This window comes from Tachypleus tridentatus, chromosome 9, assembly GCF_004210375.1.
Source record: "Tachypleus tridentatus isolate NWPU-2018 chromosome 9, ASM421037v1, whole genome shotgun sequence".
Classification (NCBI taxonomy): domain Eukaryota; kingdom Metazoa; phylum Arthropoda; class Merostomata; order Xiphosura; family Limulidae; genus Tachypleus; species Tachypleus tridentatus.
This window is the reverse complement of record NC_134833.1, coordinates 7,091,353-7,235,531: the sequence shown is the minus strand read 5'-3', so window position 1 is coordinate 7,235,531 and position 144,179 is coordinate 7,091,353. Positions and strand designations below refer to the sequence as shown.

Below are 144,179 nucleotides of genomic sequence, written 5' to 3'. Positions count from 1 at the left end.
GATAAACATTACATTAGATACTGTGTGTATTTGAATGTTTCATTATAGCTAGCTAGATAGACTGTAGATAAACATTACATTAGATACTGTGTGTATTTGAATGTTTCATTATAGCTAGCTAGATAGACTGTAGATAAACATTACATTAGATACTGTGTGTATTTGAATGTTTCATTATAGCTAGCTAGATAGACTGTAGATAAACATTACATTAGATACTGTGTAATGTTTCATTATAGCTAGCTAGATAGACTGTAGATAAACATTACATTAGATACTGTGTGTATTTGAATGTTTCATTATAGCTAGCTAGATAGACTGTAGATAAACATTACATTAGATACTGTGTATTTGAATGTTTCATTATAGCTAGCTAGATAGACTGTAGATAAACATTACATTAGATACTGTGTGTATTTGAATGTTTCATTATAGCTAGCTAGATAGACTGTAGATAAACATTACATTAGATACTGTGTGTTTTGAATGTTTCATTATAGCTAGCTAGATAGACTGTAGATAAACATTACATTAGATACTGTGTGTATTTGAATGTTTCATTATAGCTAGCTAGATAGACTGTAGATAAACATTACATTAGATACTGTGTGTATTTGAATGTTTCATTATAGCTAGCTAGATAGACTGTAGATAAACATTACATTAGATACTGTGTATTTTGAATGTTTCATTATAGCTAGCTAGATAGACTGTAGATAAACATTACATTAGATACTGTGTGTATTTGAATGTTTCATTATAGCTAGCTAGATAGACTGTAGATAAACATTACATTAGATACTGTGTGTATTTGAATGTTTCATTATAGCTAGCTAGATAGACTGTAGATAAACATTACATTAGATACTGTGTGTATTTGAATGTTTCATTATAGCTAGCTAGATAGACTGTAGATAAACATTACATTAGATACTGTGTGTATTTGAATGTTTCATTATAGCTAGCTAGATAGACTGTAGATAAACATTACATTAGATACTGTGTATATTTGAATGTTTCATTATAGCTAGCTAGATAGACTGTAGATAAACATTACATTAGATACTGTGTGTATTTGAATGTTTCATTATAGCTAGCTAGATAGACTGTAGATAAACATTACATTAGATACTGTGTATATTTGAATGTTTCATTATAGCTAGCTAGATAGACTGTAGATAAACATTACATTAGATACTGTGTATATTTGAATGTTTCATTATAGCTAGCTAGATAGACTGTAGATAAACATTACATTAGATACTGTGTGTATTTGAATGTTTCATTATAGCTAGCTAGATAGACTGTAGATAAACATTACATTAGATACTGTGTGTATTTGAATGTTTCATTATAGCTAGCTAGATAGACTGTAGATAAACATTACATTAGATACTGTGTGTGTATTTGAATGTTTCATTATAGCTAGCTAGATAGACTGTAGATAAACATTACATTAGATACTGTGTGTATTTGAATGTTTCATTATAGCTAGCTAGATAGACTGTAGATAAACATTACATTAGATACTGTGTGTATTTGAATGTTTCATTATAGCTAGCTAGATAGACTGTAGATAAACATTACATTAGATACTGTGTGTATTTGAATGTTTCATTATAGCTAGCTAGATAGACTGTAGATAAACATTACATTAGATACTGTGTATATTTGAATGTTTCATTATAGCTAGCTAGATAGACTGTAGATAAACATTACATTAGATACTGTGTGTATTTGAATGTTTCATTATAGCTAGCTAGATAGACTGTAGATAAACATTACATTAGATACTGTGTGTATTTGAATGTTTCATTATAGCTAGCTAGATAGACTGTAGATAAACATTACATTAGATACTGTGTGTATTTGAATGTTTCATTATAGCTAGCTAGATAGACTGTAGATAAACATTACATTAGATACTGTGTGTATTTGAATGTTTCATTATAGCTAGCTAGATAGACTGTAGATAAACATTACATTAGATACTGTGTGTATTTGAATGTTTCATTATAGCTAGCTAGATAGACTGTAGATAAACATTACATTAGATACTGTGTGTATTTGAATGTTTCATTATAGCTAGCTAGATAGACTGTAGATAAACATTACATTAGATACTGTGTTATTTTGAATGTTTCATTATAGCTAGCTAGATAGACTGTAGATAAACATTACATTAGATACTGTGTGTATTTGAATGTTTCATTATAGCTAGCTAGATAGACTGTAGATAAACATTACATTAGATACTGTGTATTTGAATGTTTCATTATAGCTAGCTAGATAGACTGTAGATAAACATTACATTAGATACTGTGTGTATTTGAATGTTTCATTATAGCTAGCTAGATAGACTGTAGATAAACATTACATTAGATACTGTGTGTATTTGAATGTTTCATTATAGCTAGCTAGATAGACTGTAGATAAACATTACATTAGATACTGTGTATTTGAATGTTTCATTATAGCTAGCTAGATAGACTGTAGATAAACATTACATTAGATACTGTGTGTATTTGAATGTTTCATTATAGCTAGCTAGATAGACTGTAGATAAACATTACATTAGATACTGTGTGTATTTGAATGTTTCATTATAGCTAGCTAGATAGACTGTAGATAAACATTACATTAGATACTGTGTGTATTTGAATGTTTCATTATAGCTAGCTAGATAGACTGTAGATAAACATTACATTAGATACTGTGTGTATTTGAATGTTTCATTATAGCTAGCTAGATAGACTGTAGATAAACATTACATTAGATACTGTGTGTATTTGAATGTTTCATTATAGCTAGCTAGATAGACTGTAGATAAACATTACATTAGATACTGTGTGTATTTGAATGTTTCATTATAGCTAGCTAGATAGACTGTAGATAAACATTACATTAGATACTGTGTGTATTTGAATGTTTCATTATAGCTAGCTAGATAGACTGTAGATAAACATTACATTAGATACTGTGTGTATTTGAATGTTTCATTATAGCTAGCTAGATAGACTGTAGATAAACATTACATTAGATACTGTGTGTATTTGAATGTTTCATTATAGCTAGCTAGATAGACTGTAGATAAACATTACATTAGATACTGTGTGTATTTGAATGTTTCATTATAGCTAGCTAGATAGACTGTAGATAAACATTACATTAGATACTGTGTGTATTTGAATGTTTCATTATAGCTAGCTAGATAGACTGTAGATAAACATTACATTAGATACTGTGTATATTTGAATGTTTCATTATAGCTAGCTAGATAGACTGTAGATAAACATTACATTAGATACTGTGTGTATTTGAATGTTTCATTATAGCTAGCTAGATAGACTGTAGATAAACATTACATTAGATACTGTGTATTTTGAATGTTTCATTATAGCTAGCTAGATAGACTGTAGATAAACATTACATTAGATACTGTGTGTATTTGAATGTTTCATTATAGCTAGCTAGATAGACTGTAGATAAACATTACATTAGATACTGTGTGTATTTGAATGTTTCATTATAGCTAGCTAGATAGACTGTAGATAAACATTACATTAGATACTGTGTATTTGAATGTTTCATTATAGCTAGCTAGATAGACTGTAGATAAACATTACATTAGATACTGTGTGTATTTGAATGTTTCATTATAGCTAGCTAGATAGACTGTAGATAAACATTACATTAGATACTGTGTGTATTTGAATGTTTCATTATAGCTAGCTAGATAGACTGTAGATAAACATTACATTAGATACTGTGTGTATTTGAATGTTTCATTATAGCTAGCTAGATAGACTGTAGATAAACATTACATTAGATACTGTGTGTATTTGAATGTTTCATTATAGCTAGCTAGATAGACTGTAGATAAACATTACATTAGATACTGTGTGTATTTGAATGTTTCATTATAGCTAGCTAGATAGACTGTAGATAAACATTACATTAGATACTGTGTGTATTTGAATGTTTCATTATAGCTAGCTAGATAGACTGTAGATAAACATTACATTAGATACTGTGTGTATTTGAATGTTTCATTATAGCTAGCTAGATAGACTGTAGATAAACATTACATTAGATACTGTGTGTATTTGAATGTTTCATTATAGCTAGCTAGATAGACTGTAGATAAACATTACTTTAGATACTCTGTATATTTGAATGTTTCATTATAGCTAGCTAGATAGACTGTAGATAAACATTACATTAGATACTGTGTGTATTTGAATGTTTCATTATAGCTAGCTAGATAGACTGTAGATAAACATTACATTAGATACTGTGTGTATTTGAATGTTTCATTATAGCTAGCTAGATAGACTGTAGATAAACATTACATTAGATACTGTGTATATTTGAATGTTTCATTATAGCTAGCTAGATAGACTGTAGATAAACATTACATTAGATACTGTGTGTATTTGAATGTTTCATTATAGCTAGCTAGATAGACTGTAGATAAACATTACATTAGATACTGTGTGTATTTGAATGTTTCATTATAGCTAGCTAGATAGACTGTAGATAAACATTACATTAGATACTGTGTGTATTTGAATGTTTCATTATAGCTAGCTAGATAGACTGTAGATAAACATTACATTAGATACTGTGTGTATTTGAATGTTTCATTATAGCTAGCTAGATAGACTGTAGATAAACATTACATTAGATACTGTGTGTATTTGAATGTTTCATTATAGCTAGCTAGATAGACTGTAGATAAACATTACATTAGATACTGTGTGTATTTGAATGTTTCATTATAGCTAGCTAGATAGACTGTAGATAAACATTACATTAGATACTGTGTGTATTTGAATGTTTCATTATAGCTAGCTAGATAGACTGTAGATAAACATTACATTAGATACTGTGTGTATTTGAATGTTTCATTATAGCTAGCTAGATAGACTGTAGATAAACATTACATTAGATACTGTGTGTATTTGAATGTTTCATTATAGCTAGCTAGATAGACTGTAGATAAACATTACATTAGATACTGTGTGTATTTGAATGTTTCATTATAGCTAGCTAGATAGACTGTAGATAAACATTACATTAGATACTGTGTGTATTTGAATGTTTCATTATAGCTAGCTAGATAGACTGTAGATAAACATTACATTAGATACTGTGTATATTTGAATGTTTCATTATAGCTAGCTAGATAGACTGTAGATAAACATTACATTAGATACTGTGTGTATTTGAATGTTTCATTATAGCTAGCTAGATAGACTGTAGATAAACATTACATTAGATACTGTGTGTATTTGAATGTTTCATTATAGCTAGCTAGATAGACTGTAGATAAACATTACATTAGATACTGTGTGTATTTGAATGTTTCATTATAGCTAGCTAGATAGACTGTAGATAAACATTACATTAGATACTGTGTGTATTTGAATGTTTCATTATAGCTAGCTAGATAGACTGTAGATAAACATTACATTAGATACTGTGTATTTGAATGTTTCATTATAGCTAGCTAGATAGACTGTAGATAAACATTACATTAGATACTGTGTATATTTGAATGTTTCATTATAGCTAGCTAGATAGACTGTAGATAAACATTACATTAGATACTGTGTGTATTTGAATGTTTCATTATAGCTAGCTAGATAGACTGTAGATAAACATTACATTAGATACTGTGTGTATTTGAATGTTTCATTATAGCTAGCTAGATAGACTGTAGATAAACATTACATTAGATACTGTGTGTATTTGAATGTTTCATTATAGCTAGCTAGATAGACTGTAGATAAACATTACATTAGATACTGTGTGTATTTGAATGTTTCATTATAGCTAGCTAGATAGACTGTAGATAAACATTACATTAGATACTTTGAATGTTTCATTATAGCTAGCTTTGAATGTTTCATTATAGCTAGCTAGATAGACTGTAGATAAACATTACATTAGATACTGTGTGTATTTGAATGTTTCATTATAGCTAGCTAGATAGACTGTAGATAAACATTACATTAGATACTGTGTGTATTTGAATGTTTCATTATAGCTAGCTAGATAGACTGTAGATAAACATTACATTAGATACTGTGTGTATTTGAATGTTTCATTATAGCTAGCTAGATAGACTGTAGATAAACATTACATTAGATACTGTGTGTATTTGAATGTTTCATTATAGCTAGCTAGATAGACTGTAGATAAACATTACATTAGATACTGTGTGTATTTGAATGTTTCATTATAGCTAGCTAGATAGACTGTAGATAAACATTACATTAGATACTGTGTGTATTTGAATGTTTCATTATAGCTAGCTAGATAGACTGTAGATAAACATTACATTAGATACTGTGTGTATTTGAATGTTTCATTATAGCTAGCTAGATAGACTGTAGATAAACATTACATTAGATACTGTGTGTATTTGAATGTTTCATTATAGCTAGCTAGATAGACTGTAGATAAACATTACATTAGATACTGTGTGTATTTGAATGTTTCATTATAGCTAGCTAGATAGACTGTAGATAAACATTACATTAGATACTGTGTGTATTTGAATGTTTCATTATAGCTAGCTAGATAGACTGTAGATAAACATTACATTAGATACTGTGTATATTTGAATGTTTCATTATAGCTAGCTAGATAGACTGTAGATAAACATTACATTAGATACTGTGTGTATTTGAATGTTTCATTATAGCTAGCTAGATAGACTGTAGATAAACATTACATTAGATACTGTGTGTATTTGAATGTTTCATTATAGCTAGCTAGATAGACTGTAGATAAACATTACATTAGATACTGTGTGTATTTGAATGTTTCATTATAGCTAGCTAGATAGACTGTAGATAAACATTACATTAGATACTGTGTATATTTGAATGTTTCATTATAGCTAGCTAGATAGACTGTAGATAAACATTACATTAGATACTGTGTGTATTTGAATGTTTCATTATAGCTAGCTAGATAGACTGTAGATAAACATTACATTAGATACTGTGTGTATTTGAATGTTTCATTATAGCTAGCTAGATAGACTGTAGATAAACATTACATTAGATACTGTGTGTATTTGAATGTTTCATTATAGCTAGCTAGATAGACTGTAGATAAACATTACATTAGATACTGTGTGTATTTGAATGTTTCATTATAGCTAGCTAGATAGACTGTAGATAAACATTACATTAGATACTGTGTATATTTGAATGTTTCATTATAGCTAGCTAGATAGACTGTAGATAAACATTACATTAGATACTGTGTGTATTTGAATGTTTCATTATAGCTAGCTAGATAGACTGTAGATAAACATTACATTAGATACTGTGTGTATTTGAATGTTTCATTATAGCTAGCTAGATAGACTGTAGATAAACATTACATTAGATACTGTGTGTATTTGAATGTTTCATTATAGCTAGCTAGATAGACTGTAGATAAACATTACATTAGATACTGTGTGTATTTGAATGTTTCATTATAGCTAGCTAGATAGACTGTAGATAAACATTACATTAGATACTGTGTGTATTTGAATGTTTCATTATAGCTAGCTAGATAGACTGTAGATAAACATTACATTAGATACTGTGTGTATTTGAATGTTTCATTATAGCTAGCTAGATAGACTGTAGATAAACATTACATTAGATACTGTGTGTATTTGAATGTTTCATTATAGCTAGCTAGATAGACTGTAGATAAACATTACATTAGATACTGTGTGTATTTGAATGTTTCATTATAGCTAGCTAGATAGACTGTAGATAAACATTACATTAGATACTGTGTGTATTTGAATGTTTCATTATAGCTAGCTAGATAGACTGTAGATAAACATTACATTAGATACTGTGTGTATTTGAATGTTTCATTATAGCTAGCTAGATAGACTGTAGATAAACATTACATTAGATACTGTGTGTATTTGAATGTTTCATTATAGCTAGCTAGATAGACTGTAGATAAACATTACATTAGATACTGTGTGTATTTGAATGTTTCATTATAGCTAGCTAGATAGACTGTAGATAAACATTACATTAGATACTGTGTGTATTTGAATGTTTCATTATAGCTAGCTAGATAGACTGTAGATAAACATTACATTAGATACTGTGTGTATTTGAATGTTTCATTATAGCTAGCTAGATAGACTGTAGATAAACATTACATTAGATACTGTGCATATTTGAATGTTTCATTATAGCTAGCTAGATAGACTGTAGATAAACATTACATTAGATACTGTGTGTATTTGAATGTTTCATTATAGCTAGCTAGATAGACTGTAGATAAACATTACATTAGATACTGTGTGTATTTGAATGTTTCATTATAGCTAGCTAGATAGACTGTAGATAAACATTACATTAGATACTGTGTGTATTTGAATGTTTCATTATAGCTAGCTAGATAGACTGTAGATAAACATTACATTAGATACTGTGTGTATTTGAATGTTTCATTATAGCTAGCTAGATAGACTGTAGATAAACATTACATTAGATACTGTGTGTATTTGAATGTTTCATTATAGCTAGCTAGATAGACTGTAGATAAACATTACATTAGATACTGTGTATATTTGAATGTTTCATTATAGCTAGCTAGATAGACTGTAGATAAACATTACATTAGATACTGTGTGTATTTGAATGTTTCATTATAGCTAGCTAGATAGACTGTAGATAAACATTACATTAGATACTGTGTATATTTGAATGTTTCATTATAGCTAGCTAGATAGACTGTAGATAAACATTACATTAGATACTGTGTGTATTTGAATGTTTCATTATAGCTAGCTAGATAGACTGTAGATAAACATTACATTAGATACTGTGTGTATTTGAATGTTTCATTATAGCTAGCTAGATAGACTGTAGATAAACATTACATTAGATACTGTGTATTTGAATGTTTCATTATAGCTAGCTAGATAGACTGTAGATAAACATTACATTAGATACTGTGTGTATTTGAATGTTTCATTATAGCTAGCTAGATAGACTGTAGATAAACATTACATTAGATACTGTGTGTATTTGAATGTTTCATTATAGCTAGCTAGATAGACTGTAGATAAACATTACATTAGATACTGTGTGTATTTGAATGTTTCATTATAGCTAGCTAGATAGACTGTAGATAAACATTACATTAGATACTGTGTGTATTTGAATGTTTCATTATAGCTAGCTAGATAGACTGTAGATAAACATTACATTAGATACTGTGTGTATTTGAATGTTTCATTATAGCTAGCTAGATAGACTGTAGATAAACATTACATTAGATACTGTGTGTATTTGAATGTTTCATTATAGCTAGCTAGATAGACTGTAGATAAACATTACATTAGATACTGTGTGTATTTGAATGTTTCATTATAGCTAGCTAGATAGACTGTAGATAAACATTACATTAGATACTGTGTGTATTTGAATGTTTCATTATAGCTAGCTAGATAGACTGTAGATAAACATTACATTAGATACTGTGTGTTTTTGAATGTTTCATTATAGCTAGCTAGATAGACTGTAGATAAACATTACATTAGATACTGTGTGTATTTGAATGTTTCATTATAGCTAGCTAGATAGACTGTAGATAAACATTACATTAGATACTGTGTGTATTTGAATGTTTCATTATAGCTAGCTAGATAGACTGTAGATAAACATTACATTAGATACTGTGTGTATTTGAATGTTTCATTATAGCTAGCTAGATAGACTGTAGATAAACATTACATTAGATACTGTGTGTATTTGAATGTTTCATTATAGCTAGCTAGATAGACTGTAGATAAACATTACATTAGATACTGTGTGTATTTGAATGTTTCATTATAGCTAGCTAGATAGACTGTAGATAAACATTACATTAGATACTGTGTGTATTTGAATGTTTCATTATAGCTAGCTAGATAGACTGTAGATAAACATTACATTAGATACTGTGTGTATTTGAATGTTTCATTATAGCTAGCTAGATAGACTGTAGATAAACATTACATTAGATACTGTGTGTATTTGAATGTTTCATTATAGCTAGCTAGATAGACTGTAGATAAACATTACATTAGATACTGTGTGTATTTGAATGTTTCATTATAGCTAGCTAGATAGACTGTAGATAAACATTACATTAGATACTGTGTATATTTGAATGTTTCATTATAGCTAGCTAGATAGACTGTAGATAAACATTACATTAGATACTGTGTGTATTTGAATGTTTCATTATAGCTAGCTAGATAGACTGTAGATAAACATTACATTAGATACTGTGTGTATTTGTGTATTTGAATGTTTCATTATAGCTAGCTAGATAGACTGTAGATAAACATTACATTAGATACTGTGTGTATTTGAATGTTTCATTATAGCTAGCTAGATAGACTGTAGATAAACATTACATTAGATACTGTGTGTATTTGAATGTTTCATTATAGCTAGCTAGATAGACTGTAGATAAACATTACATTAGATACTGTGTGTATTTGAATGTTTCATTATAGCTAGCTAGATAGACTGTAGATAAACATTACATTAGATACTGTGTATTTTTGAATGTTTCATTATAGCTAGCTAGATAGACTGTAGATAAACATTACATTAGATACTGTGTATATTTGAATGTTTCATTATAGCTAGCTAGATAGACTGTAGATAAACATTACATTAGATACTGTGTGTATTTGAATGTTTCATTATAGCTAGCTAGATAGACTGTAGATAAACATTACATTAGATACTGTGTGTATTTGAATGTTTCATTATAGCTAGCTAGATAGACTGTAGATAAACATTACATTAGATACTGTGTGTATTTGAATGTTTCATTATAGCTAGCTAGATAGACTGTAGATAAACATTACATTAGATACTGTGTGTATTTGAATGTTTCATTATAGCTAGCTAGATAGACTGTAGATAAACATTACATTAGATACTGTGTGTATTTGAATGTTTCATTATAGCTAGCTAGATAGACTGTAGATAAACATTACATTAGATACTGTGTGTATTTGAATGTTTCATTATAGCTAGCTAGATAGACTGTAGATAAACATTACATTAGATACTGTGTGTATTTGAATGTTTCATTATAGCTAGCTAGATAGACTGTAGATAAACATTACATTAGATACTGTGTGTATTTGAATGTTTCATTATAGCTAGCTAGATAGACTGTAGATAAACATTACATTAGATACTGTGTATATTTGAATGTTTCATTATAGCTAGCTAGATAGACTGTAGATAAACATTACATTAGATACTGTGTGTATTTGAATGTTTCATTATAGCTAGCTAGATAGACTGTAGATAAACATTACATTAGATACTGTGTGTATTTGAATGTTTCATTATAGCTAGCTAGATAGACTGTAGATAAACATTACATTAGATACTGTGTATATTTGAATGTTTCATTATAGCTAGCTAGATAGACTGTAGATAAACATTACATTAGATACTGTGTGTATTTGAATGTTTCATTATAGCTAGCTAGATAGACTGTAGATAAACATTACATTAGATACTGTGTGTATTTGAATGTTTCATTATAGCTAGCTAGATAGACTGTAGATAAACATTACATTAGATACTGTGTGTATTTGAATGTTTCATTATAGCTAGCTAGATAGACTGTAGATAAACATTACATTAGATACTGTGTGTATTTGAATGTTTCATTATAGCTAGCTAGATAGACTGTAGATAAACATTACATTAGATACTGTGTGTATTTGAATGTTTCATTATAGCTAGCTGAAGACTGTAGATAAACATTACATTAGATAGCTATTTGAATGTTTCATTATAGCTAGCTAGATAGACTGTAGATAAACATTACATTAGATACTGTGTGTATTTGAATGTTTCATTATAGCTAGCTAGATAGACTGTAGATAAACATTACATTAGATACTGTGTGTATTTGAATGTTTCATTATAGCTAGCTAGATAGACTGTAGATAAACATTACATTAGATACTGTGTGTATTTGAATGTTTCATTATAGCTAGCTAGATAGACTGTAGATAAACATTACATTAGATACTGTGTGTATTTGAATGTTTCATTATAGCTAGCTAGATAGACTGTAGATAAACATTACATTAGATACTGTGTGTATTTGAATGTTTCATTATAGCTAGCTAGATAGACTGTAGATAAACATTACATTAGATACTGTGTGTATTTGAATGTTTCATTATAGCTAGCTAGATAGACTGTAGATAAACATTACATTAGATACTGTGTGTATTTGAATGTTTCATTATAGCTAGCTAGATAGACTGTAGATAAACATTACATTAGATACTGTGTGTATTTGAATGTTTCATTATAGCTAGCTAGATAGACTGTAGATAAACATTACATTAGATACTGTGTGTATTTGAATGTTTCATTATAGCTAGCTAGATAGACTGTAGATAAACATTACATTAGATACTGTGTATTTTGAATGTTTCATTATAGCTAGCTAGATAGACTGTAGATAAACATTACATTAGATACTGTGTGTATTTGAATGTTTCATTATAGCTAGCTAGATAGACTGTAGATAAACATTACATTAGATACTGTGTGTATTTGAATGTTTCATTATAGCTAGCTAGATAGACTGTAGATAAACATTACATTAGATACTGTGTGTATTTGAATGTTTCATTATAGCTAGCTAGATAGACTGTAGATAAACATTACATTAGATACTGTGTGTATTTGAATGTTTCATTATAGCTAGCTAGATAGACTGTAGATAAACATTACATTAGATACTGTGTGTATTTGAATGTTTCATTATAGCTAGCTAGATAGACTGTAGATAAACATTACATTAGATACTGTGTGTATTTGAATGTTTCATTATAGCTAGCTAGATAGACTGTAGATAAACATTACATTAGATACTGTGTGTATTTGAATGTTTCATTATAGCTAGCTAGATAGACTGTAGATAAACATTACATTAGATACTGTGTGTATTTGAATGTTTCATTATAGCTAGCTAGATAGACTGTAGATAAACATTACATTAGATACTGTGTGTATTTGAATGTTTCATTATAGCTAGCTAGATAGACTGTAGATAAACATTACATTAGATACTGTGTGTATTTGAATGTTTCATTATAGCTAGCTAGATAGACTGTAGATAAACATTACATTAGATACTGTGTGTATTTGAATGTTTCATTATAGCTAGCTAGATAGACTGTAGATAAACATTACATTAGATACTGTGTGTATTTGAATGTTTCATTATAGCTAGCTAGATAGACTGTAGATAAACATTACATTAGATACTGTGTGTATTTGAATGTTTCATTATAGCTAGCTAGATAGACTGTAGATAAACATTACATTAGATACTGTGTGTATTTGAATGTTTCATTATAGCTAGCTAGATAGACTGTAGATAAACATTACATTAGATACTGTGTGTATTTGAATGTTTCATTATAGCTAGCTAGATAGACTGTAGATAAACATTACATTAGATACTGTGCATATTTGAATGTTTCATTATAGCTAGCTAGATAGACTGTAGATAAACATTACATTAGATACTGTGTGTATTTGAATGTTTCATTATAGCTAGCTAGATAGACTGTAGATAAACATTACATTAGATACTGTGTGTATTTGAATGTTTCATTATAGCTAGCTAGATAGACTGTAGATAAACATTACATTAGATACTGTGTGTATTTGAATGTTTCATTATAGCTAGCTAGATAGACTGTAGATAAACATTACATTAGATACTGTGTGTATTTGAATGTTTCATTATAGCTAGCTAGATAGACTGTAGATAAACATTACATTAGATACTGTGTGTATTTGAATGTTTCATTATAGCTAGCTAGATAGACTGTAGATAAACATTACATTAGATACTGTGTGTATTTGAATGTTTCATTATAGCTAGCTAGATAGACTGTAGATAAACATTACATTAGATACTGTGTGTATTTGAATGTTTCATTATAGCTAGCTAGATAGACTGTAGATAAACATTACATTAGATACTGTGTGTATTTGAATGTTTCATTATAGCTAGCTAGATAGACTGTAGATAAACATTACATTAGATACTGTGTGTATTTGAATGTTTCATTATAGCTAGCTAGATAGACTGTAGATAAACATTACATTAGATACTGTGTGTATTTGAATGTTTCATTATAGCTAGCTAGATAGACTGTAGATAAACATTACATTAGATACTGTGTGTATTTGAATGTTTCATTATAGCTAGCTAGATAGACTGTAGATAAACATTACATTAGATACTGTGTGTATTTGAATGTTTCATTATAGCTAGCTAGATAGACTGTAGATAAACATTACATTAGATACTGTGTGTATTTGAATGTTTCATTATAGCTAGCTAGATAGACTGTAGATAAACATTACATTAGATACTGTGTGTATTTGAATGTTTCATTATAGCTAGCTAGATAGACTGTAGATAAACATTACATTAGATACTGTGTATATTTGAATGTTTCATTATAGCTAGCTAGATAGACTGTAGATAAACATTACATTAGATACTGTGTGTATTTGAATGTTTCATTATAGCTAGCTAGATAGACTGTAGATAAACATTACATTAGATACTGTGTGTATTTGAATGTTTCATTATAGCTAGCTAGATAGACTGTAGATAAACATTACATTAGATACTGTGTGTATTTGAATGTTTCATTATAGCTAGCTAGATAGACTGTAGATAAACATTACATTAGATACTGTGTGTATTTGAATGTTTCATTATAGCTAGCTAGATAGACTGTAGATAAACATTACATTAGATACTGTGTGTATTTGAATGTTTCATTATAGCTAGCTAGATAGACTGTAGATAAACATTACATTAGATACTGTGTGTATTTGAATGTTTCATTATAGCTAGCTAGATAGACTGTAGATAAACATTACATTAGATACTGTGTGAATATTTGAATGTTTCATTATAGCTAGCTAGATAGACTGTAGATAAACATTACATTAGATACTGTGTGTATTTGAATGTTTCATTATAGCTAGCTAGATAGACTGTAGATAAACATTACATTAGATACTGTGTGTATTTGAATGTTTCATTATAGCTAGCTAGATAGACTGTAGATAAACATTACATTAGATACTGTGTGTATTTGAATGTTTCATTATAGCTAGCTAGATAGACTGTAGATAAACATTACATTAGATACTGTGTGTATTTGAATGTTTCATTATAGCTAGCTAGATAGACTGTAGATAAACATTACATTAGATACTGTGTGTATTTGAATGTTTCATTATAGCTAGCTAGATAGACTGTAGATAAACATTACATTAGATACTGTGCATATTTGAATGTTTCATTATAGCTAGCTAGATAGACTGTAGATAAACATTACATTAGATACTGTGTGTATTTGAATGTTTCATTATAGCTAGCTAGATAGACTGTAGATAAACATTACATTAGATACTGTGCATATTTGAATGTTTCATTATAGCTAGCTAGATAGACTGTAGATAAACATTACATTAGATACTGTGTGTATTTGAATGTTTCATTATAGCTAGCTAGATAGACTGTAGATAAACATTACATTAGATACTGTGTATATTTGAATGTTTCATTATAGCTAGCTAGATAGACTGTAGATAAACATTACATTAGATACTGTGTGTATTTGAATGTTTCATTATAGCTAGCTAGATAGACTGTAGATAAACATTACATTAGATACTGTGTGTATTTGAATGTTTCATTATAGCTAGCTAGATAGACTGTAGATAAACATTACATTAGATACTGTGTGTATTTGAATGTTTCATTATAGCTAGCTAGATAGACTGTAGATAAACATTACATTAGATACTGTGTGTATTTGAATGTTTCATTATAGCTAGCTAGATAGACTGTAGATAAACATTACATTAGATACTGTGTGTATTTGAATGTTTCATTATAGCTAGCTAGATAGACTGTAGATAAACATTACATTAGATACTGTGTGTATTTGAATGTTTCATTATAGCTAGCTAGATAGACTGTAGATAAACATTACATTAGATACTGTGTGTATTTGAATGTTTCATTATAGCTAGCTAGATAGACTGTAGATAAACATTACATTAGATACTGTGTGTATTTGAATGTTTCATTATAGCTAGCTAGATAGACTGTAGATAAACATTACATTAGATACTGTGTGTATTTGAATGTTTCATTATAGCTAGCTAGATAGACTGTAGATAAACATTACATTAGATACTGTGTGTATTTGAATGTTTCATTATAGCTAGCTAGATAGACTGTAGATAAACATTACATTAGATACTGTGTGTATTTGAATGTTTCATTATAGCTAGCTAGATAGACTGTAGATAAACATTACATTAGATACTGTGTGTATTTGAATGTTTCATTATAGCTAGCTAGATAGACTGTAGATAAACATTACATTAGATACTGTGTGTATTTGAATGTTTCATTATAGCTAGCTAGATAGACTGTAGATAAACATTACATTAGATACTGTGTGTATTTGAATGTTTCATTATAGCTAGCTAGATAGACTGTAGATAAACATTACATTAGATACTGTGTGTATTTGAATGTTTCATTATAGCTAGCTAGATAGACTGTAGATAAACATTACATTAGATACTGTGTGTATTTGAATGTTTCATTATAGCTAGCTAGATAGACTGTAGATAAACATTACATTAGATACTGTGTGTATTTGAATGTTTCATTATAGCTAGCTAGATAGACTGTAGATAAACATTACATTAGATACTGTGTGTATTTGAATGTTTCATTATAGCTAGCTAGATAGACTGTAGATAAACATTACATTAGATACTGTGTGTATTTGAATGTTTCATTATAGCTAGCTAGATAGACTGTAGATAAACATTACATTAGATACTGTGTGTATTTGAATGTTTCATTATAGCTAGCTAGATAGACTGTAGATAAACATTACATTAGATACTGTGTATATTTGAATGTTTCATTATAGCTAGCTAGATAGACTGTAGATAAACATTACATTAGATACTGTGTGTATTTGAATGTTTCATTATAGCTAGCTAGATAGACTGTAGATAAACATTACATTAGATACTGTGTGTATTTGAATGTTTCATTATAGCTAGCTAGATAGACTGTAGATAAACATTACATTAGATACTGTGTATATTTGAATGTTTCATTATAGCTAGCTAGATAGACTGTAGATAAACATTACATTAGATACTGTGTGTATTTGAATGTTTCATTATAGCTAGCTAGATAGACTGTAGATAAACATTACATTAGATACTGTGTGTATTTGAATGTTTCATTATAGCTAGCTAGATAGACTGTAGATAAACATTACATTAGATACTGTGTGTATTTGAATGTTTCATTATAGCTAGCTAGATAGACTGTAGATAAACATTACATTAGATACTGTGTGTATTTGAATGTTTCATTATAGCTAGCTAGATAGACTGTAGATAAACATTACATTAGATACTGTGTATATTTGAATGTTTCATTATAGCTAGCTAGATAGACTGTAGATAAACATTACATTAGATACTGTGTGTATTTGAATGTTTCATTATAGCTAGCTAGATAGACTGTAGATAAACATTACATTAGATACTGTGTGTATTTGAATGTTTCATTATAGCTAGCTAGATAGACTGTAGATAAACATTACATTAGATACTGTGTGTATTTGAATGTTTCATTATAGCTAGCTAGATAGACTGTAGATAAACATTACATTAGATACTGTGTGTATTTGAATGTTTCATTATAGCTAGCTAGATAGACTGTAGATAAACATTACATTAGATACTGTGTGTATTTGAATGTTTCATTATAGCTAGCTAGATAGACTGTAGATAAACATTACATTAGATACTGTGTGTATTTGAATGTTTCATTATAGCTAGCTAGATAGACTGTAGATAAACATTACATTAGATACTGTGTGTATTTGAATGTTTCATTATAGCTAGCTAGATAGACTGTAGATAAACATTACATTAGATACTGTGTGTATTTGAATGTTTCATTATAGCTAGCTAGATAGACTGTAGATAAACATTACATTAGATACTGTGTGTATTTGAATGTTTCATTATAGCTAGCTAGATAGACTGTAGATAAACATTACATTAGATACTGTGTATATTTGAATGTTTCATTATAGCTAGCTAGATAGACTGTAGATAAACATTACATTAGATACTGTGTGTATTTGAATGTTTCATTATAGCTAGCTAGATAGACTGTAGATAAACATTACATTAGATACTGTGCATATTTGAATGTTTCATTATAGCTAGCTAGATAGACTGTAGATAAACATTACATTAGATACTGTGTGTATTTGAATGTTTCATTATAGCTAGCTAGATAGACTGTAGATAAACATTACATTAGATACTGTGTGTATTTGAATGTTTCATTATAGCTAGCTAGATAGACTGTAGATAAACATTACATTAGATACTGTGTGTATTTGAATGTTTCATTATAGCTAGCTAGATAGACTGTAGATAAACATTACATTAGATACTGTGTGTATTTGAATGTTTCATTATAGCTAGCTAGATAGACTGTAGATAAACATTACATTAGATACTGTGTGTATTTGAATGTTTCATTATAGCTAGCTAGATAGACTGTAGATAAACATTACATTAGATACTGTGTATTTTGAATGTTTCATTATAGCTAGCTAGATAGACTGTAGATAAACATTACATTAGATACTGTGTGTATTTGAATGTTTCATTATAGCTAGCTAGATAGACTGTAGATAAACATTACATTAGATACTGTGTGTATTTGAATGTTTCATTATAGCTAGCTAGATAGACTGTAGATAAACATTACATTAGATACTGTGTGTATTTGAATGTTTCATTATAGCTAGCTAGATAGACTGTAGATAAACATTACATTAGATACTGTGCATATTTGAATGTTTCATTATAGCTAGCTAGATAGACTGTAGATAAACATTACATTAGATACTGTGTGTATTTGAATGTTTCATTATAGCTAGCTAGATAGACTGTAGATAAACATTACATTAGATACTGTGTATATTTGAATGTTTCATTATAGCTAGCTAGATAGACTGTAGATAAACATTACATTAGATACTGTGTGTATTTGAATGTTTCATTATAGCTAGCTAGATAGACTGTAGATAAACATTACATTAGATACTGTGTGTATTTGAATGTTTCATTATAGCTAGCTAGATAGACTGTAGATAAACATTACATTAGATACTGTGTGTATTTGAATGTTTCATTATAGCTAGCTAGATAGACTGTAGATAAACATTACATTAGATACTGTGTGTATTTGAATGTTTCATTATAGCTAGCTAGATAGACTGTAGATAAACATTACATTAGATACTGTGCATATTTGAATGTTTCATTATAGCTAGCTAGATAGACTGTAGATAAACATTACATTAGATACTGTGTGTATTTGAATGTTTCATTATAGCTAGCTAGATAGACTGTAGATAAACATTACATTAGATACTGTGTGTATTTGAATGTTTCATTAATGTTTCTAGCTAGCTAGATAGACTGTAGATAAACATTACATTAGATACTGTGTGTATTTGAATGTTTCATTATAGCTAGCTAGATAGACTGTAGATAAACATTACATTAGATACTGTGTATATTTGAATGTTTCATTATAGCTAGCTAGATAGACTGTAGATAAACATTACATTAGATACTGTGTGTATTTGAATGTTTCATTATAGCTAGCTAGATAGACTGTAGATAAACATTACATTAGATACTGTGTGTATTTGAATGTTTCATTATAGCTAGCTAGATAGACTGTAGATAAACATTACATTAGATACTGTGTATATTTGAATGTTTCATTATAGCTAGCTAGATAGACTGTAGATAAACATTACATTAGATACTGTGTGTATTTGAATGTTTCATTATAGCTAGCTAGATAGACTGTAGATAAACATTACATTAGATACTGTGTGTATTTGAATGTTTCATTATAGCTAGCTAGATAGACTGTAGATAAACATTACATTAGATACTGTGTGTATTTGAATGTTTCATTATAGCTAGCTAGATAGACTGTAGATAAACATTACATTAGATACTGTGTGTATTTGAATGTTTCATTATAGCTAGCTAGATAGACTGTAGATAAACATTACATTAGATACTGTGCATATTTGAATGTTTCATTATAGCTAGCTAGATAGACTGTAGATAAACATTACATTAGATACTGTGTATATTTGAATGTTTCATTATAGCTAGCTAGATAGACTGTAGATAAACATTACATTAGATACTGTGTGTTTTGAATGTTTCATTATAGCTAGCTAGATAGACTGTAGATAAACATTACATTAGATACTGTGTGTATTTGAATGTTTCATTATAGCTAGCTAGATAGACTGTAGATAAACATTACATTAGATAGTGTATAAACATTATAGCTATAGATAGACTAGATAAACATTACATTAGATACTGTGTGTATTTGAATGTTTCATTATAGCTAGCTAGATAGACTGTAGATAAACATTACATTAGATACTGTGTGTATTTGAATGTTTCATTATAGCTAGCTAGATAGACTGTAGATAAACATTACATTAGATACTGTGTGTATTTGAATGTTTCATTATAGCTAGCTAGATAGACTGTAGATAAACATTACATTAGATACTGTGTGTATTTGAATGTTTCATTATAGCTAGCTAGATAGACTGTAGATAAACATTACATTAGATACTGTGTGTATTTGAATGTTTCATTATAGCTAGCTAGATAGACTGTAGATAAACATTACATTAGATACTGTGCATATTTGAATGTTTCATTATAGCTAGCTAGATAGACTGTAGATAAACATTACATTAGATACTGTGTGTATTTGAATGTTTCATTATAGCTAGCTAGATAGACTGTAGATAAACATTACATTAGATACTGTGTGTATTTGAATGTTTCATTATAGCTAGCTAGATAGACTGTAGATAAACATTACATTAGATACTGTGTATATTTGAATGTTTCATTATAGCTAGCTAGATAGACTGTAGATAAACATTACATTAGATACTGTGTGTATTTGAATGTTTCATTATAGCTAGCTAGATAGACTGTAGATAAACATTACATTAGATACTGTGTGTATTTGAATGTTTCATTATAGCTAGCTAGATAGACTGTAGATAAACATTACATTAGATACTGTGTGTATTTGAATGTTTCATTATAGCTAGCTAGATAGACTGTAGATAAACATTACATTAGATACTGTGTGTATTTGAATGTTTCATTATAGCTAGCTAGATAGACTGTAGATAAACATTACATTAGATACTGTGTGTATTTGAATGTTTCATTATAGCTAGCTAGATAGACTGTAGATAAACATTACATTAGATACTGTGTGTATTTGAATGTTTCATTATAGCTAGCTAGATAGACTGTAGATAAACATTACATTAGATACTGTGTGTATTTGAATGTTTCATTATAGCTAGCTAGATAGACTGTAGATAAACATTACATTAGATACTGTGTATTTTTGAATGTTTCATTATAGCTAGCTAGATAGACTGTAGATAAACATTACATTAGATACTGTGTGTATTTGAATGTTTCATTATAGCTAGCTAGATAGACTGTAGATAAACATTACATTAGATACTGTGTGTATTTGAATGTTTCATTATAGCTAGCTAGATAGACTGTAGATAAACATTACATTAGATACTGTGTGTATTTGAATGTTTCATTATAGCTAGCTAGATAGACTGTAGATAAACATTACATTAGATACTGTGTGTATTTGAATGTTTCATTATAGCTAGCTAGATAGACTGTAGATAAACATTACATTAGATACTGTGTGTATTTGAATGTTTCATTATAGCTAGCTAGATAGACTGTAGATAAACATTACATTAGATACTGTGTGTATTTGAATGTTTCATTATAGCTAGCTAGATAGACTGTAGATAAACATTACATTAGATACTGTGTGTATTTGAATGTTTCATTATAGCTAGCTAGATAGACTGTAGATAAACATTACATTAGATACTGTGTATATTTGAATGTTTCATTATAGCTAGCTAGATAGACTGTAGATAAACATTACATTAGATACTGTGTGTATTTGAATGTTTCATTATAGCTAGCTAGATAGACTGTAGATAAACATTACATTAGATACTGTGTGTATTTGAATGTTTCATTATAGCTAGCTAGATAGACTGTAGATAAACATTACATTAGATACTGTGCATATTTGAATGTTTCATTATAGCTAGCTAGATAGACTGTAGATAAACATTACATTAGATACTGTGTGTATTTGAATGTTTCATTATAGCTAGCTAGATAGACTGTAGATAAACATTACATTAGATACTGTGTGTATTTGAATGTTTCATTATAGCTAGCTAGATAGACTGTAGATAAACATTACATTAGATACTGTGTGTATTTGAATGTTTCATTATAGCTAGCTAGATAGACTGTAGATAAACATTACATTAGATACTGTGTGTATTTGAATGTTTCATTATAGCTAGCTAGATAGACTGTAGATAAACATTACATTAGATACTGTGTGTATTTGAATGTTTCATTATAGCTAGCTAGATAGACTGTAGATAAACATTACATTAGATACTGTGTGTATTTGAATGTTTCATTATAGCTAGCTAGATAGACTGTAGATAAACATTACATTAGATACTGTGTGTATTTGAATGTTTCATTATAGCTAGCTAGATAGACTGTAGATAAACATTACATTAGATACTGTGTGTATTTGAATGTTTCATTATAGCTAGCTAGATAGACTGTAGATAAACATTACATTAGATACTGTGTGTATTTGAATGTTTCATTATAGCTAGCTAGATAGACTGTAGATAAACATTACATTAGATACTGTGTGTATTTGAATGTTTCATTATAGCTAGCTAGATAGACTGTAGATAAACATTACATTAGATACTGTGTGTATTTGAATGTTTCATTATAGCTAGCTAGATAGACTGTAGATAAACATTACATTAGATACTGTGTGTATTTGAATGTTTCATTATAGCTAGCTAGATAGACTGTAGATAAACATTACATTAGATACTGTGTATATTTGAATGTTTCATTATAGCTAGCTAGATAGACTGTAGATAAACATTACATTAGATACTCTGTGTATTTGAATGTTTCATTATAGCTAGCTAGATAGACTGTAGATAAACATTACATTAGATACTGTGTGTATTTGAATGTTTCATTATAGCTAGCTAGATAGACTGTAGATAAACATTACATTAGATACTGTGTATATTTGAATGTTTCATTATAACTAGCTAGATAGACTGTAGATAAACATTACATTAGATACTGTGTGTATTTGAATGTTTCATTATAGCTATATAGAGAGCCTGTAGATAAACATTACATTAGATACTGTGTGTATTTGAATGTTTCATTATAGCTATATAGAGAGCCTGTAGATAAACATTACATTAGATACTGTGTGTATATGAATGTTTCATTATAGCTAGCTAGATAGACTGTAGATAAACATTATATTAGATACTCTATGTATTAAACGTTTAGTTATAGCGAGCTAGATAGACTGTAGATAAACATTACATTAGATACTGTGTATATTTGAATGTTTCATTATAGCTAGCTAGATAGACTGTAGATAAACATTACATTAGATACTGTGTGTTTTTGAATGTTTCATTATAGCTAGCTAGATAGACTGTAGATAAACATTACATTAGATACTGTGCATATTTGAATGTTTCATTATAGCTAGCTAGATAGACTGCAGATAAACATTACATTAGATACTGTGCATATTTGAATGTTTCATTATAGCTAGCTAGATAGACTGTAGATAAACATTACATTAGATACTGTGTGTTTTTGAATGTTTCATTATAGCTAGCTAGATAGACTGTAGATAAACATTACATTAGATACTGTGTGTATTTGAATGTTTCATTATAGGTAGCTAAATAGACTGTAGATAAACATTACATTAGATAATCTGTGTATCAGAACGTTTCATTATAGCTAGCTAGATAGACTGTAGATAAACATTACATTAGATACTGTGTGTATTTGAATGTTTCATTATAGCTAGCTAGATAGACTGTAGATAAACATTACATTAGATACTGTGCATATTTGAATGTTTCATTATAGCTAGCTAGATAGACTGTAGATAAACATTACATTAGATACTGTGTGTATTTGAATGTTTCATTATAGCTAGCTAGATAGACTGTAGATAAACATTACATTAGATACTGTGTATTTTTGAATGTTTCATTATAGCTAGCTAGATAGACTGTAGATAAACATTACATTAGATACTGTGCATATTTGAATGTTTCATTATAGCTAGCTAGATAGACTGTAGATAAACATTACATTAGATACTGTGTGTATTTGAATGTTTCATTATAGCTAGCTACATTAGATACTGTGTGTATTTGAATGTTTCATTATAGCTATAGACTGTAGATAAACATTACATTAGATACTGTGTATATTTGAATGTTTCATTATAGCTAGCTAGATAGACTGTAGATAAACATTACATTAGATACTGTGCATATTTGAATGTTTCATTATAGCTAGCTAGATAGACTGTAGATAAACATTACATTAGATACTGTGTGTATTTGAATGTTTCATTATAGCTAGCTAGAAATACTGTAGATAAACATTACATTAGATACTGTGTGTATTTGAATGTTTCATTATAGCTAGCTAGATAGACTGTAGATAAACATTACATTAGATACTGTGTGTATTTGAATGTTTCATTATAGCTAGCTAGATAGACTGTAGATAAACATTACATTAGATACTGTGTATATTTGAATGTTTCATTATAGCTAGCTAGATAGACTGTAGATAAACATTACATTAGATACTGTGTGTATTTGAATGTTTCATTATAGCTAGCTAGATAGACTGTAGATAAACATTACATTAGATACTGTGTGTATTTGAATGTTTCATTATAGCTAGCTAGATAGACTGTAGATAAACATTACATTAGATACTGTGCATATTTGAATGTTTCATTATAGCTAGCTAGATAGACTGTAGATAAACATTACATTAGATACTGTGTGTTTTTGAATGTTTCATTATAGCTAGCTAGATAGACTGTAGATAAACATTACATTAGATACTGTGTGTATTTGAATGTTTCATTATAGCTAGCTAGATAGACTGTAGATAAACATTACATTAGATACTGTGCATTTTTGAATGTTTCATTATAGCTAGCTAGATAGACTGTAGATAAACATTACATTAGATACTGTGTGTATTTGAATGTTTCATTATAGCTAGCTAGATAGACTGTAGATAAACATTACATTAGATACTGTGTGTATTTGAATGTTTCATTATAGCTAGCTAGATAGACTGTAGATAAACATTACATTAGATACTGTGTGTATTTGAATGTTTCATTATAGCTAGCTAGATAGACTGTAGATAAACATTACATTAGATACTGTGTGTATTTGAATGTTTCATTATAGCTAGCTAGATAGACTGTAGATAAACATTACATTAGATACTCTATGTATTACAACGTTTAGTTATAGCTAGCTAGATAGACTGTAGATAAACATTACATTAGATACTGTGTATATTTGAATGTTTCATTATAGCTAGCTAGATAGACTGTAGATAAACATTACATTAGATAATCTGTGTATCAGAACGTTTCATTATAGCTAGCTAGATAGACTGTAGATAAATATTACATTAGATACTGTGTGTATTTGAATGTCTCATTATAGCTAACTAGATAGACTGTAGATAAACATTACATTAGATACTGTGTATATTTGAATGTTTCATTATAGCTAGCTAGATAGACTGTAGATAAACATTACATTAGATACTGTGTGTATTTGAATGTTTCATTATAGCTAGCTAGAGAGACTGTAGATAAACATTACATTAGATACTGTGTGTATATGAATGTTTCATTATAGCTAGCTAGATAGACTGTAGATAAACATTATATTAGATACTCTATGTATTACAACGTTTAGTTATAGCGAGCAAGATAGACTGTAGGTAAACATTACATTAGATACTGTGTATATTTGAATGTTTCGTTATAGCTAGCTAGATAGACTGTAGATAAACATTACATTAGATACTGTGTGTTTTTGAATGTTTCATTATAGCTAGCTAGATAGACTGTAGATAAACATTACATTAGATACTGTGCATATTTGAATGTTTCATTATAGCTAGCTAGATAGACTGCAGATAAACATTACATTAGATACTGTGCATATTTGAATGTTTCATTATAGCTAGCTAGATAGACTGTAGATAAACATTACATTAGATACTGTGTGTTTTTGAATGTTTCATTATAGCTAGCTAGATAGACTGTAGATAAATATCACATTAGATACTGTGTGTATTTGAATGTTTCATTATAGGTAGCTAAATAGACTGTAGATAAACATTACATTAGATAATCTGTGTATCAGAACGTTTCATTATAGCTAGCTAGATAAACTGTAGATAAATATTACATTAGATACTGTGTGTATTTCAATGTTTCATTATAGCGAGCTAGATAGACTATTGGTAAACATTACATTAGATACTGTGCATATTTGAATGTTTCATTATAGCTAGCTGGATAGACTGTAGATAAACATTACATTAGATACTCTGTGTATTTGAATGTCTCATTATAGCTAACTAGATAGACTGTAGATAAACATTACATTAGATACTGTGTATTTTTGAATGTTTCATTATAGCTAGCTAGATAGACTGTAGATAAACATTACATTAGATACTGTGCATATTTGAATGTTTCATTATAGCTAGCTAGATAGACTGTAGATAAACATTACATTAGATACTGTGCATTTTTGAATGTTTCATTATAGCTAGCTAGATAGACTGTAGATAAACATTACATTAGATACTGTGTGTATTTGAATGTTTCATTATAGCTAGCTAGAGAGACTGTAGATAAACATTACATTAGATACTGTGCATTTTTGAATGTTTCATTATAACTAGCTAGATAGACTGTAGATAAATATTACATTAGATACTGTGTGTATTTCAATGTTTCTTTATAGCGAGCTAGATAGACTGTAGGTAAACATTACATTAGATACTGTGTGAATTTGAATGTTTCATTTTAGCTAGCTAGAGAGACTGTAGATAAACATTACATTAGATACTGTGTGTATTTGAATGTTTCATTATAGCTAGCTAGATAGACTGTAGATAAACATTACATTAGATACTGTGTGTATTTGAATGTTTCATTATAGCTAGCTAGATAGACTGTAGATAAACATTACATTAGATACTGTGTATCTTTGAAAGTTTCATTATAGCTAGCTAGATAGACTGTAGATAAACATTACATTAGATACTGTGTGTTTTTGAATGTTTCATTATAGCTAGCTAGATAGACTGTAGATAAACATTACATAATATAAGGTGCATAATTGAATGTTTCGTTATAGCAAACTAGACAGACTGTAGATAAAAATTACATTAGATACTGTGTGTATTTGAACGTTTCATTATAATTAGCTAGATAGACTGTAGATAAACATTACATTAGATACTGTGTATATTTGAATGTTTCATTATAGCTAGCTAGATAGACTGTAGATAAACATTACATTAGATACTGTGTGTATTTGAATGTTTCATTATAGCTAGCTAGATAGACTGTAGATAAACATTACATTAGATACTGTGTATATTTGAATGTTTCATTATAGCTAGCTAGATAGACTGTAGATAAACATTACATTAGATACTGTGTGTTTTGAATGTTTCATTATAGCTAGCTAGATAGACTGTAGATAAACATTACATTAGATACTGTGTGTATTTGAATGTTTCATTATAGCTAGCTAGATAGACTGTAGATAAACATTACATTAGATAATCTGTGTATTTGAATGTTTCATTATAGCTAGCTAGATAGACTGTAGATAAACATTACATTAGATACTGTGTGTATTTGAATGTTTCATTATAGCTAGCTAGATAGACTGTAGATAAACATTACATTAGATACTGTGTGTATTTGAATGTTTCATTATAGCTAGCTAGAGAGACTGTAGATAAACATTACATTAGATACTGTGCATATTTGAATGTTTCATTACAGCTAGCTGGATAGACTGTAGATAAACATTACATTAGATACTCTTTGTATTTGAATGTCTCATTATAGCTAACTAGATAGACTGTAGATAAACATTACATTAGATACTGTGTATTTTTGAATGTTTCATTATAGCTAGCTAGATAGACTGTAGATAAACATTACATTAGATACTGTGCATATTTGAATGTTTCATTATAGCTAGCTAGATAGACTGTAGATAAACATTACATTAGATACTGTGTGTATTTGAATGTTTCATTATAGCTAGCTAGATAGACTGTAGATAAACATTACATAATATAAGGTGCATAATTGAATGTTTCGTTATAGCAAGCTAGATAGACTGTAGATAAACATTACATTAGATACTGTGTGTATTTGAATGTTTCATTATAGCTAGCTAGATAGACTGTAGATAAACATTACATTAGATACTGTGTGTATTTGAATGTTTCATTATAGCTAGCTAGATAGACTGTAGATAAACATTACATTAGATACTGTGTGTATTTGAATGTTTCATTATAGCTAGCTAGATAGACTGTAGATAAACATTACATTAGATACTGTGCATATTTGAATGTTTCATTATAGCTAGCTAGATAGACTGTAGATAAACATTACATTAGATACTGTGTGTATTTGAATGTTTCATTATAGCTAGCTAGATAGACTGTAGATAAACATTACATTAGATACTGTGTGTATTTGAATGTTTCATTATAGCTAGCTAGATAGACTGTAGATAAACATTACATTAGATACTGTGTGTATTTGAATGTTTCATTATAGCTAGCTAGATAGACTGTAGATAAACATTACATTAGATACTGTGTATTTTTGAATGTTTCATTATAGCTAGCTAGATAGACTGTAGATAAACATTACATTAGATACTGTGCATATTTGAATGTTTCATTTTAGCTAGCTAGAGAGACTGTAAATAAATATTACATTAGATACTGTGTGTATTTGAATGTTTCATTATAGCTAGCTAGATAGACTGTAGATAAACATTACATTAGATACTGTGCATATTTGAATGTTTCATTATAGGTAGCTAGATAGACCGTAGGGAAACATTACATTAGATACGGTGGATATTAGAATGTTTCATTATAAGAAGCTAGATAGACCGTAGGGAAACATTACATTAGATACTGTGTGTGTTTGAATGTTTCATTATAGCTAGCTAGACAGATTGTAGATAAATATTACATTAGATACTGTGTGTATTTGAATGTTTCATTATAGCTAGCTAGATAGACTGTAGATAAACATTACATTAGATACTGTGTGTATTTGAATGTTTCATTACAGCTAGCTAGATAGACTGTAGATAAAATTACGTTAGATACTGTGTATATTTGAATGTTTCATTATAGTTAGCTAGATAGACTGTAGATAAACATTACATTAGATACTGAGTGTATTTGAATGTTTCATTATAGCAAGCTAGACAGACTGTACATAAACATTACATTAGATACTGTGTGTATTTGAAGGTTTATTATAGCTAACTAGCTAGACTGTAGATAAACATTACATTAGATACTGTGTGTATTTGAATGTTTCATTATAGCTAGCTAGATAGACTGTAGATAAACATTACATTAGATACTGTGCATATTTGAATGTTTCATTATAGCTAGCTAGATAGACTGTAGATAAACATTACATTAGATACTGTGTGTATTTGAATGTTTCATTATAACTAGCTAGATAGACTGTAGATAAACATTACATTAGATACTGTGTGTATTTGAATGTTTCATTATAGCTAGCTAGATAGACTGTAGATAAACATTACATTAGATACTGTGTGTATTTGAATGTTTCATTATAGCTAGCTAGATAGATTGTAGATAAACATTACATTAGATACTGTGTGTATTTGAATGTTTCATTATAGGTAGCTAGATAGACTGTAGATAAACATTACGTTAGATACTGTGGATATTAGAATGTTTCGTTATAGCTAGCTAGATAGACTGTAGACAAACATTACGTTAGATACTGTGTATATTTGAATGTTTCATTATAGTTAGCTAGATAGACTGTAGATAAACATTACATTAGATACTGTGTGTATTTGAATGTTTCATTATAGCAAGATATATAGACTGTAGATAAACATTACATTAGATACTGGGTGTATTTGAATGTTTCATTATAGCTAGCTAGATAGACTGTAGATAAACATTACATTAGATACTGTGTGTATTTGAATGTTTCATTATAGCTAGCTAGATAGACTGTAGATAAACATTACATTAGATACTGTGCATATTTGAATGTTTTATTATAAGAAGCTAGATAGACCGTAGGGAAACATTACATTAGGTACTGTTTGTATTTGAATGTTTCATTTTAGCTAGCTAGAGAGACTGTGGATAAACATTACATTAGATACTGTGTATTTTTGAATGTTTCATTATAGCAAGCTAGATAGACTGTACATAAACAATACATTAGATATTGTGTGTATTTGAAGGTTTATTATAGCTAGCTAGCTAAACTGTAGATAAACATTACATTAGATACTGAGTGTATTTGAATGTTTCATTATAGCAAGATATATAGACTGTAGATAAACATTACATTAGATACTGGGTGTATTTGAATGTTTCATTTTAGCTAGCTAGAGAGACTGTAGATAAATATTACATTAGATACTGTGTGTATTTGAATGTTTCATTATAGCTAGGTAGATAGACTGTAGATAAACATTACATTAGATACTGTGCATATTTGAATGTTTCATTATAAGAAGCTAGATAGACCGTAGGGAAACATTACATTAGATCCTGTGGATATTAGAATGTTTCATTATAAGAAGCTAGATAGACCGTAGGGAAACATTACATTAGATACTGTGTGTATTTGAATGTTTCATTATAGCTAGCTATATAGATTGTAGATAAACATTACATTAGATACTATGCATAATTGAATGTTACATTATAGCTAACTAGATAGACTGTAGATAAACATTACATTAGATACTGTGCATATTTGAATGTTTCATTATAGCTAGCTAGATAGACTGTAGATAAACATTACATTAGATACTGTGTGTATTTGAATGTTTCATTATAGCTAGCTAGATAGACTGTAGATAAACATTAAATTAGATACTGTGTGTATTTGAATGTTTCATTATAGCTAGCTAGATAGACTGTAGATAAACATTACATTAGATACTGTGTGTATTTGAATGTTTCATTATAGCTAGCTAGATAGACTGTAGATAAACATTACATTAGATACTGTGTGTATTTGAATGTTTCATTATAGCTTGCTATATAGATTGTAGATAAACATTACATTAGATACTATGCATAATTGAATGTTACATTATAGCTAACTAGATAGACTGTAGATAAATATTACATTAGATACTGTGCATATTTGAATGTTTCATTATAGCTAGCTAGATAGACTGTAGATAAACATTACATTAGATACTTTGTGTATTTGAATGTTTCATTATAGCTAGCTAGATAGACTGTAGATAAACATTACATTAGATACTGTGTGTATTTGAATGTTTCATTACAGCTAGCTAGATAGACTGTAGGTAAACATTACATTAGATACTGTGTGTATATGAATGTTTCATTACAGCTAACTAGATTGACTGTAGATAAACATTACATTAGTTACTGTGCATATTAGAACGTTTCATTATAGCGAGCTAGATAGACTGTAGATAAACATTACATCAGATACTGTGTGTATTTGAATGTTTCATTATAGTTAGCTAGATAGACTGTAGATAAATATTACATTAGATACTGTGTGTATTTCAATGTTTCATTATAGCTAGCTAGATAGACTGTAGATAAACATTACATTAGATAGTGTGTGTATTTGAATGTTTAATTATAACTAGCTAGATAGACTGTAGAGAAACATTACATCAGATAGTGTGTGTATTTGAATGTTTCATTATAGCTTGGTAGATAGACTGTAGACAATGAAACATTATTTTATCTAATTCAAGTATCTTTAATATATTTAACAATATTACATATATAGTGAATTCGTGTGACATATTAGTGAATTCAATCCATTGTTCTTCAATTTGTTCAGGATACAGGTAAAAGGACCACAGCCGACCTAGAGCCTTTAACACTTAGTTACAGTGCAGTTCCCGATGGGCCAGACTCTCCAACACTTATTATTTCCACCAGGGGAGGTTCAAGTATTATTAACAGTGGCGCCAGTCCATCTGACCAGAGTTTCGTCTGAACAATACCAGCTTACTTAACTTCTTTGGTAATACTAGCATGTTCCTTCACTTGAAGATTCAGGATGGATTATTCACCTTCTGCTGTACTTAGGCCTTATTCGACACCTGGATATGTTGACTACTTTTTCACTTTCATCAGTTTTTGTAATGGTACTAGGCCTTATTCATTACTTAGATATGGGACCTGTGACGTTACTAGAGTAGTTCGTTTATAACTACATAATTCAATGTTTTTTTGTTAAAACATCTCCATTATGTTCATAATCAGGAGAAACAATAACAAGATGTTAACTTTATCCCACCTACCTGGAGTGGTGAATAAACACCAGCTGCCAGTATGCTAACTTGGTTTTTGTACTTAAGAACTTACTTAATTATCGCCTTAGAAATACCTTCTTCACTGCTGTGAATAAATTTTGAAAAATTTTCCGTAGCCATGACACACTGATTAAGAAACAGCTTTTATTCTTAAGCCTAGCCTTAACGAGATTTAATGTCTACAAGTTTCATCTTTATGTTTGCACATTTTTCAGAATTCAGGAAGAAAAACTTATCTTTCATCCTTTAAGAAAAAACAACAGAACAAACCTTACTGTTTACTGGTCTTCAACCATCTGTAATTTCAATAACTTGTGTAGAGTTTAACAAATAATATTTCACTTTGTCAGGTCTTACTTATTCTGATAAACTATATTATCATATAGGATTACATCTTACTTATGATAATCCTTGGTTTCATCCTGACTTTTTAAGCTTCCACCTTAATCGTAACATATACCTTCAACAAACTTCCATCCGCCAGCTAGAGGTTCATACAAGATATGATAATGTTAAGGTGTCGCTTTGCGTCATTTAGCGATTATTCCTGGACACACAGTACCTTTAACCATCTCACATAACACCAGTTATAGCTTCACACCTTGTCTACAATTTCTGATCAAAGCAAATAAGCTTCAACAAATAAACAATTGATATAATACTTTTTCTTTTAAGAACAGAACGGTAATTCATATAAACCAAAACCTGCTTTAGAAGAAAGGAGTTGAGAACAACCCCTGGATCCCCCTAACTTTCCTCATTCATATTGATATCAACGTGAGAAGGTTATATTTTCTCACAGCTTATTTGTGAGACCATTTATTATTTTCAAATAATAGAAAGTTATACAAATCTTTAGTTTATTTTTGTAAGTTGTAAGTATGATTATAAACTTAAAACATAAACGTTCTAATAAAGTAGGTCAATCAGTATTGTTTTCAATTAATAAGGTGTTTTATTGATTGGTTGTCACTACTATTTATTATTAATATAGGTGTCATATGTTGACGCTACTGGATTTAACATGTTTTAATAGGGAAAGAGAAACATGCATACTACAGGTAAAAAATTCAGCTTGACATACAAAGAGAACTCTGAATCCGAAGTGTGTTGACGTTTCTTTCCATATGACATTTACGTCCTAACTAATATGTATAAAACTGTACACACATCTCTCCTATTAAACGCTTTACAAAACGTATATTTGTTACGATTATTAATTATTATAAATAAAATTTGTTTCAAAGAATGTATTTCGAGATATATCATAAATGGCGTTTTAACTTGTCTCCCTGTAGTAATGTAACAGACTTAAAACGCTGAAGTTCGGGGTTCGATACTCAGAAAAGTTTTAGTACAGATAACCAATTGTTTAGCTTTGGACTAAGAAAAACAATAATCATTATTTTTATCACGGATTTAGGATGTTACAAAATGCTGTATTTATTTTTATCACGGACTTAGGATGTTACAAAATGCTGTATCTTCTCTCAACTATACGTACACAGCTTCTAAACGGAAGTGATAACCATAGTTTAAACTGAACATAATTTAATATAGGAACCACTACTCACTTTCACTGAACTATTACATTTGTGTTTTGTTGAATTCTTATCTTAATTCAAATCATTTCACATGCACGTTTTAAACAGACCTATGATCGTTTGCCAGTAGATCGAATACAAATATTTGAAGATTATGTTTGTGATGTATTATAACGTGTTTTCCAGATATTGTACTATTTAATAATAACATAACATAACGTGTAGGATATGGTTGGCATATCAACGGATTTACCACATTTTTCTCTATCGTAACCAAGTTACGACAGTAATCATTAAACGGTCAACCGATGGTTCGATTTTTTTTCTTCTATTCTTACTATTTTTAGGAACATCATTGTTGAAACTGTAAAAGGTAAGATCCTTGCAAGTATACGATATACATTATAATGTGGAATTGTTTAAGGTTCGTGTGCAAACCTCAGAGAACAGTGTTTAAAATTTATATGCAAAAACGGCTCGTTTGGGTTGAGAAAATATTTTACATAGAATCACTGATTAGTGTTTAAAAGTTATGTTAAAACTCGCAGAATGTAAAAAGTGTTTTTGACCAGATTAAACACGCAAGACGGGCTTTAAAATGTATCTTAACAACTTACAGAATGTAAAAATTCTGCTCTGTGGTTCATGTTATAACATAAAAGAATGGTTTTTAAAATGTTTGTTAAAACTTGCAGAATAAGTTGTTGTTTTTTTAATAGAGGACTACTGACTAATACAAAATCTGCCTGATTACAGCAATCAGAGACACTGCATAACTTCATCCTACTATATGAGTTTATATTGATAGCGTCAATTTTCATCTTCGAAAACTCAGGAAATTCTTTTCAGATCCAGAATGATAAAAAAATCCGAATAGTTTTTTTGTTCTATGGTGAGGACTTTCAAAATTAACGTATCTGTGAAATTTGGTACAAATTAGATCACACTTCATAATTATTTACCCTAAACAACGAAGATGCCCAATCTCCCCATTTTAAAATAAAGTGCTTGAAATTGATACAAAATCCAAAGCATAATTTTGATCTGAACCAAATTTGGGGTGGACTATCCAACATTAAATTATCATCTTGTGCAAAAGTTCCGTGTATATCGGTTTATTAGTTTTCGAGATTCGCAAGCAAAAACACAAACAGACAGACACAGGAAATGAGAGTAAAAGCGTTACACCATGCAGATTGACAATTGGCCAAGAAGATCCGCCTAGTATATTGTGTAGCTTATTACTTTGTTTCTGACAACCAGACCACTGTAACTGACAATAATTCATGGGTGGATAACAATAACTTTCTTGTCTGTTACAACTTACAAGTAAAGTGATCGCTTGTTGGAATGTTTGAAAACAAATCTACAGGATTCGTAATTAACTCGCAATGTTTTGAAAATGTAAATGACTCATATTTTTGCAACTGACTGGCATTACCGGCATTAGAAGTTACAAGATAATCTGTAGTAACTCTAAAATATTTCAATTTGTACATTTAGAATAGAATTTAATATTTATTTAATAATATATGACCCAATGATATTAAATACATTTAAAACAGTGTTAAACTTTCACATATTTGATGCTCTATGTACTATATGATTTTTTAATTTTTGACTTTCAACGGGCACTATAAAACTAGTTTATAAGACGCACTTTTAGTCACGGAAATGGCTACTTTCTAATAAAAAGGTTTATTCTAAACTTGAGTCCTTCTTTTGTAGTGAAGCGTGTGTGTGTTTTCCTTTTAGCAAAGCCACAAAGGCTATCTGCTCAGCCCACCGAGGGGAATCGAACCGCTGATTTTAGCGTTGTAAATCCGGAGACATACTGTAGTGAAGCGAGACAAGTCTAACAGGAAGGGGTGTACTGTGTTATTCAATAATCATTAGACATTTTCATAACACATTGCTAACATACTGTGTTTCCTAATCTTCTTTAAAAAAAAAAAAAAGTCACTTGACCTCAAAGTTCCCTCTAACTAACTGATATGAACGTATAAAGTAAAAACATAGAATAGGCAAGATGACATATAAAAAAAATAGTTTAGTGTTCCAGAGTAACTAACTATGGTTCACTTATTAAATTATTCTTAATATATAGTAGCATATACTTGAAATTAATTTATCTTTAGAATTAACTGACAAATATTTTTAACTGTGTTTAATGCAATCTGGAGTTTATTACGCCAGGGTATATTTTTTATGAACTCGATGTTTCGTTATTACAGCTTTATCAGTAGCTATCGATATCGTACTAATTAGTGAACATATAGGATATCAAAAACTCCTGATAAAGCTGTAATATCAAAATAATAAGCAAATAAAGATATATCCAGGGTACATAGGTCGTTATTCTATTTATATCAGAATTAACTTGTACCAAGTTACACTAATTGAGAAAGTATAAAACAGGTCAGACACAAACTAGTGTCCTAGATTAAGAGAGTTTGTTTCTCTGTTTTGAATTTTGGGCAAAGCTACTTAAGGGCTATCTGCGCTAACCGTCCCAAATTTAGCAGTGTAAGACTAGAGGGAAGGCAGATACTCATCACCGCCCACCGTCAACTCTTGGGCTACTCTTTTACCAACAAATAGTAGGATTGACCGTAACTATATAACGCTCCCACGGCTGAAAGGGCGCACATGTTTGGTGCGACGGAAATTCGAACCCGCGGTCCTTAGAACGCCTCAATCTACCTGGCCATGCCGGGCTAGATTTTAATTATACAAAGAATTATTTAATTTATTATTTTTTATTAATTAATTATTTATTAATTAAAATTAAAATTAAAAATTAATTATTTAATAAAGAATTTAATTATACAAATTATACAAAGAGGAACAACTAAAGATTATAAGATTTTGAAATTTGAGACATTTCTCTTAATCACTGACATGAAAACAAGCGCGGTTAGATACGTGACATCGGATAAAAATAAATGATTTTTTTTTTCTTGTTGGTGCACTTTCAAGTTTAACATATATCATCTATCAGGTGTTTTAGTACTTATATATCATAAAATGATTTTACTTTCTGAACCTCGTACTCCAAAATTAAACTTCAAAACATGGTTTATGATAAATATTCAGAACACAATCAAGTCAATGTTATATTTATATATAAGCCACAAAAGCTGGAATCTAACATTTCGAAAAATATGCTTTAGTGACATAGTTACATAGTGACATCTGTTGGTGTCAATACACAATACTTATGACGTCAACATTTCGAAAATTTATGGTGTAATTATTTTTATCGCATGTACTTGTGTATTTTGTTTATTTGTTAAATGAAGCTAGTTTGTTCATCTTTACAGATAAAGCCATGAAAACTTCATATGCATATTTAAGCCAAAATGAAGGCTTATAATATAAAGAAGTGACTACAGTGCTCCATGCGGTGCAAAAAAGTTAAAAATACCTAATAGCAGGTTTTCCATAGCATGCCATGAGGAAGTACAAATCTCTGTAAATAAATGTGGCTACTTGTTACAGTTCAGTCATGACTTCTTGTTTGAATAAATGCGACTAATTTTTACAGTTCAGTCATGATCTTGTTTGAATAAATGTGACTACTTGTTACATTTCAGTCATGTGTTCTTGTTTAAATAAATACGACTGTTACAGTTCATTCATGTGTTCTTATTTAAAGAAATGTGACTAATTGTTACAGTTTAAACATTTGTTCTTGTTTAAATAAATAAGGCTAGTAGTTATAGTTCAATCATGAGTTCTTGTTTAAATAAATGTGGCTAATTTTTACAGTTTAAATATTCGTTCTTGTTTAAATAAATGCAGCTAATTTTTACAGTTTAAATATTCGTTCTTGTTTAAATAAATATGGCTAATTTTTACAGTTTAAATATTCGTTCTTGTTTAAATAAATGCAGCTAATTTTTACAGTTTAAATATTCGTTCTTGTTTAAATAAATGCAGCTAATTTTTACAGTTTAAATATTTGTTCTTGTTTAAATAAATATGGCTAATTTTTACAGTTTAAATATTCGTTCTTGTTTAAATAAATGCAGCTAATTTTTACAGTTTAAATATTCGTTCTTGTTTAAATAAATGCAGCTAATTTTTACAGTTTAAATATTCGTTCTTGTTTAAATAAATGCAGCTAATTTTTACAGTTTAAATATTCGTTCTTGTTTAAATAAATGTGGCTAATTTTTACAGTTTAAATATTCGTTCTTGTTTAAATAAATGTGGCTAGATGTCATAGTTTTATCATGTGTTTTTGTTTAAATCAATATAGATAACTGCAACAGTTCTATCATTTGTAGGTTCATAAAATTGATAATGTTGTTATTTGCAGGTTGTTGTTTTTTCCTGAACTGGTGATTAAAGTTTTAAAATATGTGTTTTTTCTGTAGAGCGAATTACTAGGGGGGAGGCAGATAGGCCATTTGGCACTAGCCTTAAACTCAAAGGAAGCCTTAACCTTACATACCCATTTTTTTGCACTTGATAAGTTTTGCGACTTGTTTTATGCACAGGAAAGGGTTAGAAAAGCATTTATTAAATATTAAATAACTTTGATAAATATATATTTGAAATATAAAACAATCAAACACTGTTTCACTTTTCGTTTGGGCTAATGATTCTTATATTTTGTTTTTACGTGCCATTTTTTTATTATAGCCAGGAGCCTCTATAAACTTTTGAGAGCTGTACTAATGAGACAAGGAAGTTATAATTTTAAAAGATTTTTAAACGTACGAGATTGTTTCGGAAGTTAAAATCGTTATTATGAAGACATTTCTCTCTATTTGTCTTTGTGATATTTGGTTGACCTAGGCCTTTTTAAGTTACTTATTAGTGAACGACTGGTTTTGAATACTTAGGTCTTAAAACAATTTTACATTTTATAATTTAAAAATCAAACTACGCAGTATGACGAGAGGTAATATCAAATATTTTATTAAATAAATCCAGTTTAGAAACCATACTTCACCCTATATTCGCATTATGTATAGTTTATCTGCATCTCAAAGTTAAATGAAGGCCTAATTAACTCTGTCCTGTGCGCTGTTTTCACTAACTTTCACTTCCTGAAAGGATATTTTATTAAATAACAAATTAGAACATACTTCATGTAACACATGTGACTCGCTCAGCGACGATATTGTCTCTCAGATAATTCTAGTATTGTTAAAATTACTTTTTATAGTCGGGGTAAATTAACGAAGTTGTTATATTTTGATTGCATTTGTCAGTGAATGTTCCTGTTACTTCTAGAACATTTATTAAAGAATATTTAATAGATGCGTTACCTGTTGAATAACAGAGTAATCTAGAGCAGGGTTTCCCAAACGTTTTAGACCAGTGGAGCTTCACATCAGAAAGAAAAAACATTCTGGAGCTTTAATAAAAAATACACTAAAAATAGAAACAATCGGCCACTAGCACCAGATAAAGTTTACTTCAAGCTTTTAGAATATAAGTTTATTTAAAATATCAATATTTAAAGAAAAATATTTACTTCTACTTACTTGTTCAAAATTTCTGCTTGCAAAGTTTAGATCAGTAAAAGTACAGTGTACTTATTTATTTATTAATGGTTCGGATGGGTTTGCTTTTATTCACAAAGTAGTTCAATATTTGAAGTTATGGTTGTTACCTGTAAGCGCAAATCATCTTTAATATTTAACCCGTTTCTAAATTTGGTATCTGTATCTGTATACAGTGAAAATGTTTGCTCACAAACGTATGTTGTTGGAAGACGCATAAAAAAATTTCAAAGCTTTGTTACTTATTTCAGTGTATTCTATGGTCATTTGAATCAAAAATTTCTTCCTGCTGAAATTTTGTTTTTAGGGTGTCATCAGTTGAAATTTCTATAAGCTGTTCTTTCTCTTTCAATCACTGATGTTTTAGGCCTGGCATGGCCAAGCGTGTTAAGGCGTGCGACTTGTAATCTGACGGTCGCGGGTTCGCATCCCCGTCGCGCCAAACATGCTCGCCCTCCCAACCGTGGGGGCGTTATAATGTTACGGTCAATCCCACTATTCGTTGGTAAAAGAGTAGCCCAAGAGTTGGCGGTGGGTGGTGATGACTAACTGCCTTCCCCTAGTCTTACACTGCTAAATTAGGGACGGCTAGCACAGATAGCCCTCTAGTTGCTTTGTGCGAAATTAAAACAAACAAACAAACAAACTTTCTCTTTCAAAGGCAAATCGTTGGTCAACAAAGGGACTTTGAATCCACAGTAATTGTTCTGAGTGAGGAGTTGTACAAAAATCAGATATGTGCTGCAAGACTGAAACTTTTGCATCTTCACTTAAGGAAATTTCTTTCATAAGAAAAAACCACTGAGATTTTCGAAGCAATCAAGTTCTTCCTTAACCTGTTCAGTGCCGTAGACGAGATAACTCGTCCAACCCGATTGGTAACACAGTGCCACGGACGAGTTAATTCGTTCTCAATAATACCTAACTTCAACGCTAGATGTCAGCACCATACATGCATTTGACCTACTTACAAATTGTTTCACTTTCGATCCAAAATGGCGTCACGAAAAAAGTTACAAAATGAAGAAGCATTAGAGTTGTATTGTAGCAGCTGAAATACTTGGCAGTCAACAGTTTAAGTATACATTCACCCCAAAGTTTTAGCTTATGTTTTAGCGCTTCCATTCTAGTCTGAGCTTTGAAGTACGTTATCCTGGTACCCTGCATTTAGATAGGCAAATACGTTCGAAAGGTAAGTCATTTTCTGTATTCAGCATTTGTCCCTTAATTTGTATACAAATTCAAAATGGCATTCATATAAAACAGAAACCTATCTCCTCACCCAGTTCATAAATCCAAGTAAACACTTTTCCCCGAGAAAGCCATCGGACTTCAGTATAAAACAACAAATGTTTATAAAAAACTTCCCATATTCTCACAGAGTAAACTGAAGATCTTCATGTTGAGTGATCTTGATTTTATAAAATTAACTATTTTTATGACATCACCCAATACCTCTTTTAAATCTTCTGGCATTCGTTTCATTGCAAATGCATGACGATGAAGACAGCAGTGGATACTCTCAATGTCCGGGTTTTTCTTTTTTATGTGTGTCACTGCGCCTGAATATTTTCCAATCACAGCTGCAGCACCATCAGTGCAACTACTTGAGCAAAGCTGCCATTGGATCTCATGTTCTTCCATAAATAAATCGATCAGTTTTAATATTTCTTTACCTGTTGTTTGAGTAAGCCAAGGTTTGCAAATTAGCATGTCTTCTTCAAAACTAGTTTCGTGAATACATCGAACAAACATAAGCAACATCGCATAACCTGCGACATCTGTTGATTCATCCATTTGAAACATTGTGATGCAATTAACTGTGTTTCATTTTCAAAGTATATTTATATGAAGTATAAGTAATTATATTTATGACAATTATAATTGGTAATTATTAGGTTAGGTTAGATTCGTTGTAGTTTAATTATGCAAACGTGATGCTAATGAGCTCTATGACGTCATACGCCAGCATGACGTCATGTTTCATTTCGTTCGAGATTTAGCCGCTAAGCCAGATCTCGCTTTTAAAAGACAGTTGGCATCACTACCGAGAGTTGACCGATGTTTCATACGAAAATTACTCGGCTATCCTGCATCTCCAGTGACGCATACGATCTAAAGATGGTGCCATATCTACTATCAACTAGTGGCGCCACTGTCGAGGTTAATTGAAATTGTATTAACACTTTCACCTCCCCTAAGCTAAATAAAATCGTCTGGCGTTAGGCAGAATAGTATTAAAATGCCCAATAGATGATAAACGTGTTATATTAAAGAAATATTTTACATTTTGTACAGCGTATTCTGATTCAATTTTATAGTTTTAGGAAAAAATATTAACATTCTAAAATTTCCTAGCGGAGCCCCAGATAACTATAGTGGATCCCATGGGCTCCACGGAGCATAGTTTGAAAAAACTATGGTCTAGAGATAACCTAACGTAGATTTATAGTATTCGTGTTGTTTATCACTAGCAAAAGTTTTATTTAAGACGAATTTATAAATGTCATGAAAATACTGAAAACTTGTAAAATATTACATTTTTATAGCATAACTAATTGTAATTGTAATTTACACTAAATAGGGTAGTGTTGACATTACATTGCGTATTTATATTGAATATAATAAATGATGAAATGTAATTTTAAACATTAAAAAATAATATCAATCGAGCAGCATACTTTGACCTTAATCTTGGGACATTTGAACATAAATCACACTTCCTGACAAAGAAGTAGTGAGAATATAGCTATTTTGGTAATATTACTATGAAGAAAACAGTTTGAATATTAAACCCACGAAATAAAGCAGATATACTGGCTAGGTGTGTGCGTGTATGTTTTCTTATGACAAATACACGTCAAGCTGTCTTCTGTGTCCACCGAGGAGAATCCAAGCTCTAATTTGAGTGTTGTAAATGCGAAGGTTTATCGCTGTTCCACGACGGAGAGTGAGCTAGGTACGTCATATAACGTTCACAGCTCAAACTTGTACTTTTTAAAAATTTTCACTCACAATTAAGGTTAAAACAGTTTTAAAGAAAAGTATAATATTCATAATCTAATTTTAAATGCTTCATGATTCGCACCTTTTGTTAAGAAACATCGGGTTAAGTTTTAAAAAACTTAACGAACAAACAAACCCTACACATACTGTTAATCTCTTAGATCTGAACGAACTATATGTACCTACTCTCTCAACTCTCTCGCTGCTAATTTATAGTTCATGATTCGGGATTAATAGTAATACAACTATTTATTGGCATTTTTTTTCTACCATATTATTACGTTTCTTTCGAACTGATGATTTATAAAAATAAGCTAATATAAGGTTTTTAATGTCTATGGAAATTGTGAATAAAAAATACCTTGTTAATGATAAATCTCTGAATATGGACGATGTATTTGTTTAGCATGAGATATTATTGACAACTGGTACCAACACACTGGTTCTAGCATGAGATATTATTGACAACTGGTACCAACACACTGGTTCTAGCATGAGATATTATTGACAACTGGTACCAACACACTGGTTCTAGCATGAGATATTATTGACAACTGGTACCAACACACTGGTTCTAGCATGAGATATTATTGACAACTGGTACCAACACACTGGTTCTAGCATGAGATATTATTGACAACTGGTACCAACACACTGGTTCTAGCATGAGATATTATTGACAACTGGTACCAACACACTGGTTCTAGCATGAGATATTATTGACAACTGGTACCAACACACTGGTTCTAGCATGAGATATTATTGCTAATTGACAACACACTGGTTCTAGAGCGCACCTTTTAAACACATTTTTATACAAGTTAACATGACTCAGCTTGCTAAAAACAGAGAGGTAATAACAGTTAAGATAAGAAGTTACTATTTTGGATTGGTAGTAATTTATTGTGGAATTCGTTTCATTACTGACGTCAGGGTTATAGCAAGTTGATATAGATGTAAATATCTGTAAAATTACATTCATTTAAACGTAGTATCATTTAAAGAAATCATTAAAGTAAGATGATTTCACAAACTGTGTGATGTTTATTTTAGTGACCAGAAAGGATAGGCTAAATTATCTGAAGGTAAGAATAATATATAATTTACTTAAGCTGAAAAGCCTTCGGATGCTCACATGAGTTTAACACATTTTCAAAAGACAAAAACGTTTATGTAAAAATTACATAATTTGAACAAGCGTGTTAAATTACACTAAAGTGTTTACGACGTTGTGAGTTTTAATAATTTGAACAACTGATACAGTGAGGCGTAGAAAAATTCTAAATTTCTGCACTCGTAAAAACAACAATAACAAAATCTCTGAGGCTACAAAGTATTGAATTGTATTAAAACTACAATTAATGAATATTATACTCAGTCGTGTTAATTTTGTATAGCAGCGACCCATTTCTACCAGTTTTTGTTGTTGTTTTTTACCAATCACCGGAGTTTCATGCATTATTTTTGTTGTTACATATTTTATCTCATCTCGGAATGAAGTCCCCACTGGCCCTCTATCGATCTATTTTTGTTTGATCAATTTTAAATGTTTTAATTTAGATATTCGCTAGAGGGCACATGATGTTGTGATCTGGATATTAGTACAATGAGTAGTTTTGTTTGTTTTCTGAATTTCGCACAAAGCTACTCTAGGGCTAACTGTGCTAGCTGTCCCTAATTTATCAGTGTAAGACTAGAGGGAAGGCAGCTAGTCATCACCACCCACCGCCAACTCTTGGGCTACTCTTTTACCAACGAATAGTGGGATTTACCGCCCCCACGGCTGGGAGGGCGAGCATGTTTGGGGACACCGGGATTCTAACCCGCGACCCTCGGATTACGAGTCGAACGCCTTAACACGCTTGTCCATGCCGGGCCACAGTGAGTAGAAGGCGAGTTTGATATAAATACGAGCAGAATAAAGCAACAAAAATTTCAATCATGAATAAGCAATAAGTAATTTAGTTTAATGTTAGTGGTGAGAGTTGTCGCGACCATTCGGTGACTTGATCGATTAGCAAGGAAATGGCCTGGCATGGCCTAGCGCGTGAGGCGTGCGACTCGTAATCCGAGGATCGCGGGTTCGCGCCCGCATCGCGCCAAATATGCTCGCCCTCCCAGCCGTGGGGGCGTTATAATGTGACGGTCAATCCCACTATTCGTTGGCAAAAGAGTAGCCCAAGAGTTGGCGGTGGGTGGTGATGACTAGCTGCCTTCCTTCTAGTCTTACACTGCTAAATTAGGGACGGCTAGCACAGATAGCCCTCGAGTAGCTTTGTGCGAAATTCCAAAACAAGCAAGGACATTTTAAGAGTAAATTCTATATTCGTGAGTTATTCAGACCATTAGTCTCAGAGTTTCTGGTTAACTTTTGTTTTTGGACTTAGTCTACAACTTACGTTAATGTGATCATAACTTGTAGCAAACGTTACAGGAACAATAAACTGATTCGTTCCCGTTAGTTGGAATGTCCAACAATCACCATAACCCACCTGTTGTCAAATAATCCCAGGGTAAATCAACCAAAAATAACAACATTCTCAATTACTAAACAATCACTTTGTGTCACGTGATGGTTGGTCCTGCGTGGCCAGGTGGATAAAGCACTCGACTTATAATCTGAAGGTCGCGGGTTCTCCCTTTTATCCTGGGGATGTTATAATGTTACGGTCGTTGGTAAAAGAGTAGCCCCAGATTTAGCAGTGGGTGGTGATGACTAGCTGCCTTCCCTCTAGCCTTACACTGCTAAATGAGGGACGGCTAGCGCATATAGCACTAGTGTAGCTTTGCGCGAAATTCAAACCACACCACTTGATGGTTAGGGCGCTCAGCTCCCACTCTGTGGGTTACAGGATTGAAACTTAGCGCCAGACATGTTCGTTCTTTCAAACGCTCAAGTTTTAGGATGTGACAGTCAATACCGTTATCTGTTGGTAAATAGAAGCCTAGAAGTTTAGTTGCCTATGATAGGTTCAAAATTAGGGATGGCGGTAGAAGCCTTATTGGTTTTGCCATATAACAAAGAAAACCACCTAATGTTGAAAACTTTGACCTGTTTATATTACAAAGTAACCACGGTGACTGTTCGATATTATTAAAAAAATTACTTCGATTTACGTTTCTTTTTTTACAAGTGAATATATTGAAATATTACAAATGTTATTGATTAGGTGATTGTCTAGGTGTATATGGACCATAAAATTTTCTAGTTTTAATATAAAAGTAAACACATTAAAATCGAATGAAAGTAGAAAGTTCCCACATTTCTTTCACAGAGACTACAACAATAATTTTGTACTGAATACAAGTTTCATATTTTAAAAGAAGCAACTTGTTTAATAAATATGTACTGTGACGTCAACATTTTATTGTTCACGAGTAGAAAGAAAGTCGGTGATTGTTTCATTGGTTTGAAGTGAACGTAAACTATTCGGTTTTATTTTGCAAGTTCTAACGACAAATGTCTTTTCGACGTATCCATGTAATTAAATCTGATATAAGATTAGCATAATCTGTTGTTTTTTACAGTTAAAATAAAGGTAAGTAACTATGTATATTTCTGTGATTTTTAGGCTTAACGTAATAACGCGATGCTTGTACCATTATATGATGTTATGTTAATGAACCTAAACACCAATGATTAATAATTATTTTCAGTTCTCATTGATGTCGTACACAGTAAAGTAGGTTCGTTTGGGTTGAGAAAATATTTTATGTAGAGGAGCGAATAACGACCTTCTTCGATCATCGTCAGGTTCACAAAGAAAGAAAGAGGTAACTGGTGGCCGGAAGCTGACCACATGTTTGAAAGGGGTTGTGTAACTGAGTATCGGAATGTAGAGGGCGGTGCTAGATGTTTGAATATATAATTTTATATTATTTATTTTATTATTTTTAATATAGGTATGAAGGAGTTCCTTTGTACTGATTTATTTTGGGCTTAAGTTGTTGTATAAGTAAGGCTTCTTTAATTTTGCGTTTGTTTATGTTTGTTTATTTAGTATTTGTGTGTTTTCCATGGTTATGTTGTGTTTATTTGATTTGCAGTGTTCCAAAACGTGTGAATATTTTTCTCTACAAGTGGGTATTCTTGACGTCACTGATACGCAGTAAAGTATTTAGCCTTATAATGACGCACGGAGACCGGTCTTCTGAAAGACGTTTTTCTAAAATACTTATGTACAAAATTGCTTTTGGGTGACAAATATTACTTACATTTTATAGTAACACTTACATGGTCCTTAAAACAATAAATAATATATCATTGCTGCGTTTTATTTACATATTACTACTGGGGCCCACTAGAGTACTCTACCCAGAAAATGGGTGGTTTCATCTCCACCCTCCCAAATTGTTTGTAGTTTGATATTGTAATGGGCAAAAATAAAATTGCTTAGCGTGATGCAGTGTAAAAGAAGGTAATTTGTAGGGTAAACCGATGTGGCTGTTTATTCATTTGATATGTCATAAAGTTTTCCACAACTATTTCTAAGGTAACTGCTCGAAACCTGAATTAGATTTGTTACCCGCTTTTTGAATTAATAATGTCTTCGGTCTCTGTTGTCATACGACAGGTTGATGTAGTTTATATCGGTTGCTTGTTTAAAAGACGTACTGTGTATGTTATGTCAAATGTATTAAAAAAAACAAGAAGGTTTTCACTGTGTTTCATATCATTAACTGGTAATGGAAGGGCTTAAGGTGTTGAGTGATGGGTTACGACAGGACTAGATATAACAGATATAGTTGACGTTTGTTATATATTCTATAATTTCAGTCATAAAATCTTGTAATTGTAATTGTTCTTTCATTCCTTTGACACTGCGGTTGTTTAATTCGCTCAGAAAATAAGAGCATTAGTTTGGTTCCTCTAAACGATAACTAAAGTCAATTCCAACGAAATAAAAAAATACAATTATAACAATAAATAAGTGTTGTTCAAATAAATACATGACAAAGTTTGGCACAAAATTGAAATGAAGAATGCACTTCACAAAGCTACTCTAATCTAGTTCACGCCAAAATAGTTGTTGTTTGTGAAATTTGATATCATAAATAGCTTCTTAATAACTACAATGATTTTATTTATTTGTTAATTTATTTCTTCACCAAAACGTGAATTTCAGAAAAAAAAAATTAGTGTAGAAGGTAATCTATTCCTTGAGTCATAATTCACGGCTTATCAATACTTCGTGTAAGAGTGAAGGAGATAAATCAATTAGGCCTAATAGTAATACAGTTGTACCTCGGTTCTCGAACGAGTCCCTTCTCGAACAATTCGGTTTTGGAACTAATTGTTTGAGAAAAAAATATCTCGGTTGTTGAACATAAACTCGGTTCCCGAACCAAGTTGTCGTGGCCCGAACTCCCGAAATAATCCGACTGATGACCTGGACGACCCTTCGACCATTTTCGGCCCACGTCAAGCTTGCTCAAAACATTTTACCCTCACCTGTCGCTCAGTCTACACCCTCTCTAAAATCTGCTGTGAACGTTCTCGTTTTTATTTTTGTTTTTCTAAATATTTTGATTAAATAAGTCACCATGGGGTCAAAGAAGGATAATGAAAGCAGCAAACCAAAAGTTGTTAGAGCTACAATACAGGTGAAAAAAAATCTCATAGCGAAGTATGAGAGTGATGTTCGCGTGTTTAACCTTGCTACACAGTTTGATATGGCAAAGTCTACAGTCTGCAACATACTGAAAAATAAAGGGGTCATCAAAGGAGCTGATGTTGCAAAAGGAGTGACTGTGCTTACGAAACAAAGACCACAAACAATAGAAGAAGTAGAAAAACTTGTTGATTAAAACAGTTAGCTGGTGATAGCATTTCTGAGACCATCATTTGTGAGAAAGCAAAACAGTCGCATGCTGACCTCCTGAAAAACACCTCTGGAACGAGTGCTGATACAAGTAATACCTTTAAGACTAGTAGGGGGTGGTTTGAAAAGTTTAGGAAGAGAAGTGGCATACATAGTGTGGTGAGACGTGGGGAGGGTGCCAGTTCTAACAACATTTTAAAATGCAGGCAGAAACAAACCTCATTAGACAAGTATTTAGTGAGAAATAGGTACAGTGAGTCTTAAGCAGGTTGTAGCGGTGCAAAGAGACAGAAAAGAGAAAGAACCCCAGAAGGAGAGTTACATGACGTTTTTATGGAAGGTGACTCCCCTTCCAAACAATAATAACCCTCCTACTCTCCACGTTTCTCACCACCTTTCACTTATGCCATCAGCTCTCCTCAGCACAGGTAAAGTACAGTTAAGTTTTCATTTATTGTTTTTTATTGTGTTTATAGTTTTTGTGGTTGACTTTATGCATGTAAGTATTATTATAAAGGTATAAATAAGCATATTTTTTACTTAAAATGCTTCATAATGCGTAATTTTTGGAGATCTGTAACGGATTAATTTAATTTACAGTATTTCTGATGGGAAAAATTGATTCGGTTTTCGAACAGCCTTCTGGAACGGATTAAGTTCGAGAACTGAGGTACCACTGTATAATGTTGGAGTGTACGTACTTTGTGTTCTTCGTATATTCTGGTTAAGAAGTTAGCACACAGGATCACCTATAAAAGTTGTAATGTTTTCAAATGAGACCCAGAACTCGAGCGCTTTCTAATAGTTGACTGTCATAAAACATGCTTCTTTATTTACTACTAATAACCTAAAATACATTTGATCATATACGTACGTTATTCTTTTGGTACAAATAAGTAGAAATATATCGGGAGTTTTTCAAATATTTTTGTTATCGTTATTTAAATATTTTGTGTTCAGTCCGATATTTTTTAGAAAATATTGACACTCGATAAGACTCTTCGTGTGTCGTTAGGGTTAACGTGGGATAAGACTCTTCGTGTGTCGTTAGGGTTAACGTGGGATAAGACTCTTCGTGTGTCGTGAGGGTTAACGTGGTAGGGCTGTAATTTCGGGAATTGATGATTTGTGGCCTGTTGCTCATTAACACTTTACAAACTTTGCGGTCATGAGTTGCGTCATAACAATGACGATCGAATCCCAATATTTGATCAGACAAGAGTATTCCAAGGGTTGGCGGTGGGCGCTATTGATTAGTTGTCACCCCTTTAGTCTATTAATTAAATTTGGTATGGCTACGCGCAGTTAGCGCTTTGAGTAGATTTCTCTAAAATGCTGAAATAAACCAACCGCTAAAGCGTTTTTGTTTGGAACGACGCCAGACAGCTTCAGGTTACATTTAACAGAATCTTATCAGCTGTTGCTTTCAGCATGTGAAACTTATTCGATATCAAACAACTGCAAATTATAATGATAACACCATGATATGATTAATTTTAACAACAGGATATGAATGTGTTAATAGCTTTAACAACATGACATAAATGTGGTAATAGTTATTTTAACAGCATGATATTAATGTGTTAATTACAATATTAACATCATAATATGTGTTGTACTAACAGTTTTAACAGTATGATATAGGTATGTTAATAGTAATTTTCATAACGTGATACAAGCGTGGTAGTCGCTATTTTAATAGCATGATGTTAATGAATTATGACAATTTTAACAGCATGATATGAGATAATCACACATGGTCATTTGGTAATACAGACTTTGCAGTTGAGCCAATGATCAGAACACACTTATCAATAGGATCTATAACCATTTCTGACATGTCAATGTGGCCTAATGAGGATGTATAACCATTTCTGACATGTCAATGTGGCCTAATGAGGATGTATAACCATTTCTGACATGTCAATGCCTAATGAGGATCTATAACCATTTCTGACATGTCAATGTGGCCTAATGAGGATGTATAACCATTTCTGACATGTCAATGTGGCCTAATGAGGATGTATAACCATTTCTGACATGTCAATGTGGCCTAATGAGGATGTATAACCATTTCTGACATGTCAATGTGGCCTAATGAGGATGTATAACCATTTCTGACATGTCAATGTGGCCTAATGAGGATGTATAACCATTTCTGACATGTCAATGTGGCCTAATGAGGATGTATAACCATTTCTGACATGTCAATGTGGCCTAATGAGGATGTATAACCATTTATGACATGTCAATGTGGCCTAATGAGGAAGTATAACCATTTATGACATGTCAATGTGGCGTAATGAGGATGTATAACCATTTATGACATGTCAATGAGTGAGTCAACAAGTTCCTGGAATATTATCCCTCACCTCTCCGTCAGAATTTCTTTCCTACTTGGAAGAGAATCACATGGTGCTAAACATTGCCCTATATTACGTATTAGGTTCAAATCCTGTGTGGCTTTCATAGTGTCCTATCGTAACTTATAAAGGTCATTATGGCCCAGACCAGAATGCCATCATCACCATACGTGTGTCCCGCCAAATATTTCACACCGCATCATAAATCGTGATTTGTAAATACTTGATATCTATAAATTATCAGTTCAATCTTAAAAAAAAATGAATAACTTCAAAAATACTATTAGGGAAGTACCTGTGTAGGGATGGTTTGGGTTTATTCACTAAAATAGTATTTTGAATATTTTAAGAGGCCGTCAGAACTCTACAACACTACAGAGTTGCCTTTTCTAACAATATCTGTGTAAGAAGTTCTAGAAATGTCCGCAAATATCACAGAAAAAGTTTGAATTTCTTGTTGATACTTTTCATTACATAACTCAAAACCAGTGGTATGAACCGAGTTCACTGACTGACATAGTTTCAAAGTAGAGCATCTGCTTTTATAAATATTAACTAGTAGTAATTAAAAGTCACATTTCTAGTGTAAACCATGTTATCTGTAAGAAAGTACAGTGTAAAACAGGGATTACTAGCCAATAACAGATAAACATTACAGTTGAATCCTCATTGTATTTGTTACCAACCTTCCAGTGTCTATTGAGACACTGCAATCAAATAAAACAAGTTAATGTAGGGATGGCTAATATCAGTGTAAACAGGTATGACATTTATATCCCAATATATACTCTTCAAAAAAAGAAACGCAAAAGACAAAATTTGAGACATATTGTTAACAAGTTTATTCCGGGTAGTTCTGTATGACATGTGTGAAACATTGCACATTCACTGCTGAACATCCAAAGTCTGCAAAGGCGAAGTCCACGCTCACTAGTTGACGTTTAACGTCACTCAACGTCAATAACGAGTATGCCCCCCCCCGTGAGCATTAATAACTGCTTGGCATCTCCTGCCCATGGAAGCGATGAGATGACGAATCACATCCTGTGGAATGGCTGTCTACTCAGCCTGCAAAGATGCTGCAAGCTGAGGTAGAGTCTGCGGTTGAGGTTATCGCCGTCTTAGACGTCGGTCTAACTCGTCCCAAAGATGTTCGATGGGGTTTAAATCTGGTGATTTGGAGGGCCAGGGAAGAACGTTGACGTTGTGGTGTCTCAAGAAGACAGTGGTGAGTCGGGCTGTGTGAGGACGGGCGTTGTCATGTTGAAAAACTTTGTTGACGTTCACCATGATGGGTTGCACATGGGGCTTAAGAATCTCGTCGACGGTTGCGTACGGTCTGATCGGAAATCCTACGCAGCTTTGGTATGGTTGAGGCAGTAGACGTCGCAGTGATTGTTCTATTCCGAAAGTGACGTAACCGGATGTAGCGATCTTGTGCGGGCGTGGTCACATGAGCTCTGCCAGATTGTGGACGGTCACAAGTTGATCCATGTTGTTGGTGACGATTCCATAGCCTTGTGATGGTGCTTGGGTGGACATTCACAGCTCTGGCAACATCTGATCGAGATTCGCCTGCTTCCAAGGACCAATGGCGTTGTTGCGTTGTGCTTCAGTCAGTCTTGGCGTAACTGTATTGCGTGTCGGTGGCTTAACACTGAGCAATGGAAACCGAGAACCCGTCACTTTTATAGGGATTTTGCACATGTTGCAGGTGCAGAACATGCAGATCTCTCAAACAAATTTATTGGACAAGAATGCGTTTTGGCAAAAAATCCGATGTTTTCCTCCGTTTTCAAAGTGCACAACATTTATTGTCATTTTGGTCTGACAATCAGTGCCTTAACACGTGTAACATCACATACTCTGAGCTTGTAACGTTATTACATATATTTCTCTTTAAAATAACAAAAATATCCCTTTTACATTTCTTGTTTTGAAGAGTATATATAACACGCAAGAGTTAACGTATAGAAATATTCAATGACAGTCGAGTTTAAATTATTCCGTTTTTGTCTGTTAACATTCTACTACACTGTGTGCCATCTTGTTTGCATTTACTCCTTATTGTATCAATTATTATGTAGCTAAGATTCATGTTATTACACACAAATGTTAAATATACCTGATCTTTCACATCCCCCAAAGAAAAAACAACTGGGTTATGTCACGGAGACGTGTTGGTCCATTCCTACTAATCCAAGGGCCCGGCATGGCCAAGTGTGTTGAGGCGTAATCCAAGGGTCGCGGGTTCGAATCCCGGTCGCACCAAACATGCTCGCCCTTTCAGCCGTGGGGGCGTTATAATGTGACGGTCAATCCCATTATTCGTTGGTAAAATAGTAGCCCAAAAGTTGACGGTGGGTGGTGATGACTAGCTGCCTTCCCTCTAGTCTTACACTGCTAAATTATGAACGGCTAGCGCAGATAGCCCTCGAGTAGCTTTGCGCGAAATTCAAAAACAAACAAACAAATACTAATCCATCTGTCTAGAAATATGTTACTTTCCCACAACAAATCTGCAAGAGATCGGAAGAAAAGTATTTTATTTTACTCGTTCGTCAAGTTAAGTAAAAATTGTCGGTTTTCTATCTATAAACTACTGTTTAAAATGGGTCAGATAGTTTATGAACACCCTCTACACCAGGGGTGGGCAACTTATTTTTCATAGTGGCCACAATTGTGCCTAATGAAAACAACGTTGGCCATACTATTAAAAACACAAAATTGAAAGATGTTAGTTTAATCTAAATAATTACATTTCAACTAACCTTCAATGTGAAAATTGTTGGGAGTTTTCATCAACAAGTTTCGTGAAATTTAGCTTAATATCTCTCAATAAGCATCTTAGCTCTGCCTCTAAATTTATGTCAGTGAGCCAAGATCTTTATGTAGATTTGACAATCTAGCGTAGAAATATTGACTCACACACCCATGTGGATTCGAATTTGGAAAATGATTTTGAAATTGCTATCTTTAAATTTGGAAGACTCATTTATCAGAACAGTGAACCACATCTCTCTAATAGAACATTTTTGTTTACCTTTTATGTGTTCTATACTTTGCAGGGTAAGCATATCATCTTCAAATCCAACGACAAAAAAAATGTAATTTCCTTACTGATATTTCCTAAGTCAAATTGAAATGGATTATGCAAAAATTCAAATATTAATTTCAAATTTTTTAATTTGGAAAAACGTGATTCAAATTTTTAAGATTTTTGATCCAGTTTACACAGAGATCATCTTCAGCATCAGATAAATCACAGTCATTATTTTATAGAAAAGTATTCAACTCTGCAAAATTCATCAAATCATTCTTTGTAATTGTTCCACAAGGAGATTTAGCTTTAATTGAAATGTATAAATAAACTGTGATTGCTCACTTATTATTTTACCTCTTCCCTAAAGCTTTGTATTCAAATTATTCAAATGAGCCATCATGTCACCATGACAAAGTTTCACTTTCAGGGAAATTTTCAATCTTACCTTTTTCAACAAGATACTCTTCTATTTGAGGAAATAAGGAAGTGAATCGTTCCAAGACGTTTGCTCTATGTAACCATCTTACATCTGCAAAATCAATAAGGTCATCAAATGTACAGTCAATGCTTTTCTTCAAAGACTTAACAAACTGTTGATGGATGAGAGAACTTCCACTTCTAATATAATTCACAATTTTTACAATAATGTCCATCATACTTTTCAAGTCATCACTTTTAGACATCTGAGCACATAAATTTTCATGATACAAAATACAATGGAAAGATGGTAGCGTGGACTTCACATTACTTTGAATTAAATGCTGCCTTAGAAGAGAAACAAATCCTAATTTCTCCCCAGTCATTGCAGGAGCGTTATTTGTTGTGACAGAAACCAGTTCTTTGTGACAGAAACCGGTTCTTTTTTAAAGTCCAGATTGAATTACTTTGACATTTCAATATATTTTTCAAAGATGTTTTTTCCACATGTTTGATCTCGTAATCCACAAAGGCCAACCACTTCTTCACTTACTTGAAGAACTGAAGTTACATATTGAACCCAAAATATCAACTGTGCAGTGTCACTAACATCTGTTGACTCATCTAGTATTAAAGAAAAATACAAACAGTCTTTTAGTTGTTCAAACAACTGATTTTCTGTGTCTTTCTCTAACTAACAGTCTACAGACAATTGTTCTTCGACTTAATTGAAAATTATTTATCTTTTGAAGAATATTTTATTTTTGAATCACAATTCACCAACAGAGTTTCTATGATCACAATCAATATTTCTTTTACTAGTTCAGCATCAGAAAATTTATTTTTTTGAGTTAGAAACCAAGATACTTTATAGCTGGCTAACGTAACTAGTTCTATCAATGGTAAAAATCCTTTTAGGCTTCCCTTTTACTCGTGAAGTTGTGCTTTCAGACGGCTAACTTCATTCATATGATTCTTTGCTATCAACTGGAAAGTTTACATCAAATTTATTGTGAAAATGGTTAAAGTGTTGCTTAAAGTTGTATACTTTATTCTTAAAAACATTGTTACACAAAAGACACGCAGGTTTATTATTTGCTTCAATCATTGCAAATTTCAACTTTCATGAAATTCTCATTTCACGTTTTTCCAGTCACGAGTCACTCTCTTCTCGTCAGTAATGCCAAAATTAATTAAATTGTCTTTATTTTCTGAGTGTTCACCAGCATCTGGATTCTTACATTTTCAAATTATCCACTTATCCATACTATGGAATTAAAAACAAAATATATTTAAACACTTGAAAGTTGCACAATAAAAATATGTTTGCAAGCACATGTGAAACAACGCACACTGGATAACAAACATCTAAACCAGACTGACATTACAAAATGGGTGGAGTCTGTGGCAGCGATGAAGCGTGCGACATTAGCGATGACATGAGGCAGTGTTGATTACCAAACTTGCAATAAAAAAATAAATGATGGAAAAGTTGATTCCTAAACTTGAGCTGACCACTATTGTGCTGTCCACTGACCACATGTGGCCAGGGCCGATGGAGTTCTCCCACCCATGCTCTACAACGTTAGCCACTCGAGTTTCAATCGAGATATATTATCTTGACACCATTGAAGCATGCTTCTGTCGTCATCTGACATAAAGGCCAATCTTATGGAACCAGTTTCGTACCTTTCATTATCCTCCAGGACCAGCTGAAGTCCAGCTGATGCTTAGAAATCTTCTTACATCGTTTTCGACACTTCTACGATGTATACAAAAGTTTGATACATAACACTTACTAACGTGGTGTTCTCACTTTACTAAACGTGTACTGTGTATACAGAAGTTTGATACATAACACTTACTAACGTGGTGTTCTCACTTTACTAAACGTGTACTGTGTATACAGAAGTTTGATACATAACACTTACTGACGTGGTGTTCTCACTTTACTAAACGTGTACTGTGTATACAGAAGTTTGATACATAACACTTACTGACGTGGTGTTCTCACTTTACTAAACGTGTTGTGTATACAGAAGTTTGATACATAACACTTACTGACGTGGTGTTCTCACTTTACTAAACTTGTACTGTGTATACAGAAGTTTGATACATAACACTTACTGACGTGGTGTTCTCACTTTACTAAACTTGTTGTGTATACAGAAGTTTGATACATAACACTTACTGACGTGGTGTTCTCACTTTACTAAACGTGTACTGTGTATACAGAAGTTTGATACATAACACTTACTGACGTGGTGTTCTCACTTTACTAAACTTGTTGTGTATACAGAAGTTTGATACATAACACTTACTGACGTGGTGTTCTCACTTTACTAAACTTGTACTGTGTATACAGAAGTTTGATACATAACACTTACTGACGTGGTGTTCTCACTTTACTAAACTTGTTGTGTATACAGAAGTTTGATACATAACACTTACTAACGTGGTGTTCTCACTTTACTAAACTTGTACTGTGGATACAGATGTTTGATACATAACACTTACTAACGTGGTGTTCTCACTTTACTAAACTTGTACTGTGTATACAGAAGTTTGATTTTTACTAAACTTGTACTGTGTATACAGAAGTTTGATACATAACACTTACTAACGTGGTGTTCACACTTTACTAAACGTGTACTGTGTATACAGAAGTTTGATACATAACACTTACTAACGTGGTGTTCTCACTTTACTAAACTTGTACTGTGTATACAGAAGTTTGATACATAACACTTACTAACGTGGTGTTCTCACTTTACTAAACATGTGTATAAAGAAGTTTGATGCTAACACTTACTAACGTGGTGTTCTCATACTAAACATGTACTGTGTATAAAGAAGTTTGATACATAACACTTACTAACGTGGTGTTCTCACTTTACTAAACATGTACTGTGTATACAGAAGTTTGATACATAACACTTACTGACGTGGTGTTCACACTTTACTAAACTTGTACTGTGTATAAAGAGGTTTGATACATAACACTTACTAACGTGGTGTTCACACTTTACTAAACTTGTACTGTGTATAAAGAAGTTTGATACATAACACGTCGAAGGATATTGTTTAAGATATGTAATCGATGTAAAATTAACACATTAGCTCATGCTCAGCCAGCCTTAACGTCCTTACAGTAATGCATGTGCTTACTTTTGTGAGGAAGAATTGCTGCCTGCTGGTACAGACTAATAAAACTTAAAAATTCGTGGTTTTGGCAGCGGAAATGGGTCAGAAGAGAAATTATTTATTTTTGGGAAGACGGGAGCACGCTGTTCAGTAAAGTTTGTCACCCAGGTAGTAATATAGAGAGCGTGGAAGGCTCCCAAGGTCGGTTGTGGTGTTTTTAATACAAACCTTTTTTTCTCGTCGGTTATCTTACACAGCACAGAATCGTTTAAGTGCTGTGGTTTCGCCTATATTTAGCAGGTCCAGTTTGGCTTTCTGCCATAAGGTTAAAACATGGAATATTTTGTCTGGTCCACAGCAACAGTTGATTTAGCTGAAGAAAATTTAGTGAAGTTACTTACCTTGACTGTAATCAACCCATTCGTGTTACTGTAACCTATACATATGATCCAGCTAAATATTATATTTATATCGAGTTACAGAGAGTTTCTATAACCTGTACGTTTGATTTAACTATATATTATATTTATATCGAGTTATCGAGAGTTTCTATAACCTGTACCTTTGATTTAACTATATATTATATTTATATCTTAAGAGTTTCTATAACCTGTATTTGATTTAACTATATTATATTTATATCGAGTTACCGAGAGTTTCTATAACCTGACGTTTGACAACTAGATATTTCTTACCGAGAGTTTCTAACCTGTACGTTTGACTTAACTGTATATTATATTTATATCGAGTTACCGAGAGCTTCTATAACCTGTACCTTTGATTTAACTGTATATTATATTTATATCGAGTTACCGAGAGTTTCTATAACCTGTACCTTTGATTTAACTGTATATTATATTTATATCGAGTTACCGAGAGCTTCTATAACCTGTACCTTTGATTTAACTGTATATTATATTTATATCGAGTTACCGAGAGCTTCTATAACCTGTACCTTTGATTTAACTGTATATTATATTTATATCGAGTTACCGAGAGCTTCTATAACCTGTACCTTTGATTTAACTGTATATTATATTTATATCGAGTTACCGAGAGCTTCTATAACCTGTACCTTTGATTTAACTGTATATTATATTTATATCGAGTTACCGAGAGCTTCTATAACCTGTACCTTTGATTTAACTGTATATTATATTTATATCGAGTTACCGAGAGTTTCTATAACCTATACCTTTGATTTAACTGTATATTATATTTATATCGAGTTTCCGAGAGTTTCTATAACCTGTACATTTGATTTAACTATATATTAGACTTACGGTAAGATGTGTGGATATTTATTACATAATAACAAGCCACACTGAGTTACGTCCAAATGTCTCAATATTTACACGTCATAACAAGCCACGCTGACTTACGGTCAAATGTCTCAATATTTATTACATAATAACAAGCCACACTGACTTACGGTCAAATGTCTCAATATTTATTACATAACAACAAGCCACACTGACTTACGGTCAAATGTCTCAATATTTATACGTCATAACAAGCCACACAGACTTACGGTCAAATGTCTCAATATTTATACGTCATAACAAGCCACACTGACTTACCGTTAAATCTCATCAAGAAAACACGTACATGGTGAAGGTGGTGTGTGGGAACCTTTAGTAATGAGCTATTTACAGTCAGAACTGGGTATGAAGTCTTCCCCCGACCTATTTTTGTGGCTCTATATCATACAGTAGATTTGCTGTCGTTCTAACTTGGCTGGAAAAAGTCGATATAATAAAAACAGCTCGTTTTATTCGGCAACCGAGTCATTAAAAATATTTATTTTAATGTTCAGAGTCAACCTGTGACTGTGTCTCTATCAGAAAGTGCGATTTATCTCAGTCTATATGATATTATCTTATAATGTAGATAGTTTATCTTAATGAACTAGTATGACAGGAAGATACTACATTTCTAATTTAGATAGTTTATCATAATGAACTAGTATGACAGGAAGATACTACATTTCTAATTTAGATAGTTTATCATAATGAATTAGTATGACAGGAAGATACTACATTTCTAATGCAGATAGTTTATCTTAATGAACTAGTATGACAGGAAGATACTACATTTCTAATGTAGATAGTTTATCATAATGAACTAGTATGACAGGAAGATACTACATTTCTAATGTAGATAGTTTATCATAATGAACTAGTATGACAGGAAGATACTACATTTCTAATGTAGATAGTTTATCTTAATGAACTAGTATGACAGGAAGATACTACATTTCTAATGCAGGTAGTTTATCTTAATGAACTGGTATGACAGGAAGATACTACATTATAATATAGATAGCTTATCATGATGAACTGGTATGACAGGAAGATACTACATTATAATGTAGATAGTTTATCTTAATGAACTAGTATGACAGGAAGATACTACATTTCTAATGTAGATAGTTCATCATAATGAACTAGTATGACAGGAAGATACTACATTTCTAATATAGATAGTTTATCTTAATGAACTAGTATGACAGGAAGATACTACATTTCTAATGTAGATAGTTCATCATAATGAACTAGTATGACAGGAAGATACTACATTTCTAATGTAGATAGTTCATCATAATGAACTAGTATGACAGGAAGATACTACATTTCTAATGTAGATAGTTTATCTTAATGAACTAGTATGACAGGAAGATACTACATTTCTAATGTAGGTAGTTTATCTTAATAAACTAGTATGACAGGAAGATACTACATTTCTAATGTAGATAGTTTATCTTAATGAACTAGTATGACAGGAAGATACTACATTTCTAATGTAGATAGTTTATCTTAATGAACTAGTATGACAGGAAGATACTACATTTCTAATGTAGATAGTTTATCTTAATGAACTAGTATGACAGGAAGATACTACATTTCTAATGTAGGTAGTTTATCATAATGAACTGGTATGACAGGAAGATACTACATTATAATATAGATAGTTTATCATAATGAACTGGTATGACAGGAAGATACTACATTATAATGTAGATAGTTTATCTTAATGAACTAGTATGACAGGAAGATACTACATTTCTAATGTAGATAGTTCATCATAATGAACTAGTATGACAGGAAGATACTACATTTCTAATGTAGATAGTTTATCTTAATGAACTAGTATGACAGGAAGATACTACATTTCTAATGCAGGTAGTTTATCTTAATGAACTGGTATGACAGGAAGATACTACATTATAATATATATAGTTTATCATGATGAACTGGTATGACAGGAAGATACTACATTATAATGTAGATAGTTTATCTTAATGAACTAGTATGACAGCAAGATACTACATTTCTAATGTAGATAGTTCATCATAATGAACTAGTATGACAGGAAGATACTACATTTCTAATGTAGATAGTTTATCTTAATGAACTAGTATGACAGGAAGATACTACATTTCTAATGTAGATAGTTTATCATAATGAACTAGTATGACAGGAAGATACTACATTTCTAATGTAGATAGTTTATCATAATGAACTAGTATGACAGGAAGATACTACATTTCTAATGTAGATAGTTCATCATAATGAACTAGTATGACAGGAAGATACTACATTTCTAATGTAGATAGTTTATCTTAATGAACTAGTATGACAGGAAGATACTACATTTCTAATGTAGATAGTTTATCTTAATGAACTAGTATGACAGGAAGATACTACATTTCTAATGTAGATAGTTTATCTTAATGAACTAGTATGACAGGAAGATACTACATTTCTAATGTAGATAGTTTATCTTAATGAACTAGTATGACAGGAAGATACTACATTTCTAATGTAGATAGTTTATCTTAATGAACTGGTATGACAGGAAGATACTACATTATAATGTAGATAGTTTATCTTAATGAACTAGTATGACAGCAAGATACTACATTTCTAATGTAGATAGTTCATCATAATGAACTAGTATGACAGGAAGATACTACATTTCTAATATAGATAGTTTATCTTAATGAACTAGTATGACAGGAAGATACTACATTTCTAATGTAGATAGTTCATCATAATGAACTAGTATGACAGGAAGATACTACATTTCTAATGTAGATAGTTCATCATAATGAACTAGTATGACAGGAAGATACTACATTTCTAATGTAGATAGTTCATCATAATGAACTAGTATGACAGGAAGATACTACATTTCTAATGTAGATAGTTTATCTTAATGAACTAGTATGACAGGAAGATACTACATTTCTAATGTAGGTAGTTTATCTTAATAAACTAGTATGACAGGAAGATACTACATTTCTAATGTAGATAGTTTATCTTAATGAACTAGTATGACAGGAAGATACTACATTTCTAATGTAGATAGTTTATCTTAATGAACTAGTATGACAGGAAGATACTACATTTCTAATGTAGATAGTTTATCTTAATGAACTAGTATGACAGGAAGATACTACATTTCTAATGTAGGTAGTTTATCTTAATGAACTGGTATGACAGGAAGATACTACATTATAATATAGATAGTTTATCATAATGAACTGGTATGACAGGAAGATACTACATTATAATGTAGATAGTTTATCTTAATGAACTGGTATGACAGGAAGATACTACATTTCTAATGTAGATAGTTCATCATAATGAACTAGTATGACAGGAAGATACTACATTTCTAATATAGATAGTTTATCTTAATGAACTAGTATGACAGGAAGATACTACATTTCTAATGTAGGTAGTTTATCTTAATGAACTAGTATGACTGGAAGATACTACATTTCTAATGTAGATAGTTTATCTTAATGAACTAGTATGACTGGAAGATACTACATTTCTAATGTAGATAGTTTATCATAATGAACTAGTATGACAGGAAGATACTACATTTCTAATGTAGGTAGTTTATCTTAATGAACTAGTATTACAAGAAGATACTACATTTCTAATGTAGATAGTTCATCATAATGAACTAGTATTACAGGAAGATACTACATTTCTAATGTAGGTAGTTTATCTTAATGAACTAGTATTACAGGAAGATACTACATTTCTAATGTAGATAGTTCATCATAATGAACTAGTATGACAGGAAGATACTACATTTCTAATGTAGATAGTTTATCTTAATGAACTAGTATTACAGGAAGATACTACATTTCTAATGTAGATAGTTTATCTTAATGAACTAGTATTACAGGAAGATACTACATTTCTAATGTAGATAGTTTATCTCAATGAACTAGTATTACAGGAAGATACTACATTTCTAATGTAGATAGTTCATCATAATGAACTAGTATTACAGGAAGATACTACATTTCTAATGTAGATAGTTTATCTCAATGAACTAGTATTACAGGAAGATACTACATTTCTAATGTAGATAGTTCATCATAATGAACTAGTATGACAGGAAGATACTACATTTCTAATGTAGATAGTTTATCATAATGAACTAGTATGACAGGAAGATACTACATTTCTAATGTAGATAGTTCATCATAATGAACTAGTATGACAGGAAGATACTACATTTCCAATGTAGATAGTTCATCATAATGAACTAGTATGACAGGAAGATACTACATTGCGGTCAGATAGATCTTAAACACGTTTCGTGGATTATGACATGTAAAAATAACATCACACTCAGTATATGTAAGACAAGCTGTGACTTCAGATTTTTTTAACAGGATATTTGTGGCTTGAAGAGTTATCTTCCAAGATCTACGAAACGTCTGACTGAGACAATGGATGCTCAGAGAATAAGGACCTTGTAACTAAGAAAAAGTGGTATGTGGTATTAACCTATGTTTTGGGACATACTAACTGTTCCAAAGTACATTACAAGAGCACACAGTATTGATAGCGTGTCTGATTCTTAACTCCAGTAATTATCTCTAATATGTAGAAACCCACAAAGATCAGTGGTTCTGTAAACCATGAATTAGGACACTGTTGGACAATGTTAGTTTAAGACATAAAGAAAGTTACTTGACTAGTAATGAAAGGTTTCTTTAGCTGATAATTAGATGAATCCATATTTTGGCATCATAATTACCATGGTCTTGACTATTTAGTGTTAAGTTCCTCACAGTAACGGTCATAAGGAACATTTTCAAAACTTTGAACTTGACACACATTCTTGGCATAAACTTACTTTGAAAACGTAGAAGCTAAACAACTTGATGAGATGATTATATTCTTACAACTCATCTTTGGAGATAACTACTGAAGTTTAAGTTGAACTAAGTTTGTTTATTGAATCGAAAAGAATGAACTCGTGCACCACTTTACGTAATTCTTGTGTAAACATATATTTCTATTTAATGAAGATTTTTAAACGTTATTTCTGGTCCAGTTGAGATATTATACGAGAGTGTTATTAAACAAAATATTTTGTCGTTGGGTGAGTCCCTTTGGATTATTTGGCAAAAATAATGTCAAGTCTTGTCCATGTACAGATAACAAATTAATTTATTTCTTAAATAACGTTTGTTACAGGTTACGTTCACTGGTAGCCAAAGTTTACGAACGATGTTACAACAGATATTCCGAAAGTTATGTTTGTCCCACTTGAAAATACACTTACTTCAACGATATCCCTGCTGGGCAGGTCATTGTTTAGCTTACTAATTTAGTTGTTATCTAGCTCACTAACTAAAACTGAATGGAATAACTCATGAATTACTGAATAAGTCACTGTGATGTTTTTATCCCATTACTCGTTTCTTTACTTACTACATGAAGCTTCTTAATGTTCCATCATCATGGCAGCGTTGCAAGATGTAGATTACAAGAAACTGTTAATCTAAATTTACAGCGTTATTATAGAGTGAGCGATTAACATCGCGTCTAAAAGGAAACCTGATAGCATATATTTCAAAAAATCTTATTGGTTCGGTAAAGGTCTGTTCCGAATAATAAGGTTGCGATCCTAAAGCTAATGTTGGTTATTATCGAGTGTCACTTTCTTATTTGGTGTGTTTAAAGAAAGGCCATCATGACTAATAAAACATTTCTAAAGTGTGAAAAAAGTGCAGCTAACAAAATGGATGAGTGTGCACTTAAACGAATGTAATCAAAATTGGCGAGAAAACTGATAGGTATATTTATAGCATTGATAAGAATCTTACAGAAAATATTCATTCATTAATTGCTTAACGGTTAATGTTAAGTTCCTCTATAACTGTTGCCATCATACGCGGTTAATGTTAAGTTCCTGTACAAATGTTATCATCATACGTGGATAATGTTGAGTTCCTCTGCAGCTGTTACCATCATACGTGGATAATGTTGAGTTCCTCTGTAGCTGTTACCATCATACGTGGATAATGTTGAGTTCCTTTGTAGCTGTTACTATTTGCTGCACCTTACTTTGTTCAGAAGTAACAGCTATAGGGGTGTAACGTTTTTTATTTCAGTAAAGTGTTTTTACGGTTATAATATCTGCTAAATAATTCCACTTTTTACCATATCTGTTCATTGGACATATAATGTCACCTCTGGTTGATATAGCTTTACCAATAAAGAAATATAGTTACGACAGGTAGTAGATGAGACGTCGAGGTTTAACGGCGATCAATGTGAAAACAAGAAGAACGACTCAATATTGGCAGGACATGCTTAATAGAACCCAAAACGTAACCCGAGTAAAGCGATGTGGATTTATTAAAGGAAATGGATTGAGCTCAGCTAAAGATTTCATGGCCAGAAGTTGCTAGCTTCTAAAGACTGTTGGAGACCCTTGTAGTGTTGCTAGTTTCTAAAGACTGTTGGAGACCCTTGTAGTGTTGCTAGTTTCTAAAGACTGTTGGAGACCCTTGTAGTGTTGCTAGTTTCTAAAGACTGTTGGAGACCCTTGTAGTGTTGCTAGTTTCTAAAGACTGTTGGAGACCCTTGTAGTGTTGCTAGTTTCTAAAGACTGTTGGAGACCCTTGTAGTGTTGCTAGTTTCTAAAGACTGTTGGAGACCCTTGTAGTGTTGCTAGTTTCTAAAGACTGTTGGAGACCCTTGTAGTGTTGCTAGTTTCTAAAGACTGTTGGAGACCCTTGTAGTGTTGCTAGTTTCTAAAGACTGTTGGAGACCCTAGTGTCGCTAGCTTCTAAAGACTGTTGGAGACCCTTGTAGTGTCGCTAGTTTCTAAAGACTGTTGGAGACCCTTGTAGTGTCGCTAGTTTCTAAAGACTGTTGGAGACCCTTGTAGTGTCGCTAGTTTCTAAAGACTGTTGGAGACCCTTGTAGTGTCGCTAGTTTCTAAAGACTGTTGGAGACCCTTGTAGTGTTGCTAGCTTCTAAAGACTGTTGGAGACCCTTGTAGTGTTGCTAGTTTCTAAAGACTGTTGGAGACCCTTGTAGTGTTGCTAGCTTCTAAAGACTGTTGGAGACCCTTGTAGTGTTGCTAGCTTCTAAAGACTGTTGGAGACCCTTGTAGTGTTGCTAGCTTCTAAGACTGTTGGAGACCCTTGTAGTGTTGCTAGCTTCTAAAGACTGTTGGAGACCCTTGTAGTGTTGCTAGCTTCTAAAGACTGTTGGAGACCCTTGTAGTGTTGCTAGCTTCTAAAGACTGTTGGAGACCCTTGTAGTGTTGCTAGCTTCTAAAGACTGTTGGAGACCCTTGTAGTGTTGCTAGCTTCTAAAGACTGTTGGAGACCCTTGTAGTGTTGCTAGCTTCTAAAGACTGTTGGAGACCCTTGTAGTGTTGCTAGCTTCTAAAGACTGTTGGAGACCCTTGTAGTGTTGCTAGCTTCTAAAGACTGTTGGAGACCCATGTAGTGTTGCTAGCTTCTAAAGACTGTTGGAGACCCTTGTAGTGTTGGTGGCTTCTAAAGACTGTTGGAGACCCTTGTAGTGTTGCTAGCTTCTAAAGACTGTTGGAGACCCTTGTAGTGTTGCTAGCTTCTAAAGACTGTTGGAGACCCTTGTAGTGTTGCTAGCTTCTAAAGACTGTTGGAGACCCTTGTAGTGTTGCTAGCTTCTAAAGACTGTTGGAGACCCTTGTAGTGTTGCTAGCTTCTAAAGACTGTTGGAGACCCTTGTAGTTTTAATAATCACGTTATATTCTGCACTACCCCAGCGGCATGTTTGTGGACTCATCCTGCTAGAAACCGTGTTTTGATATCTGTGATGGGCAGAGCACAGATATCCCATTGTGTAGTTATGTGCTTAACTCCAAACAAACAGAAATCATTTTGTTGAATGTTTGCTCGTAATATTATTCCTGGGTGTAACACAGTTTATAAGCCACCAATTTTTTATAAAGAGTTGTAGAGTGCGTGTTTCCTTATCTGCTGTGTCACCGAGGAGAATCGAAACCATGAGTTTAGCGTTATTAGTCCGACGACTTACTGCTGTCTAATCTGGCAAGTTATACATGTGTATACTGACGTTTCTTCTGTTGATGTAACATGATACTGGGGCTTTGCAGCAAACGTTGTAAACACGCTACTGGAGATGTGCGGTAAACACTGCAGTATGCTAAAACAGCTGTGCATTTTACATGAGCTACCTAGTGAACATAGCATGTTACAGGAGCTGTGTCTGTAAATATTGTGGCATGCTACATGCAGCAAACGTTGTACCATGCTGAGGTGGCTGTGTGGTAAGCATCGCAACATGCTACAGAAACCGTGCAGTAAAGGTAGCATGTTACAAGAGCTATGCAGTAATCGTAACTTATTACATGACCTTTTGGGAAAAGGTGTATCATGCTACACAGTAAATATTTTATAATTACAGTGGAGATTGAACAGTTGTGACGTCTTTGAATTACCCACGATACGAAGTTACCTTTTGTAAACCTGATTAGTTTATCAATCTTTTTAGTCTGTCTTCTGATTTCCAACACGAATCCTTCTTGATTTCATCGTAGCGTCTAGAGCTGAACTGTTTAGTTCTAATCACGAATATCATGTGTAATTCAGCTATGTTAAAAATATGTGTTTTGTTATTACTTTAAAAAATCGTAATTTCAGTTTTAAAGACCTGATACAGGTAAGTAAGTAGTTTAAGAAATACAAAAACCTCTTCTGTAAGTAACTTCAATACAGTTGTTTGGATATGTTAGTAGCAGCTTATAAATCACTTTCTACATTTATCGTTTGTTGTTGGTTTTTTTTTGGAATTTTACTTTTAAGTTCCTCGTTAGAGTTTAGAACCCCGTGGAGACGGTTTATCGAGTTTGACATCCGCGGTCAATGACTTTTCATCCTAAGAAGCCTCACATTGCACGTGCTGAAGGAAGCCCCCCAGTGGACCTAATGAGTTACTGGCTTGCTCAGCATACTTTCCTGTGTTGCTTTAGACTTGTAGTAAAGTTTTAATTTCACTTAGCGAAATGTTAGATCAGTTTATTTGGGGAGTTTCTATATAGGTAGTCAGTAAACTTACAAGTTGATTTATAATGTTTGTCTGTTCCATACTTTCTCGCAAAGTTATACAAGGGCTATTTGAGGATAGAAATCCGTGGTTCTGAGGTGCTAGACTAAGGGAAAACAGCTAGTTAACAGTACCAAACTTCGACTGGTGGAATACTTTCATATGATCGAATAGTAGAATTTTACTGCACTCTTGTGCACGATCCAAAGCGTTACCTCTTAGAGGTACTGATCATAAATCAGATCACAGTGCAAGCCACAATTTTTAACAATAGTTGCACGTTCTCGTATATATTATGAATATATAACTACTATTTTCATTACTATTTCATACTTTATTGTAATCTTCTGTAATGAAATCTTAACAAGATACAAGATATACCAAGTTAATTTTATCATTATAGCTGGAATAATTAATATTATATGGTTCTTAACACAGAAAATGTAAAACTTTACATATCTAACTTGTACATATTGTATTTGTATCTATACTTGACATATACAGTAAGAGAACCTAACTAGTTAGGACAATGGTGTGACCAAAACAGTGTTAGTTGTTCATGTACTTACGGTGTTGTAATTGTTTAAGTATTGCGTTGTGTTTATTCAAATAATTTCAATATAAACTGAACAAAATGGGTATAAAAATTTGAAATTGTGAAATAATTTCAACCTTGGATTATACTAGTGAAACCACAGTCAAATTTATCCCCCAGTTTTAAAGTATATAAATATTGTACGTCCGTATCAATGGAGGAAGGTTATTGGTTATACAAGAGCATGTAGTTCTTTTGGGTTTTTTTTTACACGTTCCGGTTTATTCAGTTGATAATGTTTGTAGTTTCTACTTCCATGTATTCCTGCTTAACCCTAGTATTTTTTCTTGTTTGTTATTTTTATTTCTTTAGAAAAAACTGCTCGTGTCTAAACGAAACTTGGCATGTGCAGTTTTTCACGTGTCGTACGAAACAATGCGTATTATTAAGTAAACGGTGTAGGTCGTCACTAGGTGGCGGTTTGAGCTTCATCATGAAACACCACTTTTTTACTCAACAAGCATCCCTTGTGTGACATACAGTCCTGCTTCTATTTTTTGATGAGGAATCAGTGTCACTATGGTTCGAGCCAAAAACCAAAATCCATCTCAGTTGACACATTTATGAATTAATTAACACTAATTTTCAGATGTTTGTTACTGGTTTTTATAAACATTACGAACACTACAACTTTTGTTGATGGTTTCAAAATGTAAATTCCAGCAGATTCTGAGTTTTTCAGATGGTTGTAGTGTAGGTTTTATTGTCTCGAGTGACGTATTTCTGTGTTTTTCAGATGATTGTAGTGTAGGTTTTATTGTCTCGAGTGACGTATTTCTGAGTTTTTCAGATGGTTGTAGTGTAGGTTTTATTGTCTCGAGTGACGTATTTCTGAGTTTTTCAGATGGTTGTAGTGTAGGTTGTATTGTCTCGAGTGACGTATTTCATGAAAATATTTTTGGTTAATGATGGTTCTTGTTCTTGACGAAAGAGTGTTTCAGATAGTCGCTTCTGTTGCTGTTGGTGAAAGAAACACTAATTACTGTTGTTTGTTTTTAATTTGAAGATCTCTTCTTGGGGAGGATGTAAAGGACGTTGTCCTCAATGAACAATAATAGTTTGAGTGTCACTGGTGGTCATCATCAGTAAGAAATGTGAATATTACCTTGTGGTTTTGGTCACTAGTTACCAAAATGAGTTTTCCTTTAGGCACAAGAAAGGAATCTTTGTGACCCCAGACGAAAAGTTCTGCAAAACAATTAAAGTTTAGTTTTCTCTGAGCTCTTATGAAAAAGTTCCTTATTTAGATGAAGGTTTGTTGAAATAGTGAAAGTTTGATTAAACACGTATATATAGCAATTTAGGTGGCATTATAAGTACAGCAAGCTTTACTTTTGTTCAGCCAAAACTGTGAAATAAAAGCTCAGATATTTCGAAAATGGTTTTACACTGGCGAGTTTTATGGCCGCCATTTCGTTTCGTAAAGATCTCTGCTACTAAGCGCTATCGTTCTTAATTATAATTCTGGTGAGGTGACAGGCTACCCTTATTCTGGTAAGGTGACAGGCTACCCTTATTCTGGTGAGGTGACAGGCTACCCTTATTCTGGTGAGGTGACAGGCTACCCTTATTCTGGTGAGGTGACAGGCTACCCTTGTTCTGGTGAGGTGACAGGCTACCCTTGTTCTGGTAAGGTGACAGGCTACCCTTGTTCTGGTGAGGTGACAGGCTACCCTTGTTCTGGTGAGGTGACAGGCTACCCTTGTTCTGGTGAGGTGACAGGCTACCCTTGTTCTGATGAAGTGACAGGCTACCCTTATTCTGGTAAGGTGACAGGTTGCTTTTACCAATTGTCAATATATCTTTATAGTATATGTGCTCATTATGGATAGGGTTGGTATAATAGTTGACAATTTCAATTACAGCCTCAAAAGTTATATTTTACCAAAGGTAGTCTCATGGTTAATGTTCGAGCTGCGGATCGAATGATCAGAGATATGAGATGTGTTGAAACAAAGTATGTTTACAGAACTGCGAATTGTTAACATGATTTTTCACCTAAACAAAACAATCCAAATAATATTCACTGTGGAAGTAAAAAAAATAAATACAATGATTTAATTTATTTCACAAACATTAAGTCAATCGGTTAAAACGGGTTTTAAACAGGCGAAATGTATGGCTGCCATTTTGTTTCATCAAGATATCTATTACTGACTACTACCATTCTCAATGATGGAACTATTATTTATTTGATGGAAACAATCCCCAAATATTTATTTCTTTGTAAAGCTCATTAAGTTCTGAGCTAACTCTAACTCTTCGTGTGTACATGTATGAGTGTAGGTATGTAAGCTAACCCTAACCCTTGCCGTGTATACACAGTAGAGAAGGTGTCTGAGCTAACTCTAACTCTTCGTGTGTACATGTATGAGTGTAGGTATGTAAGCTAACCCTAACCCTTGCCGTGTATACACAGGAGAGAAGGTGTCTGAGCTAACTCTTAACTCTTCGTGTGTACATCTATGAGTGTAGGTATGTAAGCTAACCCTAACCCTTGCCGTCTATACACAGGAGGGAAGGTGTCTGAGCTAACCTTAACTTTCCCATGTATAAAAATGAGTGAAGGTGTTTGAGCTAACCCTAACTTTTTCATGTATACAAATAAGTGAGATAACTGTAACTACGATGTTATCCTTCGTTTGGATCATTGCCAGATTTCACTACCAGAGAATAACGGACTACTTCCTCTTGCTCAGTTACATTTTTTTTAAAAGTAGTTTGTTTCGTTTTTAACGAGTTTTATCAGCATTTCGCCTTTTTCTTTCTAAGAACAATTAATGATCATGGGTATGCATATAGTGCAGTATGTGTGTATATAGAGAATAATAAAAGTGACAAAAGTACATAATCAGGATAATAAGATAAATACATCCTTAGATACGGACACCTAAATAACAAGGAAAGTTTTAATCAAAAATAGACAAACGGGACAAGTAAAGTGTTAAATACAAGGAAAATCTCAACTTGTTGTACATAGAGAGCACAAGGATATCCTGTACGTTCACACAGTTTTAACTTCTAGCACATACAACAGAACATATACTTTGGATGGTAAGTTACATACAACTCCGCAAATACGAGGGCGGGAAGTTTGTAAGATAAATAGCAGCGTGTTCTTACCAGTGCCAGGATATACTGAAAATAACTATAAACTAGAACACTTTCTGTAGCTGTGTGAAAGTTAGATCTTAACGACTAGAACTTCTGTAAAAGAAGAGTTTTGTAAGATTTCTAGTGAAACACTATACCATAAGGTGGTCCACTTCTGATGTTCTTGTAGATTAAAAGTGGTACACTATATACTGTAAAATTGTTTTAAAGACAGTGGTCTACTATATACCTGTAGATTAACTGATTTAAAGAAAGTAGTCCACTGTATATCTTTATATCAATTATTTTTAAGACAGTGGTCCACTAAATACCTGTAGATTGACTGATTTAAAGAAAGTAGTCCACTGTATATCTTTATATCAATTATTTTTAAGAAAGTGGTCCACTATATACCTGTAGATTAACTGATTTAAAGAAAGTAGTCCACTGTATATCTTTATATCAATTATTTTTAAGAAAGTGGTCCACTATATACCTGTAGATTAACTATGTTTTCAAAACATTGGTCTTTTATGCGCCTGTAGATTAATTGTAGTTTTCAGAAAGTGGTCCATTATATACCTGTAGCTTAAATGTGTTTTTAAGAAAGTACACCGTTATATACTTGTATAAATTATCTGTGTTTTGAATAAGATGGTTCAGTATATACCTGTGAATTAACTGTGTTTTTAAGAATGTGGTCCATTATGTACCTGTAAATTATCTGTGTTTTCAAAACATTCGTCCTATATGCACCTGTAGATTAACTGTATTTTTAGATAAAGTGGTTCGTTATATACCTGTAGACTGTCTGCGTTTTCAAGAAAGTGGGCCACTACTTTCATGTTAATTGTGTTTTAGGGTCGTTTGAGAAACATTTTTTTTATAATTACTTCGAAGGTTTACAAGACAGAGTACGGCCTCACTATGTTCATTTAAAAAATAAAACGATAAAACATTGTGTGTGTGTTCCTAAAGCTGCCAACTAACAGTAGACAATAACAGGAGTTTCCTTGTTTATAAAAATGTTAACATTAATAACATTTTGAATATATTTTCACGGGCACTGAATATGTAAATATTTTGGTTTGGTTTTAATTTCGCGCAAGCTACACGAGAGCTATCTGCACTAGCTGTCCTTCATTTAGCAGTGCAAGACTAGAGAGAAGGCAGCTAGTCATCACTACTCACCGCCAACTTTGGAAACATTCTTTTACCAGGACCCAGCATGGCCAGGTGGTTAGGGCGCTCAACGCGTAATTTGAGGGTCGCGGGTTCGAATTCCCGTCACACATGTTCGCCTTTACAGCCGTAGGGGCATTATAATGTAGCGGTCAATCTCAATATTCGTTAGTGAAAGAGTAGCCCAATAGTTGGCGGTGGGTAGTGGTGACTAGCTGTCTTCCCTCTAGTCTTACACTGGTAAATTAGGGACGGCTAGCACAGATAACCCTCATGAAGTTTTGCGCGAAATTCAAAACCAACCAACAAACCAGAAAATATTTTGATTCACCTTCACATTATAACGCCCCAAAAGCTGGAAGAACGAACTTTTTCCGGAACGGGAATTCCAAACCGAGACCCGCAAATCGCGAGACAAGCATCCTAACCACCAGGCTATGCCAAGTCCCAATTATTACATGCCAAAGTCAACTATAACCAAAACAAAAAGAAACAACTTATAAATTTGTGTCCCGTTATGTATTTTACTAGAAAATTACAAATAAATGACTTCTATAATACCACATTTGAAAATCTATTTGTAACACCACATTATAAAATCCGTCTGTAACTCGATATTTCAAATGCTTTGTCTTGTTCCACCAGAGTCCACGTTTCCACTGACCACAGTCTCTTCTTTAGTTCCAATTTGAAGGACCTACCAAAGGTTCAGTTTAAAGAAGGCGCACTGTTGAATTATAAATTAGAACTGTGTTAAAAAGGAGACTGTATGTACTAAGTATTTATTACATCCAGTGCTACTATTCTTCAAGCTGGCTAGAATACCATAGACAAAATGACGGTTGAGACACAATGCTATCAAATCGTTTGACAACCGTTATTGTAAACAGGTTTAAGTTGATGACCGTTGTTTTTTTATGTCTGAATTATGGTAAGAATTTTTATCACTTTATCTAGTTTATAAATTAGTAATTTCTCTATTTAACTTCTGTAACTGAGTAGAGCTGGTAATCTAGTTTTTGTTACTGTGTTTGAAACTCCAAAAGTTGAAAGAAAACTTGGTTCAAAGTGTACAAGTTAACAAACTTTATTTTAATGATGGAAGATTATTTATTATTGTTGGTGTTGTTGTGTTATTTGGTAATTTATGAGGTGATTCACCCGTTTCAAGAACCTGATCATAGAATAGACTTGTTGGGAATTCAAGGTTACAGACGTGGTTATGTCACACATGTGGTAGTGTGTGTGACACAGGAGTGATGGTTAATCCTGCTGTCTGTTAATTGTTGTCGTTTCGGGCGGATGGTGCTACTGACTAGTTTCCTTCCTAGTTTATTATATTGTTACATGTTTTAATTATTATCCGATCATTTAATGTTTTTACATGTTATTATTTAATTGTTTGATATTCTTACATGCTATAATTATCATTTGATATTGTTTCATGTAATAATTATTAACCAATCTTTGTTGTTGTTCCATGTTATCAGTATTATTCATTCTTTCAGTTAATTGTCCTAAGTAAGACCAAACTCTTGCCAAACAAACATAAGACAGGATTTTCTGAAATATTTAACTATTAACGTGATGTGAAGGTATTAGTGTCTCAATAGCCGATAGCTTTTATTTTTACTTTCAGAATAGGAAGAGAACAGTTAATAATAATTCAGTGCTAGGTGTTGTGAGTCACGTAGAAGTACCCCGTCAGACTGATACACGATTCTAGAAAAAACGTTTTTTTATTTTTTTTACTTTAACAAAACAAATAATTTAGTCTCATATGCCACGTGCGAAGGCTGCTCCCTATTTCCCCTCACGTTAGGATCCGTCATAGAATTTTCATTCGTCAACAAATCTGGTAAGCGGCGGTTGCTAGTGGAAGGAAATAGTTGAGATTTTTAAAATGTTTGTCAGTTGTTACCGGATCGTAAACGTTTGTAACATACACTTTACTGATACTTCTACCGACAAGTGTTGCAGACAATAATAGAAACCAGAGGAAGACCTTCCACATCATTAACTTTGTAGAGAGGTATCATTGTAAGTTGAGTGCCCTAACAACCAGACCATCTTTATTAGTAAAACCTGCAAAGAAAATTTTTAAATTAATGAACTAGCCATCCCATAATAATCAGATATTAGCCTTATTACGTCATTCCTCAAAGACCTTATTTCCATCCTAACATTTCCTGATTTCCAGTTTGACCAACACCCTTTACTTTCTATAATAGTCGCAGTTAATACACGTTTCTTTAACTTATTATACCTTTCTTTAATATTTTATACACTTTGTGAGTCAGTCTTAGTTATTTACTTCCAGTCACACTTTTTGTTTATAATAAACAACATTCCTATCTTGAGTAATTCAGATTCAATATTAAAATAACCTTCATTTCATCAGGATCTCTAACAAATTTAATATTAAAATAACCCTCATTTCATCAGTATCTCCAACAAATTTAATATTAAAATAACCCTTATTTCATCAGTACCTCCAACAAGTTTAATATTAAAATAACCCTTATTTCATCAGTATCTCCAACAAGTTTAATATTAAAATAACCCTCATTTCATCAGTATCTCCAACAAGTTTAATATTAAAGTAACCCTCATTTCATCAGTATCTCTAACAAATTTAATATTAAAGTAACCCTCATTTCATCAGTATCTCTAACAAATTTAATATTAAAATAATTCTCATTTCATTAGTATCTCCAACAAATATAATATTAAAATAATTCTCATTTCATCAGTATCTCTAACAAATTTAATATTAAAATAACCTTCATTTCATCAGTATCTCTAACAAATTTAATATTAAAATAACCTTCATTTCATCAGTATCTCTAACAAATTTAATATTAAAATAACCTTCATTTCATCAGGATCTCCAACAAATTTAATATTAAAATAACCCTCATTTCATCAGTATCTCCAACAAATTTAATATTAAAATAACCCTCATTTCATCAGTATCTCCAACAAATTTAATATTAAAATAACCCTCATTTCATCAGTATCTCCAACAAATTTAATATTAAAATAACCCTCATTTCATCAGTATCTCCAACAAATTTAATATTAAAATAACCCTCATTTCATCAGTATCTCCAACAAATTTAATATTAAAATAACCCTCATTTCATCAGTATCTCCAACAAATTTAATATTAAAATAACCCTCATTTCATCAGTATCTCCAACAAATTTAATATTAAAATAACCCTCATTTCATCAGTATCTCCAACAAATTTAATATTAAAATAACCCTCATTTCATCAGTATCTCCAACAAATTTAATATTAAAATAACCCTCATTTCATCAGTATCTCCAACAAATTTAATATTAAAATAATCCTCATTTCATCAGTATCTCCAACAAGTTTAATATTAAAATAACCCTCATTTCATCAGTATCTCCAACAAGTTTAATATTAAAGTAACCCTCATTTCATCAGTATCTCTAACAAATTTAATATTAAAGTAACCCTCATTTCATCAGTATCTTCAACAAATTTAATATTAAAAGAACCCTCATTTCAACGGTATCTCTAACAAAATTAATATTAAAATAAACTTCATTTCATTAAGATCTCTAACAAATTTATTATTAAAATAAACCTCATTTCACTGGTATCTAACAAATGTAATATTAAAATAAACCTCATTTCATCAGTATCTCCAACAAATTTAATATTAAAATAACCCTTATTTCATCAGTATCTCCAACAAATTTAATATTAAAATAACCCTCATTTCATCAGTATCTCCAACAAGTTTAATATTAAAGTAACCCTCATTTCATCAGTATCTTCAACAAATATAATAGTAAAATAATTCTCATTTCATCAGTATCTCCAACAAATATAATATTAAAATAATTCTCATTTCATCAGTATCTCTAACAAATTTAATATTAAAATAACCTTCATTTCATCAGGATCTCTAACAAATTTATATATTAAAATAACCCTCATTTCATCAGGATCTCTAACAAGTTTAATATTAAAATAACCCTTATTTCATCAGTATCTCCAACAAGTTTAATATTAAAGTAACCCTCATTTCATCAGTATCTCCAACAAGTTTAATATTAAAGTAACCCTCATTTCATCAGTATCTATAACAAATTTAATATTAAAGTAACCCTCATTTCATCAGTATCTTCAACAAATATATTAAAATAATTCTCATTTCATCAGTATCTCCAACAAATATAATATTAAAATAATTCTCATTTCATCAGTATCTCCAACAAATATAATATTAAAATAATTCTCATTTCATCAGGATCTCTAACAAATTTAATATTAAAATAACCCTCATTTCATCAGTATCTCCAACAAATTTAATATTAAAATAACCCTCATTTCATCAGTATCTCCAACAAATTTAATATTAAAATAACCCTCATTTCATCAGTATCTCCAACAAATTTAATATTAAAATAACCCTCATTTCATCAGTATCTCCAACAAATTTAATATTAAAATAACCCTCATTTCATCAGTATCTCCAACAAATTTAATATTAAAATAACCCTCATGTCATCAGTATCTCCAACAAATTTAATATTAAAATAACCCTCATTTCATCAGTATCTCTAACAAATTTAATATTAAAATAACCCTCATTTCATCAGTATCTCCAACAAATTTAATATTAAAGTAACCCTCATTTCATCAGTATCTCTAACAAATTTAATATTAAAGTAACCCTCATTTCATCAGTATCTTCAACAAATATAATATTAAAATAACCCTCATTTCATCAGTATCTCCAACAAGTTTAATATTAAAATAACCCTTATTACATCAGTATCTCCAACAAGTTTAATATTAAAGTAACCCTCATTTCATCAGTATCTTCAACAAATATAATATTAAAATAAACCTCATTTCACTTGTATCTCCAATAACGTCACACCAAACATGCTCGCTTTTCAGCCTGTGGTGTTATAAAGTTACGATCAAGTTACGTTGATAAAAGAGTAGCCCAAGAGTTGGCGGTGGGTGATGATGACTACCTGCCTTCCCTCTAGTCTTACACTGCTAATTTAGAGAGACTAGCGCACATAGTCCTGGTGTAGCTTTGTGCGAAATTCAAAACAAACAAACAAATTCCCTTGTCCTTGTACCCCCTACGACCTTCACACAAGAATTGCTACAGGTAAGTTTCATCTGGCTTCGTATTGCTCAATAATAACTCCCTAGTAAATGATAAATGACACTGGTTTATAAAGACGTGTTTACTTTAATTTAATGATACTTTTATGTGATGTCTTACAGCTTTATGTAACTATCTAGGTTGAGAATATTTTAACCCGTTTTGTTTGTTGAGAATGACCAGTCACATGCTTTCTGTCTTACGTTTATTAAAGATGGTCTAAACAAGAAGTTATCAAATCCGGAATCTCAGCAAGAGAAGACAGCAATCGTGGCCCTAAATGCTTTTAGCTTCTTCGGTCGTAATCACTTCTATATCAAAGTATTTAAGAGTTATGTGGAAAGGGTGAGTTATCTTACATATCATTTTATCAGTAGCTGATACTTCATAATTTTTATAACCTGTGTATTGGTGTTGGTGTGACTATAATATCATACTTTCTTAACACCTTGTGGTTACTAGCTTTAAAGACATTTCAGTCATTTTGTATTAGCTGATGGTAAACTCTAGATTACAGACACTTGTAAGCTTGCCAGAAAACCGTATACAACACAAACATTACACTCTGTCTAAACCACTTGGCCAGATCTTAAAATTGAAATTATGCCCAGACAATTTAATATTTGTTCAAGGCGACACAAGTGTTGCACACCAAAACGGTTACACATCAAAATTCTGTAAGTAACAGAGTAAGTATAGAAAGTAATAAATACAGCGTTGTGGAACTAGCTAGATGTACATAATCCAATCTTTGTAAGCTCACTGGACGCCTTGGAAGAGTTAAATCGAGTTTGACATTTAACGTCTTTTTTTGAACATTCGATGTTAACTTGTTGCAGTTCCAGAAAAACATTCTGACTTAGGAGTCTGTATGATGTTTGTTCAAACTTAGAAGATTACATCACATTCAGAATGAAGCCCAGATATTTTGACATGCACACTGTGCTTATCCACACTGATGTTTATGTTTCTCAGGAATTATTTCTAACCTGTTGTTAAGTACTGTCGAAGCCAATCTTACTTTTCTGTAATAAAAAACAACAACTCTGATTTAAAAAAACAAGTCTTATGAGTTGATTATTAGGTCTTGTTCGATATCACAACATAACATCGTAACCTTGTAATAAGTCAATTCTAGGGTTTTCTCCAAAGAAAAAATTACGTGCCTTAACGTATCTTTGTGAGATATCAAGTCTAAGGGTACTGTTAGATTAGTACTGATATAGAGGTAGGACTAACTTGAATTATCGACCATATAGTACAGTTGTATAAATACATTACGTATCCACTACAACTACTGTCCTTATATATACATCATGTACCCATTACCAACTACTGTCGTTATATATACTTCATGTACCCATTACCAACTACTGTCGTTATATATACATCATGTACCCATTACCAACTACTGTCCTTATATATACTTCATGTACCCATTACCAACTACTGTCGTTATATATACATCATGTACCCATTACCAACTACTGTCGTGATATATACTTCATGTACCCATTACCAACTACTGTCGTTATATATACATCATGTACCCATTACCAACTACTGTCGTTATATATACATCATGTACCCATTACCAACTACTGTCGTTATATATACATCATGTACCCATTACCAACTACTGTCGTTATATATACATCATGTACCCATTACCAACTACTGTCGTTATATATACATCATGTACCCATTACCAACTATATACATCATGTACCCATTACCAACTACTGTCGTTATATATACATCATGTACCCATTACCAACTACTGTCGTTATATATACATCATGTACCCATTACCAACTACTGTCGTTATATATACATCATGTACCCATTACCAACTACTGTCGTTATATATACATCATGTACCCATTACCAACTACTGTGGTTATATATATATATACATCATGTACCCATTACCAACTACTGTCGTTATATATATATATACATCATGTACCCATTACCAACTACTGTCGTTATATATACATCATGTACCCATTACCAACTACTGTCGTTATATATACATCATGTACCCATTACCAACTACTGTCGTTATATATACATCATGTACCCATTACCAACTACTGTCGTTATATATACATCATGTACCCATTACCAACTACTGTCGTTATATATACATCATGTACCCATTACCAACTACTGTCGTTATATATACATCATGTACCCATTACCAACTACTGTGGTTATATATACATCATGTACCCATTACCAACTACTGTGGTTATATATACACATCATGTACCCATTACCAACTACTGTGGTTATATATACACATCATGTACCCATTACCAACTACTGTGGTTATATATACATCATGTACCCATTACCAACTACTGTGGTTATATATATATATATACACATCATGTACCCATTACCAACTACTGTGGTTATATATACACATCATGTACCCATTACCAACTGCTGTGGTTATATATACACATCATGTACCCATTACCAACTACTGTCGTTATATATACATCATGTACCCATTACCAACTACTGTCGTTATATATACATCATGTACCCATTACCAACTATTTATCAGAATGTAACTTGCTATTTTTGTGTCTGAAGATATATAATTGCAGTCTTATCACCGTTTTATATTACGCAAACCATATTTGCTTTCAATATTTATTTAGTAACCTGAAATGGTTAGATGCTTCCAAAGGGGGTCACTGCGGTTAGGTCAGTTCTGGGAAAAGACGTAGAAACATGGTGGTTTAGGGATAAACTCAGTTGGTTTATTGGTATTGCTACTCATGGTTCAATGATAAATGTTACTGTTTTATTTTCTCTAGGAAAACGTGTTTTTGTGTTAATAAGTTAATACTTGTGAAAATGGTTGTATCATATGTTGGAAAATACGTTAGGAGGGGGTTATTAATGTGTTGAAACCTAGTTCACTGTGGTTAGATGAAGTGAAATGTGTTTTAAATAGGTAAATAATCGAAGTTATCAAAACAGTGATATGCCTTTAGGCCCGTAATTTTAGAAGGCTGTAGGTCAATGGCGAGTTCGGATTCATGCTAAAACTTTCATCTTAAAATATTTCTATTTTTTGTTTGTAGAGGGCGTTGTTAAGTATTATTATTAAATAATAAATACAAATTCTGAATAACTTTGGTTTTACTAGTGAACTGTTGCAGCTGATGATTCTCAAATACCAGTTTGTTTTTACTCTTGCTGAGGTTTGTATACCGAATTATTTTGTGTTTTCACCTCTTACAATAGTTTTTCGTTAAAAATTAACTCTTTTTTTTTTCATGTAAAATATTTAATGGAGTAATTAGTTGTAATATTTACAATACTGGTGTCATTTTTATGTGATTTATATGTTATTAGGGACGTGATAATAAAGTTATGTAAAGTCGAACAGTCTGTGTAGTTTAGACATTTGTGTTTAAAAAGCGGGTAGGGATGTGATCCGTATAGTAATTTCAGAGTGATTTCTTGCGAAAATTTGATAATTATGTACCGTAATATATTTACAGGGTTTCTTAATAGACGGCATTCCCAACAACATTTTTTTTTTCTAACAGTTCAGTAAAGATCATGAGAACAAACGCCCTCTATCGGTGAACACTGGCACTTAGAGATGTGGGATCAGTTCTAGGCTGTTCCGCGCGAAAATCTATTTCAAGTCGGCAAGCTGACTCAGGCTCTGTCTTTAGATAATGATTAGTGTATCTCAACATAGGAGGCTTATAAACTTGCAGATACGGCCCAGCCTTCACTCTCACGAGAGCGCTGCCGGGAGTACAGGTTCGAATAATCACAGACTGCGCATCGATTCTATGGACAGTCAATGTCTCTGAGAAAACGACGCGGACTTTTCTTATCTTTGAGAGAGGTAAGCGAACGACAGTTTTCGTGGAGCAAATGCCCTGAAATCCGTCTGTACTCACGTACTTTGTCTTAATGGATATTTCTTATCATACGAATAACTTCGCAAAAGAAACTTATGTTCTTCAATTGATTCATGAGGTGAGGAATCCCAGGAAAAGTCTACATAGAAACCAGTTTTTGTTTAATAAAAGATATCTGTGGACCACGATACGGTGTTGAAATAAGTATTTAATAAATTCTGCTGGTTGTCTAACAAAACTTTAAGAAATGACAGGAAAAGCCATTTCTCCAGATGGCAGTTTTGTAGAAAAGTTAGCAAAGTACGTGTGTTTTTAATTAAAACGAGGGTTAAAATTCACCATATACGTTTCATTACTCCAATTTGTTGATTTCTTCGTCTCACCGAGAGCCACTGGGAAGTTAGAGATTGTGGAACATCACGTAGAGAGTTGTGGTTCGTCTACCAGTATAATCTGTCTAGGTTTATTACCGTTCTGATGAAACAATGCTACAAGTTGAGGGGCCGTTCCATTTCTTTTGCCTTTGTTGAGGATCGGGTTACCCATGTCAGCCATGCTAGACTGTTATCACTGCCAGGGTAAGTCGGTGTATTACATGATTTGTCTGTTCTATGACGTATTAATTGTTATGGTTACGATGTTTTATTGGACGTGTGTTATATAAGTTTTATCAAAGAAATTATGAAATAAACGAAATAATAAACACCTGAATATTGCTAGTTTATGTGTAAGTATGTTTTAAACTTTGATAAATTACTTTCTGATGTTCCCATTAAACGTACTCGGAAGATGGACAGGGACGTGACATAAAGGGCCATATTCAAACGACGACCCCTATATCGACCTTGGGAGTGTGTGTGCGGGGATTTTAAGGCTACATACCAGATTTGATGGCGGTCATTTCAGCTGTTAAAACAAAGCACAGGGAAATATCTAGAGGCTCCCTGGAGGAGACATATGGGGTCAGATCTCTAATTCGACCCCTAGTGACCTTATTCTCAGATCTAAAACATGGTCTATGTCTGTGTTCGCTGGACCGATTGTCACTAATCCTGATATGTTCTCACAGGACCTCCAGGGACCGACTGTCACCAATCCTGATATGTTCTCTCAGGACCACCAGGGAAGTGATATGCCGTCTTGGTGGTTACGTCTCTTCCCCATTGATTGACTTGGGTCATTTTACTTTTCACCACCGACTTTATTATCATTATATCAATGGTTCCTTTTGTTTGTTTGTAGTTAAGCACAAAGCTACATCATAGGCTATCTGTGTACTCTGCCCACCACGGGTGTCGAAACCCACTTTCCAGCGTTGTAAGTGCGCAGATATACTGCTGTGAAACTAGGGGAAGGGGGTGTGTGGATCCTTTTATCGAGAAGTTCCAAGCAGCGAAATATAGGAAGGTCGCATGAAATCCATATTTCTTCAACATATTTAGGTTATATTATGTTTGTAAAACTTTAGGTTTCGGTTTAGTAATCATTGTATCCGACCACGAAGTAGACTTGACGGTTAAGTAAATAAACCCGCTACATCAGCTGAATCTTTCTTACGATTAGTGACCTTTACAGCAATGTTGTGTAAGAATATTACACGCATTCTTATAAATAATGAAATATTGTTGAACAAACCTGGTGATTCAGATATGGACTGGTGTGGTTTCAACCCACACACGCTGACGCTGCCAATCTGTCCCCACACTGGAAGTCCGTCCTCTTATCTTCTGTTACAGGCTGTCTGAAGACACGCCCTCTGGTGGAATCTGTTGTTTTCCGAAACTGTCTTATTTTAGTCGAGCATCACAACACATAACACATCTTCTCCGTGTTAACTTTTCCAAATGTTATAAATGTCGAGATTGACGATGAAGTACAATTAGTATCGGTAGCGGAAGTTACGTCACTTCAGACGTCACAACACAGTCCCAGCTGGTGTCACATTCCACGTTAAACCTTCCCGTCCTTGGTATGCCAAACTCGCCAGTCACTCAAAGTAAGTACATCCGTTTTTTATTGTATTTATTCAGTAGTTTTTCCTAGTCGATAGTTAAAATCTTTAACCTACACCGAAGAAGTAATTCATTTTTAAACAAATTTGACACACATATATCACGTGCAACTTAAACTGTGTACTGCTTATATAATTCACAATTTAAACTATATACCGCTCACATCATTCACAATTTAAACTATATACCGCTCACATCATTCACAGTTTAAACTATATACCGTTTACATCATTCACAGTTTAAACTATATACATCATTCACAGTTTAAACTATATACCGTTTACATCAGTTTAAACTATATACCGCTCACATCATTCACAGTTTAAACTATATACAGCTTGTATCATTCACAGTTTAAACTATATACCGCTTGTATCATTCACAGTTTAAACTATATACCGCTTACATCATTCACAGTTTAAACTATATACCGCTTGTATCATTCACAGTTTAAACTATATACCGTTTACATCATTCACAGTTTACACTATATACTGTTTATATCGCTCACAATTTGAACTGTATGTTGCCGATATGATTCACAGTTTACACTATGTACTGTTTATATCGCTCACAATTTGAACTGTATGTTGCCGATATGATTCACAGTTTACACAATTTAAACTGTATGATGCTCATATCATTCGCAATTTAAGATAAATACTGCTGACATCATTAGAAGTTTAAAGTATATACTGCAGAAATCCTCTTGATGTGGATTCCTGTGTGTGGTGAGGGGACCTCACAAAGAAGGTTCTGTATTTTCTGTGTATGGTGAGGGGACCTCACAGAGAAGGTTCTGTACTTCCTGTATGTGGTGAGGGGACCTCCCAGAGAAGGTTCTGTACTTTCACTTTTCATCCTCTGGGATCTAAACATCCACCTCAGTGATGTCGAGAAACCCAGTTGTAGAGAAATATATATGTAAAAACGACTCGTTTGGGTTGAGAAAATATTTTACATAGAAGAACGAACAACGTTTCGACCTTCTTCGGTCATCGTCAGGTTTACAAAGAAAGAGGTAACTGACCGGAAGCTGACCACATGTTTGGAAGGGGTTGTGTAACTGAGTGTCGGAATGTAGAGGGCGGTGTTAGATGTTTGAATATATAATTTTATTTATTATTTATATATATATATATATATATATATATATTAATATAAGTATAAAGGTGTTCCTTTGTATTGGTTTATTTTGGGTTTATGTTATTGTATAAGTAAGGCTTCTTTAATTTTGTGTTTGTTTATGTTTGTTTCTTTATTTAATATTTGAGTGTTTTCTATGGTTATGTTGTGTTTATTTGACTTGCAGTGTTCGAAAACGTGTGAAGATGACTTTGTATGTTCTTTGAATCTGGTTTCCATTTTCTACTTGTTTCTCCAATATAGAAGTCGTGGCAGTTATCACATTGTATTTTATAAATAATGTTGGTGTGGTGTTTGTCAGTGTAGTTTTTACATAGTATAGACCTCAGTTTTGTGTCTGGTTTTTGAATAAATTTGGAATTAACTGGAATATCATGTTTTGTTGCTAGTTTTTGCCAAATGTTGGTTATTTTCTGCTGTTGTCGGGAATAGATTGTATGCAGCAGTGTATGGTTTCGAGATTTTTTTATTCGTGAGATATATTTACTTTTGTTGGTTGATTTTGGTTTCTCTCTAGGTGTGTGCGTATAATGTTTTCTACGGTTTGTGGAGGAAACTTATTGATGTTGATAAAGTATTGTTTTATTTTGTCTAATTCATCGTTAATTTTATCTGGTGAGCATAGTTTTATGGCTGTGTTTATTTGGTTTCTTAGTGTGTTGAGTTTTTTGTTTTGTTTCATGTGCTGAGTCCCAAGGAATATGTAGTCCAGTATGAGTGATTTTTCGGTGGATTTCTGTTTTGAATTGTGTGTCGGTTCTTGTAATTTTGAGGTTAAGAAATGATATTTGATTGGATCAGTGGGCACCGAAATGTTCTTTTTTATTATGGATACCCCTGAAATAAAATATATACAAGCATGACAGCACGGAGATGGATACCCCTCAAAAAAAATAAACAAGCATGACAGCACGGAGATGGATACCCCTGAAATAAAAAATAAGTAACGTGACAGCACAGAGATGGATACCCCTAAAATAAAAAATGAGTAACATGACAGCACGGAGATGGATACCCCATCAAATAAAAAAAAAAATAAACAAGCATGACAGCACGGAGATGGATACCCCTCAAATAAAAAATAAACAAGCATTACAGCACAGAGATGGATACCCCTCAAATAAAAAATAAACAAGCATTACAGCACAGAGATGGATACCCCTCAAATAAAAAATAAACAAGCATGACAGCACAGAGATTGATACCCCTGAAATAAAAAAATAAGTAACATGACAGCACAGAGATGGATACCCCTCAAATAAAAAATAAACAAGCATGACAGCACAGAGATGGATACCCCTCAAATAAAAAATAAACAAGCATGACAGCACAGAGATGGATACTCCTCAAATAAAAAATAAACAGGCATGACAGCACAGAGATGGATACCCCTCAAATAAAAAATAAACAGGCATGACAGCACAGAGATGGATACCCCTGAAATAAAAAATAAACAAGCATGACAGCATGGAGAAAAATCCGACAACTGGCAAACGATCGCGCATTGATGACTCTGTACGGTCAAACTTACAACTATAATCTGTCCCACGATTTTAATTATACATTCTTTAACTGAAAACCATTAGGGCAGATGTCTCCATTTTTATTCAGGAGGGCTTAGAAGGGCTTGCTGGCTCTCCTAAATCGGTAAAAAAAAATTACGGTTTGGGGACATTTTAGTGCAAACAGTTTCATCACCAAACTCCTCTTGAAATTACAGGTTAATGAGGATATTGAGGTTAATGGTGATATTGAGGTTACTTCTCATTCTACTTTGAATTCTTCCAGAGGAGTTATAGTTGAGAGGGATTTAAAGACCATTCCAGAGTCAGAGATCCTCACAGATGTCACCAGCCAAGGTGTCACGGCTATGCACCGAATTTTTACTCTTAGAGACGGGATTATGGAGCCGACAAATGTTCTAATATTAACATTTACAACATCACGTCCTCCTACCTCCATCAAAGCAGGATATCTGAATTGTAAGGTACGGCCTTATATTCCTAACTCTGTTAGATGTTTTCATTGTCTACAATTTGGTCATTCAAAAACATCTTGCCGTGATTCCTTGACATGTGCCCATTGTGGTAGTAAAGACCATGGTGCTTTTGAATGCCAACTAGAGCCGCATTGTATTAACTGTAATGGTTCATATCCTTCATATTTTACTACTTGTTCTAAATGAGTGGAAGAGAAAGATGTACAATGTCTAACAACAGTTCACAATATTACTTACCTAGAGGCTTGGAAATTACTATTCCCAATTCCATCTCGGACTTATGCTGCTGTACTTCATTCCATTACTACAGTAGGAGTCCAGACACCCCTTTCCATGCCTCCTACAGAATCCCAGTGCATCTTATTCTAGTATCCTCCAAAATCAACAAACTTAACGAATCAGTACCTACTTCTGTCCCTACTACATCTTCCAGTCATTGCCCAACTTCACCTTGTTCAAGCCCAGGTGTTTTCAAGGGGTCTTCCTCTCTAGACACCCCAAAAATTAAATAAACCATTCGTTTACGTCCTCAATCACTGGAACGTACGTTTACAAACACTGACCTGCCTACTCGATCAAGAGCAGGATCACAAGAGAGTGACCAAACCACATCCAGTAAAGAAAAAGAGCGCGGTCACAACTAGAAGGTCTCCTCGCCATGTACTCCTCTAAATGGCCACACTAATCCAATGGAACTGTTGAGGTTTTCAATCAGATGTAAATGACATCAAGGATTTGATTGACTTTTATCATCCCGAATGTCTTTCTTTACAGGATATATCTTTAAAACCTACTAATACAGTCACAATTCAATAATACTCTTTATACCGAAATGACAGGTCATGTGTAGGACATGGGAAAGTAGCACTGCTGGTTGATCAACATATGCCCACCCAGTTATTGTCATTGAGTACGCCCTTGGAAGCTGTAGCCATCTGTATCTCCTTGGGTAGTACCATTATCTCCTTGGGTAGTACCATTATTGTTTGCTCTACCTTACACCTGGAAAAAATTATCATCCATCAGACCTTGAGGCCCTCATTGTGTAACCGCCAACCCATTTTTAATTTTGGGGGATCTTAATGGGCATAATCCCGTCTGTGATGGTTCTAGTATTGATGTGAAGGGTCGTGCTATAGAACATATGCTCCTGAATCACAACCTCTTCAATACTTTCAATCATTTTCATGCACCCAGTCAGTCATTTACTGTTAAAGATCTTTTTATCTGCTTCCATTCACTTTCACTTGCTTTTCTTTAGAGGTTGGCATCAATCATTTTCCTATCATATTAAGAGATATTGGCCGTGGTCCGTGTCACCTGACCCGTGTGCCTCAGTGAAAATTGGACCAGACCAACTGGCCCTCTTTCACTTCTCTATCCGAACTTGATCTTGCCATCTTATGTAAATCATCGATAGATGATTGTGTAGCAGCAGTAACTAACTGTATTGTCCAAGCAGCTGCTCAGTGCATCCCCAAAACTTCGACATCTTTTCCACAGCATCCCCGCCCTTGGTGGAATTTTGCTTGTTTTATAACATGAAAAGCTCAGAAACGTGCTTCGGATAAATTTCGGCGAGCTAGACATCAAAGTCAGAAGGAATCTTGGATTAAATACACCTCCAGCATTTCGTCAACCACCAGTTCAAATGTCATATGGGACAAGATCTGGAAGGTGAATGGATGGTATACTTCTGCCCCCTCTCTATCTTAATATTCAATGGCCATGAAGTTGCTGATGGTCAGAGCATTGCCAGTACTTTTGGTGAATGTTTCATGTATCTAGCTCTTCAAGCTCATTCCCTTCCCTCTTAAACACGTTTATTAAAACACAAGTTGAACATCTGCTTCTTTCCTTTTCGACTGATCATCCCAATGACTATAATCGCCCTCTTACACTGGTGAAACTCAAACTTGCGCTTCATTTGTCTGGCAATACATCAGTTGGATCTGATGATATACATTATGAGATGCTACGCCACCTTTCTACTGCCTCTCTTACTATTCTCCTGGCTGTCTTTAACTGGATATGGCAGGATAATGTTTTTTCCTGAATACTCCCTATTCTTAAACCTGCGAAGGATCCAAAGATTTCTTCGAATTACCGTCCCATTGCTTTGACGAGTTGTCTCAGTAAGACCTCAGAGAAGATGATTAATGCTCGTCTTGTTTGGTTCCTTGAATCAAACAACCTTTTCTCACCCACTCAGTGTGGGTTCCGATGACAATACTCCAGGATAGACCACATAATTCGCCTTGAAACGTCAGTTAGAGAAGTCTTTTTGAAGCGAGAACATCTTGTTTCTATTTTTTTTATTTAGAGAAAGCTTATGATACAATATGGAGATATGGCATCTTGCAAGATCTTCACTCGTACGGATTGGGTGACAATTTGCCACTTTTTATTAACCATTTTGTAATGAACCGCCGATTCCAGGTCCGTGTGAGCTCAACACTTTCCCGTTTTTTACCACAGGAACTTGAGTCTCTCAGGGCTGTGTTCTAAGTCTCACAATTTTCAATATAAAAATTAATGCCATCAGTGAACAGCTACCCCCACAGTTTCAAATGGTCTTTTTCTTGATGACTTTCACATCTCATGTCAGTCATCAAACGTGAGGTTTATTGAGTGGCAGCTACAAACTGCAATAAATCATATACTTAAGTGGACCACAGCAAATACGTTTCTACTTAATCTTCCTAAAACTGTTTGTGTACATTTCTGCTGCCAACAGGATATTCATCCGGATCCAGAACTTTGTATTGATGATGTTGTACTTCCTGTCGTCCCTGAGTTAAAGTTCTTAGGTCTTATATTTGACTGTAAATTAAACTTTATTTCCCATATCAAGCAACTTTGTGTCAAACGTATAAGAGCACTGAACATCCTTCATGTCCTCTCTTCCACCTCTTGGGGAGCAGATCGATACTTCATATTTAAAATTTATCGTGCCCTCATCCGATCCAAACTTGACTATAGGTCTTATGGTTCTCTCACAACGTCAGCACTGAAAATGGTGGATCCTATTCACCATCAGGCTTTACACTGGGGCCTTTCTTCAGTCCAAAGTTTGTATGTGAAGTCCCATGAACCCCCTCTGTATATTTACACTGGGTCCTTTCTCCAGTCCACAGTTTGTATGTGAAGTTCCATGAACCCTCTCTGTATATTTGCACTGGGTCCTTTCTCCAGTTCACAGTTTGTATGTGAAGTCCCATGAACCCTCTCTGTATATTTACACTGGGTCCTTTCTCCAGTCCAAAGTTTGTATGTGAAGTCCCATGAACTCTCTCTGTATATTCGCCATTTGCAACTGTCTCTTTAGTAGGCTTCCAAACTTCTCTCTTTACCTCAGCAAACTACTTGGGGTTGTGTTTTCCATCCTCAGTGGAACACACTTTTTTATAATAGAAAATTTGCCATTGTTCCTTTTAATCTTTGTATCCGGGCACAATCAGAAAATTGATATGTGTTTGAATAGCATAGCAGTATCAACAGTTCAACCTCTTTCACCATGGCTAATTATTATCCCCAACTGTGACTTATCTTTGAGTCATCTGAGGAAGACTGGTACTCTCAATTGGAAATATTGCTCTTTATTTGCTGAACATCTTTCAAACAGTTCATCCATTTCCATATATACAGATGGTTCAAAATCAAGTGACTCTGTATGTTCTGCCATGGTTTGTTACAGTTTGGTTGTAGCACACAGGATCCCCTCTGCAGTTTCTGTGTTCACTGTCGAATTGTATGCCATTTCTCTTGCCCTGAATCATATTGAAACTATGCAATATACGAATTGTATGATCTATACTGATTCACTCAGCTGTCTATTGGCCCTGACATCATTCCATGTTAGTTACCATACTATTATTATCAATATCCAGAACAGCCTGGCCCATCTCTCTATATCATCTATCTCTGTCCAGTATTTTTTGGATACCAGGTCATGTTGGTATTCGTGGGAATGAGCTAACTGACAGAGCGGCAAAGTCCATCTGCTCTGGCTCTATCACCACCGTACCTGTTCCATACATGGACTATGGTCCAGTTATCAAAATCCGACTATACTTAAGTTGGAAGTCGACCTGAAGTGAGTAACAAAATAATAAGCCTTTTCAAATCAAGCCTTCTTTAGCTCTTTGTCCATCTTGTTTCTGTAAAGACTGAATGGAGGAAGTTGTTTTGGCTACGCGTTGGTCACAGTTATTTAACTCATCACTTCCTTTTATCTGGTACCGGTGCACCAATGTGTGGTCTGTGTGGCACTCAGGTCACAATCATCTCGTCGTTAAGAACGACGACGCCATCTTAAACATATTTTAAAGATAGGTTTGCCCTTGACATTAGCCAGTGTCATAGGTGACATTGTGATACTGGCCGCCTGACTAATGTTTTTACATTTTAAAGAGCTATTGGTCTTTTAAACTTAATTTAAGGTTTTTATTGGACTATATACTGTTTTAGCATGATTTCATTTACACATTTTTATTTTCCCTGAACCCATGACTGGAAAGGCCAACTTCAGGTGACTGACAGCAAGATGGGTTATGGCGTTCAACTCGTAATCTGAGGGTCGCGGGCTCAAATCCCCTCACACCAAACATATTCGCCCTTTCAGCTGTGGGGACGTTATTATGTCACGTTTTCCCACTATTTGTTGTTAAAAGAGTAGCCCAAGAGTTGGCGATGGGGGGGGTGATGACTAGCTGCCTTCCCTTTAATGTTACACTGCTAAATTATGGACAGCTAGCGCAGATAGCTCCCGAGTAGTTTTGTGCAAAATTCAAAACCAAACCAAGTTTTGCACCTGATTTTTCAATAAATTTGGTGTTTACTACATTAGATTATTATTTAACATTATTTGTAAAATACAATGCAACAACTGCCACGACTTCTATATTGGAGAAATAGGCAGAAAGATAGAAACTAGGTTTAAAGAACACAAAAACACATCTTGACACGTTTTGAACACTGCAAATCAAATAAACACAACATAATCATAGAAAACACCCAGATACTAAGTATGGAAACAAATATAAACAAACGTAAAATGGAAGATGCCCTACTTTTGCAGAAACTAAAACCAAAATTAAACCGATATAAAGGAACAACTTTATACCTATACTAATTAATAACCTAACATCCACCTGCAACGCCCCTACAACCCCGTACCCGTTATCCCTAAGACGTGTGTCCGGCAGCGGTCAGTTGCAAATTCTCTCTTGTTAATCTGAGGGTGACCTAGGAAGGTTGAAACGTTGTTCTCTGCTTTATTAATAAAAGTATTTAATATCCATACCAGCCGTTCTGAGATACATTTTTATTGCAAGTGGGTCTTTCGTCATCAAGAATAAATGAGGATAGTATGAACCTACACTTGTTCACATGACGAGGATTACATGGGCCTAAATTTATAAGCGTTTTAAATGTATAAATTCCATTTTGCGAAGATATAACAAATTTGTTTTGGAAACTCTTTATAATTTTAGTATTTAGTCTTCTCTTAATTCTGGTTCAACAAATAAAACACCTTGGTTGAAAGTTAACCTTTGGAGCTAATAACAGTAACAAAGATGTCATATTCCGTACAAAACTGGTGTTAATCTTGAAGTAGAATGCTTGTAATGTTTTGTAATTTAAGGCATATCTTTGGGACGTTCTATAATTTTGATCCCTCTGAATAATTATAAGTTCAGTATTATATAGGATTTCCCTCAGAACATCAATACGGAAGTATCTGTGAGAGATAGTGACTGATTTGTTGGCATCTGCTGCTAGGTTTAATTTCTCACACTGTCGTGACTACTATTTTTTAAAGTCTGTTTTGAGATGGGATCTATAGGCTTGTTGCCAAAAAACGCAGACACACGGCTAAACAGCTGTCGCTAGGGCCCACGTGGCTAGGCCTTTTTTTCTTGTAGGGGGCGTAACCTTGATGGTAATAATTAACCTGGTAACTCGAATGTTTTGGTCTTTGAGGTAAGACTAGCTGGTGTGATAATACAGAGTTCCCCAATAGTTGTTGAATCAAATGTGCTTTCCTGAAGCAAGTGCATTTTTTGTAATTTAAATCAGTAAGTAACTAAAACAAACTGATTATTTTATAGTTGTTCAGACAAGGCAGTTTTTTCACGAATGAGGTTTGAATTCCGAAACCCAGCGAAATATTGAAAACCCAATAAGAATAGGCCTAAAAATTATTATAAAAACGAACCAGATGAACACGTTTTACCCACATCTGTCGTCCTCTAGCGGTTCAGTAGTTGGTATTAGTAATTTTAACACTAAAAATTTGTTGCAATGAGCCGAGCACAGGTGACACATTGTTTAGCTTTAGACAAATTAACCTAACATGACCAATACGGTACGAAATCACAGTAAAATTTAAACTGTATTATCTAGTTTTTGCAACAATAATATGCTAACATATAAACAATAATATGTTTGATTCAAGGGCTAGGCTTGCTGTTTCACACTTTTGATCTTTATTATACGTTCAATACGGTGAATGTATTATTGGTTCACATGCCTTGTAGTGGGTTGTTTATAACCATGTATAGTTCAACCAACGGACTTAGACTATTCTTAGGGAAAGTGGCTCTGATAACTGTTGAGCTACTGGAAAAATGTTTATACTTTCCATGTAAATTTCATCAAATTGTATTCATTTAATTCTGTCATAGTAAATTCAGGTTGAAAGTATTCTTCTGAAATAATTTTTTATTATATAGATCCTCAGTAAGACTGAAGGCTTTAGAATTCTTTGGATACTTTGTGCTTAAAAACAAACAAACAAAAATCTGTGCATTTTATTCAAGACTCGAGTCTACCAGCCTGTCATTCTTTTTTAGGGTTATCATTTAGAAATTTTATTGTCTCCAACACTGAAGATGGACCGATGCTACATTTTCTCTCTCGTATGTGTGTATGTTTGTCAATAAAATTTCTCGAAATCGGTTGAATGCACTTACACCAAAGTCCTTATACTTTAGGACTATGTTCCAACTTAGAATTTATTGAGGGTCAGAATCAAAAGGCAAGGTTACAAAAAAAACAACAGAAACAAAATTTTCTGAACATCGGAACAGATTTTATATGTTATTGAACGCTACAAACTCTGAAAAAAAAATGTTGAAAACAAATAGGAATAAATATTTTACAAGTCTGTTGGACAATAATAAAGTTTGGAGAATAAAAGTTCATTAGGAATGAAAACAGACGAATAGACACAGAAAATATGGGTATGATATGAGACAAAAATACAATTGTGGCAGTGAATGTGTATATACAACTTGTAACAGTGAAAGTGGATGTACAACTTGAAAAAGTTAGACATTGGACCATAGCCGCTCCTAATTTAGAATTAATAGATAAGACTTGAGGGAGTTAGCCAAGAACACCCACCGCCCACTTTTAGGCTAGCTTTATCTGATTGAATAGTAGGATGTAACAGTCAGCCTCTTTTACAGTGTAATCACGGCTTTAAGTTACGAGTGTGTTTTCACAGTAATGGTTTCGGAACTATGAACTCTCAGATTCAAACTACAAACACTGACCAGTTCGTCACGCAGATGAAAAGGTCGAATAAATATGATTAAAAAAATGACGAGCGAAAAAGTCTAGTTAGAGAGAAGTAAAGATTGGTAAAATAGAATATCAAAAAATTAGAGAAATAGAAACAAAAGAAGGTATAAATGCGGGATGATATATATATATACAGATACAACTTGTGTTTCCACGATAGCTGCCCACTTTGCCTTTATATGAGACGGTATGTTGTCGTAAAGTCTTTCAGACATTCCTTATTATTTGCTCATCTTGGCTAAGTGCCAGTTCTGCTTACCGCTGGTAATAGCATTAAGGAATAGTCACTTGACCAGAGGTCTATTTTAGGGTTATTTGGAGTGCGTATTTATCGTTGTACTGGTACGCAGGCAAATGTTAAATATTTATGGTTTAAGTTATTCGGTTCGTTAAAGAAACTTATAAAGACTAATTAATTATTTTCTTCCATAACTTACATCCCCAAATCTAATTAATATCAAATTAATTATTGTCTTCCATAACTTACATCACCAAGTCTAATTAATATCAAATTAATTATTTTCTTCCACAACTTACATAACCAAGTTTAATTCTTTGTTTCTTTGGAATTTCGCACAAAGCTACTCGAGGGCTATCTGTGCTAGCCGTCCCTAATTTAGCAGTGTAAGACTAGAGGGAAGGCAGCTAGTCATCACCACCCACCGCCAACTCTTGGGCTACTCTTTTACCAACGAATAGTGGGATTGACCGTCACATTATACGCCCCCACGACTGGGAGGGCGAGCATGTTTAGCGCGACGCGGGTGCGAACCTGCGACCCTCGGATTACGAGTCGCACGCCTTACGCGCTTGGCCATGCCAAGCCCCCACGTTTAATTAATATCATGTAACTTATTGTCTTCCATAACTTACATCACCAAGTCTAATTAATATCAAATCCTTAGTGTTAGGAGTAAGGTTGGAAACTATTATACCTTAAAAGACAAGATATAAAATATGTCACAGTAGAAATTATTTTTATGTTGACTTACTAACAGGTATTACTGTCATTTATTAGAAAAACTCTAATGATTTCTAGTAGGATTATGGGGTGGTGTATTAATTTACTAAACGACATTTGTATATTTCTTTATTTGATTTTATGAGGCTTTTCTGCAGGATTTACACAGTTATGAGGGTTACTATCATGTTTACTTACCTGTCAATCAAAATAAGAGAATACTAAGACATGAGTTTAACTATAAAGTAACAACTAAGAAATAATATACTTTTTTTTCTTTAAAATTATCAAGTTCAAGTACAATATTTCATTCTTCTAATTTCCTTATTTTGATTCATCTTTTAACGTTTGTGTTTATTTCCTTACCAAACATTATCTACTTTTTAATTTCATGTTTGTTTTTTTTAATGTATGTAATGAGAAATCCAAAGAGCAGAATCTGGTCATGTTATTCTGTGTTACTAACCATTTTTTTTTCTCCTTGGTGTAGCTAGGTTTTATTTTTATAGAGTACATGATGGCATTCATTTTCTCCTCACTTTGTTGAAAATATGGACCTAACATCAAAGAATCTTTCGTTATCACTGACCATGTCATCAGAGAATCTTTCGTTATCACTAATCAACACACTCTAAACTTTCGTGCAGATAGGTACCACCTACTTACTCACTTTTTGATGTCCCTACATTCTACTCAGTTCAATATTACTAGTTTTCCTTACATTCCAATAATGTTAAGTAATGTAACTTGTGTAGTCTGATGCTTTAAGTATTATGTAACTTGTGTAGTCTGATGCTTTAAGTATTATGTAACTTGTGTAGTCTGGTGCTTTAAGTATTATGTAACTTGTGTAGTCTGGTGCTTTAAGTATTATGTAACTTGTGTAGTCTGGTGCTTTAAGTATTATGTAACTTGTGTAGTCTGATGCTTTAAGTATTATGTAACTGGTGTAGTCTGATGCTTTAAGTATTATGTAACTTGTGTAGTCTGGTGCTTTTTAAAGAATCAGTTTCATTAATGGAGCCATCTTGTGTCCAAGTTGTAGCTGTGCTTTTGTGTTTTGAAGCAGATTCTGATAGTATATTAAATGAAGGTATTAGAACTGCTGTCTTGTTGTGGGTATAATTTAAAATGTCTTCAATACATTGTACATGATCATACTTTTCCTCTCGAAATTCTATTAAGTACTTTCTTTTTATATCCAAAAATATTAGGAATATTTCTGATGGATAACACTCCACATGATAATTATTGGTGCTGAATCATTGAGATAGTAATCCCTTGGTACTGACCTGAATCATTGAGATGGTAATCCCTTGGTACTGACCTGATTCATTGAGATGGTAATCCCTTGGTACTGACCTGATTCATTGAGACAGTAATATCTTGGTACTGACCTGAATCATGGAAACAGTGGACTGGGCCCAGTACCTTTCATAATACAGTATTGTGACCATACTCCTAGTGGACTGGGACTAGTACCTCTCATAATGTTGTATTGTGATCATACATCCAGTGGACTGGGACTAGTGCCTTTGATAATGTAGTATTGTGATTATTTGATCATACTTATAGTGGACTAGGACTAGTACCTTTCATAATGCAGTATTGTGATCACACTTTTAGTGTATTGGGAGTAGTACCTCTCATAATGTTGTATTATGGTCATACTCCTAGTGTACTGGGATTAGTACCTCTCATAATGTAGTATTGTGATCATACTCCTAGTGTACTGGGGTTAGTACCTCTCATAATGTAGTGTTGTGATCATACTCCTAGTGTACTGGGATTAGTACCTCTCATAATGTAGTGTTGTGATCATACTCCTAGTGTACTGGGATTAGTACCTCTCATTATGTAGTGTTGTGATCATACTCCTATTGTACTGGGATTAGTACCTCTCATAATGTAGTGTTGTGATCATACTCCTAGTGTACTGCGATTAGTACCTTTCATAATGTAGTGTTGTGATCATACTCCTAGTGTACTGGGATTAGTACCTCTCATAATGTAGTATTGTGATCATACTCCTAGTGTACAGGGATTAGTACCTCTCATAATGTAGTGTTGTGATCATACTCCTAGTGTACTGGGATTAGTACCTCTCATAATGTAGTGTTGTGATCATACTCCTAGTGTACTGGGATTAGTACCTCTCATAATGTAGTGTTGTGATCATACTCCTAGTGTACTGGGATTAGTACCTCTCATAATGTAGTATTGTGATCATACTCCTAGTGTACTGGGATTAGTACCTCTCATAATGTAGTATTGTGATCATACTCCTAGTGTACTGGGATTAGTACCTCTCATAATGTAGTATTGCGGACATACTCCTAGTGGACTGGGGTTAGTACCTCTCATAATGTAGTATTGTGATCATACTCCTAGTAGACTGGGATTAGTACCTCTCATAATGTAGTATTGTGATCATACTCCTAGTGTACTGGGATTAGTACCTCTCATAATGTAGTATTGTGATCATACTCCTAGTGTACTGGGATTAGTACCTCTCATAATGTAGTATTGTGATCATACTTCTAGTGTACTGGGATTAGTACCTCTCATAATGTAGTAGTGTGATCATACTCCTAGTGGACTGGGATTAGTACCTCTCATAATGTAGTGTTGTGATCATACTCCTAGTGTACTGGGATTAGTACCTCTCATAATGTAGTGTTGTGATCATACTCCTAGTGTACTGGGATTAGTACCTCTCATAATGTAGTGTTGTGATCATACTCCTAGTGTACTGGGATTAGTACCTCTCATAATGTAGTGTTGTGATCATACTCCTAGTGTACTGGGATTAGTACCTCTCATAATGTAGTGTTGTGATCATACTCCTAGTGTACTGCGATTAGTACCTCTCATAATGTAGTGTTGTGATCATACTCCTAGTGTACTGCGATTAGTACCTCTCATAATGTAGTGTTGTGATCATACTGCGATTAGTACCTCTATAATGTAGTGTTGTGACATACTAGTGTACTGGGATTAGTACCTCTCATAATGTAGTGTTGTGATCATACTCCTAGTGTACTGGGATTAGTACCTCTCATAATGTAGTGTTGTGATCATACTCCTAGTGTACTGGGATTAGTACCTCTCATAATGTAGTGTTGTGATCATACTCCTAGTGTACTGGGATTAGTACCTCTCATAATGTAGTGTTGTGATCATACTCCTAGTGTACTGGGATTAGTACCTCTCATAATGTAGTGTTGTGATCATACTCCTAGTGACTGGGATTAGTACCTCTCATAATGTAGTGTTGTGATCATACTCCTAGTGTACTGGGATTAGTACCTCTCATAATGTGGTGTTGTGATCATACTCCTAGTGGACTGGGATTAGTACCTCTCATAATGTAGTGTTGTGATCATACTCCTAGTGGACTGGGATTAGTACCTCTCATAATGTAGTGTTGTGATCATACTTCTAGTGTACTGGGATTAGTACCTCTCATAATGTAGTGTTGTGATCATACTCCTAGTGTACTGGGATTAGTACCTCTCATAATGTAGTGTTGTGATCATACTCCTAGTGTACTGGGATTAGTACCTCTCATAATGTAGTGTTGTGATCATACTCCTAGTGTACTGGGATTAGTACCTCTCATAATGTATTATTGTGATCATACTCCTAGTGGACTGGGATTAGTACCTCTCACAGTGCAGTATTGTGATCATACTGCTAGTGGACTGGGATTAGTACCTCTCACAGTGCAGTATTGTGATCATACTGCTAGTGGACTGGGATTAGTACCTCTCATAATGTATTATTGTGATCATACTGCTAGTGGACTGGGATTAGTACCTCTCATAATGTATTATTGTGATCATACTCCTAGTGTACTGGGATTAGTACCTCTCATAATGTAGTATTGCAGACATACTCCTAGTGTACTGGGATTAGTACCTCTCATAATGTAGTATTGCAGACATACTCCTAGTGTACTGGGATTAGTACCTCTCATAATGTAGTATTGCGGACATACTCCTAGTGGACTGGGGTTAGTACCTCTCATAATGTAGTATTGTGATCATACTCCTAGTAGACTGGGATTAGTACCTCTCATAATGTAGTATTGTGATCATACTCCTAGTAGACTGGGATTAGTACCTCTCATAATGTAGTATTGTGATCATACTCCTAGTGTACTGGGATTAGTACCTCTCATAATGTATTATTGTGATCATACTTCTAGTGTACTGGGATCAGTACCTCTCATAATGTAGTAGTGTGATCATACTCCTAGTGGACTTGGACTAGTACCTCTCATAATGGAGTGTTGTGATCATACTGGGACTAGTAAAGTTAGATGTCTTCTTGAAAGTAGTAAATAATATATAAATATTTTATGGTGTGTAGTTTATATCAGAAACTAAAGAGACCTGTAATGATAATGTTCAGGAAGTGGAGATAACCAGATATACTGGGGGATACAGCTGGACCAGGATCTCTTAGAAACTATTATCACCTTCTATCCTGAGTGGTTTAGAGACTATAACCTAAACTTGACCACAATGGCAGATTGGAACGTCAATAACACAAATGGAGGAAGCACGACCAGAAACACAGTGATTCCCTTGTCCCAATCTCAGGACTCTATCTCTTCACAAAATACCGAGGTTGATGAAGATTCTCTTCAGAAATCCATGGACAAGAACAAAGAATGTAAGCATTCCTCAAACATAGGTGGGAGTGGGAAACCTGTGGAACTTTAAGGGTATCAGTTTTTATGTTTAAGAAATATTAATATAATGCACAAAAGAGAAATTTGTTTGTTGTGTAATGTAATGAACGAAGTGTCCATTTCTGATGGATATTTCATCAGGTTAGTAAGATACATAGTTCTTATTGTAACACAGACGTTCCCAGAAATCAGACTCTGCTTATGTTGGAGAGAAATTTTTCTTCAAAATTGTGTGTAATATGTACAGTGATTTTCATATTAAAATATTGGTGTAATACAATTGGTACTTTTATTTGTAAACAGCACTGTAACGTACAGTGATACAATTATTACATTAAAGGAATAATCTAAGATGTAGTTTGTCATCCTATGGTTTTTTTTATCTAAAAGATGTTTTCTGCAGTGTAGTATGGTTTTGTTTGTTTCTGTCTGTACTGTTTTGTTTTGGCTGTGTTTTCACACTACATGGACATTTATGTGTAGTCTGTTGTTTCAGCTCTGAAGAAGAAACTATTGGAACGTCGGCCAGTATCACAACTCATAGAACAAGGGATTATGCCACGTAAATATATTCTCTTGTTTCATTTTTTATTATGTACCTTTGTAACTGTAAAGAATAGTAACCATTGTATGGTTTGATTCAAAATTAATATTCTGTTAAGATTTTTTTCTATTCAGTTTATTTTGAAACTTTAAAAAATTTAAATTTATTAGAAACTACAAATTACCATGTAGATTATGGTATTGAAATTTCATGAAAGTAAAGATACTAGTATTGTTTGTATTGACACTTGATGACTTAGCTTGAGTGACACATCTGTTATAGAGTTAGTAGTGAGTTTTAAGATGAAAGTAAAGATACTAGTATTGTTTGTATTGACACTTGATGACTTAGCTTGAGTGACACATCTGTTATAGAGTTAGTAGTGAGTTTTAAGATGAAAGTAAAGATACTAGTATTGTTTGTATTGACACTTGATGACTTAGCTTGAGTGACACATCTGTTATAGAGTTAGTAGTGAGTTTTAAGATGAAAGTAAAGATATTAGTATTGTATGTATTGACACTTGATGACTTAGCTTGAGTGACACATCTGTTATAGAGCTAGTAGTGAGTTTTAAGATGAAAGTAAAGATATTAGTATTGTATGTAGTGACACTTGATGACTTAGCTTGAGTGACACATCTGTTATAGAGTTAGTAGTGAGTTTTAAGATGAAAGTAAAGATATTAGTATTGTATCTATTCATGTGAATAGCAGTATATTTTTCTGTAAGACGTTTATTTATCTTTCATATAATTCTATTTGCCATCTTTTTTCTTTTTGTTAGTTTTCTTTTGTGTTTCAATGTATATGTGTATAGATGTTACAGATGTGTGAATGCTGTTTTCTAAATCATTATAAGAATTTATAAGGTTACTTTCTAAATGCTACAATTAACATTATGTGAAAGTAAAAGGAAAATGATTGATTTGTAAGTCATGTTACCATAACATTTTTTTGAAAATTTATTTAATTACATACAAAGAGATCTGCATGTGTAACAAACATTACAAAATGCTTGTTTTTTTTATATCCAGCCTTAAATACCCCTCCATCTTTCCACATGCAGCGACAGAAATTGGAACGGGCAAAGGTCAGTACTGAAATACATAATTGTAAAAGTTCAGATTTTCTCATATAGTCACCAAGCTAATTATATATTGTTTAATTTACGTTTGTTTATCTATAGACTTGCTAATCTATTATCTGTTTATTTAATATTTTTTATTGGTTAGAACGATTTTAAAGAAAAAAAGATTAAATAAACAGATGATAGATTAACAAATATTCAGATTGTAATAAATAATTTTGTAATTTACCTGCAGACATTATAAGTAAACATACAATATTAAGTTAATTAATTAACATTATACAAGAGAAACCACCAAACCAAACTTCATGTATTTTATATTTTCTGTATTTGTAGATAAGTAACATTCTTAAAAAAAAGATACAGTATCGACCCGATTGTCAGAAACTAGTTCATCAACATATCCTGGAAGGTAGGACAACACAAAACTTCTTTTTCCACTACTTACAAATTTACCATTACTTCAGGAGTACATAGATTTCTCTTTTATATATATTACAATCTTTAGTTTGTACTGTATGAGCACTGATAGTTTAATATTAAATATGTTTTACCTATGCTAAGCCTGACGTGTGGCAGTCCATTAGAGGGACTTCCTAATAAGGATAGTGACAACATTTAGTTATGATATCTTAGAGTATCAGTTTGTATTCTAAATAATGTATGTAGATTTTCTATCACTGCTTATTTTAGTAATGTACTACATGTAAATATGAAATATATTCTAAAGTGAAATATGTTCACTTTATTTGATAATTAATTTAATAATAGAATAACTGAATATAATAAATGATTTTGTCAGATTTATGGCATTTCTACATTTTATTCTTTTATAATTACTTTCACATTTATTGGTACAAATATTTAACTATTTTTTCTATATGTTTCAAGCTTCTCCCATGTATTACTTTTTGTAGAGTGCTTTAGGTTTTAGTAGATATCAAGGGAGCATCTTATATGTAATGTAACATTCCACTTCTAGTAAATAATTCAGAAGAATTTGATGTTCTTGTGTTACACTTCTTCCCTTTGAAAGGTTATATAAGAATACCATTGTTGTGTACATTGCTGTTAAGTAACACTTCTTCCCTTTGTTAGTTTATATAAGAATACCAGTGTTGTGTACATTGCTGTCAAGTAACACTTCTTCCCTTTGAAAGTTTATATAAGAATACCAGTGTTGTGTACAATGCTGTCAAGTAGCACTTCTTCCCTTTGTTAGTTTATATAAGAATACCAGTGTTGTGTACATTGCTGTCAAGTAACACTTCTTCCCTTTGAAAGTTTATATAAGAATACCAGTGTTGTGTACATTGCTGTTAAGTAACACTTTTTCCTTTTGAAAGTTTATATAAGAATACCAGTGTTGTGTACATTGCTGTCAAGTAAAACTTCTTCCCTTTGAAAGTTTATATAAGAATACCAGTGTTGTGTACATTGCTGTTAAGTAACACTTCTTTCCTTTGAAAGTTTATATAAGAATACCAGTGTTGTGTACATTGCTGTTAAGTAACACTTCTTCCCTTTGTCAGTTTATATAAGTATACCAGTGTTGTGTACAATGCTGTCAAGTAACATTTCTTCCCTTTGAAAGTTTATGTAAGAATACCATTGTTGTGTACATTGCTGTCAAGTAACACTTCTTCCCTTTGAAAGTTTATATAAGAATACCATTGTTGTGTACATTGCTGTCAAGTAACACTTCTTCCCTTTGAAAGTTTATATAAGAATACCATTGTTGTGTACATTGCTGTCAAGTAACACTTCTTCCCTTTGTTAGTTTATATAAGAATACCAGTGTTGTGTACATTGCTGTTAAGTAACACTTCTTTCCTTTGAAAGTTTATATAAGAATACCAGTGTTGTGTACATTGCTGTCAAGTAACACTTCTTCCCTTTGTCATGTTATATAAGAATACCAGTGTTGTGTACATTGCTGTCAAGTAACACTTCTTCCCTTTGAAAGTTTATATAAGAATACCAGTGTTGTGTACATTGCTGTCAAGTAACACTTCTTCCCTTTGAAAGTTTATATAAGAATACCAGTGTTGTGTACATTGCTGTCAAGTAACACTTCTTCCCTTTGAAAGTTTATATAAGAATACCAGTGTTGTGTACATTGCTGTTAAGTAACACTTCTTCCCTTTGTCAGGTTATATAAGAATACCAGTGTTGTGTACATTGCTGTTAAGTAACACTTCTTCCCTTTGTCAGGTTATATAAGAATACCAGTGTTGTGTACATTGCTGTCAAGTAACACTTCTTCCCTTTGAAAGTTTATATAAGAATACCAGTGTTGTGTACATTGCTGTCAAGTAACACTTCTTCCCTTTGAAAGTTTATATAAGAATACCAGTGTTGTGTACATTGCTGTCAAGTAACACTTCTTTCCTTTGTTAGGTTATATAAGAATACCAGTGTTGTGTACATTGATGTTAAGTAACACTTCTTCCCTCTGTTAGTTTATATAAAAATACTAGTGTTGTGTACATTGCTGTCAAGTAACACTTCTTTCCTTTGTTAGTTTATATAAAAATACCAGTGTTGTGTACATTGATGTTAAGTAACACTTCTTCCCTTTGTTAGTTTATATAAGAATACCAGTGTTGTGTACATTGCTGTCAAGTAACACTTCTTCCCTTTGAAAGTTTATATAAGAATACCAGTGTTGTGTAATAACACTTCTTCCCTTGTAGGTTATATAAGAATACCAGTGTACATTGCTGTTAAGTAACACTTTTTCCTTTTGAAAGTTTATATAAGAATACCAGTGTTGTGTACATTGCTGTCAAGTAACACTTCTTCCTTTTGAAGTTTATATAAGAATACCAGTGTTGTGTATATTGCTGTCAAGTAACACTTCTTCCCTTTGTTAGTTTATATAAGAATACCAGTGTTGTGTACATTGCTGTCAAGTAACACTTCTTTCCTTTGTTAGTTTATATAAGAATACCAGTGTTGTGTACATTGCTGTTAAGTAACACTTCTTCCCTTTGTCAGGTTATATAAGAATACCAGTGTTGTGTACATTGCTGTTAAGTAACACTTCTTCCATCTTCATGTAATTAGAACACGAGATTTGTATTGTTTTATGACAGTGTACATGAAAACATCTTTATTGTTTTCTGGTAATATATATATACTAGGTATAACAATTGATCCCAGTCTTCAAGAGAAGCAGAAACAGCTGAAGAAAGCTCGACTTGCTGACAACCTGAATAACCGCATTTCACGTCGACCTGGACCTCTGGAGCTCATTAAAGGAAATATTCTGCATGCTGATGAGAGACTGACACAAGCCATAAAAGGTAGGATTTTGTGAAGTTAAGTTTGACATAAAGTGTTAAGTCTTGATATATGACTTAAAATAATAATATGAACAATTATTATACTTCTTTCCTGCTTGGCAGATTCTGTCTTGGTTTGAAAGTGCTTCCACAGTACTTTCTTGCCTTCAGTGGGATTAAGTCACATATGAAAGATAGATTTTGTAAATATATTTTCAAAGATTATAGTTTTCTGAAGATTAAATTTTGTGTATAATATAAAAAGTTAAGAAAAAGAACCACACTTGAAACGTTAAAAGATGGAATGTGTTATTATTAAACAGTTAAAGAGACTGTATGTTATTTGAAAAGATGGAGGTAGAATGTGTTATTACTAAACACTTAAATAGACTGTATGTTATTTGAAAAGATGGAGATAGAATGTGTTATTATTAATAGACACTTAAATAGACTGTATGTTACTTGAAAAGATAGAGATGGAATGTGTTATTATTAAACAGTTAAATAGAGTGTATGTCATTTGAAAAGATGGAGATAGAATGTGTTATTACTAAACAGTTAAATAGACTGTATGTTATTTGAAAAGATGGAGATGGAATGTGTTATTACTAAACACTTGAATAGACTGTATGTTATTTGAAAAGATAGAGAGAGAATGTGTTATTAATAATAGACACTTAAATAGACTGTATGTTATTTGAAAAGATGGAGATGGATTGTGTTATTATTAAACAGTTAAATAGACTGTATGCAACTTGAAAAGATAGAGATAGAATGTGTTATTACTAAACAGTTAAATAGACTGTATGTTACTTGAAAAGATAGAGATAGAATGTGTTATTATTAAACAGTTAAATAGACTGTATGTTACTTGAAAATATAGAGATGGAATGTGTTATTATTAAACAGTTAAATAGACTGTATGTAACTTGAAAAGATGGAGATGGAATGTGTTATTATTAAACAGTTAAATAGACTATGTTATTTGAAAAGATGGAGATGGAATGTGTTATTATTAAACAGTTAAATAGACTGTATGTTACTTGAAAAGATGGAGATGGAATGTGTTATTTTTAAATACTTAAATAGACTGTATGTTACTTGAAAAGATAGAGATGGAATGTGTTATTATTAAATACTTAAATAGACTGTATGTTACTTGAAAAGATAGAGATGGAATGTGTTATTACTAAACACTTAAATAGACTGTATGTTGTTTGTTCAAAGTATATGTCAAATAAAGATAATATTTAACATTAAATTTTAATTGAAAAGTGACTCCAAGACCACAACTAGAACTCAGGACCAGTGTTCTATTTCTGAATAATACAATTTAAAAATGAATATAATATTGTGCATGGACTTGATAGGATTTGATCATTTTACCTGTCATAGTGTATCCTGTATTCATACTCACAGTAAGAAGCTTGTACCAGTCATGCTTCTTCTAAAAACCTATATCAGACTTCTACAAGCATATGGCAGTATGATAACGGAAGCTTGTACCAGTCATGCTCCTTCTAAAAACCTATATCAGACTTCTACTAGCATATGGCAGTATGATAACGGAAGCTTGTACCAGTCATGCTCCTTCTAAAAACCTATATCAGACTTCTACTAGCATATGGCAGTATGATAACGGAAGCTTGTACCAGTCATGCTCCTTCTAAAAACCTATATCAGACTTCTACTAGCATATGGCAGTATGATAACGGAAGCTTGTACCAGTCATGCTCCTTCTAAAAACCTATATCAGACTTCTACTAGCATATGGCAGTATGATAACGGAAGCTTGTACCAGTCATGCTCCTTCTAAAAACCTATATCAGACTTCTACTAGCATATGGCAGTATGATAGCGGAAGCTTGTACCAGTCATGCTCCTTCTAAAACCTATATCAGACTTCTACTAGCATGTGGCAGTATGATAACGGAAGCTTGTACCAGTCATGCTCCTTCTAAAACCTATATCAGACTTCTACTAGCATGTGGCAGTATGATAACGGAAGCTTGTACCAGTCATGCTCCTTCTAAAACCTATATCAGACTTCTACTAGCATGTGGCAGTATGATAACGGAAGCTTGTACCAGTCATGCTCCTTCTAAAACCTATATCAGACTTCTACTAGCATGTGGCAGTATGATAACGGAAGCTTGTACCAGTCATGCTCCTTCTAAAACCTATATCAGACTTCTACTAGCATGTGGCGGTATGATAACGGAAGCTTGTACCAGTCATGCTCCTTCTAAAACCTATATCAGACTTCTACTAGCATGTGGCGGTATGTTAGCGGAAGCTTGTACCAGTCATGCTCCTTCTAAAACCTATATCAGACTTCTACTAGCATGTGGCAGTATGATAACGGAAGCTTGTACCAGTCATGCTCCTTCTAAAACCTATATCAGACTTCTACTAGCATGTGGCAGTATGATAACGGAAGCTTGTACCAGTCATGCTCCTTCTAAAACCTATATCAGACTTCTACTAGCATGTGGCAGTATGATAACGAAGCTTGTACCAGTCATGCTCCTTCTAAAACCTATATCAGACTTCTACTAGCATGTGGCAGTATGATAGCGGAAGCTTGTACCAGTCATGCTCCTTCTAAAACCTATATCAGACTTCTACTAGCATGTGGCGGTATGATAGCGGAAGCTTGTACCAGTCATGCTCCTTCTAAAACCTATATCAGACTTCTACTAGCATGTGGCGGTATGATAGCGGAAGCTTGTACCAGTCATGCTCCTTCTAAAACCTATATCAGACTTCTACTAGCATGTGGCAGTATGATAGCGGAAGCTTGTACCAGTCATGCTCCTTCTAAAACCTATATCAGACTTCTACTAGCATGTGGCAGTATGATAACGGAAGCTTGTACCAGTCATGCTCCTTCTAAAACCTATATCAGACTTCTACTAGCATGTGGCAGTATGATAACGGAAGCTTGTACCAGTCATGCTCCTTCTAAAACCTATATCTGACTTCTACTAGCATGTGGCAGTATGATAACGGAAGCTTGTACCAGTCATGCTCCTTCTAAAACCTATATCAGACTTCTACTAGCATGTGGCGGTATGATAACGGAAGCTTGTACCAGTCATGCTCCTTCTAAAACCTATATCAGACTTCTACTAGCATGTGGCAGTATGATAACGGAAGCTTGTACCAGTCATGCTCCTTCTAAAACCTATATCAGACTTCTACTAGCATGTGGCAGTATGATAACGAAGCTTGTACCAGTCATGCTCCTTCTAAAACCTATATCAGACTTCTACTAGCATGTGGCAGTATGATAACGGAAGCTTGTACCAGTCATGCTCCTTCTAAAACCTATATCAGACTTCTACTAGCATGTGGCAGTATGATAACGGAAGCTTGTACCAGTCATGCTCCTTCTAAAACCTATATCAGACTTCTACTAGCATGTGGCAGTATGATAACGGAAGCTTGTACCAGTCATGCTCCTTCTAAAACCTATATCAGACTTCTACTAGCATGTGGCAGTATGATAACGGAAGCTTGTACCAGTCATGCTCCTTCTAAAAACCTATATCAGACTTCTACTAGCATGTGGCAGTATGATAACGGAAGCTTGTACCAGTCATGCTCCTTCTAAAAACCTATATCAGACTTCTACTAGCATGTGGCAGTATGATAACGGAAGCTTGTACCAGTCATGCTCCTTCTAAAAACCTATATCAGACTTCTACTAGCATGTGGCGGTATGATAACGGAAGCTTGTACCAGTCATGCTCCTTCTAAAACCTATATCAGACTTCTACTAGCATGTGGCAGTATGATAACGGAAGCTTGTACCAGTCATGCTCCTTCTAAAACCTATATCAGACTTCTACTAGCATGTGGCAGTATGATAACGGAAGCTTGTACCAGTCATGCTCCTTCGAAAAACCTATATCAGACTTCTACTAGCATGTGGCAGTATGATAACGGAAGCTTGTACCAGTCATGCTCCTTCTAAAAACCTATATCAGGCTTCTACTAGCATGTGGCAGTATGATAAAGGAAGCTTGTACCAGTCATGCTCCTTCTAAAAACCTATATCAGACTTCTACTAGCATGTGGCAGTAAGATAACGGAAACTTGTACCACTCATGCTCCTTCTAAAAACCTATATCAGACTTCTACTAGCATATGGCAGTATGATAACTTGTAACACTAATTCATGAACTTCAGAGTTGGCAAAACCAAGTAGTTACAACAGAGCTTTGCTTATCACTCTGTATTCCCAACTGATATAAACACTGAGATACCAGATACTTTAACCAGCCTTCTCATTTTATTATAAATACACTAAACTTAATAACATGTCAGTGCTTTTTCTATCCCCAGCTACCATTCTGAATCCTAGCACAAGTTTAATTTGATGTTCTTAAGTTATATTTCTTCCCTCTTTCTCATAGCTCTTCAGAATGGAAACATTAACACTAATTACATAGACATCAAACACCCTAATCAATAAGAAAGTAATCAGTGTTAAGGAAAACTTGTGTGTTTTTTTTTATCTGAACATTTCCCAGAGCAAAGAGAAATGTTTCAGTTTCTGATTGTCTATGAATTTTGAACTAAAATGTGTACCAAGTTTCAACATAAACAGATGGTTTCTATTCTTGGATGGCTCAGTAAGAGTTATATATCTGTCAGCCAGAGGTCTTAGGTTCAAGTCCTGGAATTTCATTCAAATTTAATTTTAAGCAAGTAATATGCTGCAAGCTAAATATATAATCTTCAAAAAAAGAAATGCAAAAGGTAAAATATGAGACAAATTGTTAACAAGTTTATTCCGGGTAGTACTGTATGACATGTGTGAAACTTTGCACATTCACTGCTGAATATCCAAAGTCTGCAAAGGCGAAGTCCACGCTCACTAGTTGAAGTTTAACGTCACTCAACGTCAATAACGAGTATGCCCCCCGTGAGCATCAATAACTGCTTGGCATCTCCTGCCCATGGAAGTGATGAGATGACAATTCACATCCTGTGGAATGGCTGTCCACTCAGCCTGCAAAGATGCTGCAAGCTGAGGTAGAGTCTGCGGTTGAGGTTGTCGCTGTCGCAGACGTCGGTCCAACTCGTCCCAAAGATGTTCGATGAGGTTTAAATCTGGTGAACTGGAGGGCCAGCAAAGAACGTTGATGTTGTGGTGTCTCAAGAAGACAGTGGTGAGTCGGGCTGTGTGAGGACGGGCGTTGTCAGGTTGAAAAACTTCGTTGACGTTCACCATGATGGGTTGCACATGGGGCCTAAGAATCTCGTTGACGTATCGTTGAGCCGTAAGATTCCCTCGAATGTGCAAAAGGTCTGTTCTGGCATTGTAGGCGATGGCAGCCCACATCATGACGCTGCCACCACCATATCTGTCAACATCCTGCACACAGTTTGCTGCAAAACGTTCACCTCGGCGACGGTAAACACGGGTCCTTCCATCCTGCCTATGAAGCATAAAACGTGATTCATTACCGAACCAAACATGCCTCCATCGTCGATGAGGCCATACCAGATGTGCCTGAGTCCACTGCAGCCGTGCTCGACAATGTTGCTGGGTGAGGATGATGCCTCTGACTGGACGTCGAGGTCGGATTCCTGCATCTCGTAGACAGTTGTGTACGGTCTGATCGGAAATCCTATGCAGCCCTGGTATGGTTGAGGCAGTAGACATCGCAGTGGTGGTCCTACCCTGAAGGTGACGTAATCCGATGTAGCGATCTTGTGCGGGCGTGGTCACACGAGGTCTGCCAGATCGTGGATGGTCACAAGTTGATCCATGTTGTTGGTGACAATTCCATAGCCTTGTGATGGTGCTTGGGTGGACATTCACAGCTCTGGCAACATCTGATCGAGATTCGCCTGCTTCCAAGCGACCAATGGCATTGTTGCGTTGTGTTTCAGTCAGTCTTGGCGTAACTGTATTGCGTGTTGGTGGCTTAACACTGAGCTATGGAAACCGAGAACCTGTCACTTTTATAGGGATTTTGCACATGTTGCACTTGCAGATCATACAGATCTCTCAAACAAATTTATTGGACACGCATGCGTTTTGGCGAAAAATCCGATGTTTTTCTCCGTTTTCAAAGTGCACAACTTTTATTGTCATTTTGGTCTGACAATCAGTGCCTTAACACATGTAACATCACATACTCTGAGCTTGTAACGTTATTACATATATTTCTCTTTAAAATAACAAAAATATCCCTTTTGCGTTTCTTGTTTTAAAGAGTATATATATATTTTGTTTCCAACAAACCAGTTCATCCTTTGATAATTCTTATAGTATGTTTATTCATGTAATAATGGTATTGCTCTGGTTTATTGGATATTTTCAAAGTGTTTCCAACAAAAAAGTTAGTCCTTTGATAATTCTTATAGTATGATTTATTCATGTAATAATGGTATTGCTCTGGTTTATTGTATATTTTTAAAGTGTTTTCAACAAACCAGTTAGACCTTTGATAATTCTTATAGTATGATTTATTCATATAGTAAGACCACAGTACTCTGTTTATTGTTATTTTTTTTATCTTCAAACTCCTTCTGTATACAGTTGTTCTATTCTGATAGTTAGATATATCTTCTAATCATTTGAACAACTTGTTGTGCACAAATTACTTACATAGATACAGCAATTTGTTATTTATATTTCAATTTTTAGCAAGTGTTTTATTTTTCTAGAGGGACAAATAACCTTCAGAAAGACTTGTGAGGGAAAGACAATCCAGAATAACTCCCCTCAATTTAAGAATGAGGAAGATAGTAGTAGTGATGAAACCCCATCATCTCCTCAAGAGACAAGTGGACAGTTGCACAACAGGTTTGATGATGGATTTCATTAAACCCTGAGCTAAAAAAATAAACAATTTCAAAGCATTTCATTCTCTGATGAAACATTCATTCTCTGATGTATTAATATGTTTTGATTTAATTTACCAGTTATTTACATTTTTTAAATGTTATTTTTCTGAGCTATATATAAAAAAAAGTAATATTTAGGTGAAGGTATTTCTAAAAAAATATAAATAAATCATAATTTGTTTGTATTAAATGTTTCTTGTGATAATGTTTCAGCAGGATAAAATGTTGTTATTGTCATTTGAAAAGTAACAGAATCATGTTTTACCATGACTTGCATTTCAACATTTGATTTACCCTTTAACAGAATCATGTTTTACCATGACTTGCATTTCAACATTTGATTTACTCTTTAAGCACCAAAAATATCAAATCATTAAATGTAATTCTTCTTTATTTTTTATATACTCAGGTATAAATCTAATTTTGTTAAAAAGAACAGTTTCAACCAGTTGTAATAAAGAATTTGTTTTCATTGTGAATCACAAGTTTCTAATGCTAACAAGGTAATTTTTTTTTTTATTTATCAGTAAATGCAGTAGGACTGCAACCAGGACTGTGAATGTTGACTTTTATTTAATTTTACCATACAGTCTTGAATTTTAGTTAAGTTACAGAATGAAGACAGTTCACAATGTATGAAATGTTAGTTAAGTTATTTTAAAATTATTTTTCATGTATATGGTTACCTGGAATGTAATCTTTTATATTTATCTTCAATAAATTTTGATTGTACTTCTACCTTTCTAGTAAATATTAATTATTAAATAGTGTATTAATATAATACCAATTCAACAGCTTTCCATCGCTGGACACAGGTGAGACATCTCCGATTTTGGAGTCTCCAAACTCTAATAAAACTACATCTTTATCTTCTCCTGGGAGTTCTCCATTGTCCCTATGTGCTGTTTCTACCCCATGTTCACCAACAACTAACTCTGTGACAGCTTCACCATGCCATGGCCAGAACAAAGACAGTGTTAGCACCAGTAGAAGTCGAAAAAAATCTAAATCAAAGTTTCAGCCTAAAACAAGAACAATCAAATTTCATGAATATAAAGTAAGAAATGAATTTCATGTCTAAAATATGTTGATGGTACTTCTTCAATATGTATGTAAAGACGTTAAAAGTATTAAGGTATCACTGAAGTTCATAAAAAATAAACAGTAATTAAAACAAGAAAGATAACCTGAATTAATACTGTTTAGCTAGTAAATTTGATCTCTGTGAAGTATGTTATAAACATAAAGCTCATATCAATGAATATTCACTGAAAATGTTGAATTTTCAGATAATTACTATTAAGGTCTGAAGTTTTCATTTTATAATCTTTAAGCATGCAAGATACCCCAACCATAGTATACATGGTTGTCAATATAGAGAATGTCCTAGTGTTAAACTGATCTTTACTAAGTTGTAAAGTCTTAGGAATCTTCTCTCTTGATTTATTACCAAAATAAATATCAAACCAGTTGTAACAAATTAACAAGTTAACATTACGTGAAAGAACGATCAGTAACTAAAACCAGTATCAGAGTTAACATTAGGTGACTGAAAGATAAGTTACTAAACCCAGTATCAGAGTTAATGTCATGTGACAGAAAGATCAGTTACTAAACCCAGTATCAGAGTTAACATTAGGTGAAAGAAGAATCAGTTACTAAAGCAAATATCAGAGTTAATGTCAGGTGACAGAAGAATCAGTTACTAAAGCAAATATCAGAGTTAATGTCAGGTGACAGAAAGAAAAGTTACTAAAGCAAGTATCAGAGTTAATGTCAGGTGACAGAAGGATCAGTTACTGAAGCCAGTATCGGGGTTAACATTAGGTGACAGAAGGATCAGTTACTGAAGCCAGTATCAGGGTTAACATTAGGTGAAAGAAGAATCAGTTACTAAAGCAAGTATCAGAGTTAATGTCAGGTGACAGAAAGAAAAGTTACTAAACCCAATATCAGAGTTAATGTTAGGTGATAGAAAGATCAGTTACTAAAGCAAGTACCAGAGTTAAGATCAGGTTACAGAGAGAAAAGTTACTAAACCCAATATCAGAGTTAATGTTAAGTGACAGAAAGATCAGTTACTAAAGCAAGTATCAGAGTTAATGTCAGGTGACAGAAAGATCAGTTACTAAAGCAAGTATCAGAGTTAATGTCAGGTGACAGAAAGAAAAGTTACTAAAACCAGTATCAGAGTTAATGTTAGGTGAAAGAAGGATCAGTTACTAAAGCAAGTATCAGAGTGAACATTAGGTGAAAGAAGGATCAGCTACTAAACCAGTATCAGGGTTAACATTAGGTGACAGAAGGATCAATTACTAAATCCAGTATCAGGGTTAACATTAGGTGAAAGAAGGATCAGTTACTAAAACCAGTATCACAGTTAACATTAGGTGAAGGAAGGATCAGTTACTAAATCCAGTATCAGGGTTAACATTAGGTGAAAGAAGGATCAGTTACTAAATCCAGTATCAGAATTAATATTAGGTGAAGGAAGGATCAGTTACTAAATCCAGTATCAGGGTTAACATTAGGTGATAAAAGGATCAGTTACTAAATTCAGTATCAGAGTTAACATTAGGTGAAAGAAGGATCAGTTACTAAATTCAGTATCAGAGTTAACATTAGGTGAAAGAAGGATCAGTTACTAAATTCAGTATCAGAGTTAACATTAGGTGAAAGAAGGATCAGTTACTAAATCCAGTATCAGAGTTAATATTAGGTGAAGGAAGGATTAGTTACTAAATCGAGTATCAGGGTTAACATTAGGTGACAGAAGGATCAGTTACTAAATCCAGTATCAGAGTTAACATTAGGTGAAAGAAGGATCAGTTACTAAATCCAGTATCAGAGTTAATATTAGGTGAAGGAAGGATCAGTTACTAAATCGAGTATCAGGGTTAACATTAGATGAAAGAAGGATCAGTTACTAAAACCAGTATCACAGTTAACATTAGGTGAAAGAAGGATCAGTTACTAAAACCAATATCAGGGTTAACAGTAGGTGAAAGAAGGATCAGTTACTAAATCCAGTATCAGAGTTAACGTTAGGTGAAAGAAGGATCAGTTACTAAATCCAGTATCAGGGTTAACATTAGGTGAAAGAAGGATCAGCTACTAAATCCAGTATCAGGGTTAACATTAGGTGACAGAAGGATCAATTACTAAATCCAGTATCAGGGTTAACATTAGGTGACATAAGGATCAGTTACTATATCCAGTATCAGGGTTAACATTAGGTGACAGAAGGATCAGTTACTGAAGCCAGTATCAGGGTTAACATTAGGTGAAGGAAAGATCAGTTACTGAAGCCAGTATCAGGGTTAAAATTAGGTGACAGAAGGATCAGTTACTGAAGCCAGTATCAGGGTTAACATTAGGTGACATAAGGATCAGTTACTATATCCAGTATCAGGGTTAACATTAGGTGACAGAAAGATTAGTTACTGAAGCCAGTATCAGGGTTAACATTAGGTGAAAGAAGGATCAGTTACTAAAACCAGTATCACAGTTAACATTAGGTGAAAGAAGGATCAGTTACTAAAACCAATATCAGGGTTAACAGTAGGTGAAAGAAGGATCAGTTACTAAATCCAGTATCAGAGTTAACGTTAGGTGAAAGAAGGATCAGTTACTAAATCCAGTATCAGGGTTAACATTAGGTGAAAGAAGGATCAGTTACTAAATCCAGTATCAGGGTTAACATTAGGTGAAAGAAGGATCAGCTACTAAACCAGTATCAGGGTTAACATTAGGTGACAGAAGGATCAATTACTAAATCCAGTATCAGGGTTAACATTAGGTGAAGGAAGGATCAGTTACTGAAGCCAGTATCAGGGTTAACATTAGGTGACAGAAGGATCAGTTACTGAAGCCAGTATCAGGGTTAACATTAGGTGACATAAGGATCAGTTACTGAAGCCAGTATCAGGGTTAACATTAGGTGACATAAGGATCAGTTACTATATCCAGTATCAGGGTTAACATTAGGTGACATAAGGATCAGTTACTATATCCAGTATCAGGGTTAACATTAGGTGACAGAAGGATCAGTTACTGAAGCCAGTATCAGGGTTAACATTATGTGACAGAAGGATCAGTTACTGAAGCCAGTATCAGGGTTAACATTAGGTGAAAAAAGGATCAGTTACTAAATCCCGTATCAGAGTTAACATTAGGTGACATAAGGATCAGTTACTATATCCAGTATCAGGGTTAACATTAGGTGACAGAAGGATCAGTTACTGAAGCCAGTATCAGGGTTAACATTAGGTGAAGGAAGGATCAGTTACTGAAGCCAGTATCAGGGTTAACATTAGGTGACAGAAGGATCAGTTACTGAAGCCAGTATCAGGGTTAACATTAGGTGACATAAGGATCAGTTACTGAAGCCAGTATCAGGGTTAACATTAGGTGACATAAGGATCAGTTACTATATCCAGTATCAGGGTTAACATTAGGTGACAGAAGGATCAGTTACTGAAGCAAGTATCAGGGTTAACATTAGGTGAAGGAAGGATCAGTTACTGAAGCCAGTATCAGGGTTAACATTATGTGACAGAAGGATCAGTTACTAAATCCAGTATCAGAGTGAACATTAGGTGAAAGAAGGATCAGTTACTGAAACCAGTATCTGTTTTTTAATTTATTTGTTTTAATTTTCCAGTTTTTATTTCAATCCACTACTCAACTGTTATTTTTATGGATTATACAGAAAATGAGTACATTATTTGTCATTAAAATTTCTGATGCCATAGCAAACCACGGTCTGTCTGATGGCCATGCATTTGACGATAGCCAACGGTGTAGTACTGACTACAAAAGGGGATCAAGTACAATAATTAGTACACTGGACAATGTACCAAAGAATCCATGTTTGGATCCCATTGTGATCAGAGAAATAATTCATGCTCTGCACTTTGTAATCATGATTATGTTATAAAGAAAACAGTCATATCACACTCTGTGATTAGAGTAACCTCTATGATGACTGTGTATGGTGCTGACTTGTTGCCTTCTTTATGATCTATTGCTTGACAGTTAATGTAGATGGTCCTTAAGTAACTTTATGAGAAAATCAAGAAACAAGTCATTGTTAAAGGCTCTGTCTCAAAACTGTCATTTTCAAATAAGATCCATCTTTACTAATGCTTTGAATAATGTCTATTGCAGGAGGATGTCAGATTCCCAGAATCCATTTAAATAATATGATTATGGAGAAATCAATAGGTATTGCTTTCAGTGATTCTATTTTTATGAACAGCAGGAATACCCATTTCATTATTGAGACAGAGACCTTAGTACCTTTGTTGCTTGCTGTTGCTCTTGTCACATTTGTGGTTTTATCGACTTATTTGTGGATTCTCATGGCTGGGAAATGACTTGTTTCAAGTCTCTTTCTTGGTGGTCTTCATGCCATAAGTTGATCTGTATTTTTGTCATTCTGTTTCATTAAGTATGAGCTGTATCCTCATCTTTAAAATTCTAAATGTCCAACCTGACCACATCTTTATGACCTGAACATATGAATACTTTATATTGAAAAGACTTGCTAGATACCCTTCCCGTAATATTTTCATGGCATCACATTACTTGTTAAACACCAAAATGTATTTCTGATTTACCTGTTTTACCTCGACTTTACACATCAGCTGGGTACATCATGTTGGCTTTTTATTTGTATATTAAAAATTATTTTTACTGTAACATACTAAACCATACTTAATAATGTATTTTTTATACCTTCATCATGAACAAGCTACATAAGTAGATTTGTTTTATATAGTTTATAATAATAAAAAGCTCTAAAACCACATAAATAATGACCAAAAGAAAAAAATGACCAAGAAAAGTGCAGCCACAAGGGCTTGGACATTCAAAGTGACTACTTTTGATTTCATTCATCAGAGAATTTGTAACAAGAAAAAACAAAAGCTTAACGTATGTAAAAACACTATCAGTCCAATAGCATGGTGGTTACACCTTCTTGTCTTGCACACAACAGGAACTTATCTGGACAAACTGTAAATAAATGTTAACCAGTTTGTTTTTGTTGACCCTATGGATGTCACAAAGCTCTAGTTTCTCTACTACTTTTGCTCATTAAGACTACAATTCCTTCTTTTTCACATATTTTGTTAAGTTAGAAGCAGTTCCTAGTATAAATTCCCTGAAAATATTGTGTAAAGAAATTTGTTACTCATGAGAAACTAATATGTCTCTGAAAAGATTATAAAGTTAAGACAAATAAATAGATTAGGATGAAAGATGGATTGATAATTATTTCTAAAGTGAATCACATCTGATTTACATAAAAGTAGCCTTAAAGTGATGAAAGTAATATATAATTATAAATATATAACTTAATAAATATAGGGCCCCCCTAGTGCTCAGAAAAACCACACAGTACCTTCCAGTCCAGTAGAGACTACATATGAATTACTGCTTCAACAGCAACAACTCCTCCTACAGTGGCAGCTGGAGTGGCGACACAAATATCCACAGATAGTAGTGCCATCTGGTTTCCCTGGAAATTTGTCTTCTGGTAAGGTAAGTTGTATATTAATGACATAATCAATGTATCCTATCACCATCTGTAAGTTAAGAAAGCATTTTCATATTAACAAATTCTCTAAACTTGTAAGAGCTTTTTGATATAAACAAATAAACCTTTTTTTTTCTATATTTTAGATAGTTACCTTACTTAGTGTTAGTTTTAGAGTGATTCTACCTAATAACTATAGTACATGTACATGATGTGTCAGTGTTAGTTTTAGAGTGATTCTACTTAATAACTACAGAACATGTACATGATGTGTCAGTGTTAGTTTTAGAGTGATTCTACCTAATAACTATAGTACATGTACATAATGTGTCAGTGTTAGTTTTAGAGTGATTCTACGTCATAACTACACTACATGTACATAATGTGTCAGTGTTAGTTTTAGAGTAATTATACATAATAACTACAGTACATGTACATAATGTGTCAGTGTTAGTTTTAGAGTGATTCTACTTCATAACTACAGTACATGTACTTGATGTGTCAGTGTTAGTTTTAAAGTGATTCTACTTCATAACTACAGTACATGTACTTGATGTGTCAGTGTTAGTTTTAGAGTGATTCTACATAATAACTACAGTACATGTACATAATGTGTCAGTGTTAGTTTTAAAGTGATTCTACTTCATAACTACAGTACATGTACTTGATGTGTCAGTGTTAGTTTTAGAGTGATTCTACATAATAACTACAGTACATGTACATAATGTAGCAGTGTTAGTTTCAGAGTGACTCTACATAATAACTACACTACATGTACATCATGTTTCAGTGTTAGTTTTAGAGTGATTCTACATAATAACTACAGTACATGTACACAATGTATCAGTGTTAGTTTTAGAGTGATTCTACTTAATAACTACAGAACATGTACATGATGTGTCAGTGTTAGTTTTAGAGTGATTCTACTTAATAACTACAGAACATGTACATGATGTGTCAGTGTTAGTTTTTCAGTGATTCTACATAATAACTACAGTACATGTACATAATGTAGCAGTGTTAGTTTCAGAGTGATTCTACATAATAACTACAGTACATGTACATGATGTTTCAGTGTTAGTTTTGGAGTGATTCTACATAATAACTACAGTACATGTACATGATGTTTCAGTGTTAGTTTTGGAGTGATTCTACATAATAACTACAGTACATGTACATGATGTTTCAGTGTTAGTTTTGGAGTGATTCTACATAATAACTACAGTACATGTACATGATGTTTCAGTGTTAGTTTTGGAGTGATTCTACATAATAACTACAGTACATGTACATAATATATCAGTGTTAGTTTTAGAGTGATTCTACATAATAACTACAGTACATGTGCATAATATATCAGTGTTAGTTTTAGAGTGATTCTACATAATAACTACAGTACATATACATAATGTATCAGTGTTAGTTTTAGAGTGATTCTACATAATAACTACAGTACATGTACATAATATATCAGTGTTAGTTTTAGAGTGATTCTACATAATAACTACAGTACATGTGCATAATATATCAGTGTTAGTTTTAGAGTGATTCTACATAATAACTACAGTACATGTACATAATGTATCAGTGTTAGTTTTAGAGTGATTCTACATAATAACTACAGTACATGTACATAATATATCAGTGTTAGTTTTAGAGTGATTCTACATAATAACTACAGTACATATACATAATGTATCAGTGTTAGTTTTAGAGTGATTCTACATAATAACTACAGTACAAGTACATAATGTGTCAGTGTTAGTTTTAGAGTGATTCTACATAATAACTACAGTACATGTACATAATGTATCAGTGTTAGTTTTAGAGTGATTCTACATAATAACTACACTACATGTACATGATGTGTCAGTGTTAGTTTTAGAGTAATTATACATAATAACTACAGAACATGTACATGATGTATCAGTGTTAGTTTTAGAGTGATTCTACATAATAACAACAGTACATGTACTTGATGTGTCAGTGTTAGTTTTAGAGTGATTCTAAATAATAACTACAGTACATGTACATGATGTGTCAGTGTTAGTTTTAGAGTGATTCTACATAATAACAACAGTACATGTACATAATGTATCAGTGTTAGTTTTAGTGATTCTACATAATAACTACAATACATGTACATAATGTGTCAGTGTTAGTTTTAGAGTGATTCTACATAATAACTACAGTACATGTACATGATGTGTCAGTGTTAGTTTTAGAGTGATTCTACATAATAACAACAGTACATGTACTTGATGTATCAGTGTTAGTTTTAGAGTGATTCTACTTCATAACTACACTACATGTACATAATGTGTCAGTGTTAGTTTTAGAGTGATTCTACATAATAACTACAGTACATGTACTTGATGTGTCAGTGTTAGTTTTAAAGTGATTCTACATAATAACTACAGTACATGTACATAATGTAGCAGTGTTAGTTTCAGAGTGATTCTACATAATAACTACAGTACATGTACATAATGTGTCAGTGTTAGTTTTTGAGTGATTCTACATAATAACTACAGAACATGTACATTATGTATCAGTGTTAGTTTCAGAAATTCTGCCTACTAACTACAGTACATGTGCATAATGTAGCAGTGTTAGTTTTAGAGTGATTCTACATAATAACTACAGTACATGTACATAATGTATCAGTGTTAGTTTTAGAGTGATTCTACATAATAACTACAGTACATGTACATAATATATCAGTGTTAGTTTTAGAGTGACTCTACATAATAACTACAGTACATATACATAATATATCAGTGTTAGTTTTAGAGTGACTCTACATAATAACTACAGTACATGTACATAATATATCAGTGTTAGTTTCAGAGTGATTCTACATAATAACTACAGTACATGTACATGATGTTTCAGTGTTAGTTTTGGAGTGATTCTACATAATAACTACAGTACATGTACATGATGTTTCAGTGTTAGTTTTGGAGTGATTCTACATAATAACTACAGTACATGTACATGATGTTTCAGTGTTAGTTTTGGAGTGATTCTACATAATAACTACAGTACATGTACATGATGTTTCAGTGTTAGTTTTGGAGTGATTCTACATAATAACTACAGTACATGTACATAATATATCAGTGTTAGTTTTAGAGTGATTCTACATAATAACTACAGTACATGTGCATAATATATCAGTGTTAGTTTTAGAGTGATTCTACATAATAACTACAGTACATATACATAATGTATCAGTGTTAGTTTTAGAGTGATTCTACATAATAACTACAGTACATGTACATAATATATCAGTGTTAGTTTTAGAGTGATTCTACATAATAACTACAGTACATGTGCATAATATATCAGTGTTAGTTTTAGAGTGATTCTACATAATAACTACAGTACATATACATAATGTATCAGTGTTAGTTTTAGAGTGATTCTACATAATAACTACAGTACATGTGCATAATATATCAGTGTTAGTTTTAGAGTGATTCTACATAATAACTACAGTACATATACATAATGTATCAGTGTTAGTTTTAGAGTGATTCTACATAATAACTACAGTACAAGTACATAATGTGTCAGTGTTAGTTTTAGAGTGATTCTACATAATAACTACAGTACATGTACATAATGTATCAGTGTTAGTTTTAGAGTGATTCTACTTCATAACTACACTACATGTACATAATGTGTCAGTGTTAGTTTTAGAGTAATTATACATAATAACTACAGAACATGTACATGATGTATCAGTGTTAGTTTTAGAGTTATTCTACATAATAACAACAGTACATGTACTTGATGTGTCAATGTTAGTTTTAGAGTGATTCTAAATAATAACTACAGTACATGTACATGATGTGTCAGTGTTAGTTTTAGAGTGATTCTACATAATAACAACAGTACATGTACATAATGTATCAGTGTTAGTTTTAGTGATTCTACATAATAACTACAATACATGTACATAATGTGTCAGTGTTAGTTTTAGAGTGATTCTACATAATAACTACAGTACATGTACATGATGTGTCAGTGTTAGTTTTAGAGTGATTCTACATAATAACAACAGTACATGTACTTGATGTATCAGTGTTAGTTTTAGAGTGATTCTACTTCATAACTACACTACATGTACATAATGTGTCAGTGTTAGTTTTAGAGTAATTATACATAATAACTACAGTACATGTACATAATGTGTCAGTGTTAGTTTCAGAGTGATTCTACTTCATAACTACAGTACATGTACTTGATGTGTCAGTGTTAGTTTTAAAGTGATTCTACTTCATAACTACAGTACATGTACATAATGTAGCAGTGTTAGTTTCAGAGTGATTCTACATAATAACTACAGTACATATACATAATGTATCAGTGTTAGTTTTAGAGTGATTCTACATAATAACTACAGTACATGTGCATAATATATCAGTGTTAGTTTTAGAGTGATTCTACATAATAACTACAGTACATATACATAATGTATCAGTGTTAGTTTTAGAGTGATTCTACATAATAACTACAGTACAAGTACATAATGTGTCAGTGTTAGTTTTAGAGTGATTCTACATAATAACTACAGTACATGTACATAATGTATCAGTGTTAGTTTTAGAGTGATTCTACTTCATAACTACACTACATGTACATAATGTGTCAGTGTTAGTTTTAGAGTAATTATACATAATAACTACAGAACATGTACATGATGTATCAGTGTTAGTTTTAGAGTTATTCTACATAATAACAACAGTACATGTACTTGATGTGTCAATGTTAGTTTTAGAGTGATTCTAAATAATAACTACAGTACATGTACATGATGTGTCAGTGTTAGTTTTAGAGTGATTCTACATAATAACAACAGTACATGTACATAATGTATCAGTGTTAGTTTTAGTGATTCTACATAATGACTACAATACATGTACATAATGTGTCAGTGTTAGTTTTAGAGTGATTCTACATAATAACTACAGTACATGTACATGATGTGTCAGTGTTAGTTTTAGAGTGATTCTACATAATAACAACAGTACATGTACTTGATGTATCAGTGTTAGTTTTAGAGTGATTCTACTTCATAACTACACTACATGTACATAATGTGTCAGTGTTAGTTTTAGAGTAATTATACATAATAACTACAGTACATGTACATAATGTGTCAGTGTTAGTTTCAGAGTGATTCTACTTCATAACTACAGTACATGTACTTGATGTGTCAGTGTTAGTTTTAAAGTGATTCTACTTCATAACTACAGTACATGTACTTGATGTGTCAGTGTTAGTTTTAAAGTGATTCTACTTCATAACTACAGTACATGTACATAATGTAGCAGTGTTAGTTTCAGAGTGATTCTACATAATAACTACAGTACATGTACTTGATGTGTCAGTGTTAGTTTTTGAGTGATTCTACATAATAACTACAGAACATGTACATTATGTATCAGTGTTAGTTTCAGAAATTCTGCCTACTAACTACAGTACATGTGCATAATGTATCAGTGTTAGTTTTAGAGTGATTCTACATAATAACTACAGTACATGTACATAATATATCAGTGTTAGTTTTAGAGTGACTCTACATAATAACTACAGTACATGTACATAATATATCAGTGTTAGTTTTAGAGTGACTCTACATAATAACTACAGTACATATACATAATATATCAGTGTTAGTTTTAGAGTGACTCTACATAATAACTACAGTACATGTACATAATATATCAGTGTTAGTTTTAGAGTGATTCTACATAATAACAACAGTACATGTACTTGATGTGTCAGTGTTAGTTTTAGAGTGATTCTACATAATAACTACAGTACATATACATGATGTATCAGTGTTAGTTTTAGAGTGATTCTACATAATAACAACAGTACATGTACTTGATGTGTCAATGTTAGTTTTAGTGATTCTACATAATAACTACAATACATGTACATAATGTGTCAGTGTTAGTTTTAGAGTGATTCTACATAATAACTACAGTACATGTACGTGATGTGTCAGTGTTAGTTTTAGAGTGATTCTACATAATAACAACAGTACATGTACTTGATGTATCAGTGTTAGTTTTAGAGTGATTCTACTTCATAACTACACTACATGTACATAATGTGTCAGTGTTAGTTTTAGAGTAATTATACATAATAACTACAGTACATGTACTTGATGTGTCAGTGTTAGTTTTAGAGTGATTCTACATAATAACTACAGTACATGTACATGATGTATCAGTGTTAGTTTTAGAGTGATTCTACATAATAACAACAGTACATGTACTTGATGTGTCAATGTTAGTTTTAGAGTGATTCTAAATAATAACTACAGTACATGTACATGATGTGTCAGTGTTAGTTTTAGAGTGATTCTACATAATAACAACAGTACATGTACATAATGTATCAGTGTTAGTTTTAGTGATTCTACATAATAACTACAATACATGTACATAATGTGTCAGTGTTAGTTTTAGAGTGATTCTACATAATAACTACAGTACATGTACATGATGTGTCAGTGTTAGTTTTAGAGTGATTCTACATAATAACAACAGTACATGTACTTGATGTATCAGTGTTAGTTTTAGAGTGATTCTACTTCTTAACTACACTACATGTACATAATGTGTCAGTGTTAGTTTTTGAGTGATTCTACATAATAACTACAGAACATGTACATTATGTATCAGTGTTAGTTTCAGAAATTCTGCCTACTAACTACAGTACATGTGCATAATGTATCATAATGTGCACAATATGACACATCAACTCATCTAACAATCTTAAACTCTTCATACAGACTCCTGTTCTCACTGTTAAATATGACACATCAACTCATCTAACAATCTTGAACTCTTAATACAGACTCCTGTTCTCACTGTTAAATATGACACATCAACTCATCTAACAATCTTAAACTCTTAATACAGACTCCTGTTCTCACTGTTAAATATGACACATCAACTCATCTAACAATCTTAAACTCTTAATACAGACTCCTGTTCTCACTGTTAAATATGACACATCAACTCATCTAACAATCTTAAACTCTTAATACAGACTCCTGTTCTCACTGTTAAATATGACACATCAACTCATCTAACAATCTTAAACTCTTAATACACATCCCATCTTCTTTTATCAAGAGAAAACAATTTTAGAGATTTCAAAGTTTTCTCATATGACAATCTCTCCATTGCAGGAACCATTCTATTAACTTTTTCCTTAAATCTTTCAAATAGTTCACTGTCTTTTCTAAGCTAAGGAGCCCAGACTGAACAAAATGAAAACAAACTTTATGATATTAATATGGCAATTAGTCAGTGATAACAGTGACATCTATCACCCCTGCATCACCACATACACTACATTGTTTGCATCATGTTTTAATTGTATAATCTACATCTTCAGTCACTTCTTTGAACCACTGTTTATGTTGTATCATCCCATGTACTCTGTTTATCACTGCTCCAACTGTTTTAATTATGTCATCCTCAATGTTGTTTAAAGGTTGTTCAAAGAACCATTAATTTCATATGAATCTGATGTTAAAATGCTGGTTTTGAAAATAATATGTTGATTCTTCTGTGTTGTGTCATTGATAGAAACCAGGTGATGATCAAACTCCCAGTGGTAAGTCAACTCCAACTCAGCTCCCAGCTTCTCAGAATAATCAGTTTCAGTGTGAGGACAACAATAACAGTACACCCAAACTGGAAGTTTCCAAACTTGAAGATATGAAAGGTAAGAAGTCTTGCTAAAAATATATTTTATTTATAAAAGGTAAGTAAGTATTAACAGTTTAATTAAGTGAACCTTTCTATGAAGGTGCTGATTGTGTACGACTGTAAACAATGTTGTATATATTATAGAACTATATACTAAGTAAGATGAGTTACATTCAGTTAAATGATAAGCAAAAACTGTTTCCTAACAATAAATTGTTTTTCTTTTATCTTTATTAATAACATATGTAACACGTAATGAGTTGTATGTTTTCTTCTACTGATAATGATTTAATTTCGGATAGTGAGTGACCTGAAAGCTGAGTTAAAGAGACGAAATTTGCCAGTGTCAGGGCCTAAACCTCAACTCATTGAGCGGTTGAAGACTTATTCTAATGTAACACCAAGCACTGCCACAGCATCCTCATTTAATTTTACAAATGTTTCTTCCACTGTAAACACCAGTAGTCCAGCAATACCAGTCAGCCTTATTGACAACATGCTCACTGTTCTTCAATACACCACTGATCATGACATTAATTTAATGTCTCCTGTAGAAACGGTGACGAATGTTCTTCCTGCTTTACCTAGCACTGAATCTAAGTTTGAGATCTATCAAGTATCGAACGAGGTAGAACCTTCATTGTTGCCACCTGCTGTTCCAATGGATACTGACATAAAAATAACATTAGATTCAGCTGAGGAGGACATAGTAAATCTTCAACAAAAACGTATCAGGGAACTCCAGTTGGAGCTCCAGAGGTCAGTGTACTATTCCATCTTTACATGCATAGTGCTTTCAGTTCAAACATATAAACTGTTTCATTCAGTAGGAATGTTTTCTTTTATATATGAAAAACTACTTATTGCTACCTAGTAAAACTGATTTTGTGTTTATTTTCAATGTGACATTGTTGTAATCCTGAGGAACTGTTTGGAATTTGCTGACATATGTTGTTAAGATTTATTTTTGAATCATCTTATTAAAGGATTTCTCTTTTTGTTCATGCCAAGCTCTGCAGTGTAAATAGAACAACAGTTTCTTTTAACAGATGGCTTAAAATAAACCTCTGTTAGAATAGCACACTTGATATAATAGTTCTCTATGTTTGATAGAATGGCACACATGATATAATAGTTCTCTAGGTTTGGTAGAATGGCACACATGATATAATAGTTCTCTCAGTTTGGTAGAATAGCACACATGGTATAATAGTTCTCTAGGTTTGGTAGAATAGCACACTTGGTATAATAGTTCTCTAGGTGTGGTAGAATAGTACACTTGATATAATAATTCTCTAGGTTTGGTAGAATAGTACACTTGATATAATAGTTCTCTAGGTGTGGTAGAATAGTACACTTGGTATAATAGTTCTCTAGGTTTGGTAGAATAACACATTTGATATAATAGTTCTCTAGGTTTGGTAGAATAGTACACTTGGTATAATAGTTCTCTAGGTTTGGTAGAATAACACATTTGATATAATAGTTCTCTTGGTTTGGTAGAATAGCACACTTGGTATAATAGTTCTCTAGGTTTGGTAGAATAGTACACTTGGTATAATAGTTCTCTAGGTTTGGTAGAATAGTGCACTTGGTATAATAGTTCTGTAGGTTTGGTAGACTTAGTACACTTGGTATAATAGTTCTCTAGGTTTGGTAGAATAACACATTTGATATAATAGTTCTCTTGGTTTGGCAGAATAGCACACCTGGTATAATAGTTCTCCCAGGCCTGGCAGAACAGTGCACTTGGTATAATAGTTCTGTAGGTTTGGTAGACCTAGTACACTTGGTATAATAGTTCTCTAGGTTTGGTAGAATAGTACACTTGGTATAATAGTTCTCTTGGTTTGGTAGAATAGTACACTTGGTATAATAGTTCTCTAGGTTTGGTAGAATAGTACACTTGGTATAATAGTTCTCTAGGTTTGGTAGAACAACACATTTGATATAATAGTTCTCTAGGTTTGGTAGAATAGCACACCTTGGTATAATAGTTCTCTAGGTTTGGTAGAATAGTACACTTGGTATAATAGTTCTCTAGGTTTGGTAGAATAGCACTCTTGATATAATAGTTCTCTAGGTTTGGTAGAATAGCACACTTGATATAATAGTTCTCTATGTTTGATAGAATGGCACACATGATATAATAGTTCTCTAGGTTTGGTAGAATGGCACACATGATATAATAGTTCTCTCAGTTTGGTAGAATAGCACACATGGTATAATAGTTCTCTAGGTTTGGTAGAATAGCACACTTGGTATAATAGTTCTCTAGGTGTGGTAGAATAGTACACTTGGTATAATAGTTCTCTAGGTTTGGTAGAATAGTACACTTGGTATAATAGTTCTCTAGGTGTGGTAGAATAGTACACTTGATATAATAGTTCTCTAGGTTTGGTAGAATTAGTACACTTGGTATAATAGTTCTCTAGGTTTGGTAGAATAACACATTTGATATAATAGTTCTCTAGGTTTGGTAGAATAGCACACTTGATATAATAGTCCTCTAGGTGAAATAACTTATGGAATACTATTTAACTTGCCTTCGTTAATTGCCAGTGTGAACACTTATATCTATCAGAACATTCTAAAACACTGCCTAGTTTTATATACTGAAAAAAATGTTTTCATAAAAAACAACTAAGAATTGGTGAGAATAAATCCAAAGTTTATAGAAAAAGATACAAGAACTGTTAATAATCCAGGTTACATCTTTTAACCTTCAATGATATTTATCCCTTTTCAGATCCCAGTTGCAACTTCACCAGCAGCAGGGTTATCTACAGACTCAGTCTTCCTCACAGATTGTACAAGCTGATCTTAATCAACAGTCTGATTCACAGGACGTTTCCTGTAGCACCCCAGCTTTCACGACTGTAGCTGCCACTTGTACCGTTGCAACATCAGAGGCCAAACCTAACCAGCGACAACTGCTTCAGCAACACTTGCAACAGAAATTACAACGACAGCAGCAACCACTTGGTAGGCCTAATTTTATTAAAGTTGTGTATGCCTATCCTTACACAGTCAAACTTATTACTGATGTAACTTGAGTTACTTATACTTTGTTCTGTAGTTTTGTATTAAATTCATTAGTTACTTTCCAAAAACGTTACTTATAGATTAGCTACTACTATGTGTTCTTAGTGCTTATAAAGATTTTCAGCTGTGGATTTACTTCTTAAATTTTCATTATTTCTCTGTGTTTCCGAGTTTGGTTGGTTCAAAAACTCTACTCAAAATATTTCACTCTACCTGTTTCCGAGTTTGGTTGGTTCAAAAACTCTACTCAAAATATCTCACTCTACCTGTTTCTGAGTTTGGTTGGTTCAAAAAGTCTACTCAAAATATTTCATTTTACCTCTTTCCGAGTTTCATTGGTTCAAAAACTCTACTCAAAATATTTTATTTTTAACAGGGGCTTCAAGTTTTTCCAATGATATTTTGTCAGCAGCAGTGAAAGCCAACCTTGCTAGTTTTCTTCACACTGTTTCAACTTCGACAAGTAATGTTATGCAGGACCCAGCCATGAGTCACACTGTTTCGCCAAGCTGTACCTCAGTAACTAGTAGCATCCAGCAACCTGTCGTGAGTTTTCCCTCAACATTCCCACATGTAACTGCTGGTTTTCTGTGTCCTTCTACTTCAGTAATGAATGACCCAGTTTCGACAACTGCCAAGCCACGAGCAAGCTCGTTACCTAATGGGTTGATTGACAAGAGGTAATAAATCAGGATTGTTTTACAACTCAAAGTTTCAGTATCTACCTTTTAAAGGAATGTAACATGTTTGTGAGTGGTTAGGTAATAACTTCATCATTACTTATGATGTCTTCCTTACATTCACACAATGACATGTTCCATATTAAGTGTTCTACAAAAACTTTATAAAAGTTGCCAGCTACAGGATATTAATGTTAAAAGCAATAAATAAAAACTCTATAACCCAAACACTTTGGAAAGGTGAACATCTCTTTTTCAGGGGCAAATTCATTTCTATTATGACTTCTTCAGCCTACATGTTTTTCTAATATCATCAATGATAAAAGCATGTATAGAAGAAATTTTTTGACAACAATACCTCTATCCAGGTGACAAGGCTATAACTCCACATATAAATAAAAATTAAATCAACTGTTTCAAAAAAATTTCAGCTGATGCCACTCGTATTGATGGAAGGAAAATGAATTATCCATGATATACCAGACTCCTGTCACTTTAGGACCACATAGTATGATATCAAAATTAATAGTAAATGGATTTAATTAATAAATTTTAGACAAAAATTAAATTATTCTGTAATAAATACAAAAATGCATTAAATATATACAAAAAAGTAAAAATCAGAGAAATTCTACTAAAGATTATTTTTAGCTAAAAATAAGGTCATCTAAGAACTTGACATTACTTTATGAGGATGTACACTTTAAGCCACATATAAGAGCACAGTAAACTATCACTTTATTGTGATGTTGTGTTAATTAGTGTCTCTACATACTGGGGGTAGGAATACTAACTTCAAGTTTTATATTACTTACCTTTTTTATTTTTCCATCTTTTTATGTTTATGTTTTTCTAACTTGGGAGAGCAGTCACCTTCCTACAGCTGTCTGCAGGCAGTAAAGAGTGATATATATATATGGGATGTTGTAGGTTTAACACCCACATCTTGCTCTCCTAATTTCTAATTTTCTTATGTGAGACAAGCAAATTGGAGGTTAAGACTGATGGTGTATCCCCAACACAATTTAAGTCCTACTTCCACAGTCACCTCCAAAAGCAGGATACATTTTATAATACCACGTTGTAGCTTGTACCCTAGAATCCTTTTTAAAAATATGCAGCATATTTTATTTCATGTAAATGTGTTTTAGTTTATGGCTTGTAAATGTTATATATATATATATATACTTATAATTAAACAATATAATATTACAAGGACTTATAAGCAACTAAATACGTAGTGTATCCACATGCTTATAATTAACTAAATAGAAAGTGTATCTCAGAACAGCTTATATGATTGTCAATGGTCATATTCAGTTTCTCTCTTTCTTAACTTGAAGTTGACCTAGGAAGGTCGAAACGTTGTTCTCTCCCTATCAATAAAAGTGTTAATAAACACATCTTAGGGATGAGAGTATAAATGGGTACAAGATTGTAGTGGGCATTGCAGTTAGGTTATTAATAAGTATAGGTATAAAGGTGTTTCTTTATATTGGTTTTAGTTGCTGTACAAGTAGGGCTTTTTTGATTTTACATTTGTTTCTCTATTTAATATCTTGGTGCTTTCTATAGTTATGTTGTGTTTATCTGATTTGCAGTGTTTAAAAACTTGTGAAGGTGTTTTTTGTGTTCTTTAAATCTAGTTTCCATTTTTCTGTTTGTTTCTTTATTGTAGAAGTCATGGCAATTGTTGCATTGTGTTGTATAAATAATGTTGGTGTTGTGTTTGTCAGTGTAGTTTTTACATAGAATGAACTTTAGTTTTGTACCTGGTTTTTGAATAAATTTGGTGTTTACTGGAATGTTGTGTTTTGTTAATTTTTTTCCAAATGTTGGTTATTTTTTCACTGATGTCAGGAACATATGGTATACAGCAGTGTAAGGTTTTGTAGTTTGTTGTATCTTGGGATTTATCGTTGTTGGTCTAAGTGTGTGTGTATAATTTTTTCTACTGTTTTTGAGGAAATTTGTTGATGTTGATGAAGTGATGTTTTATTTTGTTGATTTCATCATTAATTTTATAGTGTGAACATAGTTCTGTTGCTGTGTTTATTTGGTTTGTTAATATGTTAAGTTTTTGTTTTATTTCATGTTCTGACTTACAGTATGGGTGATTTATCTGTGGATTTCTGTTTTAAATTGTGTATCATTTCTTGTGATTTTGAGGTCAAGAAATGCTATTTGGTTAGTTTTTTTTTCCTGTTCACAGATAAACTTAATGTTAGGGTGTATAGAGTGAGTGTGGTTTAAAAAAACTAAGTGCATGTTCTGTAGATGTGAATCCAGCAATTGTATCATCAACATACCTGTACCAGTATAGTGATGGGTGTAAGGCTGTGATTCAATCTGTTATCAAAATGTTGGCTAGAACTGGTGACATGGGATTCCCCATACTTAAGCCATTTATTTGTAGGTAGCTTGGTTATTGAACATAAAGTGAATACATAGTGTATCCACATACTTATAATTAACTAAATGCATAGTGTATCCACATGTTTATAATTAACTAAATGCATAGTGTATCCACATGTTTATAATTAACTAAATGCATAGTGTATCCACATGTTTATAATTAACTAAATGCATAGTGTATCCACATGTTTATAATTAACTAAATGCATAGTGTATCCACATGTTTATAATTAACTAAATACATGGTGTATTCACATGTTTATAATTAACTAAATACATGGTGTATTCACATGTTTATAATTAACTAAATACATGGTGTATCCACATGTTTATAATTAACTAAATACATGGTGTATCCACATGTTTATAATTAACTAAATACATGGTGTATTCACATGTTTATAATTGAACACTTTTTTAACTTGATTTCATTATATTTTATAATTTCTTTTTAATGCTACAGATGAATGAGAAACATTTGTTTTGCATGTTATTATTCATGTTTTACACATGTAATATTAATGTTATTATCCATGTTTTACACATGTAATATTAATGTTATTATCCATGTTTTACATATGTAATATTAATTTACTCTTGGTAACAAAACACTGAGACAGAAATGGTGATGTTAGCTTAGATTGGTTACAACAGTAAAACTTCCTATTACTACTTGGTTTCAACACTAACACTTCCTGTTACTACTTGGTTTCAACACTTGATGAAAATCTCCTCTATTCTATAAGAGTGCTGAATTTTATATTGTACAGTATAGGAGCTTGTGGATCAGTGGTGAGAGATAAGAACAGTCTCATAATCTACATGTTAACAAGAAAGTTGTAGGTCTAAGGAAGTGAACAAAAAACAGTTTATTATCTGATGTTTAACTTTCTACTGTAGAAAAATGTCCGTGCCCACTGTGGACACAAGACCGTCAAACAAACCTTTATTATCCAAGAAAAATTCAGAACCACCACCAGACTATGATGAAGCCACAAAACAGTTGAACAAGGTTAGACTTGGATCTTCTTGTCATCTTTATATTATTTGAAAGAATGTCTTTTAATTGTATGTGTGTAATAAGATTTGTTTATATTATATACATGTCTGGTGCCGAGGTAACATTACATGAAACAGGTGCTTTAGCTATTTCCAGTACTTAATGTAGTTATCTTTGAAATTAAACATATTTTTCTTTCTGACAGAATCACTCGTATTCAGCCTCTATCAATAACTTTCATACTGGCCTGAAATCTTTCCAGAGTCAAGCTGTTAATGATGTGCTTGAGATCTTGATTCAAAATGGAGGTAGGTTTGGTAACCTTTAGGGATAAGTTTATCTTTTAAAAACTTGTCTGACAAGTGTGAATCTTCACAGTCGTCTTAAAGAAGGGCACAAAATGTACAATTGTGAGGCTTCAAAAACTAACCTAAAATTTAACTAATATTTTGTTGATTAAAGGTCAACATTTAGCTTAATTTACTGGTCAAAAGTAGTACATATAGACATGTGTAGTCACTCTTTATTCCTTTTTAGTTTACTTCAGTCCTTCTGATTACCATTTCTTGTGAAATAATATGTTTAATAATGGTGTCTTTATGATATTATTTACCTTGTCTAGTTATAGGAAATAATGCATGTTGCTAGTACTGTACTAATATGTCCTCTCCAGAAAGCTTTTATTAAACTTTGCAGTGCAAATATACCCTTTTGAGGTATTTATTCTGAATTTTTAAAATAGTTTTATCCTTTAGCTTCACCTTAATACCACAGTTATAGTCTGTAATGACATTAAATACTGTTTTTGTTCTTATAGATTTAAACTGAATGTTTATAGCAGCTTTACTGACACATCTTTTTACCTTTATGATCTTGGTATTTTTTTTTAATACAAGTTTCCTTCACTTAGTACAGAAAGTAAGAAAACAAAATTAACTAAAACATTACACTAATATGTGACTTTCTACTCACTAAGAACTACCACCCAGTGCTGCCCAAGAACCATATATTACAACTATTCCTCAGTCTTTTGGTAAGTCTCATTCATCAACGTTTCCAGTGATCACCTCATCTTCAGCAGTTTCTGTGTTGACCATTCCACCATCCTTATCATTGGTAAGCCAAGAAACTACTCCAATACCATGTCATCCAACTATTGCATCACCTCCTACTATCGGTTCAACAACGAGTCCACCATCCACAATGTTAAGTGAGACAGGTCACGATGCAAATCCAAGTCTGGACTTTGATCTTCACTTAGACTTGGATGGCTTTGGAGGTATGGAGCTTGATGGGTTTGGACTCGGTGAAGAACGTAGAATGGAACTTAACAACTGTTATGTTCAGAAGTCAGCCCAGGTCACCACCTGGCCTACTGTGACCTTGCATGACTCAGGAATGGACACCGAACTGACAGAATGGCTAGACTCCATGATGCCTATCACTGGTACAGCAATTCCTTCTAACACTGAGTCCCTGTACAATGGACCCAATGACCATGACCCACTTCTGTCTACCATGTGTGCTTCACATGACCCTTTTGAAGAAATGGACTGCAAAACTCCAACTCTGATGTGGGATTTTGCTACATAAACACATTTCTGTGATAAGAAGTGGTCCAGCTTTTTTCTTTACCTCTTCTCAATAACACACTGATTACAATACTTTTTTAGCAACCATATGGTCAATATAGGTAATAAAATTTACAAATTGAGGACCAATATGATGACCATTGTAGAAATGGTAACCTTGAACCATGTGTTTTGAAGACATTTACAAAACAAACAAACCAACAATTTGAAATAGATTGTTGAACTTATTGTCAGTGTGGTAAAAACATTGGTATGCTTCCAAAGCCTTTTATCTTGGATTGTTAAATATTGTATGTATTTCTGTTTTAAATTGTTTATATTATTATCTTATTACATTTTAAATTTGCTTTAAGTATGTATGAGTGTGTTTGACTGTTTCCAAAAGGATACTGACACTTTATACAGAACACCGGTTCTTCTTGTGGTCAGTTTGAATGTAGTATCACACCAATATTTTACCAGTCTTAAATTCTGAATGAATAACTGTTTAAGTTCAAGGTGCTGTTAAAATTATGAAAATTTATAATTTAATGTAGAGAAAGTCAAACATTACAAGTTTATAAATTTTCTTTTGTGGTTTTGTCTCGATCTGATGTTGGAAGTTTTGTATATTTGGGTAAAGTAAATTAGTACAAATATAAGTTATTTACAATAATTTAACTGAAATTAGTGACAAGTGAACTAATAAATTTAATGGATGTGACACATCCAGAAGATATAACTAGAAGTTTAAAGTATGTGTGTGTGTGTTAAAAACTGAGTTCCAAGCCATGGTTTAAATATTTGTAATTAAAAGGAAACTATCATAGATTTATAAAGAAATGCTATATTAATATATTTAATAATTTACATGTGATTATTATAACATATATAGATCATAAAATTAAACACTGGAATTTACCTACTCCGACATAATTGTGTCATCACACATTAATGTTGATTTTAAGACAGTTAGGCCTCAAATATTTTATTACCATTAGAAATTGTAAGGTTGATGCATTTTTCATTTTGTAAATTATTTTAAAAATTATGTTGAAAATACATGACCAAAAGTTGAAGATGGATCCTTATCCATATTGTGAAATAAATATCTTTGATCAACATTTCTGATTGTCTAGTAATTCAAATGCAAGTCCTTTAGAAATGTAATGTGTAGCATAGTGCTAAAAAGACAAAAAAAAAAAACTTGTTTAGATAAAAATAATGCTGATGAATAAAAACAAACTGAATAATTTCAATTCCTTTGATGTTAAGGTAACAGGAGAAGGCACCATTAATAGCAAGTGTTGTATTGTTTCATACAAGTTAGTTCCAAAAGAAAGAAAAATCTATGTACTGGTCACAGAAAATAAACATACCTGTTTGTTGTATCAAAATATATGTTGTTTTAGTTAAGTATGATATTCATATGAAACACTGAACATGTGTTACGTTTAGCATAATAACTACAACTAAAATGTCTTTCAAGTTCGTTGTTGTAGAATGACACTTATACCCATCAATAATACACTGCATTAGGGCTATGTTTTTAACACTATGCTTCTAATCTAGTCCCTTCACGTTTTATGAATAATAAATATGGTTTAGATATTATTATTAATTCTATCATTACTGATGAAGTGATTTGTTTAATCCATAGTTTTTAAAACTGGCTAGGATACTTTATAGGACACTTGTTACAAAATCTCCAATATAAAGAATGTAATGTTATAAACTATGATAGGCTTAACATAATGTCCTACAACAGGAATACTTCACCAGCTGACAAACACCATAATAATGAGTAAGGCAGCAAATTAATTTTAATTATATGTAACTGTGGTACAAGTGCTTGAAAGCATAAACAAAATCTGTCCTGCAACAACATAAAAAACAATTTATATTTTCTATAGGGTTATGGTTGTTTTGGTTTTTTAACTTATTTTGCCTCTTCATCATTTTAAAGCCCTTGGCCCCCACAAGTATATCAGACATAAAACAGGTTGATACACTATTCATGCTTTTGGGTTGACTAACTGTCCTGTCAGTTAAGTGTGTTTTGGATTGGCTCACTGCCCTGTCAGTTAAGTGTGTTTTGGATTGGCTCACTGTACTGTCAGTTAAGTGTGTTTTGGATTGGCTCACTGTCCTGTCAGTTAAGTGTGTTTAGGATTGACTCACTGTCCTGTCAGTTAAGTGTCTTTAGGATTGACTCACTGTCTTGTCAGTTAAGTGTGTTTAGGATTGGCTCACTGTCCTGTCAGTTAAGTGTGTTTAGGATTGGCTCACTGTCCTGTCAGTTAAGTGTGTTTAGGATTGGCTCACTGTCCTGTCAGTTAAGTGTGTTTTGGATTGGCTCACTGTCCTGTCAGTTAAGTGTGTTTAGGATTGGCTCACTGCCCTGTCAGTTAAGTGTTTTGGATTAACTCACTGTCTTGTCAGTTATGTGCACTTTCATACAAGTTCTACGTTCACTGGCACTAGCAGGTGATGTTACAGTTGCTAGTTAACAATGGTTTAGTTGGACTGTGTTTAGTTCATTTGTAAAATCAGAACACACTTAATTCACTCAACAATGCCAGATAAGTACCATTCTAATGTCACATAGCCAGAAGTTTATCTTATGCAGAATTCTGCATTATATATACAGGAAACATTAATACAAAAGAATAAAAGTACAATCTTTCTAAAATAAAGACTTCTGGTTTAATATACAAGTTTTGTTAGTGAAAAAATGTTCCAAGCATCCTATTACAAAAAAAAAAGCCCAGAGTGCATCTTACTAAAAGTTGTAGAACAAAAAAAAAGTTTCTATACATACTAGCTCTTTCTGCCATGTTGACATTGCAATGTTATAATCAATCCCACTTTTAGTTGGTCAACAGTTTAATATGACTGACAGTTTTATCCACTTCATTCCCTTAACTGTCCTTATTTTAATATTTACTTATTTTGAAGTTAAATACAAAGGAGCACAGTGAGCTATCTGTACTCCCTGTCCTCTATGGGCATCAAAACAAGGTTTCTAGTATTCCAAGTCCACAAGCATACCACTGAGTGGCACATTATGTTGATTGACATTAATGTAGAATTTCCAAAATACTAGGTTTTTACTTTTACTAATTATGCAAATTAACTGAGTTTTCTTCATAAATTGAACTAAGTGAATGGAACAAAAAACTTACAGGCTGAAGTACGACATTAACATATTAGGGTAAAGAAATCCATACATTATAATGGGCAAGTCCCATAGTAACTTGGAGGGAAGATATTCTTTGGTGAAGGAAAAAGTAACATGGATGGAAGATATTCTTTGGTGGAAGAAAAAAGTAACATGGATGGAAGATATTCTTTGGTGGAAGAAAAAAGTAACATGGATGGAAGATATTCTTTGGTGGAAGAAAAAAAGTAACATGAAGGGAAGATATTCTTTGGTGAAGAAAAAAAGTAACATGAAGGGAAGATATTCTTTGGTGAAGAAAAAAGCAACATGGAGGGAAGATATTCTTTGGTGAAGGAAAAGGTAACATGAAGGGAAGATATTTTTTGATGAAGAAAAAAATAACATGAAGGGAAGATATTCTTTGGTGAAGATAAAAAGTAACATGGAGGGAAGATATTCTTTGGTGAAGAAAAAAGTAACATGAAGGGAAGATATTCTTTGGTGAAGGAAAAAAAGTAACATGAAGGGAAGATATTCTTTGGTGAAGAAAAAAAAAAACATGGAGGGAAGATATTCTTTGGTGAAGAAAAAAGTAACATGAAGGGAAGATATTCTTTGGTGAAGAAAAAAACGTAACATGAAGGGAAGATATTCTTTGGTGAAGATAAAAAATAACATGGAGGGAAGATATTCTTTGGTGAAGGAAAAAGTAACATGGAGGGAAGATATTCTTTGGTGAAGGAAAAAAAAGTAACATGGAGGGAAGATATTCTTTGGTGAAGATAAAAAGTAACATGGAAGGAAGATATTCTTTGGTGAAGATAAAAAAAGTAACATGGAAGGAAGATATTCTTTGGTGAAGAAAAAAGTAACATGGAGGGAAGATATTCTTTGGTGAAGAAAAAATAACATGAAGGGAAGATATTCTTTGGTGAAGGAAAAAAAAAAGTAACATGGAGGGAAGATATTCTTTGGTGAAGAAAAAGTAACATGAAGGGAAGATATTCTTTGGTGAAGGAAAAAAAGTAACATGAAGGGAAGATATTCTTTGGTGAAGATAAAAAAACATGGAGGGAAGATATTCTTTGGTGAAGATAAAAAAAATAACATGGAGGGAAGATATTCTTTGGTGAAGGAAAAAGTAACATGGAGGGAAGATATTCTTTGGTGAAGAAAAAAGTAACATGAAGGAAGATATTCTTTGGTGAAGATAAAAAGTAACATGGAGGGAAGATATTCTTTGGTGAAGAAAAAAGTAACATGAAGGAAGATATTCTTTGGTGAAGGAAAAAAAAGCAACATGAAGGGAAGATATTCTTTGGTGAAGATAAAAGTAACATGGAGGAAGATATTCTTTGGTGAAGAAAAAAAAAAGCAACATGAAGGGAAGATATTCTTTTGGTGAAGGAAAAAAAGTAACATGAAGGGAAGATATTCTTTGGTGAAGATAAAAAGTAACATGGAAGGAAGATATTCTTTGGTGAAGGAAAAAAGTAACATGAAGGGAAGATATTCTTTGGTGAAGGTAAAAAGTAACATGGAGGGAAGATATTCTTTGGTGAAGGAAAAGTAACATGGAGGGAAGATATTCTTTGGTGAAGAAAAAAAGTAACATGAAGGGAAGATATTCTTTGGTGAAGAAAAAAAAGTAACATGAAGGGAAGATATTCTTTGGTGAAGAAAAAAGTAACATGAAGGGAAGATATTCTTTGGTGAAGGAAAAAAAAACAAAGGGAAGATATTCTTTGGTGAATAACATGAAAAAAGTAACAACATGGAGGGAAGATATTCTTTGGTGAAGAAAAAAGTAACATGAAGGGAAGATATTCTTTGGTGAAGGAAAAAAAGTAACATGAAGGGAAGATATTCTTTGGTGAAGATAAAAAGTAACATGGAGGGAAGATATTCTTTGGTGAAGGAAAAAAGTAACATGAAGGGAAGATATTCTTTGGTGAAGAAAAAAAGTAACATGAAGGGAAGATATTCTTTGGTGAAGGAAAAAAAAGTAACATGAAGGGAAGATATTCTTTGGTGAAGATAAAAAAGCAACATGGAAGGAAGATATTCTTTGGTGAAGGAAAAAAAAAAACATGAAGGAAGATATTCTTTGGTGAAGGTAAAAAAGTAACATGGAGCGAAGATATTCTTTGGTGAAGGAAAAAAAAATAACATGGAGGGAAGATATTCTTTGGTGAAGAAAAAAAAGTAACATGAAGGGAAGATATTCTTTGGTGAAGATAAAAAGTAACATGGAGAGAAGATATTCTTTGGTGACAAAAAAGTAACATGAAGGGAAGATATTCTTTGGTGAAGGAAAAAAGCAACATGGAGGAAGATATTCTTTGGTGAAGAAAAAAATGAAGGAAGAAGGGAAGATATTCTTTGGTGAAGAAAAAAATGCAACATGAAGGGAAGATATTCTTTGGTGAAGATAAAAAAGTAACATGAAGGAAAGATATTCTTTGGTGAAGGAAAAAAAAATGCAACATGGAGGGAAGATATTCTTTGGTGAAGGAAAAAAGTAACATGGAGGGAAGATATTCTTTGGTGAAGGTAAAAAGTAACATGGAGCGAAGATATTCTTTGGTGAAGGTAAAAAGTAACATGGAGGGAAGATATTCTTTGGTGAAGGAAAAAAGTAACATGGAGGGAAGATATTCTTTGGTGAAGGTAAAAAGTAACATGAAGGGAAGATATTCTTTGGTGAAGGAAAAAAGTAACATGGAGGAAGATATTCTTTGGTGAAGGTAAAAAGTAACATGGAAGGAAGATATTCTTTGGTGAAGGAAAAAGTAACATGGAGGGAAGATATTCTTTGGTGAAGAAAAAAGTAACATGAAGGAAGATATTCTTTGGTGAAGGTAAAAAAAAAGTAACATGGAGGGAAGATATTCTTTGGTGAAGAAAAAGTAACATGAAGGAAGATATTCTTTGTGAAAAAAAATGCAACATGAAGGAAGATATTCTTTGGTGAAGAAAAAAAAAAGTAACATGAAGGGAAGATATTCTTTGGTGAAGGTAAAAAAGTAACATGAAGGGAAGATATTCTTTGGTGAAGAAAAAAAGTAACATGAAGGGAAGATATTCTTTGGTGAAGAAAAAAAGTAACATGAAGGGAAGATATTCTTTGGTGAAGAAAAAATTAACATGAAGGGAAGATATTCTTTGGTGAAGAAAAAATTAACATGAAGGGAAGATATTCTTTGGTGAAGGAAAAAAAAGCAACAACATGGAGGGAAGATATTCTTTGGTGAAAAAAAAAAGTAACATGAAGGGAAGATATTCTTTGGTGAAGGAAAAAAAGTAACATGAAGGGAAGATATTCTTTGGTGAAGATAAAAAAAAAAGTAACATGGAGGGAAGATATTCTTTGGTGAAGGAAAAAGTAACATGGAGGGAAGATATTCTTTGGTGAAGATAAAAAGTAACATGGAAGGAAGATATTCTTTGGTGAAGATAAAAAGTAACATGGAAGGAAGATATTCTTTGGTGAAGAAAAAAAGTAACATGGAGGGAAGATATTCTTTGGTGAAGAAAAAAAGTAACATGAAGGGAAGATATTCTTTGGTGAAGAAAAAAAAAACATGAAGGGAAGATATTCTTTGGTGAAGAAAAAAAGCAACATGGAGGGAAGATATTCTTTGGTGAAGAAAAAAAAGCAACATGAAGGAAGATATTCTTTGGTGAAGGAAAAAAGTAACATGAAGGGAAGATATTCTTTGGTGAAGATAAAAAGTAACATGGAGGGAAGATATTCTTTGGTGAAGGAAAAAAGTAACATGGAGGGAAGATATTCTTTGGTGAAGAAAAAAGTAACATGAAGGGAAGATATTCTTTGGTGAAGAAAAAAAGTAACATGGAGGGAAGATATTCTTTGGTGAAGAAAAAAGTAACATGAAGGAAAGATATTCTTTGGTGAAGGAAAAAAAATGCAACATGAAGGAAGATATTCTTTGGTGAAGATAAAAAAAAGCAACATGGAGGGAAGATATTCTTTGGTGAAGGAAAAAAAAAGTAACATGAAGGGAAGATATTCTTTGGTGAAGGAAAAAAAGTAACATGGAGGGAAGATATTCTTTGGTGAAGGAAAAAAAAGTAACATGGACGGAAGATATTCTTTGGTGAAGAAAAAAAATGCAACATGAAGGGAAGATATTCTTTGGTGAAGGAAAAAAAAAAGGAAACATGGAAGGGAAGATATTCTTTGGTGAAGAAAAAATAACATGAAGGGAAGATATTCTTTGGTGAAGGAAAAAAGTAACATGAAGGGAAGATATTCTTTGGTGAAGATAAAAAATAACATGGAGGGAAGATATTCTTTGGTGAAGGAAAAAAAGTAACATGAAGGGAAGATATTCTTTGGTGAAGGAAAAAAGTAACATGAAGGGAAGATATTCTTTGGTGAAGAAAAAAAACATGAAGGGAAGATATTCTTTGGTGAAGGAAAAAAAGTAACATGAAGGGAAGATATTCTTTGGTGAAGGAAAAAAATAACATGGAGGAAGATATTCTTTGGTGAAGGAAAAAGTAACATGGAGGGAAGATATTCTTTGGTGAAGAAAAAAAAAAGTAACATGAAGGGAAGATATTCTTTGGTGAAGAAAAAAAGTAACATGGAGGGAAGATATTCTTTGGTGAAGAAAAAAGTAACATGAAGGGAAGATATTCTTTGGTGAAGGAAAAAAGTAACATGGAGAGAAGATATTCTTTGGTGAAGGGAAGATATTCTTTGGTGAAGAAAAAAAAAGCAACATGAAGGGAAGATATTCTTTGGTGAAGAAGCAACATGAAGGGAAGATATTCTTAAAGCAACATGAAGGGAAGATATTCTTTGAAGGGAAAAGCAACATGAAGGGAAGATATCTTTGTGAAGAAAAAAAAGCAACATGGAGGAAGATATTCTTTGGTGAAGGAAAAAAAATGCTAACATGGAGGGAAGATATTCTTTGGTGAAGGAAAAAAATAACATGGAGGGAAGATATTCTTTGGTGAAGGAAAAAAAATAACATGGAGGGAAGATATTCTTTGGTGAAGAAAAAAAGTAACATGAAGGAAGATATTCTTTGGTGAAGGAAAAAAAGTAACATGAAGGGAAGATATTCTTTGGTGAAGATAAAAAAGTAACATGGAGGGAAGATATTCTTTGGTGAAGGAAAAAAATAACATGAAGGGAAGATATTCTTTGGTGAAGATAAAAAAAGCAACATGGAGGAAGATATTCTTTGGTGAAAAAAAGAAAAAGGAAGCAACATGGAGGGAAGATATTCTTTGGTGAAGAAAAGCAAAATGCATGAAGGGAAGATATTCTTTGGTGAAGATAAAAAGCAACATGGAGGAAAGATATTCTTTGGTGAAGAAAAAAAGCAACATGAAGGAAGATATTCTTTGGTGAAGGAAAAAAATAACATGGAGGAAGATATTCTTTGGTGAAGAAAAGTAACATGAAGGGAAGATATTCTTTGGTGAAGAAAAAAAGCAACATGAAGGAAGATATTCTTTGGTGAAGAAAAAAAGCAACATGAAGGGAAGATATTCTTGGTGAAGAAAAAAGCAACATGGAGGAAGATATTCTTTGGTGAAGGAAAAAAAGTAACATGGAGCGAAGATATTCTTTGGTGAAGGAAAAAGTAACATGGAGGGAAGATATTCTTTGGTGAAGAAAAAAAGTAACATGAAGGGAAGATATTCTTTGGTGAAGGAAAAAAAATAACATGGAGGGAAGATATTCTTTGGTGAAGGAAAAAAGTAACATGGA

The 144,179-nt window shown here is 32.8% G+C and overlaps 1 protein-coding gene and 1 long non-coding RNA gene across 6 annotated transcripts; one reads left to right on the top strand and one right to left on the bottom strand.

Moving 5' to 3' along the window:
* Positions 1-46,360: 46,360 nt before the first annotated feature.
* LOC143224718 (uncharacterized) lies at positions 46,361-136,658 on the top strand. Of its 5 annotated transcripts, XM_076452951.1 has the most exons (18): positions 46,361-46,501; positions 78,386-78,516; positions 81,747-82,651; positions 100,198-100,461; positions 100,977-101,042; positions 102,061-102,116; positions 102,450-102,525; positions 105,260-105,421; positions 112,088-112,226; positions 113,063-113,324; positions 118,640-118,813; positions 126,428-126,566; positions 126,853-127,309; positions 129,300-129,535; positions 129,972-130,275; positions 133,591-133,702; positions 133,896-133,998; positions 134,667-136,658. In XM_076452951.1, exons 3-18 carry the CDS (start codon positions 82,618-82,620, stop codon positions 135,281-135,283), a joined length of 3,201 nt encoding a protein of 1,066 aa, XP_076309066.1. In that variant the 5' UTR covers positions 46,361-46,501; positions 78,386-78,516; positions 81,747-82,617; the 3' UTR covers positions 135,284-136,658. The 5 variants fall into 5 exon arrangements, with proteins under 5 accessions (XP_076309066.1, XP_076309069.1, XP_076309067.1 ...); XM_076452954.1 differs by lacking the exon at positions 100,198-100,461; XM_076452952.1 differs by lacking the exons at positions 46,361-46,501; positions 78,386-78,516 and adding an exon at positions 81,269-81,395.
* Positions 74,722-83,842, bottom strand: LOC143224719 (uncharacterized). Its single transcript, XR_013013409.1, has 2 exons — positions 83,709-83,842; positions 74,722-75,091 (listed from the first exon to the last, which is right to left on the bottom strand). It is a non-coding gene; the product is annotated as an uncharacterized LOC143224719 (long non-coding RNA).
* Positions 136,659-144,179: the final 7,521 nt, after the last annotated feature.

Coding starts and splice junctions, on each gene's coding strand:
- LOC143224718 (XM_076452951.1), top strand. CDS start 82,618: ATGTCAGCCATGCTAGACTGTTATCACTGCCAGG. Junction 101,043..102,060: donor AGAACAAGGGATTATGCCAC/GTAAATATATTC, acceptor TTTTATATCCAG/CCTTAAATACCCCTCCATCT. Junction 129,536..129,971: donor ACGACAGCAGCAACCACTTG/GTAGGCCTAATT, acceptor TATTTTTAACAG/GGGCTTCAAGTTTTTCCAAT.